Below are 139,986 nucleotides of genomic sequence, written 5' to 3'. Positions count from 1 at the left end.
CGGGAGCGGCGCTTAGCTCCGGAGAGCATCGTCCCTTCGCGTTTGGCGTCTTTTGTAGTCTACATTTTAGCAGATAGCGTTTCCACTCTGTCTGGCAAGGAAAATCTGCGGGAGCACAGAAAACATCTCCCATTGTGTTCTGGACGTTGCACGGAGGTCTGCCAAGTGTTTGGCATAAAGAAAAGAAAAGCTGTCCAAAACAGCTTCTTATCGAATATTCATGTGATTAGAAAAGTCAGGAGAATGGTAAGGTACTGTTTTCTATCAGTTGGCAAGTTGAGCACAAAATCCCAGTGTTGTACAGCTTCTTTCTTCTCCTGAGCCGAAGAAGCGGCTTCTTCGCGCAAAGACGATTGTACCGGTCACAGTGCTCTCTTAGCGCCGCTTCTGCCGAAAGAAGCCCGGGAGCGGCGCTTAGCTCCGGAGAGCATCGTCCCTTCGCGTTTAGCGTCTTTTGTAGTCTACATTTTAGCAGATAGCGTTTCCACTCTGTCTGGCAAGGAAAACCTGCGGGAGCACAGAAAACATCTCCCATCGTGTTCTGGACATTGCACGGAGGTCTGCCAAGTGTTTGTATGAAGAAATTGATAGTTGTCCAAAATAACTTTCTATCGAATACTCTTGTGATGGGAAAATTCAGGAAAGTGGTAAGGTAATGTTTTCTATCAGTTGGCAAGCTGCGCACACAATCACAGTGTTGTAGAGCTTCTTTCTTCACCTTTCCGATGATGCCTCTCTCTCCGGCTCCCGGAGCCGAAGAAACGGCTTCTTCGCGCAAAGACGATTGTACCGGTCCCAGTGCTCTCTTAGCGCGGCTTCTGCCGAAAGAAGCCCGGGAGCGGCGCTTAGCTCCGGAGAGCATCGTCCCTTCGTCTTTAGCGTCTTTTGTGGTCTACATCCTGGCAGAAAGCTTTTCCACTCTGTCTGGCAAGGAAAACCTGCGGGAGCACAGAAAACATCTCCCATCGTGTTCTGGACGTTGCACGGAGGTCTGCCCTGTGTTTGGCATAAAGAAAAGAAAAACTGTCCAAAACAGCTTCTTATCGAATATTCATGTGATTAGAAAAGTCAGGAGAATGGTAAGGTAATGTTTTCTATCAGTTGGCAAGTTGAGCACACAATCCCAGGGTTGTGCAGCTTCCTTCTTCACCTTTCCGATGCTGCCGCTCTCTCCGGCTCCCGGAGCCGAAGAAGCGGCTTCTTCGCGCAAAGACGATTGTACCGCTCACAGTGCTCTTAGCGCCGCTTCTGCCGAAAGAAGCCCGGGAGCGGCGCTTAGCTCCGGAGAGCATCGTCCCTTCGCGTTTGGCGTCTTTTGTGGTCTACATCCTAGCAGAAAGCTTTTCCACTCTGTCTGGCAAGGAAAACCTGCGGGAGCACAGAAAACATCTCCCATCATGTTCTGGACGTTGCACGGACGTCTGCCAAGTGTTTGGCATAAAGAAAAGAAAAGCTGTCCAAAACAGCTTCTTATCGAATATTCATGTGATTAGAAAAGTCAGGAGAATGGTAAGGTACTGTTTACTATCAGTTGGCAAGCTGCGCACACAATCCCAGTGTTGTACAGCTTCCTTCTTCACCTGAGCCGAAGAAGCGGCTTCTTCGCGCCAAGACGATTGTACCGGTCACAGTGCTCTCTTAGCGCGGCTTCTGCCGAAAGAAGCCCGGGAGCGGCGCTTAGCTCCGGAGAGCATCGTCCCTTCGCGTTTAGCGTCTTTTGTAGTCTACATTTTAGCAGATAGCGTTTCCACTCTGTCTGGCAAGGAAAACCTGCGGGAGCACAGAAAACATCTCCCATCGTGTTCTGGACATTGCACGGAGGTCTGCCAAGTGTTTGTATGAAGAAATTGATAGTTGTCCAAAATAACTTTCTATCGAATACTCTTGTGATGGGAAAAGTCAGGAAAGTGGTAAGGTAATGTTTTCTATCAGTTGGCGAGCTGCGCACACAATCCCAGTGTTGTACAGCTTCTTTCTTCACCTTTCCGATGCTGCCGCTCTCTCCGGCTCCCGGAGCCCAAGAAGCGGCTTCTTCGCGCAAAGACGATTGTACCGCTCACAGTGCTCTCTTAGCGCGGCTTCTGCCGAAAGAAGCCCGGGAGCGGCGCTTAGCTCCGGAGAGCATCGTCCCTTCGTCTTTAGCGTCTTTTGTGGTCTACATCCTAGCAGAAAGCTTTTCCACTCTGTCTGGCAAGGAAAACCTGCGGGAGCACAGTAAACATCTCCCATCGTGTTCTGGACATTGCACGGAGGTCTGCCAAGTGTTTGTATGAAGAAATTGATAGTTGTCCAAAATAACTTTCTATCGAATACTCTTGTGATGGGAAAATTCAGGAAAGTGGTAAGGTAATGTTTTCTATCAGTTGGCAAGCTGCGCACACAATCCCAGTGTTGTAGAGCTTCTTTCTTCACCTTTCCGATGCTGCCTCTCTCTCCGGCTCCCGGAGCCGAAGAAACGGCTTCTTCGCGCAAAGACGATTGTACCGGTCCCAGTGCTCTCTTAGCGCGGCTTCTGCCGAAAGAAGCCCGGGAGCGGCGCTTAGCTCCGGAGAGCATCGTCCCTTCGTCTTTAGCGTCTTTTGTGGTCTACATCCTGGCAGAAAGCTTTTCCACTCTGTCTGGCAAGGAAAACCTGCGGGAGCACAGAAAACATCTCCCATCTTGTTCTGGACGTTGCACGGAGGTCTGCCATGTGTTTGGCATAAAGAAAAGAAAAGCTGTCCAAAACAGCTTCTTATCGAATATTCATGTGATTAGAAAAGTCAGGAGAATGGTAAGGTAATGTTTTCTATCAGTTGGCAAGTTGAGCACACAATCCCAGGGTTGTGCAGCTTCCTTCTTCACCTTTCCGATGCTGCCGCTCTCTCCGGCTCCCGGAGCCGAAGAAGCGGCTTCTTCGCGCAAAGACGATTGTACCGCTCACAGTGCTCTTAGCGCCGCTTCTGCCGAAAGAAGCCCGGGAGCGGCGCTTAGCTCCGGAGAGCATCGTCCCTTCGTCTTTAGCGTCTTTTGTGGTCTACATCCTAGCAGAAAGCTTTTCCACTCTGTCGGGCAAGGAAAACCTGCGGGAGCACAGAAAACATCTCCCATCATGTTCTGGACGTTGCACGGACGTCTGCCAAGTGTTTGGCATAAAGAAAAGAAAAGCTGTCCAAAACAGCTTCTTATCGAATATTCATGTGATTAGAAAAGTCAGGAGAATGGTAAGGTACTGTTTTCTATCAGTTGGCAAGCTGCGCACACAATCCCAGTGTTGTACAGCTTCCTTCTTCACCTGAGCCGAAGAAGCGGCTTCTTCGCGCAAAGACGATTGTACCGGTCACAGTGCTCTCTTAGCGCGGCTTCTGCCGAAAGAAGCCCGGGAGCGGCGCTTAGCTCCGGAGAGCATCGTCCCTTCGCGTTTAGCGTCTTTTGTAGTCTACATTTTAGCAGATAGCGTTTCCACTCTGTCTGGCAAGGAAAACCTGCGGGAGCACAGAAAACATCTCCCATCGTGTTCTGGACATTGCACGGAGGTCTGCCAAGTGTTTTTATGAAGAAATTGATAGCTGCCCAAAATAACTTTCTATCGAATACTCTTGTGATGGGAAAAGTCAGGAAAGTGGTAAGGTAATGTTTTCTATCAGTTGGCGAGCTGCGCACACAATCCCAGTGTTGTACAGCTTCTTTCTTCACCTTTCCGATGCTGCCGCTCTCTCCGGCTCCCGGAGCCCAAGAAGCGGCTTCTTCGCGCAAAGACGATTGTACCGCTCACAGTGCTCTCTTAGCGCGGCTTCTGCCGAAAGAAGCCCGGGAGCGGCGCTTAGCTCCGGAGAGCATCGTCCCTTCGTCTTTAGCGTCTTTTGTGGTCTACATCCTAGCAGAAAGCTTTTCCACTCTGTCTGGCAAGGAAAACCTGCGGGAGCACAGAAAACATCTCCCATCGTGTTCTGGACATTGCACGGAGGTCTGCCAAGTGTTTGTATGAAGAAATTGATAGTTGTCCAAAATAACTTTCTATCGAATACTCTTGTGATGGGAAAATTCAGGAAAGTGGTAAGGTAATGTTTTCTATCAGTTGGCAAGCTGCGCACACAATCACAGTGTTGTAGAGCTTCCTTCTTCACCTTTCCGATGCTGCCGCTCTCTCCGGCTCCCGGAGCCGAAGAAGCGGCTTCTTCGCGCAAAGACGATTGTACCGCTCACAGTGCTCTTAGCGCCGCTTCTGCCGAAAGAAGCCCGGGAGCGGCGCTCAGCTCTTGAGAGCATCGTCCCTTCGCGTTTGGCGTCTTTTGTAGTCTACATTTTAGCAGATAGCGTTTCCACTCTGTCTGGCAAGGAAAATCTGCGGGAGCACAGAAAACATCTCCCATCGTGTTCTGGACGTTGCACGGAGGTCTGCCAAGTGTTTGGCATAAAGAAAAGAAAAGCTGTCCAAAACAGCTTCTTATCGAATATTCATGCGATTAGAAAAGTCAGGAGAATGGTAAGGTACTGTTTTCTATCAGTTGGCAAGTTGAGCACAAAATCCCAGTGTTGTACAGCTTCTTTCTTCACCTTTCCGATGCTGCCGCTCTCTCCGGCTCCCGGAGCCGAAGAAGCGGCTTCTTCGCTCAAAGACGATCGTACCGGTCACAGTGCTCTCTTAGCGCGGCTTCTGCCGAAAGAAGCCCGGGAGCGGCGATTAGCTCCGGAGAGCGTCGTCCCTTCGTCTTTAGCGTCTTTTGTGGTCTACATCCTAGCAGAAAGCTTTTCCACTCTGTCTGGCAAGGAAAACCTGCGGGAGCACAGAAAACATCTCCCATCGTGTTCTGGACATTGCACGGAGGTCTGCCAAGTGTTTGTATGAAGAAATTGATAGTTGTCCAAAATAACTTTCTATCGAATACTCCTGTGATGGGAAAAGTCAGGAAAGTGGTAAGGTAATGTTTTCTATCAGTTGGCGAGCTGCGCACACAATCCCAGTGTTGTACAGCTTCCTTCTTCACCTTTCCGATGCTGCCTCTCTCTCCGGCTCCCGGAGCCGAAGAAACGGCTTCTTCGCGCAAAGACGATTGTACCGGTCACAGTGCTCTCTTAGCGCGGCTTCTGCCGAAAGACGCCCGGGAGCGGCGCTTAGCTCCGGAGAGCATCGTCCCTTCGTCTTTAGCGTCTTTTGCGGTCTACATCCTAGCAGAAAGCTTTTCCACTCTGTCGGGCAAGGAAAACCTGCGGGAGCACAGAAAACATCTCCCATCGTGTTCTGGACATTGCACGGAGGTCTGCCAAGTGTTTGGCATAAAGAAAAGAAAAACTGTCCAAAACAGCTTCTTATCGAATATTCATGTGATTAGAAAAGTCAGGAGAATGGTAAGGTAATGTTTTCTATCAGTTGGCAAGTTGAGCGCACAATCCCAGGGTTGTGCAGCTTTCTTCTTCACCTTTCCGATGCTGCCGCTCTCTCCGGCTCCCGGAGCCGAAGAAACGGCTTCTTCGCGCAAAGACGATTGTACCGGTCCCAGTGCTCTCTTAGCGCGGCTTCTGCCGAAAGAAGCCCGGGAGCGGCGCTTAGCTCCGGAGAGCATCGTCCCTTCGCGTTTGGCGTCTTTTCTAGTCTACATTTTAGCAGATAGCGTTTCCACTCTGTCTGGCAAGGAAAACCTGCGGGAGCACAGAAAACATCTCCCATCGTGTTCTGGACATTGCACGGAGCTCTGCCAAGTGTTTGGCATAAAGAAAGGGAAAGCTGTCCAAAACAGCTTCCTATCGAAAATTCTTGTGATTGGAAAAATCAGGAAATTGGTAAGGTAATGTTTTCTATCAGTTGGCAAGCTGCGCACACAATCCCAGTGTTGTACAGCTTCTTTCTTCACCTTTCCGATGCTGCCGCTCTCTCCGGCTCCCGGAGCCCAAGAAGCGGCTTCTTCGCGCAAAGACGATCGTACCGCTCACAGTGCTCTCTTAGCGCGGCTTCTGCCGAAAGAAGCCCGGGAGCGGCGCTTAGCTCCGGAGAGCATCGTCCCTTCGTCTTTAGCGTCTTTTGTGGTCTACATCCTAGCAGAAAGCTTTTCCACTCTGTCTGGCAAGGAAAACCTGCGGGAGCACAGAAAACATCTCCCATCGTGTTCTGGACATTGCACGGAGGTCTGCCAAGTGTTTGTATGAAGAAATTGATAGTTGTCCAAAATAACTTCTTATCGAATACTCTTGTGATGGGAAAATTCAGGAAAGTGGTAAGGTAATGTTTTCTATCAGTTGGCCAGCTGCGCACACAATCACAGTGTTGTAGAGCTTCTTTCTTCACCTTTCCGATGATGCCTCTCTCTCCGGCTCCCGGAGCCGAAGAAACGGCTTCTTCGCGCAAAGACGATTGTACCGGTCACAGTGCTCTCTTAGCGCGGCTTCTGCCGAAAGAAGCCCGGGAGCGGCGCTTAGCTCCGGAGAGCATCGTCCCTTCGTCTTTAGCGTCTTTTGTGGTCTACATCCTGGCAGAAAGCTTTTCCACTCTGTCTGGCAAGGAAAACCTGCGGGAGCACAGAAAACATCTCCCATCTTGTTCTGGACGTTGCACGGAGGTCTGCCATGTGTTTGGCATAAAGAAAAGAAAAGCTGTCCAAAACAGCTTCTTATCGAATATTCATGTGATTAGAAAAGTCAGGAGAATGGTAAGGTAATGTTTTCTATCAGTTGGCAAGTTGAGCACACAATCCCAGGGTTGTGCAGCTTCCTTCTTCACCTTTCCGATGCTGCCGCTCTCTCCGGCTCCCGGAGCCGAAGAAGCGGCTTCTTCGCGCAAAGATGATTGTACCGCTCACAGTGCTCTTAGCGCCGCTTCTGCCGAAAGAAGCCCGAGAGCGGCGCTTAGCTCCGGAGAGCATCGTCCCTTCGTCTTTAGCGTCTTTTGTGGTCTACATCCTAGCAGAAAGCTTTTCCACTCTGTCGGGCAAGGAAAACCTGCGGGAGCACAGAAAACATCTCCCATCATGTTCTGGACGTTGCACGGACGTCTGCCAAGTGTTTGGCATAAAGAAAAGAAAAGCTGTCCAAAACAGCTTCTTATCGAATATTCATGTGATTAGAAAAGTCAGGAGAATGGTAAGGTACTGTTTTCTATCAGTTGGCAAGCTGCGCACACAATCCCAGTGTTGTACAGCTTCCTTCTTCACCTGAGCCGAAGAAGCGGCTTCTTCGCGCAAAGACGATTGTACCGCTCACAGTGCTCTCTTAGCGCCGCTTCTGCCGAAAGAAGCCCGGGAGCGGCGCTTAGCTCCGGAGAGCATCGTCCCTTCGCGTTTAGCGTCTTTTGTAGTCTACATTTTAGCAGATAGCGTTTCCACTCTGTCTGGCAAGGAAAACCTGCGGGAGCACAGAAAACATCTCCCATCGTGTTCTGGACATTGCACGGAGGTCTGCCAAGTGTTTGTATGAAGAAATTGATAGCTGCCCAAAATAACTTTCTATCGAATACTCTTGTGATTGGAAAAGTCAGGAAAGTGGTAAGGTAATGTTTTCTATCAGTTGGCGAGCTGCGCACACAATCCCAGTGTTGTACAGCTTCCTTCTTCACCTTTCCGATGCTGCCTCTCTCTCCGGCTCCCGGAGCCGAAGAAACGGCTTCTTCGCGCAAAGACGATTGTACCGGTCACAGTGCTCTCTTAGCGCGGCTTCTGCCGAAAGACGCCCGGGAGCGGCGCTTAGCTCCGGAGAGCATCGTCCCTTCGTCTTTAGCGTCTTTTGTGGTCTACATCCTAGCAGAAAGCTTTTCCACTCTGTCTGGCAAGGAAAACCTGCGGGAGCACAGAAAACATCTCCCATCGTGTACTGGACATTGCACGGAGGTCTGCCAAGTGTTTGGCATAAAGAAAAGAAAAGCTGTCCAAAACAGCTTCTTATCGAATATTCATGTGATTAGAAAAGTCAGGAGAATGGTAAGGTAATGTTTTCTATCAGTTGGCAAGTTGAGCGCACAATCCCAGGGTTGTGCAGCTTTCTTCTTCACCTTTCCGATGCTGCCGCTCTCTCCGGCTCCCGGAGCCGAAGAAACGGCTTCTTCGCGCAAAGAAGATGGTACCGCTCACAGTGCTCTCTTAGCGCGGCTTCTGCCGAAAGAAGCCCGGGAGCGGCGCTTAGCTCCGGAGAGCATCGTCCCTTCGTCTTTAGCGTCTTTTGTGGTCTACATCCTAGCAGAAAGCTTTTCCACTCTGTCTGGCAAGGAAAACCTGCGGGAGCACAGAAAACATCTCCCATCGTGTTCTGGACATTGCACGGAGGTCTGCCAAGTGTTTTTATGAAGAAATTGATAGTTGTCCAAAATAACTTTCTATCGAATACTCTCGTGATGGGAAAATTCAGGAAAGTGGTAAGGTACTGTTTTCTATCAGTTGGCAAGCTGCGCACACAATCCCAGTGTTGTAGAGCTTCTTTCTTCACCTTTCCGATGTTGCCTCTCTCTCCGGCTCCCGGAGCCGAAGAAACGGCTTCTTCGCGCAAAGACGATTGTACCGGTCCCAGTGCTCTCTTAGCGCGGCTTCTGCCGAAAGAAGCCCGGGAGCGGCGCTTAGCTCCGGAGAGCATCGTCCCTTCGTCTTTAGCGTCTTTTGTGGTCTACATCCTAGCAGAAAGCTTTTCCACTCTGTCTGGCAAGGAAAACCTGCGGGAGCACAGAAAACATCTCCCATCGTGTTCTGGACATTGCACGGAGGTCTGCCAAGTGTTTGTATGAAGAAATTGATAGTTGTCCAAAATAACTTTCTATCGAATACTCTTGTGATGGGAAAATTCAGGAAAGTGGTAAGGTAATGTTTTCTATCAGTTGGCAAGCTGCGCACACAATCACAGTGTTGTAGAGCTTCTTTCTTCACCTTTCCGATGCTGCCTCTCTCTCCGGCTCCCGGAGCCGAAGAAACGGCTTCTTCGCGCAAAGACGATTGTACCGGTCCCAGTGCTCTCTTAGCGCGGCTTCTGCCGAAAGAAGCCCGGGAGCGGCGCTTAGCTCCGGAGAGCATCGTCCCTTCGTCTTTAGCGTCTTTTGCGGTCTACATCCTGGCAGAAAGCTTTTCCTCTCTGTCTGGCAAGGAAAACCTGCGGGAGCACAGAAAACATCTCCCATCCTGTTCTGGACGTTGCACGGAGGTCTGCCAAGTGTTTGGCATAAAGAAAAGAAAAGCTGTCCAAAACAGCTTCTTATCGAATATTCATGTGATTAGAAAAGTCAGGAGAATGGTAAGGTAATGTTTTCTATCAGTTGGCAAGTTGAGCACACAATCCCAGGGTTGTGCAGCTTCCTTCTTCACCTTTCCGATGCTGCCGCTCTCTCCGGCTCCCGGAGCCGAAGAAGCGGCTTCTTCGCGCAAAGACGATTGTACCGCTCACAGTGCTCTTAGCGCCGCTTCTGCCGAAAGAAGCCCGGGAGCGGCGCTTAGCTCCGGAGAGCATCGTCCCTTCGTCTTTAGCGTCTTTTGTGGTCTACATCCTAGCAGAAAGCTTTTCCACTCTGTCGGGCAAGGAAAACCTGCGGGAGCACAGAATACATCTCCCATCGTGTTCTGGACGTTGCACGGAGGTCTGCCAAGTGTTTGGCATAAAGAAAAGAAAAGCTGTCCAAAACAGCTTCTTATCGAATATTCATGTGATTATAAAAGTCAGGAGAATATAAGGTACTGTTTTCTATCAGTTGGCAAGTTGAGCACACAATCCCAGTGTTGTACAGCTTCTTTCTTCACCTTTCCGATGCTGCCGCTCTCTCCGGCTCCCGGAGCCGAAGAAGCGGCTTCTTCGCGCAAAGACGATCGTACCGGTCACAGTGCTCTCTTAGCGCGGCTTCTGCCGAAAGACGCCCGGGAGCGGCGCTTAGCTCCGGAGAGCATCGTACCTTCGTCTTTAGCGTCTTTTGTGGTCTACATCCTAGCAGAAAGCTTTTCCACTCTGTCTGGCAAGGAAAACCTGCGGGAGCACAGAAAACATCTCCCATCGTGTTCTGGACATTGCACGGAGGTCTGCCAAGTGTTTGTATGAAGAAATTGATAGTTGTCCAAAATAACTTTCTATCGAATACTCTTGTGATGGGAAAAGTCAGGAAAGTGGTAAGGTAATGTTTTCTATCAGTTGGCGAGCTGCGCACACAATCACAGTGTTGTAGAGCTTCTTTCTTCACCTTTCCGATGCTGCCGCCCTCTCCGGCTCCCTGAGCCGAAGAAACGGCTTCTTCGCGCAAAGACGATTGTACCGGTCCCAGTGCTCTCTTAGCGCGGCTTCTGCCGAAAGAAGCCCGGGAGCGGCGCTTAGCTCCGGAGAGCATCGTCCCTTCGTCTTTAGCGTCTTTTGGTGTCTACATCCTAGCGGAAAGCTTTTCCACTCTGTCTGGCAAGGAAAACCTGCGGGAGCACAGAAAACATCTCCCATCATGTTCTGGACGTTGCACGGACGTCTGCCAAGTGTTTGGCATAAAGAAAAGAAAAGCTGTCCAAAACAGCTTCTTATCGAATATTCATGTGATTAGAAAAGTCAGGAGAATGCTAAGGTACTGTTTTCTATCAGTTGATAATCTGCGCACACAATCCCAGTGTTGTACAGCTTCCTTCTTCACCTGAGCCGAAGAAGCGGCTTCTTCGCGCAAAGACGATTGTACCGCTCACAGTGCTCTTAGCGCCGCTTCTGCCGAAAGACGCCCGGGAGCGGCGCTTAGCTCCGGAGAGCATCGTCCCTTCGCGTTTGGCGTCTTTTGTAGTCTACATTTTAGCAGATAGCGTTTCCACTCTGTCTGGCAAGGAAAATCTGCGGGAGCACAGAAAACATCTCCCATCGTGTTCTGGACGTTGCACGGAGGTCTGCCAAGTGTTTGGCATAAAGAAAAGAAAAGCTGTCCAAAACAGCTTCTTATCGAATATTCATGTGATTAGAAAAGTCAGGAGAATGGTAAGGTACTGTTTTCTATCAGTTGGCAAGTTGAGCACAAAATCCCAGTGTTGTACAGCTTCTTTCTTCACCTTTCCGATGCTGCCGCTCTCTCCGGCTCCCGGAGCCGAAGAAGCGGCTTCTTCGCTCAAAGACGATCGTACCGCTCACAGTGCTCTCTTAGCGCGGCTTCTGCCGAAAGAAGCCCGGGAGCGGCGCTTAGCTCCGGAGAGCGTCGTCCCTTCGTCTTTAGCGTCTTTTGTGGTCTACATCCTAGCAGAAAGCTTTTCCACTCTGTCTGGCAAGGAAAACCTGCGGGAGCACAGAAAACATCTCCCATCGTGTTCTGGACATTGCACGGAGGTCTGCCAAGTGTTTGTATGAAGAAATTGATAGTTGTCCAAAATAACTTTCTATCGAATACTCCTGTGATGGGAAAAGTCAGGAAAGTGGTAAGGTAATGTTTTCTATCAGTTGGCGAGCTGCGCACACAATCCCAGTGTTGTACAGCTTCCTTCTTCACCTTTCCGATGCTGCCTCTCTCTCCGGCTCCCGGAGCCGAAGAAACGGCTTCTTCGCGCAAAGACGATTGTACCGGTCACAGTGCTCTCTTAGCGCGGCTTCTGCCGAAAGACGCCCGGGAGCGGCGCTTAGCTCCGGAGAGCATCGTCCCTTCGTCTTTAGCGTCTTTTGCGGTCTACATCCTAGCAGAAAGCTTTTCCACTCTGTCGGGCAAGGAAAACCTGCGGGAGCACAGAAAACATCTCCCATCGTGTTCTGGACATTGCACGGAGGTCTGCCAAGTGTTTGGCATAAAGAAAAGAAAAACTGTCCAAAACAGCTTCTTATCGAATATTCATGTGATTAGAAAAGTCAGGAGAATGGTAAGGTAATGTTTTCTATCAGTTGGCAAGTTGAGCGCACAATCCCAGGGTTGTGCAGCTTTCTTCTTCACCTTTCCGATGCTGCCGCTCTCTCCGGCTCCCGGAGCCGAAGAAGCGGCTTCTTCGCGCAAAGACGATTGTACCGCTCACAGTGCTCTTAGCGCCGCTTCTGCCGAAAGAAGCCCGAGAGCGGCGCTTAGCTCCGGAGAGCATCGTCCCTTCGTCTTTAGCGTCTTTTGTGGTCTACATCCTAGCAGAAAGCTTTTCCACTCTGTCGGGCAAGGAAAACCTGCGGGAGCACAGAAAACATCTCCCATCATGTTCTGGACGTTGCACGGACGTCTGCCAAGTGTTTGGCATAAAGAAAAGAAAAGCTGTCCAAAACAGCTTCTTATCGAATATTCATGTGATTAGAAAAGTCAGGAGAATGGTAAGGTACTGTTTTCTATCAGTTGGCAAGCTGCGCACACAATCCCAGTGTTGTACAGCTTCCTTCTTCACCTGAGCCGAAGAAGCGGCTTCTTCGCGCAAAGACGATTGTACCGCTCACAGTGCTCTCTTAGCGCCGCTTCTGCCGAAAGAAGCCCGGGAGCGGCGCTTAGCTCCGGAGAGCATCGTCCCTTCGCGTTTAGCGTCTTTTGTAGTCTACATTTTAGCAGATAGCGTTTCCACTCTGTCTGGCAAGGAAAACCTGCGGGAGCACAGAAAACATCTCCCATCGTGTTCTGGACATTGCACGGAGGTCTGCCAAGTGTTTGTATGAAGAAATTGATAGCTGCCCAAAATAACTTTCTATCGAATACTCTTGTGATTGGAAAAGTCAGGAAAGTGGTAAGGTAATGTTTTCTATCAGTTGGCGAGCTGCGCACACAATCCCAGTGTTGTACAGCTTCCTTCTTCACCTTTCCGATGCTGCCTCTCTCTCCGGCTCCCGGAGCCGAAGAAACGGCTTCTTCGCGCAAAGACGATTGTACCGGTCACAGTGCTCTCTTAGCGCGGCTTCTGCCGAAAGACGCCCGGGAGCGGCGCTTAGCTCCGGAGAGCATCGTCCCTTCGTCTTTAGCGTCTTTTGTGGTCTACATCCTAGCAGAAAGCTTTTCCACTCTGTCTGGCAAGGAAAACCTGCGGGAGCACAGAAAACATCTCCCATCGTGTTCTGGACATTGCACGGAGGTCTGCCAAGTGTTTGGCATAAAGAAAAGAAAAGCTGTCCAAAACAGCTTCTTATCGAATATTCATGTGATTAGAAAAGTCAGGAGAATGGTAAGGTAATGTTTTCTATCAGTTGGCAAGTTGAGCGCACAATCCCAGGGTTGTGCAGCTTTCTTCTTCACCTTTCCGATGCTGCCGCTCTCTCCGGCTCCCGGAGCCGAAGAAACGGCTTCTTCGCGCAAAGACGATGGTACCGCTCACAGTGCTCTCTTAGCGCGGCTTCTGCCGAAAGAAGCCCGGGAGCGGCGCTTAGCTCCGGAGAGCATCGTCCCTTCGTCTTTAGCGTCTTTTGTGGTCTACATCCTAGCAGAAAGCTTTTCCACTCTGTCTGGCAAGGAAAACCTGCGGGAGCACAGAAAACATCTCCCATCGTGTTCTGGACATTGCACGGAGGTCTGCCAAGTGTTTGTATGAAGAAATTGATAGTTGTCCAAAATAACTTTCTATCGAATACTCTCGTGATGGGAAAATTCAGGAAAGTGGTAAGGTACTGTTTTCTATCAGTTGGCAATCTGCGCACACAATCCCAGTGTTGTAGAGCTTCTTTCTTCACCTTTCCGATGTTGCCTCTCTCTCCGGCTCCCGGAGCCGAAGAAACGGCTTCTTCGCGCAAAGACGATTGTACCGGTCCCGGTGCTCTCTTAGCGCGGCTTCTGCCGAAAGAAGCCCGGGAGCGGCGCTTAGCTCCGGAGAGCATCGTCCCTTCGTCTTTAGCGTCTTTTGTGGTCTACATCCTAGCAGAAAGCTTTTCCACTCTGTCTGGCAAGGAAAACCTGCGGGAGCACAGAAAACATCTCCCATCGTGTTCTGGACATTGCACGGAGGTCTGCCAAGTGTTTGTATGAAGAAATTGATAGTTGTCCAAAATAACTTTCTATCGAATACTCTTGTGATGGGAAAATTCAGGAAAGTGGTAAGGTAATGTTTTCTATCAGTTGGCAAGCTGCGCACACAATCACAGTGTTGTAGAGCTTCTTTCTTCACCTTTCCGATGCTGCCTCTCTCTCCGGCTCCCGGAGCCGAAGAAACGGCTTCTTCGCGCAAAGACGATTGTACCGGTCCCAGTGCTCTCTTAGCGCGGCTTCTGCCGAAAGAAGCCCGGGAGCGGCGCTTAGCTCCGGAGAGCATCGTCCCTTCGTCTTTAGCGTCTTTTGCGGTCTACATCCTGGCAGAAAGCTTTTCCTCTCTGTCTGGCAAGGAAAACCTGCGGGAGCACAGAAAACATCTCCCATCCTGTTCTGGACGTTGCACGGAGGTCTGCCAAGTGTTTGGCATAAAGAAAAGAAAAGCTGTCCAAAACAGCTTCTTATCGAATATTCATGTGATTAGAAAAGTCAGGAGAATGGTAAGGTAATGTTTTCTATCAGTTGGCAAGTTGAGCACACAATCCCAGGGTTGTGCAGCTTCCTTCTTCACCTTTCCGATGCTGCCGCTCTCTCCGGCTCCCGGAGCCGAAGAAGCGGCTTCTTCGCGCAAAGACGATTGTACCGCTCACAGTGCTCTTAGCGCCGCTTCTGCCGAAAGAAGCCCGGGAGCGGCGCTTAGCTCCGGAGAGCATCGTCCCTTCGTCTTTAGCGTCTTTTGTGGTCTACATCCTAGCAGAAAGCTTTTCCACTCTGTCGGGCAAGGAAAACCTGCGGGAGCACAGAATACATCTCCCATCGTGTTCTGGACGTTGCACGGAGGTCTGCCAAGTGTTTGGCATAAAGAAAAGAAAAGCTGTCCAAAACAGCTTCTTATCGAATATTCATGTGATTATAAAAGTCAGGAGAATATAAGGTACTGTTTTCTATCAGTTGGCAAGTTGAGCACACAATCCCAGTGTTGTACAGCTTCTTTCTTCACCTTTCCGATGCTGCCGCTCTCTCCGGCTCCCGGAGCCGAAGAAGCGGCTTCTTCGCGCAAAGACGATCGTACCGGTCACAGTGCTCTCTTAGCGCGGCTTCTGCCGAAAGACGCCCGGGAGCGGCGCTTAGCTCCGGAGAGCATCGTACCTTCGTCTTTAGCGTCTTTCGTGGTCTACATCCTAGCAGAAAGCTTTTCCACTCTGTCTGGCAAGGAAAACCTGCGGGAGCACAGAAAACATCTCCCATCGTGTTCTGGACATTGCACGGAGGTCTGCCAAGTGTTTGTATGAAGAAATTGATAGTTGTCCAAAATAACTTTCTATCGAATACTCTTGTGATGGGAAAAGTCAGGAAAGTGGTAAGGTAATGTTTTCTATCAGTTGGCGAGCTGCGCACACAATCACAGTGTTGTAGAGCTTCTTTCTTCACCTTTCCGATGCTGCCGCCCCCTCCGGCTCCCTGAGCCGAAGAAACGGCTTCTTCGCGCAAAGACGATTGTACCGGTCCCAGTGCTCTCTTAGCGCGGCTTCTGCCGAAAGAAGCCCGGGAGCGGCGCTTAGCTCCGGAGAGCATCGTCCCTTCGTCTTTAGCGTCTTTTGGTGTCTACATCCTAGCGGAAAGCTTTTCCACTCTGTCTGGCAAGGAAAACCTGCGGGAGCACAGAAAACATCTCCCATCATGTTCTGGACGTTGCACGGACGTCTGCCAAGTGTTTGGCATAAAGAAAAGAAAAGCTGTCCAAAACAGCTTCTTATCGAATATTCATGTGATTAGAAAAGTCAGGAGAATGCTAAGGTACTGTTTTCTATCAGTTGATAATCTGCGCACACAATCCCAGTGTTGTACAGCTTCCTTCTTCACCTGAGCCGAAGAAGCGGCTTCTTCGCGCAAAGACGATTGTACCGCTCACAGTGCTCTTAGCGCCGCTTCTGCCGAAAGACGCCCGGGAGCGGCGCTTAGCTCCGGAGAGCATCGTCCCTTCGCGTTTGGCGTCTTTTGTAGTCTACATTTTAGCAGATAGCGTTTCCACTCTGTCTGGCAAGGAAAATCTGCGGGAGCACAGAAAACATCTCCCATCGTGTTCTGGACGTTGCACGGATGTCTGCCAAGTGTTTGGCATAAAGAAAAGAAAAGCTGTCCAAAACAGCTTCTTATCGAATATTCATGTGATTAGAAAAGTCAGGAGAATGGTAAGGTACTGTTTTCTATCAGTTGGCAAGTTGAGCACAAAATCCCAGTGTTGTACAGCTTCTTTCTTCACCTTTCCGATGCTGCCGCTCTCTCCGGCTCCCGGAGCCGAAGAAGCGGCTTCTTCGCTCAAAGACGATCGTACCGCTCACAGTGCTCTCTTAGCGCGGCTTCTGCCGAAAGAAGCCCGGGAGCGGCGATTAGCTCCGGAGAGCGTCGTCCCTTCGTCTTTAGCGTCTTTTGTGGTCTACATCCTAGCAGAAAGCTTTTCCACTCTGTCTGGCAAGGAAAACCTGCGGGAGCACAGAAAACATCTCCCATCGTGTTCTGGACATTGCACGGAGGTCTGCCAAGTGTTTGTATGAAGAAATTGATAGTTGTCCAAAATAACTTTCTATCGAATACTCCTGTGATGGGAAAAGTCAGGAAAGTGGTAAGGTAATGTTTTCTATCAGTTGGCGAGCTGCGCACACAATCCCAGTGTTGTACAGCTTCCTTCTTCACCTTTCCGATGCTGCCTCTCTCTCCGGCTCCCGGAGCCGAAGAAACGGCTTCTTCGCGCAAAGACGATTGTACCGGTCACAGTGCTCTCTTAGCGCGGCTTCTGCCGAAAGAAGCCCGGGAGCGGCGCTTAGCTCCGGAGAGCATCGTCCCTTCGTCTTTAGCGTCTTTTGCGGTCTACATCCTGGCAGAAAGCTTTTCCACTCTGTCGGGCAAGGAAAACCTGCGGGAGCACAGAAAACATCTCCCATCGTGTTCTGGACATTGCACGGAGGTCTGCCAAGTGTTTGGCATAAAGAAAAGAAAAACTGTCCAAAACAGCTTCTTATCGAATATTCATGTGATTAGAAAAGTCAGGAGAATGGTAAGGTAATGTTTTCTATCAGTTGGCAAGTTGAGCGCACAATCCCAGGGTTGTGCAGCTTTCTTCTTCACCTTTCCGATGCTGCCGCTCTCTCCGGCTCCCGGAGCCGAAGAAACGGCTTCTTCGCGCAAAGACGATTGTACCGGTCCCAGTGCTCTCTTAGCGCGGCTTCTGCCGAAAGAAGCCCGGGAGCGGCGCTTAGCTCCGGAGAGCATCGTCCCTTCGCGTTTGGCGTCTTTTGTAGTCTACATTTTAGCAGATAGCGTTTCTACTCTGTCTGGCAAGGAAAACCTGCGGGAGCACAGAAAACATTTCCCATCGTGTTCTGGACATTGCACGGAGCTCTGCCAAGTGTTTGGCATAAAGAAAGGGAAAGCTGTCCAAAACAGCTTCCTATCGAAAATTCTTGTGATTGGAAAAATCAGGAAATTGGTAAGGTAATGTTTTCTATCAGTTGGCAAGCTGCGCACACAATCCCAGTGTTGTACAGCTTCTTTCTTCACCTTTCCGATGCTGCCGCTCTCTCCGGCTCCCGGAGCCCAAGAAGCGGCTTCTTCGCGCAAAGACGATCGTACCGCTCACAGTGCTCTCTTAGCGCGGCTTCTGCCGAAAGAAGCCCGGGAGCGGCGCTTAGCTCCGGAGAGCATCGTCCCTTCGTCTTTAGCGTCTTTTGTGGTCTACATCCTAGCAGAAAGCTTTTCCTCTCCGTCTGGCAAGGAAAACCTGCGGGAGCACAGAAAACATCTCCCATCGTGTTCTGGACATTGCACGGAGGTCTGCCAAGTGTTTGCATGAAGAAATTGATAGTTGTCCAAAATAACTTCTTATCGAATACTCTTGTGATGGGAAAATTCAGGAAAGTGGTAAGGTAATGTTTTCTATCAGTTGGCAAGCTGCGCACACAATCACAGTGTTGTAGAGCTTCTTTCTTCACCTTTCCGATGATGCCTCTCTCTCCGGCTCCCGGAGCCGAAGAAACGGCTTCTTCGCGCAAAGACGATTGTACCGGTCCCAGTGCTCTCTTAGCGCGGCTTCTGCCGAAAGAAGCCCGGGAGCGGCGCTTAGCTCCGGAGAGCATCGTCCCTTCGTCTTTAGCGTCTTTTGTGGTCTACATCCTGGCAGAAAGCTTTTCCACTCTGTCTGGCAAGGAAAACCTGCGGGAGCACAGAAAACATCTCCCATCTTGTTCTGGACGTTGCACGGAGGTCTGCCATGTGTTTGGCATAAAGAAAAGAAAAGCTGTCCAAAACAGCTTCTTATCGAATATTCATGTGATTAGAAAAGTCAGGAGAATGGTAAGGTAATGTTTTCTATCAGTTGGCAAGTTGAGCACACAATCCCAGGGTTGTGCAGCTTCCTTCTTCACCTTTCCGATGCTGCCGCTCTCTCCGGCTCCCGGAGCCGAAGAAGCGGCTTCTTCGCGCAAAGACGATTGTACCGCTCACAGTGCTCTTAGCGCCGCTTCTGCCGAAAGAAGCCCGAGAGCGGCGCTTAGCTCCGGAGAGCATCGTCCCTTCGTCTTTAGCGTCTTTTGTGGTCTACATCCTAGCAGAAAGCTTTTCCACTCTGTCGGGCAAGGAAAACCTGCGGGAGCACAGAAAACATCTCCCATCATGTTCTGGACGTTGCACGGACGTCTGCCAAGTGTTTGGCATAAAGAAAAGAAAAGCTGTCCAAAACAGCTTCTTATCGAATATTCATGTGATTAGAAAAGTCAGGAGAATGGTAAGGTACTGTTTTCTATCAGTTGGCAAGCTGCGCACACAATCCCAGTGTTGTACAGCTTCCTTCTTCACCTGAGCCGAAGAAGCGGTTTCTTCGCGCAAAGACGATTGTACCGGTCACAGTGCTCTCTTAGCGCCGCTTCTGCCGAAAGAAGCCCGGGAGCGGCGCTTAGCTCCGGAGAGCATCGTCCCTTCGCGTTTAGCGTCTTTTGTAGTCTACATTTTAGCAGATAGCGTTTCCACTCTGTCTGGCAAGGAAAACCTGCGGGAGCACAGAAAACATCTCCCATCGTGTTCTGGACATTGCACGGAGGTCTGCCAAGTGTTTGTATGAAGAAATTGATAGCTGCCCAAAATAACTTTCTATCGAATACTCTTGTGATGGGAAAAGTCAGGAAAGTGGTAAGGTAATGTTTTCTATCAGTTGGCGAGCTGCGCACACAATCCCAGTGTTGTACAGCTTCCTTCTTCACCTTTCCCATGCTGCCGCTCTCTCCGGCTCCCGGAGCCGAAGAAACGGCTTCTTCGCGCAAAGACGATTGTACCGGTCACAGTGCTCTCTTAGCGCGGCTTCTGCCGAAAGACGCCCGGGAGCGGCGCTTAGCTCCGGAGAGCATCGTCCCTTCGTCTTTAGCGTCTTTTGTGGTCTACATCCTAGCAGAAAGCTTTTCCACTCTGTCTGGCAAGGAAAACCTGCGGGAGCACAGAAAACATCTCCCATCGTGTTCTGGACATTGCACGGAGGTCTGCCAAGTGTTTGGCATAAAGAAAAGAAAAACTGTCCAAAACAGCTTCTTATCGAATATTCATGTGATTAGAAAAGTCAGGAGAATGGTAAGGTAATGTTTTCTATCAGTTGGCAAGTTGAGCGCACAATCCCAGGGTTGTGCAGCTTTCTTCTTCACCTTTCCGATGCTGCCGCTCTCTCCGGCTCCCGGAGCCGAAGAAACGGCTTCTTCGCGCAAAGACGATGGTACCGCTCACAGTGCTCTCTTAGCGCGGCTTCTGCCGAAAGAAGCCCGGGAGCGGCGCTTAGCTCCGGAGAGCATCGTCCCTTCGCGTTTGGCGTCTTTTGTAGTCTACATTTTAGCAGATAGCGTTTCCACTCTGTCTGGCAAGGAAAACCTGCGGGAGCACAGAAAACATCTCCCATCGTGTTCTGGACATTGCACGGAGGTCTGCCAAGTGTTTGGCATAAAGAAAGGGAAAGCTGTCCAAAACAGCTTCCTATCGAAAATTCTTGTGATTGGAAAAATCAGGAAAGTGGTAAGGTAATGTTTTCTATCAGTTGGCAAGCTGCGCACACAATCCCAGTGTTGTACAGCTTCCTTCTTCACCTTTCCGATGCTGCCGCTCTCTCCGGCTCCCGGAGCCCAAGAAGCGGCTTCTTCGCGCAAAGACGATTGTACCGCTCACAGTGCTCTCTTATCGCGGCTTCTGCCGAAAGACGCCCGGGAGCGGCGCTTAGCTCCGGAGAGCATCGTCCCTTCGTCTTTAGCGTCTTTTGCGGTCTACATCCTAGCAGAAAGCTTTTCCACTCTGTCTGGCAAGGAAAACCTGCGGGAGCACAGAAAACATCTCCCATCGTGTTCTGGACGTTGCACGGAGGTCTGCCAAGTGTTTGTATGAAGAATTTGATAGTTGTCCAAAATAACTTTCTATCGAATACTCTTGTGATGGGAAAAGTCAGGAAAGTGGTAAGGTAATGTTTTCTATCAGTTGGCGAGCTGCGCACACAATCCCAGTGTTGTACAGCTTCCTTCTTCACCTTTCCGATGCTGCCTCTCTCTCCGTCTCCCGGAGCCGAAGAAACGGCTTCTTCGCGCAAAGACGATTGTACCGGTCACAGTGCTCTCTTAGCGCGGCTTCTGCCGAAAGACGCCCGGGAGCGGCGCTTAGCTCCGGAGAGCATCGTCCCTTCGTCTTTAGCGTCTTTTGTGGTCTACATCCTAGCAGAAAGCTTTTCCACTCTGTCTGGCAAGGAAAACCTGCGGGAGCACAGAAAACATCTCCCATCGTGTTCTGGACATTGCACGGAGGTCTGCCAAGTGTTTGGCATAAAGAAAAGAAAAACTGTCCAAAACAGCTTCTTATCGAATATTCATGTGATTAGAAAAGTCAGGAGAATGGTAAGGTAATGTTTTCTATCAGTTGGCAAGTTGAGCGCACAATCCCAGGGTTGTGCAGCTTTCTTCTTCACCTTTCCGATGCTGCCGCTCTCTCCGGCTCCCGGAGCCGAAGAAACGGCTTCTTCGCGCAAAGACGATGGTACCGCTCACAGTGCTCTCTTAGCGCGGCTTCTGCCGAAAGAAGCCCGGGAGCGGCGCTTAGCTCCGGAGAGCATCGTCCCTTCGCGTTTGGCGTCTTTTGTAGTCTACATTTTAGCAGATAGCGTTTCCACTCTGTCTGGCAAGGAAAACCTGCGGGAGCACAGAAAACATCTCCCATCGTGTTCTGGACATTGCACGGAGGTCTGCCAAGTGTTTGGCATAAAGAAAGGGAAAGCTGTCCAAAACAGCTTCCTATCGAAAATTCTTGTGATTGGAAAAATCAGGAAAGTGGTAAGGTAATGTTTTCTATCAGTTGGCAAGCTGCGCACACAATCCCAGTGTTGTACAGCTTCCTTCTTCACCTTTCCGATGCTGCCGCTCTCTCCGGCTCCCGGAGCCCAAGAAGCGGCTTCTTCGCGCAAAGACGATTGTACCGCTCACAGTGCTCTCTTATCGCGGCTTCTGCCGAAAGACGCCCGGGAGCGGCGCTTAGCTCCGGAGAGCATCGTCCCTTCGTCTTTAGCGTCTTTTGCGGTCTACATCCTAGCAGAAAGCTTTTCCACTCTGTCTGGCAAGGAAAACCTGCGGGAGCACAGAAAACATCTCCCATCGTGTTCTGGACGTTGCACGGAGGTCTGCCAAGTGTTTGTATGAAGAAATTGATAGTTGTCCAAAATAACTTTCTATCGAATACTCTTGTGATGGGAAAATTCAGGAAAGTGGTAAGGTAATGTTTTCTATCAGTTGGCAAGCTGCGCACACAATCACAGTGTTGTAGAGCTTCTTTCTTCACCTTTCCGATGCTGCCTCTCTCTCCGGCTCCCGGAGCCGAAGAAACGGCTTCTTCGCGCAAAGACGATTGTACCGGTCCCAGTGCTCTCTTAGCGCGGCTTCTGCCGAAAGACGCCCGGGAGCGGCGCTTAGCTCCGGAGAGCATCGTCCCTTCGTCTTTAGCGTCTTTTGCGGTCTACATCCTAGCAGAAAGCTTTTCCTCTCTGTCTGGCAAGGAAAACCTGCGGGAGCACAGAAAACATCTCCCATCCTGTTCTGGACGTTGCACGGAGGTCTGCCAAGTTTTTGGCATAAAGAAAAGAAAAGCTGTCCAAAACAGCTGCTTATCGAATATTCATGTGATTAGAAAAGTCAGGAGAATGGTAAGGTAATGTTTTCTATCAGTTGGCAAGTTGAGCACACAATCCCAGGGTTGTGCAGCTTCCTTCTTCACCTTTCCGATGCTGCCGCTCTCTCCGGCTCCCGGAGCCGAAGAAGCGGCTTCTTCGCGCAAAGACGATTGTACCGCTCACAGTGCTCTTAGCGCCGCTTCTGCCGAAAGAAGCCCGGGAGCGGCGCTCAGCTCCGGAGAGCATCGTCCCTTCGTCTTTAGCGTCTTTTGTGGTCTACATCCTAGCAGAAAGCTTTTCCACTCTGTCGGGCAAGGAAAACCTGCGGGAGCACAGAATACATCTCCCATCGTGTTCTGGACGTTGCACGGAGGTCTGCCAAGTGTTTGGCATAAAGAAAAGAAAAGCTGTCCAAAACAGCTTCTTATCGAATATTCATGTGATTAGAAAAGTCAGGAGAATATAAGGTACTGTTTTCTATCAGTTGGCAAGTTGAGCACACAATCCCAGTGTTGTACAGCTTCTTTCTTCACCTTTCCGATGCTGCCGCTCTCTCCGGCTCCCGGAGCCGAAGAAGCGGCTTCTTCGCGCAAAGACGATCGTACCGGTCACAGTGCTCTCTTAGCGCGGCTTCTGCCGAAAGACGCCCGGGAGCGGCGCTTAGCTCCGGAGAGCATCGTACCTTCGTCTTTAGCGTCTTTTGTGGTCTACATCCTAGCAGAAAGCTTTTCCACTCTGTCTGGCAAGGAAAACCTGCGGGAGCACAGAAAACATCTCCCATCGTGTTCTGGACATTGCACGGAGGTCTGCCAAGTGTTTGTATGAAGAAATTGATAGTTGTCCAAAATAACTTTCTATCGAATACTCTTGTGATGGGAAAAGTCAGGAAAGTGGTAAGGTAATGTTTTCTATCAGTTGGCGAGCTGCGCACAAAATCACAGTGTTGTACAGCTTCTTTCTTCACCTTTCCGATGCTGCCGCCCTCTCCGGCTCCCGGAGCCGAAGAAACGGCTTCTTCGCGCAAAGACGATTGTACCGGTCCCAGTGCTCTCTTAGCGCGGCTTCTGCCGAAAGAAGCCCGGGAGCGGCGCTTAGCTCCGGAGAGCATCGTCCCTTCGTCTTTAGCGTCTTTTGTGGTCTACATTTTAGCAGATAGCGTTTCCACTCTGTCTGGCAAGGAAAACCTGCGCGAGCACAGAAAACATCTCCCATCGTGTTCTGGACGTTGCACGGACGTCTGCCAAGTGTTTGGCATAAAGAAAAGAAAAGCTGTCCAAAACAGCTTCTTATCGAATATTCATGTGATTAGAAAAGTCAGGAGAATGGTAAGGTACTGTTTTCTATCAGTTGGCAAGCTGCGCACACAATCCCAGTGTTGTACAGCTTCCTTCTTCTCCTGAGCCGAAGAAGCGGCTTCTTCGCGCAAAGACGATTGTACCGGTCACAGTGCTCTCTTAGCGCCGCTTCTGCCGAAAGAAGCCCGGGAGCGGCGCTTAGCTCCGGAGAGCATCGTCCCTTCGCGTTTAGCGTCTTTTGTAGTCTACATTTTAGCAGATAGCGTTTCCACTCTGTCTGGCAAGGAAAACCTGCGGGAGCACAGAAAACATCTCCCATCGTGTTCTGGACATTGCACGGAGCTCTGCCAAGTGTTTGTATGAAGAAATTGATAGTTGTCCAAAATAACTTTCTATCGAATACTCTTGTGATGGGAAAATTCAGGAAAGTGGTAAGGTAATGTTTTCTATCAGTTGGCAAGCTGCGCACACAATCACAGTGTTGTAGAGCTTCTTTCTTCACCTTTCCGATGCTGCCTCTCTCTCCGGCTCCCGGAGCCGAAGAAACGGCTTCTTCGCGCCAAGACGATTGTACCGGTCACAGTGCTCTCTTAGCGCCGCTTCTGCCGAAAGAAGCCCGGGAGCGGCGCTTAGCTCTGGAGAGCATCGTCCCTTCGCGTTTAGCGTCTTTTGTAGTCTACATTTTAGCAGATAGCGTTTCCACTCTGTCTGGCAAGGAAAACCTGCGGGAGCACAGAAAACATCTCCCATCGTGTTCTGGACATTGCACGGAGGTCTGCCAAGTGTTTTTATGAAGAAATTGATAGTTGTCCAAAATAACTTTCTATCGAATACTCTTGTAATGGGAAAAGTCAGGAAAGTGGTAAGGTAATGTTTTCTATCAGTTGGCGAGCTGCGCACACAATCCCAGTGTTGTACAGCTTCTTTCTTCACCTTTCCGATGCTGCCGCTCTCTCCGGCTCCCGGAGCCCAAGAAGCGGCTTCTTCGCGCAAAGACGATTGTACCGCTCACAGTGCTCTCTTAGCGCGGCTTCTGCCGAAAGAAGCCCGGGAGCGGCGCTTAGCTCCGGAGAGCATCGTCCCTTCGTCTTTAGCGTCTTTTGGGGTCTACATCCTAGCAGAAAGCTTTTCCACTCTGTCTGGCAAGGAAAACCTGCGGGAGCACAGAAAACATCTCCCATCGTGTTCTGGACATTGCACGGAGGTCTGCCAAGTGTTTGTATGAAGAAATTGATAGTTGTCCAAAATAACTTTCTATCGAATACTCTTGTGATGGGAAAATTCAGGAAAGTGGTAAGGTAATGTTTTCTACCTGTTGGCGAGCTGCGCACACAATCACAGTGTTGTAGAGCTTCTTTCTTCACCTTTCCGATGCTGCCTCTCTCTCCGGCTCCCGGAGCCGAAGAAACGGCTTCTTCGCGCAAAGACGATTGTACCGGTCCCAGTGCTCTCTTAGCGCGGCTTCTGCCGAAAGAAGCCCGGGAGCGGCGCTTAGCTCCGGAGAGCATCGTCCCTTCGTCTTTAGCGTCTTTTGCGGTCTACATCCTAGCAGAAAGCTTTTCCTCTCTGTCTGGCAAGGAAAACCTGCGGGAGCACAGAAAACATCTCCCATCCTGTTCTGGACGTTGCACGGAGGTCTGCCAAGTGTTTGGCATAAAGAAAAGAAAAGCTGTCCAAAACAGCTTCTTATCGAATATTCATGTGATTAGAAAAGTCAGGAGAATGGTAAGGTAATGTTTTCTATCAGTTGGCAAGTTGAGCACACAATCCCAGTGTTGTACAGCTTCCTTCTTCACCTTTCCGTTGCTGCCGCTCTCTCCGGCTCCCGGAGCCCAAGAAGCGGCTTCTTCGCGCAAAGACGATTGTACCGCTCACAGTGCTCTCTTATCGCGGCTTCTGCCGAAAGACGCCCGGGAGCGGCGCTTAGCTCCGGAGAGCATCGTCCCTTCGTCTTTAGCGTCTTTTGCGGTCTACATCCTAGCAGAAAGCTTTTCCACTCTGTCTGGCAAGGAAAACCTGCGGGAGCACAGAAAACATCTCCCATCGTGTTCTGGACGTTGCACGGAGGTCTGCCAAGTGTTTGTATGAAGAAATTGATAGTTGTCCAAAATAACTTTCTATCGAATACTCTTGTGATGGGAAAATTCAGGAAAGTGGTAAGGTAATGTTTTCTATCAGTTGGCAAGCTGCGCACACAATCACAGTGTTGTAGAGCTTCTTTCTTCACCTTTCCGATGCTGCCTCTCTCTCCGGCTCCCGGAGCCGAAGAAACGGCTTCTTCGCGCAAAGACGATTGTACCGGTCCCAGTGCTCTCTTAGCGCGGCTTCTGCCGAAAGAAGCCCGGGAGCGGCGCATAGCTCCGGAGAGCATCGTCCCTTCGTCTTTAGCGTCTTTTGCGGTCTACATCCTAGCAGAAAGCTTTTCCTCTCTGTCTGGCAAGGAAAACCTGCGGGAGCACAGAAAACATCTCCCATCCTGTTCTGGACGTTGCACGGAGGTCTGCCAAGTTTTTGGCATAAAGAAAAGAAAAGCTGTCCAAAACAGCTTCTTATCGAATATTCATGTGATTAGAAAAGTCAGGAGAATGGTAAGGTAATGTTTTCTATCAGTTGGCAAGTTGAGTACACAATCCCAGGGTTGTGCAGCTTCCTTCTTCACCTTTCCGATGCTGCCGCTCTCTCCGGCTCCCGGAGCCGAAGAAGCGGCTTCTTCGCGCAAAGACGATTGTACCGCTCACAGTGCTCTTAGCGCCGCTTCTGCCGAAAGAAGCCCGGGAGCGGCGCTCAGCTCCGGAGAGCATCGTCCCTTCGTCTTTAGCGTCTTTTGTGGTCTACATCCTAGCAGAAAGCTTTTCCACTCTGTCGGGCAAGGAAAACCTGCGGGAGCACAGAAAACATCTCCCATCGTGTTCTGGACGTTGCACGGAGGTCTGCCAAGTGTTTGGCATAAAGAAAAGAAAAGCTGTCCAAAACAGCTTCTTATCGAATATTCATGTGATTATAAAAGTCAGGAGAATATAAGGCACTGTTTTCTATCAGTTGGCAAGTTGAGCACACAATCCCAGTGTTGTACAGCTTCTTTCTTTTCCTTTCCGATGCTGCCGCTCTCTCCGGCTCCCGGAGCCGAAGAAGCGGCTTCTTCGCGCAAAGACGATCGTACCGGTCACAGTGCTCTCTTAGCGCGGCTTCTGCCGAAAGACGCCCGGGAGCGGCGCTTAGCTCCGGAGAGCATCGTACCTTCGTCTTTAGCGTCTTTTGTGGTCTACATCCTAGCAGAAAGCTTTTCCACTCTGTCTGGCAAGGAAAACCTGCGGGAGCACAGAAAACATCTCCCATCGTGTTCTGGACATTGCACGGAGGTCTGCCAAGTGTTTGTATGAAGAAATGGATAGTTGTCCAAAATAACTTTCTATCGAATACTCTTGTGATGGGAAAAGTCAGGAAAGTGGTAAGGTAATGTTTTCTATCAGTTGGCGAGCTGCGAACACAATCACAGTGTTGTAGAGCTTCTTTCTTCACCTTTCCGATGCTGCCGCCCTCTCCGGCTCCCGGAGCCGAAGAAACGGCTTCTTCACGCAAAGACGATTGTACCGGTCCCAGTGCTCTCTTAGCGCGGCTTCTGCCGAAAGACGCCCGGGAGCGGCGCTTAGCTCCGGAGAGCATCGTCCCTTCGTCTTTAGCGTCTTTTGTGGTCTACATCCTAGCGGAAAGCTTTTCCTCTCTGTCTGGCACGGAAAACCTGCGGGAGCACAGAAAACATCTCCCATCGTGTTCTGGACGTTGCACGGAGGTCTGCCAAGTGTTTGGCATAAAGAAAAGAAAAGCTGTCCAAAACAGCTTCTTATCGAATATTCATGTGTTAAGAAAAGTCAGGAGAATGGTAAGGTAATATTTTCTATCAGTTGGCAAGTTGAGCACACAATCCCAGGGTTGTGCAGCTTCCCTCTTCACCTTTCCGATGCTGCCGCTCTCTCCGGCTCCCTGAGCCCAAGAAGCGGCTTCTTCGCGCAAAGACGATTGTACCGCTCACAGTGCTCTTAGCGCCGCTTCTGCCGAAAGAAGCCCGGGAGCGGCGATTAGCTCCGGAGAGCATCGTCCCTTCGCGTTTGGCGTCTTTTGTAGTCTACATTTTAGCAGATAGCGTTTCCACTCTGTCTGGCAAGGAAAACCTGCGGGAGCACAGAAAACATCTCCCATCGTGTTCTGGACATTGCACGGAGGTCTGCCAAGTGTTTGTATGAAGAAATTGATAGTTGTCCAAAATAACTTTCTATCGAATACTCTTGTGATGGGAAAATTCAGGAAAGTGGTAAGGTAATGTTTTCTATCAGTTGGCAAGCTGCGCACACAATCACAGTGTTGTAGAGCTTCTTTCTTCACCTTTCCGATGCTGCCTCTCTCTCCGGCTCCCGGAGCCGAAGAAACGGCTTCTTCGCGCAAAGACGATTGTACCGGTCCCAGTGCTCTCTTAGCGCGGCTTCTGCCGAAAGAAGCCCGGGAGCGGCGCTTAGCTCCGGAGAGCATCGTCCCTTCGTCTTTAGCGTCTTTTGTGGTCTACATCCTGGCAGAAAGCTTTTCCACTCTGTCTGGCAAGGAAAACCTGCGGGAGCACAGAAAACATCTCCCATCTTGTTCTGGACGTTGCACGGAGGTCTGCCCTGTGTTTGGCATAAAGAAAAGAAAAGCTGTCCAAAACAGCTTCTTATCGAATATTCATGTGATTAGAAAAGTCAGGAGAATGGTAAGGTAATGTTTTCTATCAGTTGGCAAGTTGAGCACACAATCCCAGGGTTGTGCAGCTTCCTTCTTCACCTTTCCGATGCTGCCGCTCTCTCCGGCTCCCGGAGCCGAAGAAGCGGCTTCTTCGCGCAAAGACGATTGTACCGCTCACAGTGCTCTCTTAGCGCCGCTTCTGCCGACAGAAGCCCGGGAGCGGCGCTTAGCTCCGGAGAGCATCGTCCCTTCGTCTTTAGCGTCTTTTGTGGTCTACATCCTAGCAGAAAGCTTTTCCACTCTGTCGGGCAAGGAAAACCTGCGGGAGCACAGAAAACATCTCCCATCATGTTCTGGACGTTGCACGGAGGTCTGCCAAGTGTTTGGCATAAAGAAAAGAAAAGCTGTCCAAAACAGCTTCTTATCGAATATTCATGTGATTAGAAAAGTCAGGAGAATGGTAAGGTACTGTTTTCTATCAGTTGGCAAGCTGCGCACACAATCCCAGTGTTGTACAGCTTCCTTCTTCACCTGAGCCGAAGAAGCGGCTTCTTCGCGCCAAGACGATTGTACCGGTCACAGTGCTCTCTTAGCGCCGCTTCTGCCGAAAGAAGCCCGGGAGCGGCGCTTAGCTCCGGAGAGCATCGTCCCTTCGCGTTTAGCGTCTTTTGTAGTCTACATTTTAGCAGATAGCGTTTCCACTCTGTCTGGCAAGGAAAACCTGCGGGAGCACAGAAAACATCTCCCATCGTGTTCTGGACGTTGCACGGAGGTCTGCCAAGTGTTTGTATGAAGAAATTGATAGTTGTCCAAAATAACTTTCTATCGAATACTCCTGTGATGGGAAAAGTCAGGAAAGTGGTAAGGTAATGTTTTCTATCAGTTGGCGAGCTGCGCACACAATCCCAGTGTTGTACAGCTTCCTTCTTCACCTTTCCGATGCTGCCTCTCTCTCCGGCTCCCGGAGCCGAAGAAACGGCTTCTTCGCGCAAAGACGATTGTACCGGTCACAGTGCTCTCTTAGCGCGGCTTCTGCCGAAAGACGCCCGGGAGCGGCGCTTAGCTCCGGAGAGCATCGTCCCTTCGTCTTTAGCGTCTTTTGCGGTCTACATCCTAGCAGAAAGCTTTTCCACTCTGTCGGGCAAGGAAAACCTGCGGGAGCACAGAAAACATCTCCCATCCTGTTCTGGACATTGCACGGAGGTCTGCCAAGTGTTTGGCATAAAGAAAAGAAAAACTGTCCAAAACAGCTTCTTATCGAATATTCATGTGATTAGAAAAGTCAGGAGAATGGTAAGGTAATGTTTTCTATCAGTTGGCAAGTTGAGCGCACAATCCCAGGGTTGTGCAGCTTTCTTCTTCACCTTTCCGATGCTGCCGCTCTCTCCGGCTCCCGGAGCCGAAGAAACGGCTTCTTCGCGCAAAGACGATTGTACCGGTCCCAGTGCTCTCTTAGCGCGGCTTCTGCCGAAAGAAGCCCGGGAGCGGCGCTTAGCTCCGGAGAGCATCGTCCCTTCGCGTTTGGCGTCTTTTGTAGTCTACATTTTAGCAGATAGCGTTTCCACTCTGTCTGGCAAGGAAAACCTGCGGGAGCACAGAAAACATCTCCCATCGTGTTCTGGACATTGCACGGAGCTCTGCCAAGTGTTTGGCATAAAGAAAGGGAAAGCTGTCCAAAACAGCTTCCTATCGAAAATTCTTGTGATTGGAAAAATCAGGAAAGTGGTAAGGTAATGTTTTCTATCAGTTGGCAAGCTGCGCACACAATCCCAGTGTTGTACAGCTTCCTTCTTCACCTTTCCGATGCTGCCGCTCTCTCCGGCTCCCGGAGCCCAAGAAGCGGCTTCTTCGCGCAAAGACGATTGTACCGCTCACAGTGCTCTCTTAGCGCGGCTTCTGCCGAAAGAAGCCCGGGAGCGGCGCTTAGCTCCGGAGAGCATCGTCCCTTCGTCTTTAGCGTCTTTTGTGGTCTACATCCTAGCAGAAAGCTTTTCCACTCTGTCTGGCAAGGAAAACCTGCGGGAGCACAGAAAACATCTCCCATCGTGTTCTGGACATTGCACGGAGGTCTGCCAAGTGTTTGTATGATGAAATTGATAGTTGTCCAAAATAACTTCTTATCGAATACTCTTGTGATGGGAAAATTCAGGAAAGTGGTAAGGTAATGTTTTCTATCAGTTGGCAAGCTGCGCACACAATCACAGTGTTGTAGAGCTTCTTTCTTCACCTTTCCGATGATGCCTCTCTCTCCGGCTCCCGGAGCCGAAGAAACGGCTTCTTCGCGCAAAGACGATTGTACCGCTCACAGTGCTCTCTTAGCGCGGCTTCTGCCGAAAGAAGCCCGGGAGCGGCGCTTAGCTCCGGAGAGCATCGTCCCTTCGTGTTCAGCGTCTTTTGTGGTCTACATCCTAGCGGAAAGCTTTTCCTCTCTGTCTGGCACGGAAAACCTGCGGGAGCACAGAAAACATCTCCCATCGTGTTCTGGACGTTGCACGGAGGTCTGCCAAGTGTTTGGCATAAAGAAAAGAAAAGCTGTCCAAAACAGCTTCTTATCGAATATTCATGTGTTTAGAAAAGTCAGGAGAATGGTAAGGTAATATTTTCTATCAGTTGGCAAGTTGAGCACACAATCCCAGGGTTGTGCAGCTTCCCTCTTCACCTTTCCGATGCTGCCGCTCTCTCCGGCTCCCGGAGCCGAAGAAGCGGCTTCTTCGCGCAAAGACGATTGTACCGCTCACAGTGCTCTTAGCGCCGCTTCTGCCGAAAGAAGCCCGGGAGCGGCGATTAGCTCCGGAGAGCATCGTCCCTTCGCGTTTGGCGTCTTTTGTAGTCTACATTTTAGCAGATAGCGTTTCAACTCTGTCTGGCAAGGAAAACCTGCGCGAGCACAGAAAACATCTCCCATCGTGTTCTGGACATTGCACGGACGTCTGCCAAGTGTTTGGCATAAAGAAAAGAAAAGCTGTCCAAAACAGCTTCTTATCGAATATTCATGTGATTAGAAAAGTCAGGAGAATGGTAAGGTACTGTTTTCTATCAGTTGGCAAGCTGCGCACACAATCCCAGTGTTGTACAGCTTCCTTCTTCTCCTGAGCCGAAGAAGCGGCTTCTTCGCGCAAAGACGATTGTACCGGTCACAGTGCTCTCTTAGCGCCGCTTCTGCCGAAAGAAGCCCGGGAGCGGCGCTTAGCTCCGGAGAGCATCGTCCCTTCGCGTTTAGCGTCTTTTGTAGTCTACATTTTAGCAGATAGCGTTTCCACTCTGTCTGGCAAGGAAAACCTGCGGGAGCACAGAAAACATCTCCCATCGTGTTCTGGACATTGCACGGAGCTCTGCCAAGTGTTTGTATGAAGAAATTGATAGCTGCCCAAAATAACTTTCTATCGAATACTCTTGTGATGGGAAAAGTCAGGAAAGTGGTAAGGTATTGTTTTCTATCAGTTGGCGAGCTGCGCACACAATCCCAGTGTTGTACAGCTTCCTTCTTCACCTTTCCGATGCTGCCTCTCTCTCCGGCTCCCGGAGCCGAAGAAACGGCTTCTTCGCGCAAAGACGATTGTACCGCTCACAGTGCTCTCTTAGCGCGGCTTCTGCCGAAAGAAGCCCGGGAGCGGCTCTTAGCTCCGGAGAGCATCGTCCCTTCGTCGTTAGCGTCTTTTGTGGTCTACATTTTAGCAGATAGCCTTTCCACTCTGTCTGGCAAGGAAAACCTGCGGGAGCACAGAAAACATCTCCCATCGTGTTCTGGACGTTGCACGGAGGTCTGCCAAGTGTTTGGCATAAAGAAAAGAAATCTGTCCAACACACCTTCTTATCGAATATTCATGTGATTAGAAAAGTCAGGAGAATGGTAAGGTACTGTTTTCTATCAGTTGGCAAGTTGAGCACACAATCCCAGTGTTGTACAGCTTCTTTCTTCACCTTTCCGATGCTGCCGCTCTCTCCGGCTCCCGGAGCCGAAGAAGCGGCTTCCTCGCTCAAAGACGATTGTACCGGTCACAGTGCTCTCTTAGCGCGGCTTCTGCCGAAAGAAGCCCGGGAGCGGCGATTAGCTCCGGAGAGCGTCGTCCCTTCGTCTTTAGCGTCTTTTGTGGTCTACATCCTAGCAGAAAGCTTTTCCACTCTGTCTGGCAAGGAAAACCTGCGGGAGCACAGAAAACATCTCCCATCGTGTTCTGGACATTGCACGGAGCTCTGCCAAGTGTTTGGCATAAAGAAAGGGAAAGCTGTCCAAAACAGCTTCCTATCGAAAATTCTTGTGATTGGAAAAATCAGGAAACTGGTAAGGTAATGTTTTCTATCAGTTGGCAAGCTGCGCACACAATCCCAGTGTTGTACAGCTTCCTTCTTCACCTTTCCGACGCTGCCGCTCTCTCCGGCTCCCTGAGCCCAAGAAGCGGCTTCATCGCGCAAAGACGATTGTACCGCTCACAGTGCTCTCTTAGCGCGGCTTCTGCCGAAAGACGCCCGGGAGCGGCGCTTAGCTCCGGAGAGCATCGTCCCTTCGTCTTTAGCGTCTTTTGCGGTCTACATCCTAGCAGAAAGCTTTTCCATTCTGTCTGGCAAGGAAAACCTGCGGGAGCACAGAAAACATCTCCCATCGTGTTCTGGACGTTGCACGGAGGTCTGCCAAGTGTTTGGCATAAAGAAAAGAAAAGCTGTCCAAAACAGCTTCTTATCTAATATTCATGTGATTATAAAAGTCAGGAGAATATAAGGTACTGTTTTCTATCAGTTGGCAAGTTGAGCACACAATCCCAGTGTTGTACAGCTTCCTTCTTCACCTGTGCAGAAGAAGCGGCTTCTTCGCGCAAAGACGATTGTACCGGTCACAGTGCTCTCTTAGCGCCGCTTCTGCCGAAAGAAGCCCGGGAGCGGCGCTTAGCTCCGGAGAGCATCGTCCCTTCGTCTTTAGCGTCTTTTGTGGTCTACACCTTAGCAAATAGCGTTTCCAGTCTGTCTGGCAAAGAAAACCTGCGGGAGCACAGAAAACATCTCCCATCGTGTTCTGGACATTGCACGGAGCTCTGCCAAGTGTTTGCAAGAAGAAATTAATAGTTGTCCAAAAAAACTTTCTATCAAATATTCTTGTGATTGGAAAAGTCAGGAAAGTGGTAAGGTACTCATTTCTATCAGTTGGCTAGTTGAGCACACAATCCCAGTGTTGTAGAGCTTCCTTCTTCACCTTTCCGATGCTGCCGCTCTCTCCGGCTCCCTGCGCCCAAGAAGCGGCTTCTTCGCGCAAAGACGATTGTACCGCTCACAGTGCTCTCTTAGCGCGGCTTCTGCCGAAAGAAGCCCGGGAGCGGCGCTTAGCTCCGGAGAGCATCGTCCCTTCGCGTTTGGCGTCTTTTGTACTCTACATTTTAGCAGATAGCGTTTCCACTCTGTCTGGCAAGGAAAACCTGCGGGAGCACAGAAAACATCTCCCATCGTGTTCTGGACATTGCACGGAGCTCTGCCAAGTGTTTGGCATAAAGAAAAGGAAAGCTGTCCAAAACAGCTTCCTATCGAAAATTCATGTGATTGGAAAAATCAGGAGAATGGTAAGGTAATGTTTTCTATCAGTTGGCAAGTTGAGCACACAATCCCAGGGTTGTGCAGCTTCCCTCTTCACCTTTCCGATGCTGCCGCTCTCTCCGGCTCCCGGAGCCGAAGAAGCGGCTTCTTCGCGCAAAGACGATTGTACCGCTCACAGTGCTCTCTTAGTGCCGCTTCTGCCGAAATAAGCCCGGGAGCGGCGCATAGCTCCGGAGAGCATCGTCCCTTCGCGTTTGGCGTCTTTTGTAGTCTACATTTTAGCAGATAGCGTTTCCACTCTGTCTGGCAAGGAAAACCTGCGGGAGCACAGAAAACATCTCCCATCGTGTTCTGGACGTTGCACGGAGCTCTGCCAAGTGTTTGGCATAAAGAAAGGGAAAGCTGTCCAAAACAGCTTCCTATCGAAAATTCTTGTGATTGGAAAAATCAGGAAAGTGGTAAGGTAATGTTTTCTATCAGTTGGCAAGCTGCGCACACAATCCCAGTGTTGTACAGCTTCCTTCTTCACCTGAGCCGAAGAAGCGGCTTCTTCGCGCAAAGACGATTGTACCGGTCACAGTGCTCTCTTAGCGCCGCTTCTGCCGAAAGAAGCCCGGGAGCGGCGCTTAGCTCCGGAGAGCATCGTCCCTTCGCGTTTAGCGTCTTTTGTAGTCTACATCCTAGCAGAAAGCTTTTCCACTCTGTCGGGCAAGGAAAACCTGCGGGAGCACAGAAAACATCTCCCATCGTGTTCTGGACATTGCACGGAGGTCTGCCAAGTGTTTGTATGAAGAAATTGATAGCAGCCCAAAATGACTTTCTATCGAATACTCTTGTGATGGGAAAAGTCAGGAAAGTGGTAAGGTAATGTTTTCTATCAGTTGGCGAGCTGCGCACACAATCCCAGTGTTGTACAGCTTCCTTCTTCACCTTTCCGATGCTGCCTCTCTCTCCGGCTCCCGGAGCCGAAGAAACGGCTTCTTCGCGCAAAGACGATTGTACCGCTCACAGTGCTCTCTTAGCGCGGCTTCTGCCGAAAGACGCCCGGGAGCGGCGCTTAGCTCCGGAGAGCATCGTCCCTTCGTCTTTAGCGTCTTTTGTGGTCTACATCCTAGCAGAACGCTTTTCCACTCTGTCGGGCAAGGAAAACCTGCGGGAGCACAGAAAACATCTCCCATCGTGTTCTGGACATTGCACGGAGGTCTGCCAAGTGTTTGGCATAAAGAAAAGAAAAACTGTCCAAAACAGCTTCTTATCGAATATTCATGTGATTAGAAAAGTCAGGAGAATGGTAAGGTAATGTTTTCTATCAGTTGGCAAGTTGAGCGCACAATCCCAGGGTTGTGCAGCTTTCTTCTTCACCTTTCCGATGCTGCCGCTCTCTCTGGCTCCCGGAGCCGAAGAAGCGGCTTCTTCGCGCAAAGACGATTGTACCGCTCACAGTGCTCTCTTAGTGCCGCTTCTGCCGAAAGAAGCCCGGGAGCGGCGCATAGCTCCGGAGAGCATCGTCCCTTCGCGTTTGGCGTCTTTTGTAGTCTACATTTTAGCAGATAGCGTTTCCACTCTGTCTGGCAAGGAAAATCTGCGGGAGCACAGAAAACATCTCCCATCGTGTTCTGGACGTTGCACGGAGGTCTGCCAAGTGTTTGGCATAAAGAAAAGAAAAGCTGTCCAAAACAGCTTCCTATCGAAAATTCTTGTGATTGGAAAAATCAGGAAAGTGGTAAGGTAATGTTTTCTATCAGTTGGCAAGCTGCGCACACAATCCCAGTGTTGTACAGCTTCCTTCTTCACCTTTCCGATGCTGCCGCTCTCTCCGGCTCCCGGAGCCCAAGAAGCGGCTTCTTCGCGCAAAGACGATTGTACCGCTCACAGTGCTCTCTTAGCGCGGCTTCTGCCGAAAGAAGCCCGGGAGCGGCGCTTAGCTCCGGAGAGCATCGTCCCTTCGTCTTTAGCGTCTTTTGTGGTCTACATCCTAGCAGAAAGCTTTTCCACTCTGTCTGGCAAGGAAAACCTGCGGGAGCACAGAAAACATCTCCCATCGTGTTCTGGACATTGCACGGAGGTCTGCCAAGTGTTTGTATGATGAAATTGATAGTTGTCCAAAATAACTTCTTATCGAATACTCTTGTGATGGGAAAATTCAGGAAAGTGGTAAGGTAATGTTTTCTATCAGTTGGCAAGCTGCGCACACAATCACAGTGTTGTAGAGCTTCTTTCTTCACCTTTCCGATGATGCCTCTCTCTCCGGCTCCCGGAGCCGAAGAAACGGCTTCTTCGCGCAAAGACGATTGTACCGCTCACAGTGCTCTCTTAGCGCGGCTTCTGCCGAAAGAAGCCCGGGAGCGGCGCTTAGCTCCGGAGAGCATCGTCCCTTCGTGTTCAGCGTCTTTTGTGGTCTACATCCTAGCGGAAAGCTTTTCCTCTCTGTCTGGCACGGAAAACCTGCGGGAGCACAGAAAACATCTCCCATCGTGTTCTGGACGTTGCACGGAGGTCTGCCAAGTGTTTGGCATAAAGAAAAGAAAAGCTGTCCAAAACAGCTTCTTATCGAATATTCATGTGTTTAGAAAAGTCAGGAGAATGGTAAGGTAATATTTTCTATCAGTTGGCAAGTTGAGCACACAATCCCAGGGTTGTGCAGCTTCCCTCTTCACCTTTCCGATGCTGCCGCTCTCTCCGGCTCCCGGAGCCGAAGAAGCGGCTTCTTCGCGCAAAGACGATTGTACCGCTCACAGTGCTCTTAGCGCCGCTTCTGCCGAAAGAAGCCCGGGAGCGGCGATTAGCTCCGGAGAGCATCGTCCCTTCGCGTTTGGCGTCTTTTGTAGTCTACATTTTAGCAGATAGCGTTTCAACTCTGTCTGGCAAGGAAAACCTGCGCGAGCACAGAAAACATCTCCCATCGTGTTCTGGACATTGCACGGACGTCTGCCAAGTGTTTGGCATAAAGAAAAGAAAAGCTGTCCAAAACAGCTTCTTATCGAATATTCATGTGATTAGAAAAGTCAGGAGAATGGTAAGGTACTGTTTTCTATCAGTTGGCAAGCTGCGCACACAATCCCAGTGTTGTACAGCTTCCTTCTTCTCCTGAGCCGAAGAAGCGGCTTCTTCGCGCAAAGACGATTGTACCGGTCACAGTGCTCTCTTAGCGCCGCTTCTGCCGAAAGAAGCCCGGGAGCGGCGCTTAGCTCCGGAGAGCATCGTCCCTTCGCGTTTAGCGTCTTTTGTAGTCTACATTTTAGCAGATAGCGTTTCCACTCTGTCTGGCAAGGAAAACCTGCGGGAGCACAGAAAACATCTCCCATCGTGTTCTGGACATTGCACGGAGCTCTGCCAAGTGTTTGTATGAAGAAATTGATAGCTGCCCAAAATAACTTTCTATCGAATACTCTTGTGATGGGAAAAGTCAGGAAAGTGGTAAGGTATTGTTTTCTATCAGTTGGCGAGCTGCGCACACAATCCCAGTGTTGTACAGCTTCCTTCTTCACCTTTCCGATGCTGCCTCTCTCTCCGGCTCCCGGAGCCGAAGAAACGGCTTCTTCGCGCAAAGACGATTGTACCGCTCACAGTGCTCTCTTAGCGCGGCTTCTGCCGAAAGAAGCCCGGGAGCGGCTCTTAGCTCCGGAGAGCATCGTCCCTTCGTCGTTAGCGTCTTTTGTGGTCTACATTTTAGCAGATAGCCTTTCCACTCTGTCTGGCAAGGAAAACCTGCGGGAGCACAGAAAACATCTCCCATCGTGTTCTGGACGTTGCACGGAGGTCTGCCAAGTGTTTGGCATAAAGAAAAGAAATCTGTCCAACACACCTTCTTATCGAATATTCATGTGATTAGAAAAGTCAGGAGAATGGTAAGGTACTGTTTTCTATCAGTTGGCAAGTTGAGCACACAATCCCAGTGTTGTACAGCTTCTTTCTTCACCTTTCCGATGCTGCCGCTCTCTCCGGCTCCCGGAGCCGAAGAAGCGGCTTCCTCGCTCAAAGACGATTGTACCGGTCACAGTGCTCTCTTAGCGCGGCTTCTGCCGAAAGAAGCCCGGGAGCGGCGATTAGCTCCGGAGAGCGTCGTCCCTTCGTCTTTAGCGTCTTTTGTGGTCTACATCCTAGCAGAAAGCTTTTCCACTCTGTCTGGCAAGGAAAACCTGCGGGAGCACAGAAAACATCTCCCATCGTGTTCTGGACATTGCACGGAGCTCTGCCAAGTGTTTGGCATAAATAAAGGGAAAGCTGTCCAAAACAGCTTCCTATCGAAAATTCTTGTGATTGGAAAAATCAGGAAACTGGTAAGGTAATGTTTTCTATCAGTTGGCAAGCTGCGCACACAATCCCAGTGTTGTACAGCTTCCTTCTTCACCTTTCCGACGCTGCCGCTCTCTCCGGCTCCCTGAGCCCAAGAAGCGGCTTCATCGCGCAAAGACGATTGTACCGCTCACAGTGCTCTCTTAGCGCGGCTTCTGCCGAAAGACGCCCGGGAGCGGCGCTTAGCTCCGGAGAGCATCGTCCCTTCGTCTTTAGCGTCTTTTGCGGTCTACATCCTAGCAGAAAGCTTTTCCATTCTGTCTGGCAAGGAAAACCTGCGGGAGCACAGAAAACATCTCCCATCGTGTTCTGGACGTTGCACGGAGGTCTGCCAAGTGTTTGGCATAAAGAAAAGAAAAGCTGTCCAAAACAGCTTCTTATCTAATATTCATGTGATTATAAAAGTCAGGAGAATATAAGGTACTGTTTTCTATCAGTTGGCAAGTTGAGCACACAATCCCAGTGTTGTACAGCTTCCTTCTTCACCTGTGCAGAAGAAGCGGCTTCTTCGCGCAAAGACGATTGTACCGGTCACAGTGCTCTCTTAGCGCCGCTTCTGCCGAAAGAAGCCCGGGAGCGGCGCTTAGCTCCGGAGAGCATCGTCCCTTCGTCTTTAGCGTCTTTTGTGGTCTACACCTTAGCAAATAGCGTTTCCAGTCTGTCTGGCAAAGAAAACCTGCGGGAGCACAGAAAACATCTCCCATCGTGTTCTGGACATTGCACGGAGCTCTGCCAAGTGTTTGCAAGAAGAAATTAATAGTTGTCCAAAAAAACTTTCTATCAAATATTCTTGTGATTGGAAAAGTCAGGAAAGTGGTAAGGTACTCATTTCTATCAGTTGGCTAGTTGAGCACACAATCCCAGTGTTGTAGAGCTTCCTTCTTCACCTTTCCGATGCTGCCGCTCTCTCCGGCTCCCTGCGCCCAAGAAGCGGCTTCTTCGCGCAAAGACGATTGTACCGCTCACAGTGCTCTCTTAGCGCGGCTTCTGCCGAAAGAAGCCCGGGAGCGGCGCTTAGCTCCGGAGAGCATCGTCCCTTCGCGTTTGGCGTCTTTTGTACTCTACATTTTAGCAGATAGCGTTTCCACTCTGTCTGGCAAGGAAAACCTGCGGGAGCACAGAAAACATCTCCCATCGTGTTCTGGACATTGCACGGAGCTCTGCCAAGTGTTTGGCATAAAGAAAAGGAAAGCTGTCCAAAACAGCTTCCTATCGAAAATTCATGTGATTGGAAAAATCAGGAGAATGGTAAGGTAATGTTTTCTATCAGTTGGCAAGTTGAGCACACAATCCCAGGGTTGTGCAGCTTCCCTCTTCACCTTTCCGATGCTGCCGCTCTCTCCGGCTCCCGGAGCCGAAGAAGCGGCTTCTTCGCGCAAAGACGATTGTACCGCTCACAGTGCTCTCTTAGTGCCGCTTCTGCCGAAATAAGCCCGGGAGCGGCGCATAGCTCCGGAGAGCATCGTCCCTTCGCGTTTGGCGTCTTTTGTAGTCTACATTTTAGCAGATAGCGTTTCCACTCTGTCTGGCAAGGAAAACCTGCGGGAGCACAGAAAACATCTCCCATCGTGTTCTGGACGTTGCACGGAGCTCTGCCAAGTGTTTGGCATAAAGAAAGGGAAAGCTGTCCAAAACAGCTTCCTATCGAAAATTCTTGTGATTGGAAAAATCAGGAAAGTGGTAAGGTAATGTTTTCTATCAGTTGGCAAGCTGCGCACACAATCCCAGTGTTGTACAGCTTCCTTCTTCACCTGAGCCGAAGAAGCGGCTTCTTCGCGCAAAGACGATTGTACCGGTCACAGTGCTCTCTTAGCGCCGCTTCTGCCGAAAGAAGCCCGGGAGCGGCGCTTAGCTCCGGAGAGCATCGTCCCTTCGCGTTTAGCGTCTTTTGTAGTCTACATCCTAGCAGAAAGCTTTTCCACTCTGTCGGGCAAGGAAAACCTGCGGGAGCACAGAAAACATCTCCCATCGTGTTCTGGACATTGCACGGAGGTCTGCCAAGTGTTTGTATGAAGAAATTGATAGCAGCCCAAAATGACTTTCTATCGAATACTCTTGTGATGGGAAAAGTCAGGAAAGTGGTAAGGTAATGTTTTCTATCAGTTGGCGAGCTGCGCACACAATCCCAGTGTTGTACAGCTTCCTTCTTCACCTTTCCGATGCTGCCTCTATCTCCGGCTCCCGGAGCCGAAGAAACGGCTTCTTCGCGCAAAGACGATTGTACCGCTCACAGTGCTCTCTTAGCGCGGCTTCTGCCGAAAGACGCCCGGGAGCGGCGCTTAGCTCCGGAGAGCATCGTCCCTTCGTCTTTAGCGTCTTTTGTGGTCTACATCCTAGCAGAACGCTTTTCCACTCTGTCGGGCAAGGAAAACCTGCGGGAGCACAGAAAACATCTCCCATCGTGTTCTGGACATTGCACGGAGGTCTGCCAAGTGTTTGGCATAAAGAAAAGAAAAACTGTCCAAAACAGCTTCTTATCGAATATTCATGTGATTAGAAAAGTCAGGAGAATGGTAAGGTAATGTTTTCTATCAGTTGGCAAGTTGAGCGCACAATCCCAGGGTTGTGCAGCTTTCTTCTTCACCTTTCCGATGCTGCCGCTCTCTCTGGCTCCCGGAGCCGAAGAAGCGGCTTCTTCGCGCAAAGACGATTGTACCGCTCACAGTGCTCTCTTAGTGCCGCTTCTGCCGAAAGAAGCCCGGGAGCGGCGCATAGCTCCGGAGAGCATCGTCCCTTCGCGTTTGGCGTCTTTTGTAGTCTACATTTTAGCAGATAGCGTTTCCACTCTGTCTGGCAAGGAAAATCTGCGGGAGCACAGAAAACATCTCCCATCGTGTTCTGGACGTTGCACGGAGGTCTGCCAAGTGTTTGGCATAAAGAAAAGAAAAGCTGTCCAAAACAGCTTCTTATCGAATATTCATGTGATTAGAAAAGTCAGGAGAATGGTAAGGTACTGTTTTCTATCAGTTGGCAAGTTGAGCACAAAATCCCAGTGTTGTACAGCTTCTTTCTTCACCTTTCCGATGCTGCCGCTCTCTCCGGCTCCCTGAGCCGAAGAAGCGGCTTCTTCGCTCAAAGACGATCGTACCGGTCACAGTGCTGTCTTAGCGCGGCTTCTGCCGAAAGAAGCCCGGGAGCGGCGATTAGCTCCGGAGAGCGTCGTCCCTTCGTCTTTAGCGTCTTTTGTGGTCTACATCCTAGCAGAAAGCTTTTCCACTCTGTCTGGCAAGGAAAACCTGCGGGAGCACAGAAAACATCTCCCATCATGTTCTGGACATTGCACGGAGGTCTGCCAAGTGTTTGTATGAAGAAATTGATAGTTGTCCAAAATAACTTTCTATCGAATACTCCTGTGATGGGAAAAGTCAGGAAAGTGGTAAGGTAATGTTTTCTATCAGTTGACGAGCTGCGCACACAATCCCAGTGTTGTACAGCTTCCTTCTTCACCTTTCCGATGCTGCCTCTCTCTCCGGCTCCCGGAGCCGAAGAAACGGCTTCTTCGCGCAAAGACGATTGTACCGGTCACAGTGCTCTCTTAGCGCGGCTTCTGCCGAAAGACGCCCGGGAGCGGCGCTTAGCTCCGGAGAGCATCGTCCCTTCGTCTTTAGCGTCTTTTGTGGTCTACATCCTGGCAGAAAGCTTTTCCACTCTGTCTGGCAAGGAAAACCTGCGGGAGCACAGAAAACATCTCCCATCGTGTTCTGGACGTTGCACGGAGGTCTGCCATGTGTTTGGCATAAAGAAAAGAAAAGCTGTCCAAAACAGCTTCTTATCGAATATTCATGTGATTAGAAAAGTCAGGAGAATGGTAAGGTAATGTTTTCTATCAGTTGGCAAGTTGAGCACACAATCCCAGGGTTGTGCTGCTTCCTTCTTCACCTTTCCGATGCTGCCGCTCTCTCCGGCTCCCGGAGCCGAAGAAGCGGCTTCTTCGCGCAAAGACGATTGTACCGCTCACAGTGCTCTTAGCGCCGCTTCTGCCGAAAGAAGCCCGAGAGCGGCGCTTAGCTCCGGAGAGCATCGTCCCTTCGTCTTTAGCGTCTTTTGTGGTCTACATCCTAGCAGAAAGCTTTTCCACTCTGTCGGGCAAGGAAAACCTGCGGGAGCACAGAAAACATCTCCCATCCTGTTCTGGACGTTGCACGGACGTCTGCCAAGTGTTTGGCATAAAGAAAAGAAAAGCTGTCCAAAACAGCTTCTTATCGAATATTCATGTGATTAGAAAAGTCAGGAGAATGGTAAGGTACTGTTTTCTATCAGTTGGCAAGCTGCGCACACAATCCCAGTGTTGTACAGCTTCCTTCTTCACCTGAGCCGAAGAAGCGGCTTCTTCGCGCAAAGACGATTGTACCGGTCACAGTGCTCTCTTAGCGCCGCTTCTGCCGAAAGAAGCCCGGGAGCGGCGCTTAGCTCCGGAGAGCATCGTCCCTTCGCGTTTAGCGTCTTTTGTAGTCTACATTTTAGCAGATAGCGTTTCCACTCTGTCTGGCAAGGAAAACCTGCGGGAGCACAGAAAACATCTCCCATCGTGTTCTGGACATTGCACGGAGGTCTGCCAAGTGTTTGTATGAAGAAATTGATAGCTGCCCAAAATAACTTTCTATCGAATACTCTTGTGATGGGAAAAGTCAGGAAAGTGGTAAGGTAATGTTTTCTATCAGTTGGCGAGCTGCGCACACAATCCCAGTGTTGTACAGCTTCCTTCTTCACCTTTCCCATGCTGCCGCTCTCTCCGGCTCCCGGAGCCGAAGAAACGGCTTCTTCGCGCAAAGACGATTGTACCGCTCACAGTGCTCTCTTATCGCGGCTTCTGCCGAAAGACGCCCGGGAGCGGCGCTTAGCTCCGGAGAGCATCGTCCCTTCGTCTTTAGCGTCTTTTGCGGTCTACATCCTAGCAGAAAGCTTTTCCACTCTGTCTGGCAAGGAAAACCTGCGGGAGCACAGAAAACATCTCCCATCGTGTTCTGGACGTTGCACGGAGGTCTGCCAAGTGTTTGTATGAAGAAATTGATAGTTGTCCAAAATAACTTTCTATCGAATACTCTTGTGATGGGAAAATTCAGGAAAGTGGTAAGGTAATGTTTTCTATCAGTTGGCAAGCTGCGCACACAATCACAGTGTTGTAGAGCTTCTTTCTTCACCTTTCCGATGCTGCCTCTCTCTCCGGCTCCCGGAGCCGAAGAAACGGCTTCTTCGCGCAAAGACGATTGTACCGGTCCCAGTGCTCTCTTAGCGCGGCTTCTGCCGAAAGACGCCCGGGAGCGGCGCTTAGCTCCGGAGAGCATCGTCCCTTCGTCTTTAGCGTCTTTTGCGGTCTACATCCTAGCAGAAAGCTTTTCCTCTCTGTCTGGCAAGGAAAACCTGCGGGAGCACAGAAAACATCTCCCATCCTGTTCTGGACGTTGCACGGAGGTCTGCCAAGTTTTTGGCATAAAGAAAAGAAAAGCTGTCCAAAACAGCTTCTTATCGAATATTCATGTGATTAGAAAAGTCAGGAGAATGGTAAGGTAATGTTTTCTATCAGTTGGCAAGTTGAGCACACAATCCCAGGGTTGTGCAGCTTCCTTCTTCACCTTTCCGATGCTGCCGCTCTCTCCGGCTCCAGGAGCCGAAGAAGCGGCTTCTTCGCGCAAAGACGATTGTACCGCTCACAGTGCTCTTAGCGCCGCTTCTGCCGAAAGAAGCCCGGGAGCGGCGCTCAGCTCCGGAGAGCATCGTCCCTTCGTCTTTAGCGTCTTTTGTGGTCTACATCCTAGCAGAAAGCTTTTCCACTCTGTCTGGCAAGGAAAACCTGCGGGAGCACAGAATACATCTCCCATCGTGTTCTGGACGTTGCACGGAGGTCTGCCAAGTGTTTGGCATAAAGAAAAGAAAAGCTGTCCAAAACAGCTTCTTATCGAATATTCATGTGATTATAAAAGTCAGGAGAATATAAGGTACTGTTTTCTATCAGTTGGCAAGTTGAGCACACAATCCCAGTGTTGTACAGCTTCTTTCTTCACCTTTCCGATGCTGCCGCTCTCTCCGGCTCCCGGAGCCGAAGAAGCGGCTTCTTCGCGCAAAGACGATCGTACCGGTCACAGTGCTCTCTTAGCGCGGCTTCTGCCGAAAGACGCCCGGGAGCGGCGCTTAGCTCCGGAGAGCATCGTACCTTCGTCTTTAGCGTCTTTTGTGGTCTACATCCTAGCAGAAAGCTTTTCCACTCTGTCTGGCAAGGAAAACCTGCGGGAGCACAGAAAACATCTCCCATCGTGTTCTGGACATTGCACGGAGGTCTGCCAAGTGTTTGTATGAAGAAATTGATAGTTGTCCAAAATAACTTTCTATCGAATACTCTTGTGATGGGAAAAGTCAGGAAAGTGGTAAGGTAATGTTTTCTATCAGTTGGCGAGCTGCGCACACAATCACAGTGTTGTACAGCTTCTTTCTTCACCTTTCCGATGCTGCCGCCCTCTCCGGCTCCCGGAGCCGAAGAAACGGCTTCTTCGCGCAAAGACGATTGTACCGGTCCCAGTGCTCTCTTAGCGCGGCTTCTGCCGAAAGAAGCCCGGGAGCGGCGATTAGCTCCGGAGAGCATCGTCCCTTCGCGTTTGGCGTCTTTTGTAGTCTACATTTTAGCAGATAGCGTTTCCACTCTGTCTGGCAAGGAAAACCTGCGCGAGCACAGAAAACATCTCCCATCGTGTTCTGGACGTTGCACGGACGTCTGCCAAGTGTTTGGCATAAAGAAAAGAAAAGCTGTCCAAAACAGCTTCTTATCGAATATTCATGTGATTAGAAAAGTCAGGAGAATGGTAAGGTACTGTTTTCTATCAGTTGGCAAGCTGCGCACACAATCCCAGTGTTGTACAGCTTCCTTCTTCACCTGAGCCGAAGAAGCGGCTTCTTCGCGCAAAGACGATTGTACCGGTCACAGTGCTCTCTTAGCGCCGCTTCTGCCGAAAGAAGCCCGGGAGCGGCGCTTAGATCCGGAGAGCATCGTCCCTTCGCGTTTAGCGTCTTTTGTAGTCTACATTTTAGCAGATAGCGTTTCCACTCTGTCTGGCAAGGAAAACCTGCGGGAGCACAGAAAACATCTCCCATCGTGTTCTGGACATTGCACGGAGCTCTGCCAAGTGTTTGTATGAAGAAATTGATAGTTGTCCAAAATAACTTTCTATCGAATACTCTTGTGATGGGAAAATTCAGGAAAGTGGTAAGGTAATGTTTTCTATCAGTTGGCAAGCTGCGCACACAATCACAGTGTTGTAGAGCTTCTTTCTTCACCTTTCCGATGCTGCCTCTCTCTCCGGCTCCCGGAGCCGAAGAAACGGCTTCTTCGCGCCAAGACGATTGTACCGGTCACAGTGCTCTCTTAGCGCCGCTTCTGCCGAAAGAAGCCCGGGAGCGGCGCTTAGCTCTGGAGAGCATCGTCCCTTCGCGTTTAGCGTCTTTTGTAGTCTACATTTTAGCAGATAGCGTTTCCACTCTGTCTGGCAAGGAAAACCTGCGGGAGCACAGAAAACATCTCCCATCGTGTTCTGGACATTGCACGGAGGTCTGCCAAGTGTTTTTATGAAGAAATTGATAGTTGTCCAAAATAACTTTCTATCGAATACTCTTGTAATGGGAAAAGTCAGGAAAGTGGTAAGGTAATGTTTTCTATCAGTTGGCGAGCTGCGCACACAATCCCAGTGTTGTACAGCTTCTTTCTTCACCTTTCCGATGCTGCCGCTCTCTCCGGCTCCCGGAGCCGAAGAAACGGCTTCTTCGCGCAAAGACGATTGTACCGCTCACAGTGCTCTCTTAGCGCGGCTTCTGCCGAAAGAAGCCCGGGAGCGGCGCTTAGCTCCGGAGAGCATCGTCCCTTCGTCTTTAGCGTCTTTTGGGGTCTACATCCTAGCAGAAAGCTTTTCCACTCTGTCTGGCAAGGAAAACCTGCGGGAGCACAGAAAACATCTCCCATCGTGTTCTGGACATTGCACGGAGGTCTGCCAAGTGTTTGTATGAAGAAATTGATAGTTGTCCAAAATAACTTTCTATCGAATACTCTTGTGATGGGAAAATTCAGGAAAGTGGTAAGGTAATGTTTTCTATCAGTTGGCGAGCTGCGCACACAATCACAGTGTTGTAGAGCTTCTTTCTTCACCTTTCCGATGCTGCCTCTCTCTCCGGCTCCCGGAGCCGAAGAAACGGCTTCTTCGCGCAAAGACGATTGTACCGGTCCCAGTGCTCTCTTAGCGCGGCTTCTGCCGAAAGAAGCCCGGGAGCGGCGCTTAGCTCCGGAGAGCATCGTCCCTTCGTCTTTAGCGTCTTTTGTGGTCTACATCCTGGCAGAAAGCTTTTCCACTCTGTCTGGCAAGGAAAACCTGCGGGAGCACAGAAAACATCTCCCATCTTGTTCTGGACGTTGCACGGAGGTCTGCCATGTGTTTGGCATAAAGAAAAGAAAAGCTGTCCAAAACAGCTTCTTATCGAATATTCATGTGTTTAGAAAAGTCAGGAGAATGGTAAGGTAATGTTTTCTATCAGTTGGCAAGTTGAGCACACAATCCCAGGGTTGTGCAGCTTCCTTCTTCACCTTTCCGATGCTGCCGCTCTCTCCGGCTCCCGGAGCCGAAGAAGCGGCTTCTTCGCGCAAAGACGATTGTACCGCTCACAGTGCTCTTAGCGCCGCTTCTGCCGAAAGAAGCCCGGGAGCGGCGCTTAGCTCCGGAGAGCATCGTCCCTTCGTCTTTAGCGTCTTTTGTGGTCTACATCCTGGCAGAAAGCTTTTCCACTCTGTCTGGCAAGGAAAACCTGCGGGAGCACAGAAAACATCTCCCATCATGTTCTGGACGTTGCACGGACGTCTGCCAAGTGTTTGGCATAAAGAAAAGAAAAGCTGTCCAAAACAGCTTCTTATCGAATATTCATGTGATTAGAAAAGTCAGGAGAATGGTAAGGTACTGTTTTCTATCAGTTGGCAAGCTGCGCACACAATCCCAGTGTTGTACAGCTTCCTTCTTCACCTGAGCCGAAGAAGCGGCTTCTTCGCGCAAAGACGATTGTACCGGTCACAGTGCTCTCTTAGCGCCGCTTCTGCCGAAAGAAGCCCGGGAGCGGCGCTTAGCTCCGGAGAGCATCGTCCCTTCGCGTTTAGCGTCTTTTGTAGTCTACATTTTAGCAGATAGCGTTTCCACTCTGTCTGGCAAGGAAAACCTGCGGGAGCACAGAAAACATCTCCCATCGTGTTCTGGACATTGCACGGAGGTCTGCCAAGTGTTTGTATGAAGAAATTGATAGCAGCCCAAAATAACTTTCTATCGAATACTCTTGTGATGGGAAAAGTCAGGAAAGTGGTAAGGTAATGTTTTCTATCAGTTGGCGAGCTGCGCACACAATCCCAGTGTTGTACAGCTTCCTTCTTCACCTTTCCGATGCTGCCGCTCTCTCCGGCTCCCGGAGCCGAAGAAACGGCTTCTTCGCGCAAAGACGATTGTACCGGTCCCAGTGCTCTCTTAGCGCGGCTTCTGCCGAAAGAAGCCCGGGAGCGGCGCTTAGCTCCGGAGAGCATCGTCCCTTCGTCTTTAGCGTCTTTTGCGGTCTACATCCTAGCAGAAAGCTTTTCCTCTCTGTCTGGCAAGGAAAACCTGCGGGAGCACAGAAAACATCTCCCATCCTGTTCTGGACGTTGCACGGAGGTCTGCCAAGTGTTTGGCATAAAGAAAAGAAAAGCTGTCCAAAACAGCTTCTTATCGAATATTCATGTGATTAGAAAAGTCAGGAGAATGGTAAGGTAATGTTTTCTATCAGTTGGCAAGTTGAGCACACAATCCCAGGGTTGTGCAGCTTCCTTCTTCACCTTTCCGATGCTGCCGCTCTCTCCGGCTCCCGGAGCCGAAGAAGCGGCTTCTTCGCGCAAAGACGATTGTACCGCTCACAGTGCTCTTAGCGCCGCTTCTGCCGAAAGAAGCCCGGGAGCGGCGCTCAGCTCCGGAGAGCATCGTCCCTTCGTCTTTAGCGTCTTTTGTGGTCTACATCCTAGCAGAAAGCTTTTCCACTCTGTCGGGCAAGGAAAACCTGCGGGAGCACAGAAAACATCTCCCATCGTGTTCTGGACGTTGCACGGAGGTCTGCCAAGTGTTTGGCATAAAGAAAAGAAAAGCTGTCCAAAACAGCTTCTTATCGAATATTCATGTGATTATAAAAGTCAGGAGAATATAAGGCACTGTTTTCTATCAGTTGGCAAGTTGAGCACACAATCCCAGTGTTGTACAGCTTCTTTCTTTTCCTTTCCGATGCTGCCGCTCTCTCCGGCTCCCGGAGCCGAAGAAGCGGCTTCTTCGCGCAAAGACGATCGTACCGGTCACAGTGCTCTCTTAGCGCGGCTTCTGCCGAAAGACGCCCGGGAGCGGCGCTTAGCTCCGGAGAGCATCGTCCCTTCGTCTTTAGCGTCTTTTGTGGTCTACATCCTAGCAGAAAGCTTTTCCACTCTGTCTGGCAAGGAAAACCTGCGGGAGCACAGAAAACATCTCCCATCGTGTTCTGGACATTGCACGGAGGTCTGCCAAGTGTTTGTATGAAGAAATTGATAGTTGTCCAAAATAACTTTCTATCGAATACTCTTGTGATGGGAAAAGTCAGGAAAGTGGTAAGGTAATGTTTTCTATCAGTTGGCGAGCTGCGCACACAATCCCAGGGCTGTGCAGCTTCCCTCTTCACCTTTCCGATGCTGCCGCTCTCTCCGGCTCCCTGAGCCCAAGAAGCGGCTTCTTCGCGCAAAGACGATTGTACCGCTCACAGTGCTCTTAGCGCCGCTTCTGCCGAAAGAAGCCCGGGAGCGGCGATTAGCTCCGGAGAGCATCGTCCCTTCGCGTTTGGCGTCTTTTGTAGTCTACATTTTAGCAGATAGCGTTTCCACTCTGTCTGGCAAGGAAAACCTGCGCGAGCACAGAAAACATCTCCCATCGTGTTCTGGACGTTGCACGGACGTCTGCCAAGTGTTTGGCATAAAGAAAAGAAAAGCTGTCCAAAACAGCTTCTTATCGAATATTCATGTGATTAGAAAAGTCAGGAGAATGGTAAGGTACTGTTTTCTATCAGTTGGCAAGCTGCGCACACAATCCCAGTGTTGTACAGCTTCCTTCTTCTCCTGAGCCGAAGAAGCGGCTTCTTCGCGCAAAGACGATTGTACCGGTCACAGTGCTCTCTTAGCGCCGCTTCTGCCGAAAGAAGCCCGGGAGCGGCGCTTAGCTCCGGAGAGCATCGTCCCTTCGCGTTTAGCGTCTTTTGTAGTCTACATTTTAGCAGATAGCGTTTCCACTCTGTCTGGCAAGGAAAACCTGCGGGAGCACAGAAAACATCTCCCATCGTGTTCTGGACATTGCACGGAGGTCTGCCAAGTGTTTGTATGAAGAAATTGATAGTTGTCCAAAATAACTTTCTATCGAATACTCTTGTGATGGGAAAATTCAGGAAAGTGGTAAGGTAATGTTTTCTATCAGTTGGCAAGCTGCGCACACAATCACAGTGTTGTAGAGCTTCTTTCTTCACCTTTCCGATGCTGCCTCTCTCTCCGGCTCCCGGAGCCGAAGAAACGGCTTCTTCGCGCAAAGACGATTGTACCGGTCCCAGTGATCTCTTAGCGCGGCTTCTGCCGAAAGAAGCCCGGGAGCGGCGCTTAGCTCCGGAGAGCATCGTCCCTTCGTCTTTAGCGTCTTTTGTGGTCTACATCCTGGCAGAAAGCTTTTCCACTCTGTCTGGCAAGGAAAACCTGCGGGAGCACAGAAAACATCTCCCATCTTGTTCTGGACGTTGCACGGAGGTCTGCCCTGTGTTTGGCATAAAGAAAAGAAAAGCTGTCCAAAACAGCTTCTTATCGAATATTCATGTGATTAGAAAAGTCAGGAGAATGGTAAGGTAATGTTTTCTATCAGTTGGCAAGTTGAGCACACAATCCCAGGGTTGTGCAGCTTCCTTCTTCACCTTTCCGATGCTGCCGCTCTCTCCGGCTCCCGGAGCCGAAGAAGCGGCTTCTTCGCGCAAAGACGATTGTACCGCTCACAGTGCTCTCTTAGCGCGGCTTCTGCCGAAAGAAGCCCGGGAGCGGCGCTTAGCTCCGGAGAGCATCGTCCCTTCGTCTTTAGCGTCTTTTGTGGTCTACATCCTAGCAGAAAGCTTTTCCACTCTGTCGGGCAAGGAAAACCTGCGGGAGCACAGAAAACATCTCCCATCATGTTCTGGACGTTGCACGGAGGTCTGCCAAGTGTTTGGCATAAAGAAAAGAAAAGCTGTCCAAAACAGCTTCTTATCGAATATTCATGTGATTAGAAAAGTCAGGAGAATGGTAAGGTACTGTTTTCTATCAGTTGGCAAGCTGCGCACACAATCCCAGTGTTGTACAGCTTCCTTCTTCACCTGAGCCGAAGAAGCGGCTTCTTCGCGCCAAGACGATTGTACCGGTCACAGTGCTCTCTTAGCGCCGCTTCTGCCGAAAGAAGCCCGGGAGCGGCGCTTAGCTCCGGAGAGCATCGTCCCTTCGCGTTTAGCGTCTTTTGTAGTCTACATTTTAGCAGATAGCGTTTCCACTCTGTCTGGCAAGGAAAACCTGCGGGAGCACAGAAAACATCTCCCATCGTGTTCTGGACATTGCACGGAGGTCTGCCAAGTGTTTTTATGAAGAAATTGATAGTTGTCCAAAATAACTTTCTATCGAATACTCTTGTGATGGGAAAAGTCAGGAAAGTGGTAAGGTAATGTTTTCTATCAGTTGGCGAGCTGCGCACACAATCCCAGTGTTGTACAGCTTCTTTCTTCACCTTTCCGATGCTGCCGCTCTCTCCGGCTCCCGGAGCCCAAGAAGCGGCTTCTTCGCGCAAAGACGATTGTACCGCTCACAGTGCTCTCTTAGCGCGGCTTCTGCCGAAAGAAGCCCGGGAGCGGCGATTAGCTCCGGAGAGCATCGTCCCTTCGTCTTTAGCGTCTTTTGTGGTCTACATCCTAGCAGAAAGCTTTTCCACTCTGTCTGGCAAGGAAAACCTGCGGGAGCGCAGAAAACATCTCCCATCGTGTTCTGGACATTGCACGGAGGTCTGCCAAGTGTTTGTATGAAGAAATTGATAGTTGTCCAAAATAACTTTCTATCGAATACTCTTGTGATGGGAAAATTCAGGAAAGTGGTAAGGTAATGTTTTCTATCAGTTGGCGAGCTGCGCACACAATCACAGTGTTGTAGAGCTTCTTTCTTCACCTTTCCGATGCTGCCTCTCTCTCCGGCTCCCGGAGCCGAAGAAACGGCTTCTTCGCGCAAAGACGATTGTACCGGTCCCAGTGCTCTCTTAGCGCGGCTTCTGCCGAAAGAAGCCCGGGAGCGGCGCTTAGCTCCGGAGAGCATCGTCCCTTCGTCTTTAGCGTCTTTTGTGGTCTACATCCTGGCAGAAAGCTTTTCCACTCTGTCTGGCAAGGAAAACCTGCGGGAGCACAGAAAACATCTCCCATCTTGTTCTGGACGTTGCACGGAGGTCTGCCATGTGTTTGGCATAAAGAAAAGAAAAGCTGTCCAAAACAGCTTCTTATCGAATATTCATGTGTTTAGAAAAGTCAGGAGAATGGTAAGGTAATGTTTTCTATCAGTTGGCAAGTTGAGCACACAATCCCAGGGTTGTGCAGCTTCCTTCTTCACCTTTCCGATGCTGCCGCTCTCTCCGGCTCCCGGAGCCGAAGAAGCGGCTTCTTCGCGCAAAGACGATTGTACCGCTCACAGTGCTCTTAGCGCCGCTTCTGCCGAAAGAAGCCCGGGAGCGGCGCTTAGCTCCGGAGAGCATCGTCCCTTCGTCTTTAGCGTCTTTTGTGGTCTACATCCTAGCAGAAAGCTTTTCCACTCTGTCGGGCAAGGAAAACCTGCGGGAGCACAGAAAACATCTCCCATCATGTTCTGGACGTTGCACGGACGTCTGCCAAGTGTTTGGCATAAAGAAAGGAAAGCTGTCCAAAACAGCTTCTTATCGAATATTCATGTGATTAGAAAAGTCAGGAGAATGGTAAGGTACTGTTTTCTATCAGTTGGCAAGCTGCGCACACAATCCCAGTGTTGTACAGCTTCCTTCTTCACCTGAGCCGAAGAAGCGGCTTCTTCGCGCAAAGACGATTGTACCGGTCACAGTGCTCTCTTAGCGCGGCTTCTGCCGAAAGAAGCCCGGGAGCGGCGCTTAGCTCCGGAGAGCATCGTCCCTTCGCGTTTAGCGTCTTTTGTAGTCTACATTTTAGCAGATAGCGTTTCCACTCTGTCTGGCAAGGAAAACCTGCGGGAGCACAGAAAACATCTCCCATCGTGTTCTGGACATTGCACGGAGGTCTGCCAAGTGTTTGTATGAAGAAATTGATAGCAGCCCAAAATAACTTTCTATCGAATACTCTTGTGATGGGAAAAGTCAGGAAAGTGGTAAGGTAATGTTTTCTATCAGTTGGCGAGCTGCGCACACAATCCCAGTGTTGTACAGCTTCCTTCTTCACCTTTCCGATGCTGCCTCTCTCTCCGGCTCCCGGAGCCGAAGAAACGGCTTCTTCGCGCAAAGACGATTGTACCGGTCCCAGTGCTCTCTTAGCGCGGCTTCTGCCGAAAGAAGCCCGGGAGCGGCGCTTAGCTCCGGAGAGCATCGTCCCTTCGTCTTTAGCGTCTTTTGCGGTCTACATCCTAGCAGAAAGCTTTTCCTCTCTGTCTGGCAAGGAAAACCTGCGGGAGCACAGAAAACATCTCCCATCCTGTTCTGGACGTTGCACGGAGGTCTGCCAAGTGTTTGGCATAAAGAAAAGAAAAGCTGTCCAAAACAGCTTCTTATCGAATATTCATGTGATTAGAAAAGTCAGGAGAATGGTAAGGTAATGTTTTCTATCAGTTGGCAAGTTGAGCACACAATCCCAGGGTTGTGCAGCTTCCTTCTTCACCTTTCCGATGCTGCCGCTCTCTCCGGCTCCCGGAGCCGAAGAAGCGGCTTCTTCGCGCAAAGACGATTGTACCGCTCACAGTGCTCTTAGCGCCGCTTCTGCCGAAAGAAGCCCGGGAGCGGCGCTCAGCTCCGGAGAGCATCGTCCCTTCGCGTTTGGCGTCTTTTGTAGTCTACATTTTAGCAGATAGCGTTTCCACTCTGTCTGGCAAGGAAAACCTGCGGGAGCACAGAAAACATCTCCCATCGTGTTCTGGACGTTGCACGGAGGTCTGCCAAGTGTTTGGCATAAAGAAAAGAAAAGCTGTCCAAAACAGCTTCTTATCGAATATTCATGTGATTAGAAAAGTCAGGAGAATGGTAAGGTACTGTTTTCTATCAGTTGGCAAGTTGAGCACAAAATCCCAGTGTTGTACAGCTTCTTTCTTCACCTTTCCGATGCTGCCGCTCTCTCCGGCTCCCGGAGCCGAAGAAGCGGCTTCTTCGCGCAAAGACGATCGTACTGCTCACAGTGCTCTCTTAGCGCGGCTTCTGCCGAAAGAAGCCCGGGAGCGGCGATTAGCTCCGGAGAGCGTCGTCCCTTCGTCTTTAGCGTCTTTTGTGGTCTACATCCTAGCAGAAAGCTTTTCCATTCTGTCTGGCAAGGGAAACCTGCGGGAGCACAGAAAACATCTCCCATCGTGTTCTGGACATTGCACGGAGGTCTGCCAAGTGTTTGTATGAAGAAATTGATAGTTGTCCAAAATAACTTTCTATCGAATACTCTTGTGATGGGAAAATTCAGGAAAGTGGTAAGGTAATGTTTTCTATCAGTTGGCAAGCTGCGCACACAATCACAGTGTTGTAGAGCTTCTTTCTTCACCTTTCCGATGCTGCCTCTCTCCGGCTCCCGGAGCCGAAGAAACGGCTTCTTCGCGCAAAGACGATTGTACCGGTCCCAGTGCTCTCTTAGCGCGGCTTCTGCCGAAAGAAGCCCGGGAGCGGCGCTTAGCTCCGGAGAGCATCGTCCCTTCGTCTTTAGCGTCTTTTGGTGTCTACATCCTAGCGGAAAGCTTTTCCACTCTGTCTGGCAAGGAAAACCTGCGGGAGCACAGAAAACATCTCCCATCATGTTCTGGACGTTGCACGGACGTCTGCCAAGTGTTTGGCATAAAGAAAAGAAAAGCTGTCCAAAACAGCTTCTTATCGAATATTCATGTGATTAGAAAAGTCAGGAGAATGCTAAGGTACTGTTTTCTATCAGTTGGCAAGCTGCGCACACAATCCCAGTGTTGTACAGCTTCCTTCTTCACCTGAGCCGAAGAAGCGGCTTCTTCGCGCAAAGACGATTGTACCGGTCCCAGTGCTCTCTTAGCGCGGCTTCTGCCGAAAGACGCCCGGGAGCGGCGCTTAGCTCCGGAGAGCATCGTCCCTTCGTCTTCAGCGTCTTTTGTGGTCTACATCCTAGCGGAAAGCTTTTCCTCTCTGTCTGGCACGGAAAACCTGCGGGAGCACAGAAAACATCTCCCATCGTGTTCTGGACGTTGCACGGAGGTCTGCCAAGTGTTTGGCATAAAGAAAAGAAAAGCTGTCCAAAACAGCTTCTTATCGAATATTCATGTGTTTAGAAAAGTCAGGAGAATGGTAAGGTAATATTTTCTATCAGTTGGCAAGTTGAGCACACAATCCCAGGGTTGTGCAGCTTCCCTCTTCACCTTTCCGATGCTGCCGCTCTCTCCGGCTCCCGGAGCCGAAGAAGCGGCTTCTTCGCGCAAAGACGATTGTACCGCTCACAGTGCTCTTAGCGCCGCTTCTGCCGAAAGAAGCCCGGGAGCGGCGATTAGCTCCGGAGAGCATCGTCCCTTCGCGTTTGGCGTCTTTTGTAGTCTACATTTTAGCAGATAGCGTTTCAACTCTGTCTGGCAAGGAAAACCTGCGCGAGCACAGAAAACATCTCCCATCGTGTTCTGGACGTTGCACGGACGTCTGCCAAGTGTTTGGCATAAAGAAAAGAAAAGCTGTCCAAAACAGCTTCTTATCGAATATTCATGTGATTAGAAAAGTCAGGAGAATGGTAAGGTACTGTTTTCTATCAGTTGGCAAGCTGCGCACACAATCCCAGTGTTGTACAGCTTCCTTCTTCTCCTGAGCCGAAGAAGCGGCTTCTTCGCGCAAAGACGATTGTACCGGTCACAGTGCTCTCTTAGCGCCGCTTCTGCCGAAAGAAGCCCGGGAGCGGCGCTTAGCTCCGGAGAGCATCGTCCCTTCGCGTTTAGCGTCTTTTGTAGTCTACATTTTAGCAGATAGCGTTTCCACTCTGTCTGGCAAGGAAAACCTGCGGGAGCACAGAAAACATCTCCCATCGTGTTCTGGACATTGCACGGAGCTCTGCCAAGTGTTTGTATGAAGAAATTGATAGCTGCCCAAAATAACTTTCTATCGAATACTCTTGTGATGGGAAAAGTCAGGAAAGTGGTAAGGTATTGTTTTCTATCAGTTGGCGAGCTGCGCACACAATCCCAGTGTTGTACAGCTTCCTTCTTCACCTTTCCGATGCTGCCACTCTCTCCGGCTCCCGGAGCCGAAGAAACGGCTTCTTCGCGCTAAGACGATTGTACCGCTCACAGTGCTCTCTTAGCGCGGCTTCTGCCGAAAGAAGCCCGGGAGCGGCTCTTAGCTCCGGAGAGCATCGTCCCTTCGTCGTGAGCGTCTTTTGTGGTCTACATTTTAGCAGATAGCCTTTCCACTCTGTCTGGCAAGGAAAACCTGCGGGAGCACAGAAAACATCTCCCATCGTGTTCTGGACGTTGCACGGAGGTCTGCCAAGTGTTTGGCATAAAGAAAAGAAATCTGTCCAACACACCTTCTTATCGAATATTCATGTGATTAGAAAAGTCAGGAGAATGGTAAGGTACTGTTTTCTATCAGTTGGCAAGTTGAGCACACAATCCCAGTGTTGTACAGCTTCTTTCTTCACCTTTCCGATGCTGCCGCTCTCTCCGGCTCCCGGAGCCGAAGAAGCGGCTTCCTCGCTCAAAGACGATTGTACCGGTCACAGTGCTCTCTTAGCGCGGCTTCTGCCGAAAGAAGCCCGGGAGCGGCGATTAGCTCCGCAGAGCGTCGTCCCTTCGTCTTTAGCGTCTTTTGTGGTCTACATCCTAGCAGAAAGCTTTTCCACTCTGTCTGGCAAGGAAAACCTGCGTGAGCACAGAAAACATCTCCCATCGTGTTCTGGACATTGCACAGAGCTCTGCCAAGTGTTTGGCATAAATAAAGGGAAAGCTGTCCAAAACAGCTTCCTATCGAAAATTCTTGTGATTGGAAAAATCAGGAAACTGGTAAGGTAATGTTTTCTATCAGTTGGCAAGCTGCGCACACAATCCCAGTGTTGTACAGCTTCCTTCTTCACCTTTCCGACGCTGCCGCTCTCTCCGGCTCCCTGAGCCCAAGAAGCGGCTTCTTCGCGCAAAGACGATTGTACCGCTCACAGTGCTCTCTTAGCGCGGCTTCTGCCGAAAGACGCCCGGGAGCGGCGCTTAGCTCCGGAGAGCATCGTCCCTTCGTCTTTAGCGTCTTTTGTGGTCTACATCCTAGCAGAAAGCTTTTCCATTCTGTCTTGCAAGGAAAACCTGCGGGAGCACAGAAAACATCTCCCATCGTGTTCTGGACGTTGCACGGAGGTCTGCCAAGTGTTTGGCATAAAGAAAAGAAAAGCTGTCCAAAACAGCTTCTTATCTAATATTCATGTGATTATAAAAGTCAGGAGAATATAAGGTACTGTTTTCTATCAGTTGGCAAGTTGAGCACACAATCCCAGTGTTGTACAGCTTCCTTCTTCACCTGTGCAGAAGAAGCGGCTTCTTCGCGCAAAGACGATTGTACCGGTCACAGTGCTCTCTTAGCGCCGCTTCTGCCGAAAGAAGCCCGGGAGCGGCGCTTAGCTCCGGAGAGCATCGTCCCTTCGTCTTTAGCGTCTTTTGTGGTCTACACCTTAGCAAATAGCGTTTCCAGTCTGTCTGGCAAAGAAAACCTGCGGGAGCACAGAAAACATCTCCCATCGTGTTCTGGACATTGCACGGAGCTCTGCCAAGTGTTTGCAAGAAGAAATTAATAGTTGTCCAAAAAAACTTTCTATCAAATATTCTTGTGATTGGAAAAGTCAGGAAAGTGGTAAGGTACTCATTTCTATCAGTTGGCTAGTTGAGCACACAATCCCAGTGTTGTAGAGCTTCCTTCTTCACCTTTCCGATGCTGCCGCTCTCTCCGGCTCCCTGCGCCCAAGAAGCGGCTTCTTCGCGCAAAGACGATTGTACCGCTCACAGTGCTCTCTTAGCGCGGCTTCTGCCGAAAGAAGCCCGGGAGCGGCGCTTAGCTCCGGAGAGCATCGTCCCTTCGCGTTTGGCGTCTTTTGTACTCTACATTTTAGCAGATAGCGTTTCCACTCTGTCTGGCAAGGAAAACCTGCGGGAGCACAGAAAACATCTCCCATCGTGTTCTGGACATTGCACGGAGCTCTGCCAAGTGTTTGGCATAAAGAAAAGGAAAGCTGTCCAAAACAGCTTCCTATCGAAAATTCATGTGATTGGAAAAATCAGGAGAATGGTAAGGTAATGTTTTCTATCAGTTGGCAAGTTGAGCACACAATCCCAGGGTTGTGCAGCTTCCCTCTTCACCTTTCCGATGCTGCCGCTCTCTCCGGCTCCCGGAGCCGAAGAAGCGGCTTCTTCGCGCAAAGACGATTGTACCGCTCACAGTGCTCTCTTAGTGCCGCTTCTGCCGAAAGAAGCCCGGGAGCGGCGCATAGCTCCGGAGAGCATCGTCCCTTCGCGTTTGGCGTCTTTTGTAGTCTACATTTTAGCAGATAGCGTTTCCACTCTGTCTGGCAAGGAAAACCTGCGGGAGCACAGAAAACATCTCCCATCGTGTTCTGGACGTTGCACGGAGCTCTGCCAAGTGTTTGGCATAAAGAAAGGGAAAGCTGTCCAAAACAGCTTCCTATCGAAAATTCTTGTGATTGGAAAAATCAGGAAAGTGGTAAGGTAATGTTTTCTATCAGTTGGCAAGCTGCGCACACAATCCCAGTGTTGTACTGCTTCCTTCTTCACCTTTCCGATGCTGCCGCTCTCTCCGGCTCCCTGAGCCCAAGAAGCGGCTTCTTCGCGCAAAGACGATTGTACCGCTCACAGTGCTCTCTTAGTGCGGCTTCTGCCGAAAGACGCCCGGGAGCGGCGCTTAGCTCCGGAGAGCATCGTACCTTCGTCTTTAGCGTCTTTTGTGGTCTACATCCTAGCAGAAAGCTTTTCCACTCTGTCTGGCAAGGAAAACCTGCGGGAGCACAGAAAACATCTCCCATCGTGTTCTGGACGTTGCACGGAGGTCTGCCAAGTGTTTGGCATAAAGAAAAGAAAAGCTGTCCAAAACAGCTTCTTATCGAATATTCATGTGATTATAAAAGTCAGGAGAATATAAGGTACTGTTTTCTATAAGTTGGCAAGTTGAGCGCACAATCCCAGTGTTGTACAGCTTCTTTCTTCACCTTTCCGATGCTGCCGCTCTCTCCGGCTCCCGGAGCCGAAGAAGTGGCTTCTTCGCGCAAAGACGATCGTACCGGTCACAGTGCTCTCTTAGCGCGGCTTCTGCCGAAAGACGCCCGGGAGCGGCGCTTAGCTCCGGAGAGCATCGTGCCTTCGTCTTTAGCGTCTTTTGTGGTCTACATTTTAGCAGAAAGCTTTTCCACTCTGTCTGGCAAGGAAAACCTGCGGGAGCACAGAAAACATCTTCCATCGTGTTCTGGACATTGCACGGAGGTCTGCCAAGTGTTTGTATGAAGAAATTGATAGTTGTCCAAAATAACTTTCTATCGAATATTCTTGTGATGGGAAAAGTCAGGAAAGTGGTAAGGTAATGTTTTCTATCAGTTGGCGAGCTGCGCACACAATCACAGTGTTGTAGAGCTTCTTTCTTCACCTTTCCGATGCTGCCTCTCTCTCCGGCTCCCGGAGCCGAAGAAACGGCTTCTTCGCGCAAAGACGATTGTACCGGTCCCAGTGCTCTCTTAGCGCGGCTTCTGCCGAAAGACGCCCGGGAGCGGCGCTTAGCTCCGGAGAGCATCGTCCCTTCGTCTTTAGCGTCTTTTGTGGTCTACATCCTAGCGGAAAGCTTTTCCTCTCTGTCTGGCAAGGAAAACCTGCGGGAGCACAGAAAACATCTCCCATCGTGTTCTGGACGTTGCACGGAGGTCTGCCAAGTGTTTGGCATAAAGAAAAGAAAAGCTGTCCAAAACAGCTTCTTATCAAATATTCATGTGTTTAGAAAAGTCAGGAGAATGGTAAGGTAATATTTTCTATCAGTTGGCAAGTTGAGCACACAATCCCAGGGTTGTGCAGCTTCCCTCTTCACCTTTCCGATGCTGCCGCTCTCTCCGGCTCCCGGAGCCGAAGAAGCGGCTTCTTCGCGCAAAGACGATTGTACCGCTCACAGTGCTCTTAGCGCCGCTTCTGCCGAAAGAAGCCCGGGAGCGGCGATTAGCTCCGGAGAGCATCGTCCCTTCGCGTTTGGCGTCTTTTGTAGTCTACATTTTAGCAGATAGCGTTTCCACTCTGTCTGGCAAGGAAAACCTGCGCGAGCACAGAAAACATCTCCCATCGTGTTCTGGACGTTGCACGGACGTCTGCCAAGTGTTTGGCATAAAGAAAAGAAAAGCTGTCCAAAACAGCTTCTTATCGAATATTCATGTGATTAGAAAAGTCAGGAGAATGGTAAGGTACTGTTTTCTATCAGTTGGCAAGCTGCGCACACAATCCCAGTGTTGTACAGCTTCCTTCTTCACCTGAGCCGAAGAAGCGGCTTCTTCGCGCCAAGACGATTGTACCGGTCACAGTGCTCTCTTAGCGCCGCTTCTGCCGAAAGAAGCCCGGGAGCGGCGCTTAGCTCCGGAGAGCATCGTCCCTTCGCGTTTAGCGTCTTTTGTAGTCTACATTTTAGCAGATAGCGTTTCCACTCTGTCTGGCAAGGAAAACCTGCGGGAGCACAGAAAACATCTCCCATCGTGTTCTGGACGTTGCACGGAGGTCTGCCAAGTGTTTGTATGAAGAAATTGATAGTTGTCCAAAATAACTTTCTATCGAATACTCCTGTGATGGGAAAAGTCAGGAAAGTGGTAAGGTAATGTTTTCTATCAGTTGGCGAGCTGCGCACACAATCCCAGTGTTGTACAGCTTCCTTCTTCACCTTTCCGATGCTGCCTCTCTCTCCGGCTCCCGGAGCCGAAGAAACGGCTTCTTCGCGCAAAGACGATTGTACCGGTCACAGTGCTCTCTTAGCGCGGCTTCTGCCGAAAGACGCCCGGGAGCGGCGCTTAGCTCCGGAGAGCATCGTCCCTTCGTCGTTAGCGTCTTTTGTGGTCTACATTTTAGCAGATAGCCTTTCCACTCTGTCTGGCAAGGAAAACCTGCGGGAGCACAGAAAACATCTCCCATCGTGTTCTGGACGTTGCACGGAGGTCTGCCAAGTGTTTGGCATAAAGAAAAGAAATCTGTCCAACACACCTTCTTATCGAATATTCATGTGATTAGAAAAGTCAGGAGAATGGTAAGGTACTGTTTTCTATCAGTTGGCAAGTTGAGCACACAATCCCAGTGTTGTACAGCTTCTTTCTTCACCTTTCCGATGCTGCCGCTCTCTCCGGCTCCCGGAGCCGAAGAAGCGGCTTCCTCGCTCAAAGACGATTGTACCGGTCACAGTGCTCTCTTAGCGCGGCTTCTGCCGAAAGAAGCCCGGGAGCGGCGATTAGCTCCGGAGAGCGTCGTCCCTTCGTCTTTAGCGTCTTTTGTGGTCTACATCCTAGCAGAAAGCTTTTCCACTCTGTCTGGCAAGGAAAACCTGCGGGAGCACAGAAAACATCTCCCATCGTGTTCTGGACATTGCACGGAGCTCTGCCAAGTGTTTGGCATAAATAAAGGGAAAGCTGTCCAAAACAGCTTCCTATCGAAAATTCTTGTGATTGGAAAAATCAGGAAACTGGTAAGGTAATGTTTTCTATCAGTTGGCAAGCTGCGCACACAATCCCAGTGTTGTACAGCTTCCTTCTTCACCTTTCCGACGCTGCCGCTCTCTCCGGCTCCCTGAGCCCAAGAAGCGGCTTCTTCGCGCAAAGACGATTGTACCGCTCACAGTGCTCTCTTAGCGCGGCCTCTGCCGAAAGAAGCCCGGGAGCGGCGCTTAGCTCCGGAGAGCATCGTCCCTTCGCGTTTGGCGTCTTTTGTACTCTACATTTTAGCAGATAGCGTTTCCACTCTGTCTGGCAAGGAAAACCTGCGGGAGCACAGAAAACATCTCCCATCGTGTTCTGGACATTGCACGGAGCTCTGCCAAGTGTTTGGCATAAAGAAAAGGAAAGCTGTCCAAAACAGCTTCCTATCGAAAATTCATGTGATTGGAAAAATCAGGAGAATGGTAAGGTAATGTTTTCTATCAGTTGGCAAGTTGAGCACACAATCCCAGGGTTGTGCAGCTTCCCTCTTCACCTTTCCGATGCTGCCGCTCTCTCCGGCTCCCGGAGCCGAAGAAGCGGCTTCTTCGCGCAAAGACGATTGTACCGCTCACAGTGCTCTCTTAGTGCCGCTTCTGCCGAAAGAAGCCCGGGAGCGGCGCATAGCTCCGGAGAGCATCGTCCCTTCGCGTTTGGCGTCTTTTGTAGTCTACATTTTAGCAGATAGCGTTTCCACTCTGTCTGGCAAGGAAAACCTGCGGGAGCACAGAAAACATCTCCCATCGTGTTCTGGACGTTGCACGGAGCTCTGCCAAGTGTTTGGCATAAAGAAAGGGAAAGCTGTCCAAAACAGCTTCCTATCGAAAATTCTTGTGATTGGAAAAATCAGGAAAGTGGTAAGGTAATGTTTTCTATCAGTTGGCAAGCTGCGCACACAATCCCAGTGTTGTACAGCTTCCTTCTTCACCTTTCCGATGCTGCCGCTCTCTCCGGCTCCCTGAGCCCAAGAAGCGGCTTCTTCGCGCAAAGACGATTGTACCGCTCACAGTGCTCTCTTAGTGCGGCTTCTGCCGAAAGACGCCCGGGAGCGGCGCTTAGCTCCGGAGAGCATCGTACCTTCGTCTTTAGCGTCTTTTGTGGTCTACATCCTAGCAGAAAGCTTTTCCACTCTGTCTGGCAAGGAAAACCTGCGGGAGCACAGAAAACATCTCCCATCGTGTTCTGGACATTGCACGGAGGTCTGCCAAGTGTTTGTATGATGAAATTGATAGTTGTCCAAAATAACTTCTTATCGAATACTCTTGTGATGGGAAAATTCAGGAAAGTGGTAAGGTAATGTTTTCTATCAGTTGGCAAGCTGCGCACACAATCACAGTGTTGTAGAGCTTCTTTCTTCACCTTTCCGATGATGCCTCTCTCTCCGGCTCCCGGAGCCGAAGAAACGGCTTCTTCGCGCAAAGACGATTGTACCGCTCACAGTGCTCTCTTAGCGCGGCTTCTGCCGAAAGAAGCCCGGGAGCGGCGCTTAGCTCCGGAGAGCATCGTCCCTTCGTGTTCAGCGTCTTTTGTGGTCTACATCCTAGCGGAAAGCTTTTCCTCTCTGTCTGGCACGGAAAACCTGCGGGAGCACAGAAAACATCTCCCATCGTGTTCTGGACGTTGCACGGAGTTCTGCCAAGTGTTTGGCATAAAGAAAAGAAAAGCTGTCCAAAACAGCTTCTTATCGAATATTCATGTGTTTAGAAAAGTCAGGAGAATGGTAAGGTAATATTTTCTATCAGTTGGCAAGTTGAGCACACAATCCCAGGGTTGTGCAGCTTCCCTCTTCACCTTTCCGATGCTGCCGCTCTCTCCGGCTCCCGGAGCCGAAGAAGCGGCTTCTTCGCGCAAAGACGATTGTACCGCTCACAGTGCTCTTAGCGCCGCTTCTGCCGAAAGAAGCCCGGGAGCGGCGATTAGCTCCGGAGAGCATCGTCCCTTCGCGTTTGGCGTCTTTTGTAGTCTACATTTTAGCAGATAGCGTTTCAACTCTGTCTGGCAAGGAAAACCTGCGCGAGCACAGAAAACATCTCCCATCGTGTTCTGGACGTTGCACGGACGTCTGCCAAGTGTTTGGCATAAAGAAAAGAAAAGCTGTCCAAAACAGCTTCTTATCGAATATTCATGTGATTAGAAAAGTCAGGAGAATGGTAAGGTACTGTTTTCTATCAGTTGGCAAGCTGCGCACACAATCCCAGTGTTGTACAGCTTCCTTCTTCTCCTGAGCCGAAGAAGCGGCTTCTTCGCGCAAAGACGATTGTACCGGTCACAGTGCTCTCTTAGCGCCGCTTCTGCCGAAAGAAGCCCGGGAGCGGCGCTTAGCTCCGGAGAGCATCGTCCCTTCGCGTTTAGCGTCTTTTGTAGTCTACATTTTAGCAGATAGCGTTTCCACTCTGTCTGGCAAGGAAAACCTGCGGGAGCACAGAAAACATCTCCCATCGTGTTCTGGACATTGCACGGAGCTCTGCCAAGTGTTTGTATGAAGAAATTGATAGCTGCCCAAAATAACTTTCTATCGAATACTCTTGTGATGGGAAAAGTCAGGAAAGTGGTAAGGTATTGTTTTCTATCAGTTGGCGAGCTGCGCACACAATCCCAGTGTTGTACAGCTTCCTTCTTCACCTTTCCGATGCTGCCTCTCTCTCCGGCTCCCGGAGCCGAAGAAACGGCTTCTTCGCGCAAAGACGATTGTACCGCTCACAGTGCTCTCTTAGCGCGGCTTCTGCCGAAAGAAGCCCGGGAGCGGCTCTTAGCTCCGGAGAGCATCGTCCCTTCGTCGTTAGCGTCTTTTGTGGTCTACATTTTAGCAGATAGCCTTTCCACTCTGTCTGGCAAGGAAAACCTGCGGGAGCACAGAAAACATCTCCCATCGTGTTCTGGACGTTGCACGGAGGTCTGCCAAGTGTTTGGCATAAAGAAAAGAAATCTGTCCAACACACCTTCTTATCGAATATTCATGTGATTAGAAAAGTCAGGAGAATGGTAAGGTACTGTTTTCTATCAGTTGGCAAGTTGAGCACACAATCCCAGTGTTGTACAGCTTCTTTCTTCACCTTTCCGATGCTGCCGCTCTCTCCGGCTCCCGGAGCCGAAGAAGCGGCTTCCTCGCTCAAAGACGATTGTACCGGTCACAGTGCTCTCTTAGCGCGGCTTCTGCCGAAAGAAGCCCGGGAGCGGCGATTAGCTCCGGAGAGCGTCGTCCCTTCGTCTTTAGCGTCTTTTGTGGTCTACATCCTAGCAGAAAGCTTTTCCACTCTGTCTGGCAAGGAAAACCTGCGGGAGCACAGAAAACATCTCCCATCGTGTTCTGGACATTGCACGGAGCTCTGCCAAGTGTTTGGCATAAATAAAGGGAAAGCTGTCCAAAACAGCTTCCTATCGAAAATTCTTGTGATTGGAAAAATCAGGAAACTGGTAAGGTAATGTTTTCTATCAGTTGGCAAGCTGCGCACACAATCCCAGTGTTGTACAGCTTCCTTCTTCACCTTTCCGACGCTGCCGCTCTCTCCGGCTCCCTGAGCCCAAGAAGCGGCTTCATCGCGCAAAGACGATTGTACCGCTCACAGTGCTCTCTTAGCGCGGCTTCTGCCGAAAGACGCCCGGGAGCGGCGCTTAGCTCCGGAGAGCATCGTCCCTTCGTCTTTAGCGTCTTTTGCGGTCTACATCCTAGCAGAAAGCTTTTCCATTCTGTCTGGCAAGGAAAACCTGCGGGAGCACAGAAAACATCTCCCATCGTGTTCTGGACGTTGCACGGAGGTCTGCCAAGTGTTTGGCATAAAGAAAAGAAAAGCTGTCCAAAACAGCTTCTTATCTAATATTCATGTGATTATAAAAGTCAGGAGAATATAAGGTACTGTTTTCTATCAGTTGGCAAGTTGAGCACACAATCCCAGTGTTGTACAGCTTCCTTCTTCACCTGTGCAGAAGAAGCGGCTTCTTCGCGCAAAGACGATTGTACCGGTCACAGTGCTCTCTTAGCGCCGCTTCTGCCGAAAGAAGCCCGGGAGCGGCGCTTAGCTCCGGAGAGCATCGTCCCTTCGTCTTTAGCGTCTTTTGTGGTCTACACCTTAGCAAATAGCGTTTCCAGTCTGTCTGGCAAAGAAAACCTGCGGGAGCACAGAAAACATCTCCCATCGTGTTCTGGACATTGCACGGAGCTCTGCCAAGTGTTTGCAAGAAGAAATTAATAGTTGTCCAAAAAAACTTTCTATCAAATATTCTTGTGATTGGAAAAGTCAGGAAAGTGGTAAGGTACTCATTTCTATCAGTTGGCTAGTTGAGCACACAATCCCAGTGTTGTAGAGCTTCCTTCTTCACCTTTCCGATGCTGCCGCTCTCTCCGGCTCCCTGCGCCCAAGAAGCGGCTTCTTCGCGCAAAGACGATTGTACCGCTCACAGTGCTCTCTTAGCGCGGCTTCTGCCGAAAGAAGCCCGGGAGCGGCGCTTAGCTCCGGAGAGCATCGTCCCTTCGCGTTTGGCGTCTTTTGTACTCTACATTTTAGCAGATAGCGTTTCCACTCTGTCTGGCAAGGAAAACCTGCGGGAGCACAGAAAACATCTCCCATCGTGTTCTGGACATTGCACGGAGCTCTGCCAAGTGTTTGGCATAAAGAAAAGGAAAGCTGTCCAAAACAGCTTCCTATCGAAAATTCATGTGATTGGAAAAATCAGGAGAATGGTAAGGTAATGTTTTCTATCAGTTGGCAAGTTGAGCACACAATCCCAGGGTTGTGCAGCTTCCCTCTTCACCTTTCCGATGCTGCCGCTCTCTCCGGCTCCCGGAGCCGAAGAAGCGGCTTCTTCGCGCAAAGACGATTGTACCGCTCACAGTGCTCTCTTAGTGCCGCTTCTGCCGAAATAAGCCCGGGAGCGGCGCATAGCTCCGGAGAGCATCGTCCCTTCGCGTTTGGCGTCTTTTGTAGTCTACATTTTAGCAGATAGCGTTTCCACTCTGTCTGGCAAGGAAAACCTGCGGGAGCACAGAAAACATCTCCCATCGTGTTCTGGACGTTGCACGGAGCTCTGCCAAGTGTTTGGCATAAAGAAAGGGAAAGCTGTCCAAAACAGCTTCCTATCGAAAATTCTTGTGATTGGAAAAATCAGGAAAGTGGTAAGGTAATGTTTTCTATCAGTTGGCAAGCTGCGCACACAATCCCAGTGTTGTACAGCTTCCTTCTTCACCTGAGCCGAAGAAGCGGCTTCTTCGCGCAAAGACGATTGTACCGGTCACAGTGCTCTCTTAGCGCCGCTTCTGCCGAAAGAAGCCCGGGAGCGGCGCTTAGCTCCGGAGAGCATCGTCCCTTCGCGTTTAGCGTCTTTTGTAGTCTACATCCTAGCAGAAAGCTTTTCCACTCTGTCGGGCAAGGAAAACCTGCGGGAGCACAGAAAACATCTCCCATCGTGTTCTGGACATTGCACGGAGGTCTGCCAAGTGTTTGTATGAAGAAATTGATAGCAGCCCAAAATGACTTTCTATCGAATACTCTTGTGATGGGAAAAGTCAGGAAAGTGGTAAGGTAATGTTTTCTATCAGTTGGCGAGCTGCGCACACAATCCCAGTGTTGTACAGCTTCCTTCTTCCCCTTTCCGATGCTGCCTCTCTCTCCGGCTCCCGGAGCCGAAGAAACGGCTTCTTCGCGCAAAGACGATTGTACCGCTCACAGTGCTCTCTTAGCGCGGCTTCTGCCGAAAGACGCCCGGGAGCGGCGCTTAGCTCCGGAGAGCATCGTCCCTTCGTCTTTAGCGTCTTTTGTGGTCTACATCCTAGCAGAACGCTTTTCCACTCTGTCGGGCAAGGAAAACCTGCGGGAGCACAGAAAACATCTCCCATCGTGTTCTGGACATTGCACGGAGGTCTGCCAAGTGTTTGGCATAAAGAAAAGAAAAACTGTCCAAAACAGCTTCTTATCGAATATTCATGTGATTAGAAAAGTCAGGAGAATGGTAAGGTAATGTTTTCTATCAGTTGGCAAGTTGAGCGCACAATCCCAGGGTTGTGCAGCTTTCTTCTTCACCTTTCCGATGCTGCCGCTCTCTCTGGCTCCCGGAGCCGAAGAAGCGGCTTCTTCGCGCAAAGACGATTGTACCGCTCACAGTGCTCTCTTAGTGCCGCTTCTGCCGAAAGAAGCCCGGGAGCGGCGCATAGCTCCGGAGAGCATCGTCCCTTCGCGTTTGGCGTCTTTTGTAGTCTACATTTTAGCAGATAGCGTTTCCACTCTGTCTGGCAAGGAAAATCTGCGGGAGCACAGAAAACATCTCCCATCGTGTTCTGGACGTTGCACGGAGGTCTGCCAAGTGTTTGGCATAAAGAAAAGAAAAGCTGTCCAAAACAGCTTCTTATCGAATATTCATGTGATTAGAAAAGTCAGGAGAATGGTAAGGTACTGTTTTCTATCAGTTGGCAAGTTGAGCACAAAATCCCAGTGTTGTACAGCTTCTTTCTTCACCTTTCCGATGCTGCCGCTCTCTCCGGCTCCCTGAGCCGAAGAAGCGGCTTCTTCGCTCAAAGACGATCGTACCGGTCACAGTGCTGTCTTAGCGCGGCTTCTGCCGAAAGAAGCCCGGGAGCGGCGATTAGCTCCGGAGAGCGTCGTCCCTTCGTCTTTAGCGTCTTTTGTGGTCTACATCCTAGCAGAAAGCTTTTCCACTCTGTCTGGCAAGGAAAACCTGCGGGAGCACAGAAAACATCTCCCATCATGTTCTGGACATTGCACGGAGGTCTGCCAAGTGTTTGTATGAAGAAATTGATAGTTGTCCAAAATAACTTTCTATCGAATACTCCTGTGATGGGAAAAGTCAGGAAAGTGGTAAGGTAATGTTTTCTATCAGTTGACGAGCTGCGCACACAATCCCAGTGTTGTACAGCTTCCTTCTTCACCTTTCCGATGCTGCCTCTCTCTCCGGCTCCCGGAGCCGAAGAAACGGCTTCTTCGCGCAAAGACGATTGTACCGGTCACAGTGCTCTCTTAGCGCGGCTTCTGCCGAAAGACGCCCGGGAGCGGCGCTTAGCTCCGGAGAGCATCGTCCCTTCGTCTTTAGCGTCTTTTGTGGTCTACATCCTGGCAGAAAGCTTTTCCACTCTGTCTGGCAAGGAAAACCTGCGGGAGCACAGAAAACATCTCCCATCGTGTTCTGGACGTTGCACGGAGGTCTGCCATGTGTTTGGCATAAAGAAAAGAAAAGCTGTCCAAAACAGCTTCTTATCGAATATTCATGTGATTAGAAAAGTCAGGAGAATGGTAAGGTAATGTTTTCTATCAGTTGGCAAGTTGAGCACACAATCCCAGGGTTGTGCTGCTTCCTTCTTCACCTTTCCGATGCTGCCGCTCTCTCCGGCTCCCGGAGCCGAAGAAGCGGCTTCTTCGCGCAAAGACGATTGTACCGCTCACAGTGCTCTTAGCGCCGCTTCTGCCGAAAGAAGCCCGAGAGCGGCGCTTAGCTCCGGAGAGCATCGTCCCTTCGTCTTTAGCGTCTTTTGTGGTCTACATCCTAGCAGAAAGCTTTTCCACTCTGTCGGGCAAGGAAAACCTGCGGGAGCACAGAAAACATCTCCCATCCTGTTCTGGACGTTGCACGGACGTCTGCCAAGTGTTTGGCATAAAGAAAAGAAAAGCTGTCCAAAACAGCTTCTTATCGAATATTCATGTGATTAGAAAAGTCAGGAGAATGGTAAGGTACTGTTTTCTATCAGTTGGCAAGCTGCGCACACAATCCCAGTGTTGTACAGCTTCCTTCTTCACCTGAGCCGAAGAAGCGGCTTCTTCGCGCAAAGACGATTGTACCGGTCACAGTGCTCTCTTAGCGCCGCTTCTGCCGAAAGAAGCCCGGGAGCGGCGCTTAGCTCCGGAGAGCATCGTCCCTTCGCGTTTAGCGTCTTTTGTAGTCTACATTTTAGCAGATAGCGTTTCCACTCTGTCTGGCAAGGAAAACCTGCGGGAGCACAGAAAACATCTCCCATCGTGTTCTGGACATTGCACGGAGGTCTGCCAAGTGTTTGTATGAAGAAATTGATAGCTGCCCAAAATAACTTTCTATCGAATACTCTTGTGATGGGAAAAGTCAGGAAAGTGGTAAGGTAATGTTTTCTATCAGTTGGCGAGCTGCGCACACAATCCCAGTGTTGTACAGCTTCCTTCTTCACCTTTCCCATGCTGCCGCTCTCTCCGGCTCCCGGAGCCGAAGAAACGGCTTCTTCGCGCAAAGACGATTGTACCGCTCACAGTGCTCTCTTATCGCGGCTTCTGCCGAAAGACGCCCGGGAGCGGCGCTTAGCTCCGGAGAGCATCGTCCCTTCGTCTTTAGCGTCTTTTGCGGTCTACATCCTAGCAGAACGCTTTTCCACTCTGTCTGGCAAGGAAAACCTGCGGGAGCACAGAAAACATCTCCCATCGTGTTCTGGACGTTGCACGGAGGTCTGCCAAGTGTTTGTATGAAGAAATTGATAGTTGTCCAAAATAACTTTCTATCGAATACTCTTGTGATGGGAAAATTCAGGAAAGTGGTAAGGTAATGTTTTCTATCAGTTGGCAAGCTGCGCACACAATCACAGTGTTGTAGAGCTTCTTTCTTCACCTTTCCGATGCTGCCTCTCTCTCCGGCTCCCGGAGCCGAAGAAACGGCTTCTTCGCGCAAAGACGATTGTACCGGTCCCAGTGCTCTCTTAGCGCGGCTTCTGCCGAAAGACGCCCGGGAGCGGCGCTTAGCTCCGGAGAGCATCGTCCCTTCGTCTTTAGCGTCTTTTGCGGTCTACATCCTAGCAGAAAGCTTTTCCTCTCTGTCTGGCAAGGAAAACCTGCGGGAGCACAGAAAACATCTCCCATCCTGTTCTGGACGTTGCACGGAGGTCTGCCAAGTTTTTGGCATAAAGAAAAGAAAAGCTGTCCAAAACAGCTTCTTATCGAATATTCATGTGATTAGAAAAGTCAGGAGAATGGTAAGGTAATGTTTTCTATCAGTTGGCAAGTTGAGCACACAATCCCAGGGTTGTGCAGCTTCCTTCTTCACCTTTCCGATGCTGCCGCTCTCTCCGGCTCCAGGAGCCGAAGAAGCGGCTTCTTCGCGCAAAGACGATTGTACCGCTCACAGTGCTCTTAGCGCCGCTTCTGCCGAAAGAAGCCCGGGAGCGGCGCTCAGCTCCGGAGAGCATCGTCCCTTCGTCTTTAGCGTCTTTTGTGGTCTACATCCTAGCAGAAAGCTTTTCCACTCTGTCTGGCAAGGAAAACCTGCGGGAGCACAGAATACATCTCCCATCGTGTTCTGGACGTTGCACGGAGGTCTGCCAAGTGTTTGGCATAAAGAAAAGAAAAGCTGTCCAAAACAGCTTCTTATCGAATATTCATGTGATTATAAAAGTCAGGAGAATATAAGGTACTGTTTTCTATCAGTTGGCAAGTTGAGCACACAATCCCAGTGTTGTACAGCTTCTTTCTTCACCTTTCCGATGCTGCCGCTCTCTCCGGCTCCCGGAGCCGAAGAAGCGGCTTCTTCGCGCAAAGACGATCGTACCGGTCACAGTGCTCTCTTAGCGCGGCTTCTGCCGAAAGACGCCCGGGAGCGGCGCTTAGCTCCGGAGAGCATCGTACCTTCGTCTTTAGCGTCTTTTGTGGTCTACATCCTAGCAGAAAGCTTTTCCACTCTGTCTGGCAAGGAAAACCTGCGGGAGCACAGAAAACATCTCCCATCGTGTTCTGGACATTGCACGGAGGTCTGCCAAGTGTTTGTATGAAGAAATTGATAGTTGTCCAAAATAACTTTCTATCGAATACTCTTGTGATGGGAAAAGTCAGGAAAGTGGTAAGGTAATGTTTTCTATCAGTTGGCGAGCTGCGCACACAATCACAGTGTTGTACAGCTTCTTTCTTCACCTTTCCGATGCTGCCGCCCTCTCCGGCTCCCGGAGCCGAAGAAACGGCTTCTTCGCGCAAAGACGATTGTACCGGTCCCAGTGCTCTCTTAGCGCGGCTTCTGCCGAAAGAAGCCCGGGAGCGGCGATTAGCTCCGGAGAGCATCGTCCCTTCGCGTTTGGCGTCTTTTGTAGTCTACATTTTAGCAGATAGCGTTTCCACTCTGTCTGGCAAGGAAAACCTGCGCGAGCACAGAAAACATCTCCCATCGTGTTCTGGACGTTGCACGGACGTCTGCCAAGTGTTTGGCATAAAGAAAAGAAAAGCTGTCCAAAACAGCTTCTTATCGAATATTCATGTGATTAGAAAAGTCAGGAGAATGGTAAGGTACTGTTTTCTATCAGTTGGCAAGCTGCGCACACAATCCCAGTGTTGTACAGCTTCCTTCTTCACCTGAGCCGAAGAAGCGGCTTCTTCGCGCAAAGACGATTGTACCGGTCACAGTGCTCTCTTAGCGCCGCTTCTGCCGAAAGAAGCCCGGGAGCGGCGCTTAGCTCCGGAGAGCATCGTCCCTTCGCGTTTAGCGTCTTTTGTAGTCTACATTTTAGCAGATAGCGTTTCCACTCTGTCTGGCAAGGAAAACCTGCGGGAGCACAGAAAACATCTCCCATCGTGTTCTGGACATTGCACGGAGCTCTGCCAAGTGTTTGTATGAAGAAATTGATAGTTGTCCAAAATAACTTTCTATCGAATACTCTTGTGATGGGAAAATTCAGGAAAGTGGTAAGGTAATGTTTTCTATCAGTTGGCAAGCTGCGCACACAATCACAGTGTTGTAGAGCTTCTTTCTTCACCTTTCCGATGCTGCCTCTCTCTCCGGCTCCCGGAGCCGAAGAAACGGCTTCTTCGCGCCAAGACGATTGTACCGGTCACAGTGCTCTCTTAGCGCCGCTTCTGCCGAAAGAAGCCCGGGAGCGGCGCTTAGCTCTGGAGAGCATCGTCCCTTCGCGTTTAGCGTCTTTTGTAGTCTACATTTTAGCAGATAGCGTTTCCACTCTGTCTGGCAAGGAAAACCTGCGGGAGCACAGAAAACATCTCCCATCGTGTTCTGGACATTGCACGGAGGTCTGCCAAGTGTTTTTATGAAGAAATTGATAGTTGTCCAAAATAACTTTCTATCGAATACTCTTGTAATGGGAAAAGTCAGGAAAGTGGTAAGGTAATGTTTTCTATCAGTTGGCGAGCTGCGCACACAATCCCAGTGTTGTACAGCTTCTTTCTTCACCTTTCCGATGCTGCCGCTCTCTCCGGCTCCCGGAGCCGAAGAAACGGCTTCTTCGCGCAAAGACGATTGTACCGCTCACAGTGCTCTCTTAGCGCGGCTTCTGCCGAAAGAAGCCCGGGAGCGGCGCTTAGCTCCGGAGAGCATCGTCCCTTCGTCTTTAGCGTCTTTTGGGGTCTACATCCTAGCAGAAAGCTTTTCCACTCTGTCTGGCAAGGAAAACCTGCGGGAGCACAGAAAACATCTCCCATCGTGTTCTGGACATTGCACGGAGGTCTGCCAAGTGTTTGTATGAAGAAATTGATAGTTGTCCAAAATAACTTTCTATCGAATACTCTTGTGATGGGAAAATTCAGGAAAGTGGTAAGGTAATGTTTTCTATCAGTTGGCGAGCTGCGCACACAATCACAGTGTTGTAGAGCTTCTTTCTTCACCTTTCCGATGCTGCCTCTCTCTCCGGCTCCCGGAGCCGAAGAAACGGCTTCTTCGCGCAAAGACGATTGTACCGGTCCCAGTGCTCTCTTAGCGCGGCTTCTGCCGAAAGAAGCCCGGGAGCGGCGCTTAGCTCCGGAGAGCATCGTCCCTTCGTCTTTAGCGTCTTTTGTGGTCTACATCCTGGCAGAAAGCTTTTCCACTCTGTCTGGCAAGGAAAACCTGCGGGAGCACAGAAAACATCTCCCATCTTGTTCTGGACGTTGCACGGAGGTCTGCCATGTGTTTGGCATAAAGAAAAGAAAAGCTGTCCAAAACAGCTTCTTATCGAATATTCATGTGTTTAGAAAAGTCAGGAGAATGGTAAGGTAATGTTTTCTATCAGTTGGCAAGTTGAGCACACAATCCCAGGGTTGTGCAGCTTCCTTCTTCACCTTTCCGATGCTGCCGCTCTCTCCGGCTCCCGGAGCCGAAGAAGCGGCTTCTTCGCGCAAAGACGATTGTACCGCTCACAGTGCTCTTAGCGCCGCTTCTGCCGAAAGAAGCCCGGGAGCGGCGCTTAGCTCCGGAGAGCATCGTCCCTTCGTCTTTAGCGTCTTTTGTGGTCTACATCCTGGCAGAAAGCTTTTCCACTCTGTCTGGCAAGGAAAACCTGCGGGAGCACAGAAAACATCTCCCATCATGTTCTGGACGTTGCACGGACGTCTGCCAAGTGTTTGGCATAAAGAAAAGAAAAGCTGTCCAAAACAGCTTCTTATCGAATATTCATGTGATTAGAAAAGTCAGGAGAATGGTAAGGTACTGTTTTCTATCAGTTGGCAAGCTGCGCACACAATCCCAGTGTTGTACAGCTTCCTTCTTCACCTGAGCCGAAGAAGCGGCTTCTTCGCGCAAAGACGATTGTACCGGTCACAGTGCTCTCTTAGCGCCGCTTCTGCCGAAAGAAGCCCGGGAGCGGCGCTTAGCTCCGGAGAGCATCGTCCCTTCGCGTTTAGCGTCTTTTGTAGTCTACATTTTAGCAGATAGCGTTTCCACTCTGTCTGGCAAGGAAAACCTGCGGGAGCACAGAAAACATCTCCCATCGTGTTCTGGACATTGCACGGAGGTCTGCCAAGTGTTTGTATGAAGAAATTGATAGCAGCCCAAAATAACTTTCTATCGAATACTCTTGTGATGGGAAAAGTCAGGAAAGTGGTAAGGTAATGTTTTCTATCAGTTGGCGAGCTGCGCACACAATCCCAGTGTTGTACAGCTTCCTTCTTCACCTTTCCGATGCTGCCGCTCTCTCCGGCTCCCGGAGCCGAAGAAACGGCTTCTTCGCGCAAAGACGATTGTACCGGTCCCAGTGCTCTCTTAGCGCGGCTTCTGCCGAAAGAAGCCCGGGAGCGGCGCTTAGCTCCGGAGAGCATCGTCCCTTCGTCTTTAGCGTCTTTTGCGGTCTACATCCTAGCAGAAAGCTTTTCCTCTCTGTCTGGCAAGGAAAACCTGCGGGAGCACAGAAAACATCTCCCATCCTGTTCTGGACGTTGCACGGAGGTCTGCCAAGTGTTTGGCATAAAGAAAAGAAAAGCTGTCCAAAACAGCTTCTTATCGAATATTCATGTGATTAGAAAAGTCAGGAGAATGGTAAGGTAATGTTTTCTATCAGTTGGCAAGTTGAGCACACAATCCCAGTGTTGTACAGCTTCCTTCTTCACCTTTCCGATGCTGCCGCTCTCTCCGGCTCCCGGAGCCCAAGAAGCGGCTTCTTCGCGCAAAGACGATTGTACCGCTCACAGTGCTCTCTTATCGCGGCTTCTGCCGAAAGACGCCCGGGAGCGGCGCTTAGCTCCGGAGAGCATCGTCCCTTCGTCTTTAGCGTCTTTTGCGGTCTACATCCTAGCAGAAAGCTTTTCCACTCTGTCTGGCAAGGAAAACCTGCGGGAGCACAGAAAACATCTCCCATCGTGTTCTGGACGTTGCACGGAGGTCTGCCAAGTGTTTGTATGAAGAAATTGATAGTTGTCCAAAATAACTTTCTATCGAATACTCTTGTGATGGGAAAATTCAGGAAAGTGGTAAGGTAATGTTTTCTATCAGTTGGCAAGCTGCGCACACAATCACAGTGTTGTAGAGCTTCTTTCTTCACCTTTCCGATGCTGCCTCTCTCTCCGGCTCCCGGAGCCGAAGAAACGGCTTCTTCGCGCAAAGACGATTGTACCGGTCCCAGTGCTCTCTTAGCGCGGCTTCTGCCGAAAGAAGCCCGGGAGCGGCGCATAGCTCCGGAGAGCATCGTCCCTTCGTCTTTAGCGTCTTTTGCGGTCTACATCCTAGCAGAAAGCTTTTCCTCTCTGTCTGGCAAGGAAAACCTGCGGGAGCACAGAAAACATCTCCCATCCTGTTCTGGACGTTGCACGGAGGTCTGCCAAGTTTTTGGCATAAAGAAAAGAAAAGCTGTCCAAAACAGCTTCTTATCGAATATTCATGTGATTAGAAAAGTCAGGAGAATGGTAAGGTAATGTTTTCTATCAGTTGGCAAGTTGAGCACACAATCCCAGGGTTGTGCAGCTTCCTTCTTCACCTTTCCGATGCTGCCGCTCTCTCCGGCTCCCGGAGCCGAAGAAGCGGCTTCTTCGCGCAAAGACGATTGTACCGCTCACAGTGCTCTTAGCGCCGCTTCTGCCGAAAGAAGCCCGGGAGCGGCGCTCAGCTCCGGAGAGCATCGTCCCTTCGTCTTTAGCGTCTTTTGTGGTCTACATCCTAGCAGAAAGCTTTTCCACTCTGTCGGGCAAGGAAAACCTGCGGGAGCACAGAAAACATCTCCCATCGTGTTCTGGACGTTGCACGGAGGTCTGCCAAGTGTTTGGCATAAAGAAAAGAAAAGCTGTCCAAAACAGCTTCTTATCGAATATTCATGTGATTATAAAAGTCAGGAGAATATAAGGCACTGTTTTCTATCAGTTGGCAAGTTGAGCACACAATCCCAGTGTTGTACAGCTTCTTTCTTTTCCTTTCCGATGCTGCCGCTCTCTCCGGCTCCCGGAGCCGAAGAAGCGGCTTCTTCGCGCAAAGACGATCGTACCGGTCACAGTGCTCTCTTAGCGCGGCTTCTGCCGAAAGACGCCCGGGAGCGGCGCTTAGCTCCGGAGAGCATCGTCCCTTCGTCTTTAGCGTCTTTTGTGGTCTACATCCTAGCAGAAAGCTTTTCCACTCTGTCTGGCAAGGAAAACCTGCGGGAGCACAGAAAACATCTCCCATCGTGTTCTGGACATTGCACGGAGGTCTGCCAAGTGTTTGTATGAAGAAATTGATAGTTGTCCAAAATAACTTTCTATCGAATACTCTTGTGATGGGAAAAGTCAGGAAAGTGGTAAGGTAATGTTTTCTATCAGTTGGCGAGCTGCGCACACAATCACAGTGTTGTAGAGCTTCTTTCTTCACCTTTCCGATGCTGCCGCCCTCTCCGGCTCCCGGAGCCGAAGAAACGGCTTCTTCGCGCAAAGACGATGGTACCGCTCACAGTGCTCTCTTAGCGCGGCTTCTGCCGAAAGAAGCCCGGGAGCGGCGCTTAGCTCCGGAGAGCATCGTCCCTTCGTCTTTAGCGTCTTTTGGTGTCTACATCCTAGCGGAAAGCTTTTCCACTCTGTCTGGCAAGGAAAACCTGCGGGAGCACAGAAAACATCTCCCATCATGTTCTGGACGTTGCACGGACGTCTGCTAAGTGTTTGGCATAAAGAAAAGAAAAGCTGTCCAAAACAGCTTCTTATCGAATATTCATGTGATTAGAAAAGTCAGGAGAATGCTAAGGTACTGTTTTCTATCAGTTGGCAATCTGCGCACACAATCCCAGTGTTGTACAGCTTCCTTCTTCACCTGAGCCGAAGAAGCGGCTTCTTCGCGCAAAGACGATTGTACCGGTCCCAGTGCTCTCTTAGCGCGGCTTCTGCCGAAAGACGCCCGGGAGCGGCGCTTAGCTCCGGAGAGCATCGTCCCTTCGTCTTTAGCGTCTTTTGTGGTCTACATCCTAGCGGAAAGCTTTTCCTCTCTTTCTGGCACGGAAAACCTGCGGGAGCACAGAAAACATCTCCCATCGTGTTCTGGACGTTGCACGGAGGTCTGCCAAGTGTTTGGCATAAAGAAAAGAAAAGCTGTCCAAAACAGCTTCTTATCGAATATTCATGTGTTAAGAAAAGTCAGGAGAATGGTAAGGTAATATTTTCTATCAGTTGGCAAGTTGAGCACACAATCCCAGGGCTGTGCAGCTTCCCTCTTCACCTTTCCGATGCTGCCGCTCTCTCCGGCTCCCTGAGCCCAAGAAGCGGCTTCTTCGCGCAAAGACGATTGTACCGCTCACAGTGCTCTTAGCGCCGCTTCTGCCGAAAGAAGCCCGGGAGCGGCGATTAGCTCCGGAGAGCATCGTCCCTTCGCGTTTGGCGTCTTTTGTAGTCTACATTTTAGCAGATAGCGTTTCCACTCTGTCTGGCAAGGAAAACCTGCGCGAGCACAGAAAACATCTCCCATCGTGTTCTGGACGTTGCACGGACGTCTGCCAAGTGTTTGGCATAAAGAAAAGAAAAGCTGTCCAAAACAGCTTCTTATCGAATATTCATGTGATTAGAAAAGTCAGGAGAATGGTAAGGTACTGTTTTCTATCAGTTGGCAAGCTGCGCACACAATCCCAGTGTTGTACAGCTTCCTTCTTCTCCTGAGCCGAAGAAGCGGCTTCTTCGCGCAAAGACGATTGTACCGGTCACAGTGCTCTCTTAGCGCCGCTTCTGCCGAAAGAAGCCCGGGAGCGGCGCTTAGCTCCGGAGAGCATCGTCCCTTCGCGTTTAGCGTCTTTTGTAGTCTACATTTTAGCAGATAGCGTTTCCACTCTGTCTGGCAAGGAAAACCTGCGGGAGCACAGAAAACATCTCCCATCGTGTTCTGGACATTGCACGGAGGTCTGCCAAGTGTTTGTATGAAGAAATTGATAGTTGTCCAAAATAACTTTCTATCGAATACTCTTGTGATGGGAAAATTCAGGAAAGTGGTAAGGTAATGTTTTCTATCAGTTGGCAAGCTGCGCACACAATCACAGTGTTGTAGAGCTTCTTTCTTCACCTTTCCGATGCTGCCTCTCTCTCCGGCTCCCGGAGCCGAAGAAACGGCTTCTTCGCGCAAAGACGATTGTACCGGTCCCAGTGATCTCTTAGCGCGGCTTCTGCCGAAAGAAGCCCGGGAGCGGCGCTTAGCTCCGGAGAGCATCGTCCCTTCGTCTTTAGCGTCTTTTGTGGTCTACATCCTGGCAGAAAGCTTTTCCACTCTGTCTGGCAAGGAAAACCTGCGGGAGCACAGAAAACATCTCCCATCTTGTTCTGGACGTTGCACGGAGGTCTGCCCTGTGTTTGGCATAAAGAAAAGAAAAGCTGTCCAAAACAGCTTCTTATCGAATATTCATGTGATTAGAAAAGTCAGGAGAATGGTAAGGTAATGTTTTCTATCAGTTGGCAAGTTGAGCACACAATCCCAGGGTTGTGCAGCTTCCTTCTTCACCTTTCCGATGCTGCCGCTCTCTCCGGCTCCCGGAGCCGAAGAAGCGGCTTCTTCGCGCAAAGACGATTGTACCGCTCACAGTGCTCTCTTAGCGCGGCTTCTGCCGAAAGAAGCCCGGGAGCGGCGCTTAGCTCCGGAGAGCATCGTCCCTTCGTCTTTAGCGTCTTTTGTGGTCTACATCCTAGCAGAAAGCTTTTCCACTCTGTCGGGCAAGGAAAACCTGCGGGAGCACAGAAAACATCTCCCATCATGTTCTGGACGTTGCACGGAGGTCTGCCAAGTGTTTGGCATAAAGAAAAGAAAAGCTGTCCAAAACAGCTTCTTATCGAATATTCATGTGATTAGAAAAGTCAGGAGAATGGTAAGGTACTGTTTTCTATCAGTTGGCAAGCTGCGCACACAATCCCAGTGTTGTACAGCTTCCTTCTTCACCTGAGCCGAAGAAGCGGCTTCTTCGCGCCAAGACGATTGTACCGGTCACAGTGCTCTCTTAGCGCCGCTTCTGCCGAAAGAAGCCCGGGAGCGGCGCTTAGCTCCGGAGAGCATCGTCCCTTCGCGTTTAGCGTCTTTTGTAGTCTACATTTTAGCAGATAGCGTTTCCACTCTGTCTGGCAAGGAAAACCTGCGGGAGCACAGAAAACATCTCCCATCGTGTTCTGGACATTGCACGGAGGTCTGCCAAGTGTTTTTATGAAGAAATTGATAGTTGTCCAAAATAACTTTCTATCGAATACTCTTGTGATGGGAAAAGTCAGGAAAGTGGTAAGGTAATGTTTTCTATCAGTTGGCGAGCTGCGCACACAATCCCAGTGTTGTACAGCTTCTTTCTTCACCTTTCCGATGCTGCCGCTCTCTCCGGCTCCCGGAGCCCAAGAAGCGGCTTCTTCGCGCAAAGACGATTGTACCGCTCACAGTGCTCTCTTAGCGCGGCTTCTGCCGAAAGAAGCCCGGGAGCGGCGATTAGCTCCGGAGAGCATCGTCCCTTCGTCTTTAGCGTCTTTTGTGGTCTACATCCTAGCAGAAAGCTTTTCCACTCTGTCTGGCAAGGAAAACCTGCGGGAGCGCAGAAAACATCTCCCATCGTGTTCTGGACATTGCACGGAGGTCTGCCAAGTGTTTGTATGAAGAAATTGATAGTTGTCCAAAATAACTTTCTATCGAATACTCTTGTGATGGGAAAATTCAGGAAAGTGGTAAGGTAATGTTTTCTATCAGTTGGCGAGCTGCGCACACAATCACAGTGTTGTAGAGCTTCTTTCTTCACCTTTCCGATGCTGCCTCTCTCTCCGGCTCCCGGAGCCGAAGAAACGGCTTCTTCGCGCAAAGACGATTGTACCGGTCCCAGTGCTCTCTTAGCGCGGCTTCTGCCGAAAGAAGCCCGGGAGCGGCGCTTAGCTCCGGAGAGCATCGTCCCTTCGTCTTTAGCGTCTTTTGTGGTCTACATCCTGGCAGAAAGCTTTTCCACTCTGTCTGGCAAGGAAAACCTGCGGGAGCACAGAAAACATCTCCCATCTTGTTCTGGACGTTGCACGGAGGTCTGCCATGTGTTTGGCATAAAGAAAAGAAAAGCTGTCCAAAACAGCTTCTTATCGAATATTCATGTGTTTAGAAAAGTCAGGAGAATGGTAAGGTAATGTTTTCTATCAGTTGGCAAGTTGAGCACACAATCCCAGGGTTGTGCAGCTTCCTTCTTCACCTTTCCGATGCTGCCGCTCTCTCCGGCTCCCGGAGCCGAAGAAGCGGCTTCTTCGCGCAAAGACGATTGTACCGCTCACAGTGCTCTTAGCGCCGCTTCTGCCGAAAGAAGCCCGGGAGCGGCGCTTAGCTCCGGAGAGCATCGTCCCTTCGTCTTTAGCGTCTTTTGTGGTCTACATCCTAGCAGAAAGCTTTTCCACTCTGTCGGGCAAGGAAAACCTGCGGGAGCACAGAAAACATCTCCCATCATGTTCTGGACGTTGCACGGACGTCTGCCAAGTGTTTGGCATAAAGAAAGGAAAGCTGTCCAAAACAGCTTCTTATCGAATATTCATGTGATTAGAAAAGTCAGGAGAATGGTAAGGTACTGTTTTCTATCAGTTGGCAAGCTGCGCACACAATCCCAGTGTTGTACAGCTTCCTTCTTCACCTGAGCCGAAGAAGCGGCTTCTTCGCGCAAAGACGATTGTACCGGTCACAGTGCTCTCTTAGCGCGGCTTCTGCCGAAAGAAGCCCGGGAGCGGCGCTTAGCTCCGGAGAGCATCGTCCCTTCGCGTTTAGCGTCTTTTGTAGTCTACATTTTAGCAGATAGCGTTTCCACTCTGTCTGGCAAGGAAAACCTGCGGGAGCACAGAAAACATCTCCCATCGTGTTCTGGACATTGCACGGAGGTCTGCCAAGTGTTTGTATGAAGAAATTGATAGCAGCCCAAAATAACTTTCTATCGAATACTCTTGTGATGGGAAAAGTCAGGAAAGTGGTAAGGTAATGTTTTCTATCAGTTGGCGAGCTGCGCACACAATCCCAGTGTTGTACAGCTTCCTTCTTCACCTTTCCGATGCTGCCTCTCTCTCCGGCTCCCGGAGCCGAAGAAACGGCTTCTTCGCGCAAAGACGATTGTACCGGTCCCAGTGCTCTCTTAGCGCGGCTTCTGCCGAAAGAAGCCCGGGAGCGGCGCTTAGCTCCGGAGAGCATCGTCCCTTCGTCTTTAGCGTCTTTTGCGGTCTACATCCTAGCAGAAAGCTTTTCCTCTCTGTCTGGCAAGGAAAACCTGCGGGAGCACAGAAAACATCTCCCATCCTGTTCTGGACGTTGCACGGAGGTCTGCCAAGTGTTTGGCATAAAGAAAAGAAAAGCTGTCCAAAACAGCTTCTTATCGAATATTCATGTGATTAGAAAAGTCAGGAGAATGGTAAGGTAATGTTTTCTATCAGTTGGCAAGTTGAGCACACAATCCCAGGGTTGTGCAGCTTCCTTCTTCACCTTTCCGATGCTGCCGCTCTCTCCGGCTCCCGGAGCCGAAGAAGCGGCTTCTTCGCGCAAAGACGATTGTACCGCTCACAGTGCTCTTAGCGCCGCTTCTGCCGAAAGAAGCCCGGGAGCGGCGCTCAGCTCCGGAGAGCATCGTCCCTTCGCGTTTGGCGTCTTTTGTAGTCTACATTTTAGCAGATAGCGTTTCCACTCTGTCTGGCAAGGAAAATCTGCGGGAGCACAGAAAACATCTCCCATCGTGTTCTGGACGTTGCACGGAGGTCTGCCAAGTGTTTGGCATAAAGAAAAGAAAAGCTGTCCAAAACAGCTTCTTATCGAATATTCATGTGATTAGAAAAGTCAGGAGAATGGTAAGGTACTGTTTTCTATCAGTTGGCAAGTTGAGCACAAAATCCCAGTGTTGTACAGCTTCTTTCTTCACCTTTCCGATGCTGCCGCTCTCTCCGGCTCCCGGAGCCGAAGAAGCGGCTTCTTCGCGCAAAGACGATCGTACCGCTCACAGTGCTCTCTTAGCGCGGCTTCTGCCGAAAGAAGCCCGGGAGCGGCGATTAGCTCCGGAGAGCGTCGTCCCTTCGTCTTTAGCGTCTTTTGTGGTCTACATCCTAGCAGAAAGCTTTTCCATTCTGTCTGGCAAGGGAAACCTGCGGGAGCACAGAAAACATCTCCCATCGTGTTCTGGACATTGCACGGAGGTCTGCCAAGTGTTTGTATGAAGAAATTGATAGTTGTCCAAAATAACTTTCTATCGAATACTCTTGTGATGGGAAAATTCAGGAAAGTGGTAAGGTAATGTTTTCTATCAGTTGGCAAGCTGCGCACACAATCACAGTGTTGTAGAGCTTCTTTCTTCACCTTTCCGATGCTGCCTCTCTCCGGCTCCCGGAGCCGAAGAAACGGCTTCTTCGCGCAAAGACGATTGTACCGGTCCCAGTGCTCTCTTAGCGCGGCTTCTGCCGAAAGAAGCCCGGGAGCGGCGCTTAGCTCCGGAGAGCATCGTCCCTTCGTCTTTAGCGTCTTTTGGTGTCTACATCCTAGCGGAAAGCTTTTCCACTCTGTCTGGCAAGGAAAACCTGCGGGAGCACAGAAAACATCTCCCATCATGTTCTGGACGTTGCACGGACGTCTGCCAAGTGTTTGGCATAAAGAAAAGAAAAGCTGTCCAAAACAGCTTCTTATCGAATATTCATGTGATTAGAAAAGTCAGGAGAATGCTAAGGTACTGTTTTCTATCAGTTGGCAAGCTGCGCACACAATCCCAGTGTTGTACAGCTTCCTTCTTCACCTGAGCCGAAGAAGCGGCTTCTTCGCGCAAAGACGATTGTACCGGTCCCAGTGCTCTCTTAGCGCGGCTTCTGCCGAAAGACGCCCGGGAGCGGCGCTTAGCTCCGGAGAGCATCGTCCCTTCGTCTTCAGCGTCTTTTGTGGTCTACATCCTAGCGGAAAGCTTTTCCTCTCTGTCTGGCACGGAAAACCTGCGGGAGCACAGAAAACATCTCCCATCGTGTTCTGGACGTTGCACGGAGGTCTGCCAAGTGTTTGGCATAAAGAAAAGAAAAGCTGTCCAAAACAGCTTCTTATCGAATATTCATGTGTTTAGAAAAGTCAGGAGAATGGTAAGGTAATATTTTCTATCAGTTGGCAAGTTGAGCACACAATCCCAGGGTTGTGCAGCTTCCCTCTTCACCTTTCCGATGCTGCCGCTCTCTCCGGCTCCCGGAGCCGAAGAAGCGGCTTCTTCGCGCAAAGACGATTGTACCGCTCACAGTGCTCTTAGCGCCGCTTCTGCCGAAAGAAGCCCGGGAGCGGCGATTAGCTCCGGAGAGCATCGTCCCTTCGCGTTTGGCGTCTTTTGTAGTCTACATTTTAGCAGATAGCGTTTCAACTCTGTCTGGCAAGGAAAACCTGCGCGAGCACAGAAAACATCTCCCATCGTGTTCTGGACGTTGCACGGACGTCTGCCAAGTGTTTGGCATAAAGAAAAGAAAAGCTGTCCAAAACAGCTTCTTATCGAATATTCATGTGATTAGAAAAGTCAGGAGAATGGTAAGGTACTGTTTTCTATCAGTTGGCAAGCTGCGCACACAATCCCAGTGTTGTACAGCTTCCTTCTTCTCCTGAGCCGAAGAAGCGGCTTCTTCGCGCAAAGACGATTGTACCGGTCACAGTGCTCTCTTAGCGCCGCTTCTGCCGAAAGAAGCCCGGGAGCGGCGCTTAGCTCCGGAGAGCATCGTCCCTTCGCGTTTAGCGTCTTTTGTAGTCTACATTTTAGCAGATAGCATTTCCACTCTGTCTGGCAAGGAAAACCTGCGGGAGCACAGAAAACATCTCCCATCGTGTTCTGGACATTGCACGGAGCTCTGCCAAGTGTTTGTATGAAGAAATTGATAGCTGCCCAAAATAACTTTCTATCGAATACTCTTGTGATGGGAAAAGTCAGGAAAGTGGTAAGGTATTGTTTTCTATCAGTTGGCGAGCTGCGCACACAATCCCAGTGTTGTACAGCTTCCTTCTTCACCTTTCCGATGCTGCCACTCTCTCCGGCTCCCGGAGCCGAAGAAACGGCTTCTTCGCGCAAAGACGATTGTACCGCTCACAGTGCTCTCTTAGCGCGGCTTCTGCCGAAAGAAGCCCGGGAGCGGCTCTTAGCTCCGGAGAGCATCGTCCCTTCGTCGTGAGCGTCTTTTGTGGTCTACATTTTAGCAGATAGCCTTTCCACTCTGTCTGGCAAGGAAAACCTGCGGGAGCACAGAAAACATCTCCCATCGTGTTCTGGACGTTGCACGGAGGTCTGCCAAGTGTTTGGCATAAAGAAAAGAAATCTGTCCAACACACCTTCTTATCGAATATTCATGTGATTAGAAAAGTCAGGAGAATGGTAAGGTACTGTTTTCTATCAGTTGGCAAGTTGAGCACACAATCCCAGTGTTGTACAGCTTCTTTCTTCACCTTTCCGATGCTGCCGCTCTCTCCGGCTCCCGGAGCCGAAGAAGCGGCTTCCTCGCTCAAAGACGATTGTACCGGTCACAGTGCTCTCTTAGCGCGGCTTCTGCCGAAAGAAGCCCGGGAGCGGCGATTAGCTCCGCAGAGCGTCGTCCCTTCGTCTTTAGCGTCTTTTGTGGTCTACATCCTAGCAGAAAGCTTTTCCACTCTGTCTGGCAAGGAAAACCTGCGTGAGCACAGAAAACATCTCCCATCGTGTTCTGGACATTGCACAGAGCTCTGCCAAGTGTTTGGCATAAATAAAGGGAAAGCTGTCCAAAACAGCTTCCTATCGAAAATTCTTGTGATTGGAAAAATCAGGAAACTGGTAAGGTAATGTTTTCTATCAGTTGGCAAGCTGCGCACACAATCCCAGTGTTGTACAGCTTCCTTCTTCACCTTTCCGACGCTGCCGCTCTCTCCGGCTCCCTGAGCCCAAGAAGCGGCTTCTTCGCGCAAAGACGATTGTACCGCTCACAGTGCTCTCTTAGCGCGGCTTCTGCCGAAAGACGCCCGGGAGCGGCGCTTAGCTCCGGAGAGCATCGTCCCTTCGTCTTTAGCGTCTTTTGTGGTCTACATCCTAGCAGAAAGCTTTTCCATTCTGTCTTGCAAGGAAAACCTGCGGGAGCACAGAAAACATCTCCCATCGTGTTCTGGACGTTGCACGGAGGTCTGCCAAGTGTTTGGCATAAAGAAAAGAAAAGCTGTCCAAAACAGCTTCTTATCTAATATTCATGTGATTATAAAAGTCAGGAGAATATAAGGTACTGTTTTCTATCAGTTGGCAAGTTGAGCACACAATCCCAGTGTTGTACAGCTTCCTTCTTCACCTGTGCAGAAGAAGCGGCTTCTTCGCGCAAAGACGATTGTACCGGTCACAGTGCTCTCTTAGCGCCGCTTCTGCCGAAAGAAGCCCGGGAGCGGCGCTTAGCTCCGGAGAGCATCGTCCCTTCGTCTTTAGCGTCTTTTGTGGTCTACACCTTAGCAAATAGCGTTTCCAGTCTGTCTGGCAAAGAAAACCTGCGGGAGCACAGAAAACATCTCCCATCGTGTTCTGGACATTGCACGGAGCTCTGCCAAGTGTTTGCAAGAAGAAATTAATAGTTGTCCAAAAAAACTTTCTATCAAATATTCTTGTGATTGGAAAAGTCAGGAAAGTGGTAAGGTACTCATTTCTATCAGTTGGCTAGTTGAGCACACAATCCCAGTGTTGTAGAGCTTCCTTCTTCACCTTTCCGATGCTGCCGCTCTCTCCGGCTCCCTGCGCCCAAGAAGCGGCTTCTTCGCGCAAAGACGATTGTACCGCTCACAGTGCTCTCTTAGCGCGGCTTCTGCCGAAAGAAGCCCGGGAGCGGCGCTTAGCTCCGGAGAGCATCGTCCCTTCGCGTTTGGCGTCTTTTGTACTCTACATTTTAGCAGATAGCGTTTCCACTCTGTCTGGCAAGGAAAACCTGCGGGAGCACAGAAAACATCTCCCATCGTGTTCTGGACATTGCACGGAGCTCTGCCAAGTGTTTGGCATAAAGAAAAGGAAAGCTGTCCAAAACAGCTTCCTATCGAAAATTCATGTGATTGGAAAAATCAGGAGAATGGTAAGGTAATGTTTTCTATCAGTTGGCAAGTTGAGCACACAATCCCAGGGTTGTGCAGCTTCCTTCTTCACCTTTCCCATGCTGCCGCTCTCTCCGGCTCCCGGAGCCCAAGAAGCGGCTTCTTCGCGCAAAGACGATTGTACCGCTCACAGTGCTCTCTTAGTGCCGCTTCTGCCGAAATAAGCCCGGGAGCGGCGCATAGCTCCGGAGAGCATCGTCCCTTCGCGTTTGGCGTCTTTTGTAGTCTACATTTTAGCAGATAGCGTTTCCACTCTGTCTGGCAAGGAAAACCTGCGGGAGCACAGAATGCATCTCCCATCGTGTTCTGGACGTTGCACGGAGCTCTGCCAAGTGTTTGGCATAAAGAAAGGGAAAGCTGTCCAAAACAGCTTCCTATCGAAAATTCTTGTGATTGGAAAAATCAGGAAAGTGGTAAGGTAATGTTTTCTATCAGTTGGCAAGCTGCGCACACAATCCCAGTGTTGTACAGCTTCCTTCTTCACCTTTCCGATGCTGCCGCTCTCTCCGGCTCCCTGAGCCCAAGAAGCGGCTTCTTCGCGCAAAGACGATTGTACCGCTCACAGTGCTCTCTTAGTGCGGCTTCTGCCGAAAGACGCCCGGGAGCGGCGCTTAGCTCCGGAGAGCATCGTACCTTCGTCTTTAGCGTCTTTTGTGGTCTACATCCTAGCAGAAAGCTTTTCCACTCTGTCTGGCAAGGAAAACCTGCGGGAGCACAGAAAACATCTCCCATCGTGTTCTGGACGTTGCACGGAGGTCTGCCAAGTGTTTGGCATAAAGAAAAGAAAAGCTGTCCAAAACAGCTTCTTATCGAATATTCATGTGATTATAAAAGTCAGGAGAATATAAGGTACTGTTTTCTATAAGTTGGCAAGTTGAGCGCACAATCCCAGTGTTGTACAGCTTCTTTCTTCACCTTTCCGATGCTGCCGCTCTCTCCGGCTCCCGGAGCCGAAGAAGCGGCTTCTTCGCGCAAAGACGATCGTACCGCTCACAGTGCTCTCTTAGCGCGGCTTCTGCCGAAAGACGCCCGGGAGCGGCGCTTAGCTCCGGAGAGCATCGTGCCTTCGTCTTTAGCGTCTTTTGTGGTCTACATTTTAGCAGAAAGCTTTTCCACTCTGTCTGGCAAGGAAAACCTGCGGGAGCACAGAAAACATCTTCCATCGTGTTCTGGACATTGCACGGAGGTCTGCCAAGTGTTTGTATGAAGAAATTGATAGTTGTCCAAAATAACTTTCTATCGAATATTCTTGTGATGGGAAAAGTCAGGAAAGTGGTAAGGTAATGTTTTCTATCAGTTGGCGAGCTGCGCACACAATCACAGTGTTGTAGAGCTTCTTTCTTCACCTTTCCGATGCTGCCTCTCTCTCCGGCTCCCGGAGCCGAAGAAACGGCTTCTTCGCGCAAAGACGATTGTACCGGTCCCAGTGCTCTCTTAGCGCGGCTTCTGCCGAAAGACGCCCGGGAGCGGCGCTTAGCTCCGGAGAGCATCGTCCCTTCGTCTTTAGCGTCTTTTGTGGTCTACATCCTAGCGGAAAGCTTTTCCTCTCTGTCTGGCAAGGAAAACCTGCGGGAGCACAGAAAACATCTCCCATCGTGTTCTGGACGTTGCACGGAGGTCTGCCAAGTGTTTGGCATAAAGAAAAGCAAAGCTGTCCAAAACAGCTTCTTATCGAATATTCATGTGTTTAGAAAAGTCAGGAGAATGGTAAGGTAATATTTTCTATCAGTTGGCAAGTTGAGCAAACAATCCCAGGGTTGTGCAGCTTCCCTCTTCACCTTTCCGATGCTGCCGCTCTCTCCGGCTCCCGGAGCCGAAGAAGCGGCTTCTTCGCGCAAAGACGATTGTACCGCTCACAGTGCTCTTAGCGCCGCTTCTGCCGAAAGAAGCCCGGGAGCGGCGATTAGCTCCGGAGAGCATCGTCCCTTCGCGTTTGGCGTCTTTTGTAGTCTACATTTTAGCAGATAGCGTTTCCACTCTGTCTGGCAAGGAAAACCTGCGGGAGCACAGAAAACATCTCCCATCGTGTTCTGGACGTTGCACGGACGTCTGCCAAGTGTTTGGCATAAAGAAAAGAAAAGCTGTCCAAAACAGCTTCTTATCGAATATTCATGTGATTAGAAAAGTCAGGAGAATGGTAAGGTACTGTTTTCTATCAGTTGGCAAGCTGCGCACACAATCCCAGTGTTGTACAGCTTCCTTCTTCTCCTGAGCCGAAGAAGCGGCTTCTTCGCGCAAAGACGATTGTACCGGTCACAGTGCTCTCTTAGCGCCGCTTCTGCCGAAAGAAGCCCGGGAGCGGCGCTTAGCTCCGGAGAGCATCGTCCCTTCGCGTTTAGCGTCTTTTGTAGTCTACATTTTAGCAGATAGCGTTTCCACTCTGTCTGGCAAGGAAAACCTGCGGGAGCACAGAAAACATCTCCCATCGTGTTCTGGACATTGCACGGAGGTCTGCCAAGTGTTTTTATGAAGAAATTGATAGTTGTCCAAAATAACTTTCTATCGAATACTCTTGTGATGGGAAAAGTCAGGAAAGTGGTAAGGTAATGTTTTCTATCAGATGACGAGCTGCGCACACAATCCCAGTGTTGTACAGCTTCTTTCTTCACCTTTCCGATGCTGCCGCTATCTCCGGCTCCCGGAGCCCAAGAAGCGGCTTCTTCGCGCAAAGACGATGGTACCGCTCACAGTGCTCTCTTAGCGCGGCTTCTGCCGAAAGAAGCCCGGGAGCGGCGCTTAGCTCCGGAGAGCATCGTCCCTTCGCGTTTAGCGTCTTTTGTAGTCTACATTTTAGCAGATAGCGTTTCCACTCTGTCTGGCAAGGAAAACCTGCGCGAGCACAGAAAACATCTCCCATCGTATTCTGGACATTGCACGGAGCTCTGCCAAGTGTTTGTATGAAGAAATTGATAGCTGCCCAAAATAACTTTCTATCGAATATTCTTGTGATGGGAAAAGTCAGGAAAGTGGTAAGGTATTGTTTTCTATCAGTTGGCGAGCTGCGCACACAATCCCAGGGTTGTACAGCTTCCTTCTTCACCTTTCCGATGCTGCCACTCTCTCCGGCTCCCGGAGCCGAAGAAACGGCTTCTTCGCGCAAAGACGATTGTACCGCTCACAGTGCTCTCTTAGCGCGGCTTCTGCCGAAAGAAGCCCGGGAGCGGCTCTTAGCTCCGGAGAGCATCGTCCCTTCGTCGTTAGCGTCTTTTGTGGTCTACATTTTAGCAGATAGCCTTTCCACTCTGTCTGGCAAGGAAAACCTGCGGGAGCACAGAAAACATCTCCCATCGTGTTCTGGACGTTGCACGGAGGTCTGCCAAGTGTTTGGCATAAAGAAAAGAAATCTGTCCAACACACCTTCTTATCGAATATTCATGTGATTAGAAAAGTCAGGAGAATGGTAAGGTACTGTTTTCTATCAGTTGGCAAGTTGAGCACACAATCCCAGTGTTGTACAGCTTCTTTCTTCACCTTTCCGATGCTGCCGCTCTCTCCGGCTCCCGGAGCCGAAGAAGCGGCTTCCTCGCTCAAAGACGATTGTACCGGTCACAGTGCTCTCTTAGCGCGGCTTCTGCCGAAAGAAGCCCGGGAGCGGCGATTAGCTCCGGAGAGCATCGTCCCTTCGTCTTTAGCGTCTTTTGTGGTCTACATCCTAGCAGAAAGCTTTTCCACTCTGTCTGGCAAGGAAAACCTGCGGGAGCACAGAAAACATCTCCCATCGTGTTCTGGACATTGCACGGAGCTCTGCCAAGTGTTTGGCATAAATAAAGGGAAAGCTGTCCAAAACAGCTTCCTATCGAAAATTCTTGTGATTGGAAAAATCAGGAAACTGGTAAGGTAATGTTTTCTATCAGTTGGCAAGCTGTGCACACAATCCCAGTGTTGTACAGCTTCCTTCTTCACCTTTCCGACGCTGCCGCTCTCTCCGGCTCCCTGAGCCCAAGAAGCGGCTTCTTCGCGCAAAGACGATTGTACCGCTCACAGTGCTCTCTTAGCGCGGCTTCTGCCGAAAGACGCCCGGGAGCGGCGCTTAGCTCCGGAGAGCATCGTCCCTTCGTCTTTAGCGTCTTTTGTGGTCTACATCCTAGCAGAAAGCTTTTCCATTCTGTCTGGCAAGGAAAACCTGCGGGAGCACAGAAAACATCTCCCATCGTGTTCTGGACGTTGCACGGAGGTCTGCCAAGTGTTTGGCATAAAGAAAAGAAAAGCTGTCCAAAACAGCTTCTTATCTAATATTCATGTGATTATAAAAGTCAGGAGAATATAAGGTACTGTTTTCTATCAGTTGGCAAGTTGAGCACACAATCCCAGTGTTGTACAGCTTCCTTCTTCACCTGTGCAGAAGAAGCGGCTTCTTCGCGCAAAGACGATTGTACCGGTCACAGTGCTCTCTTAGCGCCGCTTCTGCCGAAAGAAGCCCGGGAGCGGCGCTTAGCTCCGGAGAGCATCGTCCCTTCGTCTTTAGCGTCTTTTGTGGTCTACACCTTAGCAAATAGCGTTTCCAGTCTGTCTGGCAAAGAAAACCTGCGGGAGCACAGAAAACATCTCCCATCGTGTTCTGGACATTGCACGGAGCTCTGCCAAGTGTTTGCAAGAAGAAATTAATAGTTGTCCAAAAAAACTTTCTATCAAATATTCTTGTGATTGGAAAAATCAGGAAAGTGGTAAGGTACTCATTTCTATCAGTTGGCTAGTTGAGCACACAATCCCAGTGTTGTAGAGCTTCCTTCTTCACCTTTCCGATGCTGCCGCTCTCTCCGGCTCCCTGCGCCCAAGAAGCGGCTTCTTCGCGCAAAGACGATTGTACCGCTCACAGTGCTCTCTTAGCGCGGCTTCTGCCGAAAGAAGCCCGGGAGCGGCGCTTAGCTCCGGAGAGCATCGTCCCTTCGCGTTTGGCGTCTTTTGTAGTCTACATTTTAGCAGATAGCGTTTCCACTCTGTCTGGCAAGGAAAACCTGCGGGAGCACAGAAAACATCTCCCATCGTGTTCTGGACATTGCACGGAGCTCTGCCAAGTGTTTGGCATAAAGAAAAGGAAAGCTGTCCAAAACAGCTTCCTATCGAAAATTCATGTGATTGGAAAAATCAGGAGAATGGTAAGGTAATGTTTTCTATCAGTTGGCAAGTTGAGCACACAATCCCAGGGTTGTGCAGCTTCCCTCTTCACCTTTCCGATGCTGCCGCTCTCTCCGGCTCCCGGAGCCGAAGAAGCGGCTTCTTCGCGCAAAGACGATTGTACCGCTCACAGTGCTCTCTTAGTGCCGCTTCTGCCGAAATAAGCCCGGGAGCGGCGCATAGCTCCGGAGAGCATCGTCCCTTCGCGTTTGGCGTCTTTTGTAGTCTACATTTTAGCAGATAGCGTTTCCACTCTGTCTGGCAAGGAAAACCTGCGGGAGCACAGAAAACATCTCCCATCGTGTTCTGGACGTTGCACGGACGTCTGCCAAGTGTTTGGCATAAAGAAAGGGAAAGCTGTCCAAAACAGCTTCCTATCGAAAATTGTTGTGATTGGAAAAATCAGGAAAGTGGTAAGGTAATGTTTTCTATCAGTTGGCAAGCTGCGCACACAATCACAGTGTTGTACAGCTTCCTTCTTCACCTTTCCGATGCTGCCTCTCTCTCCGGCTCCCGGAGCCGAAGAAACGGCTTCTTCGCGCAAAGACGATTGTACCGGTCCCAGTGCTCTCTTAGCGCGGCTTCTGCCGAAAGAAGCCCGGGAGCGGCGCATAGCTCCGGAGAGCATCGTCCCTTCGTCTTTAGCGTCTTTTGCGGTCTACATCCTAGCAGAAAGCTTTTCCTCTCTGTCTGGCAAGGAAAACCTGCGGGAGCACAGAAAACATCTCCCATCCTGTTCTGGACGTTGCACGGAGGTCTGCCAAGTGTTTGGCATAAAGAAAGGGAAAGCTGTCCAAAACAGCTTCTTATCGAATATTCATGTGATTAGAAAAGTCAGGAGAATGGTAAGGTAATGTTTTCTATCAGTTGGCAAGTTGAGCACACAATCCCAGGGTTGTGCAGCTTCCTTCTTCACCTTTCCGATGCTGCCGCTCTCTCCGGCTCCCGGAGCCGAAGAAGCGGCTTCTTCGCGCAAAGACGATTGTACCGCTCACAGTGCTCTTAGCGCCGCTTCTGCCGAAAGAAGCCCGGGAGCGGCGCTCAGCTCCGGAGAGCATCGTCCCTTCGTCTTTAGCGTCTTTTGTGGTCTACATCCTAGCAGAAAGCTTTTCCACTCTGTCGGGCAAGGAAAACCTGCGGGAGCACAGAAAACATCTCCCATCGTGTTCTGGACGTTGCACGGAGGTCTGCCAAGTGTTTGGCATAAAGAAAAGAAAAGCTGTCCAAAACAGCTTCTTATCGAATATTCATGTGATTATAAAAGTCAGGAGAATATAAGGTACTGTTTTCTATCAGTTGGCAAGTTGAGCACACAATCCCAGTGTTGTACAGCTTCTTTCTTTTCCTTTCCGATGCTGCCGCTCTCTCCGGCTCCCGGAGCCGAAGAAGCGGCTTCTTCGCGCAAAGACGATCGTACCGGTCACAGTGCTCTCTTAGCGCCGCTTCTGCCGAAAGAAGCCCGGGAGCGGCGCTTAGCTCCGGAGAGCATCGTCCCTTCGCGTTTAGCGTCTTTTGTAGTCTACATTTTAGCAGATAGCGTTTCCACTCTGTCTGGCAAGGAAAACCTGCGGGAGCACAGAAAACATCTCCCATCGTGTTCTGGACATTGCACGGAGGTCTGCCAAGTGTTTTTATGAAGAAATTGATAGTTGTCCAAAATAACTTTCTATCGAATACTCTTGTGATGGGAAAAGTCAGGAAAGTGGTAAGGTAATGTTTTCTATCAGTTGGCGAGCTGCGCACACAATCCCAGTGTTGTACAGCTTCTTTCTTCACCTTTCCGATGCTGCCGCTCTCTCCGGCTCCCGGAGCCCAAGAAGCGGCTTCTTCGCGCAAAGACGATTGTACCGCTCACAGTGCTCTCTTAGCGCGGCTTCTGCCGAAAGAAGCCCGGGAGCGGCGCTTAGCTCCGGAGAGCATCGTCCCTTCGTCTTTAGCGTCTTTTGTGGTCTACATCCTAGCAGAAAGCTTTTCCACTCTGTCTGGCAAGGAAAACCTGCGGGAGCACAGAAAACATCTCCCATCGTGTTCTGGACATTGCACGGAGGTCTGCCAAGTGTTTGTATGAAGAAATTGATAGTTGTCCAAAATTACTTTCTATCGAATACCCTTGTGATGGGAAAATTCAGGAAAGTGGTAAGGTAATGTTTTCTATCAGTTGGCGAGCTGCGCACACAATCACAGTGTTGTAGAGCTTCTTTCTTCACCTTTCCGATGCTGCCTCTCTCTCCGGCTCCCGGAGCCGAAGAAACGGCTTCTTCGCGCAAAGACGATTGTACCGGTCCCAGTGCTCTCTTAGCGCGGCTTCTGCCGAAAGAAGCCCGGGAGCGGCGCTTAGCTCCGGAGAGCATCGTCCCTTCGTCTTTAGCGTCTTTTGTGGTCTACATCCTGGCAGAAAGCTTTTCCACTCTGTCTGGCAAGGAAAACCTGCGGGAGCACAGAAAACATCTCCCATCTTGTTCTGGACGTTGCACGGAGGTCTGCCAAGTGTTTGGCATAAAGAAAAGAAAAGCTGTCCAAAACAGCTTCTTATCGAATATTCATGTGTTTAGAAAAGTCAGGAGAATGGTAAGGTAATGTTTTCTATCAGTTGGCAAGTTGAGCACACAATCCCAGGGTTGTGCAGCTTCCTTCTTCACCTTTCCGATGCTGCCGCTCTCTCCGGCTCCCGGAGCCGAAGAAGCGGCTTCTTCGCGCAAAGACGATTGTACCGCTCACAGTGCTCTTAGCGCCGCTTCTGCCGAAAGAAGCCCGGGAGCGGCGCTTAGCTCCGGAGAGCATCGTCCCTTCGTCTTTAGCGTCTTTTGTGGTCTACATCCTAGCAGAAAGCTTTTCCACTCTGTCGGGCAAGGAAAACCTGCGGGAGCACAGAAAACATCTCCCATCATGTTCTGGACGTTGCACGGACGTCTGCCAAGTGTTTGGCATAAAGAAAAGAAAAGCTGTCCAAAACAGCTTCTTATCGAATATTCATGTGATTAGAAAAGTCAGGAGAATGGTAAGGTACTGTTTTCTATCAGTTGGCAAGCTGCGCACACAATCCCAGTGTTGTACAGCTTCCTTCTTCACCTGAGCCGAAGAAGCGGCTTCTTCGCGCAAAGACGATTGTACCGGTCACAGTGCTCTCTTAGCGCCGCTTCTGCCGAAAGAAGCCCGGGAGCGGCGCTTAGCTCCGGAGAGCATCGTCCCTTCGCGTTTAGCGTCTTTTGTAGTCTACATTTTAGCAGATAGCGTTTCCACTCTGTCTGGCTAGGAAAACCTGCGGGAGCACAGAAAACATCTCCCATCGTGTTCTGGACATTGCACGGAGGTCTGCCAAGTGTTTGTATGAAGAAATTGATAGCTGCCCAAAATAACTTTCTATCGAATACTCTTGTGATGGGAAAAGTCAGGAAAGTGGTAAGGTAATGTTTTCTATCAGTTGGCGAGCTGCGCACACAATCCCAGTGTTGTACAGCTTCCTTCTTCACCTTTCCGATGCTGCCTCTCTCTCCGGCTCCCGGAGCCGAAGAAACGGCTTCTTCGCGCAAAGACGATTGTACCGGTCCCAGTGCTCTCTTAGCGCGGCTTCTGCCGAAAGACGCCCGGGAGCGGCGCTTAGCTCCGGAGAGCATCGTCCCTTCGTCTTTAGCGTCTTTTGTGGTCTACATCCTAGCAGAAAGCTTTTCCACTCTGTCTGGCAAGGAAAACCTGCGGGAGCACAGAAAACATCTCCCATCGTGTTCTGGACATTGCACGGAGGTCTGCCAAGTGTTTGGCATAAAGAAAAGAAAAACTGTCCAAAACAGCTTCTTATCGAATATTCATGTGATTAGAAAAGTCAGGAGAATGGTAAGGTAATGTTTTCTATCAGTTGGCAAGTTGAGCGCACAATCCCAGGGTTGTGCAGCTTTCTTCTTCACCTTTCCGATGCTGCCGCTCTCTCCGGCTCCCGGAGCCGAAGAAACGGCTTCTTCGCGCAAAGACGATGGTACCGCTCACAGTGCTCTCTTAGCGCGGCTTCTGCCGAAAGAAGCCCGGGAGCGGCGCTTAGCTCCGGAGAGCATCGTCCCTTCGCGTTTGGCGTCTTTTGTAGTCTACATTTTAGCAGATAGCGTTTCCACTCTGTCTGGCAAGGAAAACCTGCGGGAGCACAGAAAACATCTCCCATCGTGTTCTGGACGTTGCACGGAGGTCTGCCAAGTGTTTGTATGAAGAAATTGATAGTTGTCCAAAATAACTTTCTATCGAATACTCTTGTGATGGGAAAATTCAGGAAAGTGGTAAGGTAATGTTTTCTATCAGTTGGCAAGCTGCGCACACAATCACAGTGTTGTAGAGCTTCTTTCTTCACCTTTCCGATGCTGCCTCTCTCTCCGGCTCCCGGAGCCGAAGAAACGGCTTCTTCGCGCAAAGACGATTGTACCGGTCCCAGTGCTCTCTTAGCGCGGCTTCTGCCGAAAGAAGCCCGGGAGCGGCGCTTAGCTCCGGAGAGCATCGTCCCTTCGTCTTTAGCGTCTTTTGGTGTCTACATCCTAGCGGAAAGCTTTTCCACTCTGTCTGGCAAGGAAAACCTGCGGGAGCACAGAAAACATCTCCCATCATGTTCTGGACGTTGCACGGACGTCTGCCAAGTGTTTGGCATAAAGAAAAGAAAAGCTGTCCAAAACAGCTTCTTATCGAATATTCATGTGATTAGAAAAGTCAGGAGAATGCTAAGGTACTGTTTTCTATCAGTTGGCAATCTGCGCACACAATCCCAGTGTTGTACAGCTTCCTTCTTCACCTGAGCCGAAGAAGCGGCTTCTTCGCGCAAAGACGATTGTACCGGTCCCAGTGCTCTCTTAGCGCGGCTTCTGCCGAAAGAAGCCCGGGAGCGGCGCTTAGCTCCGGAGAGCATCGTCCCTTCGTCTTCAGCGTCTTTTGTGGTCTACATCCTAGCGGAAAGCTTTTCCTCTCTGTCTGGCACGGAAAACCTGCGGGAGCACAGAAAACATCTCCCATCGTGTTCTGGACGTTGCGCGGAGGTCTGCCAAGTGTTTGGCATAAAGAAAAGAAAAGCTGTCCAAAACAGCTTCTTATCGAATATTCATGTGTTTAGAAAAGTCAGGAGAATGGTAAGGTAATATTTTCTATCAGTTGGCAAGTTGAGCACACAATCCCAGGGTTGTGCAGCTTCCCTCTTCACCTTTCCGATGCTGCCGCTCTCTCCGGCTCCCGGAGCCGAAGAAGCGGCTTCTTCGCGCAAAGACGATTGTACCGCTCACAGTGCTCTTAGCGCCGCTTCTGCCGAAAGAAGCCCGGGAGCGGCGATTAGCTCCGGAGAGCATCGTCCCTTCGCGTTTGGCGTCTTTTGTAGTCTACATTTTAGCAGATAGCGTTTCAACTCTGTCTGGCAAGGAAAACCTGCGCGAGCACAGAAAACATCTCCCATCGTGTTCTGGACGTTGCACGGACGTCTGCCAAGTGTTTGGCATAAAGAAAAGAAAAGCTGTCCAAAACAGCTTCTTATCGAATATTCATGTGATTAGAAAAGTCAGGAGAATGGTAAGGTACTGTTTTCTATCAGTTGGCAAGCTGCGCACACAATCCCAGTGTTGTACAGCTTCCTTCTTCTCCTGAGCCGAAGAAGCGGCTTCTTCGCGCAAAGACGATTGTACCGGTCACAGTGCTCTCTTAGCGCCGCTTCTGCCGAAAGAAGCCCGGGAGCGGCGCTTAGCTCCGGAGAGCATCGTCCCTTCGCGTTTAGCGTCTTTTGTAGTCTACATTTTAGCAGATAGCGTTTCCACTCTGTCTGGCAAGGAAAACCTGCGGGAGCACAGAAAACATCTCCCATCGTGTTCTGGACATTGCACGGAGGTCTGCCAAGTGTTTGTATGAAGAAATTGATAGCTGCCCAAAATAACTTTCTATCGAATACTCTTGTGATGGGAAAAGTCAGGAAAGTGGTAAGGTATTGTTTTCTATCAGTTGGCGAGCTGCGCACACAATCCCAGGGTTGTACAGCTTCCTTCTTCACCTTTCCGATGCTGCCACTCTCTCCGGCTCCCGGAGCCGAAGAAACGGCTTCTTCGCGCAAAGACGATTGTACCGCTCAGAGTGCTCTCTTAGCGCGGCTTCTGCCGAAAGAAGCCCGGGAGCGGCTCTTAGCTCCGGAGAGCATCGTCCCTTCGTCGTTAGCGTCTTTTGTGGTCTACATTTTAGCAGATAGCCTTTCCACTCTGTCTGGCAAGGAAAACCTGCGGGAGTACAGAAAACATCTCCCATCGTGTTCTGGACGTTGCACGGAGGTCTGCCAAGTGTTTGGCATAAAGAAAAGAAATCTGTCCAACACACCTTCTTATCGAATATTCATGTGATTAGAAAAGTCAGGAGAATGGTAAGGTACTGTTTTCTATCAGTTGGCAAGTTGAGCACACAATCCCAGTGTTGTACAGCTTCTTTCTTCACCTTTCCGATGCTGCCGCTCTCTCCGGCTCCCGGAGCCGAAGAAGCGGCTTCCTCGCTCAAAGACGATTGTACCGGTCACAGTGCTCTCTTAGCGCGGCTTCTGCCGAAAGAAGCCCGGGAGCGGCGATTAGCTCCGGAGAGCGTCGTCCCTTCGTCTTTAGCGTCTTTTGTGGTCTACATCCTAGCAGAAAGCTTTTCCACTCTGTCTGGCAAGGAAAACCTGCGGGAGCACAGAAAACATCTCCCATCGTGTTCTGGACATTGCACGGAGCTCTGCCAAGTGTTTGGCATAAATAAAGGGAAAGCTGTCCAAAACAGCTTCCTATCGAAAATTCTTGTGATTGGAAAAATCAGGAAACTGGTAAGGTAATGTTTTCTATCAGTTGGCAAGCTGCGCACACAATCCCAGTGTTGTACAGCTTCCTTCTTCACCTTTCCGACGCTGCCGCTCTCTCCGGCTCCCTGAGCCCAAGAAGCGGCTTCTTCGCGCAAAGACGATTGTACCGCTCACAGTGCTCTCTTAGCGCGGCTTCTGCCGAAAGACGCCCGGGAGCGGCGCTTAGCTCCGGAGAGCATTGTCCCTTCGTCTTTAGCGTCTTTTGTGGTCTACATCCTAGCAGAAAGCTTTTCCATTCTGTCTGGCAAGGAAAACCTGCGGGAGCACAGAAAACATCTCCCATCGTGTTCTGGACGTTGCACGGAGGTCTGCCAAGTGTTTGGCATAAAGAAAAGAAAAGCTGTCCAAAACAGCTTCTTATCTAATATTCATGTGATTATAAAAGTCAGGAGAATATAAGGTACTGTTTTCTATCAGTTGGCAAGTTGAGCACACAATCCCAGTGTTGTACAGCTTCCTTCTTCACCTGTGCAGAAGAAGCGGCTTCTTCGCGCAAAGACGATTGTACCGGTCACAGTGCTCTCTTAGTGCCGCTTCTGCCGAAAGAAGCCCGGGAGCGGCGCTTAGCTCCGGAGAGCATCGTCCCTTCGTCTTTAGCGTCTTTTGTGGTCTACACCTTAGCAAATAGCGTTTCCAGTCTGTCTGGAAAAGAAAACCTGCGGGAGCACAGAAAACATCTCCCATCGTGTTATGGACATTGCACGGAGCTCTGCCAAGTGTTTGCAAGAAGAAATTAATAGTTGTCCAAAAAAACTTTCTATCAAATATTCTTGTGATTGGAAAAATCAGGAAAGTGGTAAGGTACTCATTTCTATCAGTTGGCTAGTTGAGCACACAATCCCAGTGTTGTAGAGCTTCCTTCTTCACCTTTCCGATGCTGCCGCTCTCTCCGGCTCCCTGCGCCCAAGAAGCGGCTTCTTCGCGCAAAGACGATTGTACCGCTCACAGTGCTCTCTTAGCGCGGCTTCTGCCGAAAGAAGCCCGGGAGCGGCGCTTAGCTCCGGAGAGCATCGTCCCTTCGCGTTTGGCGTCTTTTGTAGTCTACATTTTAGCAGATAGCGTTTCCACTCTGTCTGGCAAGGAAAACCTGCGGGAGCACAGAAAACATCTCCCATCGTGTTCTGGACATTGCACGGAGCTCTGCCAAGTGTTTGGCATAAAGAAAAGGAAAGCTGTCCAAAACAGCTTCCTATCGAAAATTCATGTGATTGGAAAAATCAGGAGAATGGTAAGGTAATGTTTTCTATCAGTTGGCAAGTTGAGCACACAATCCCAGGGTTGTGCAGCTTCCCTCTTCACCTTTCCGATGCTGCCGCTCTCTCCGGCTCCCGGAGCCGAAGAAGCGGCTTCTTCGCGCAAAGACGATTGTACCGCTCACAGTGCTCTCTTAGTGCCGCTTCTGCCGAAAGAAGCCCGGGAGCGGCGCATAGCTCCGGAGAGCATCGTCCCTTCGCGTTTGGCGTCTTTTGTAGTCTACATTTTAGCAGATAGCGTTTCCACTCTGTCTGGCAAGGAAAACCTGCGGGAGCACAGAAAACATCTCCCATCGTGTTCTGGACGTTGCACGGAGCTCTGCCAAGTGTTTGGCATAAAGAAAGGGAAAGCTGTCCAAAACAGCTTCCTATCGAAAATTCTTGTGATTGGAAAAATCAGGAAAGTGGTAAGGTAATGTTTTCTATCAGTTGGCAAGCTGCGCACACAATCCCAGTGTTGTACTGCTTCCTTCTTCACCTTTCCGATGCTGCCGCTCTCTCCGGCTCCCTGAGCCCAAGAAGCGGCTTCTTCGCGCAAAGACGATTGTACCGCTCACAGTGCTCTCTTAGTGCGGCTTCTGCCGAAAGACGCCCGGGAGCGGCGCTTAGCTCCGGAGAGCATCGTACCTTCGTCTTTAGCGTCTTTTGTGGTCTACATCCTAGCAGAAAGCTTTTCCACTCTGTCTGGCAAGGAAAACCTGCGGGAGCACAGAAAACATCTCCCATCGTGTTCTGGACGTTGCACGGAGGTCTGCCAAGTGTTTGGCATAAAGAAAAGAAAAGCTGTCCAAAACAGCTTCTTATCGAATATTCATGTGATTATAAAAGTCAGGAGAATGGTAAGGTAATATTTTCTATCAGTTGGCAAGTTGAGCACACAATCCCAGGGTTGTGCAGCTTCCCTCTTCACCTTTCCGATGCTGCCGCTCTCTCCGGCTCCCGGAGCCGAAGAAGCGGCTTCTTCGCGCAAAGACGATTGTACCGCTCACAGTGCTCTTAGCTCCGCTTCTGCCGAAAGAAGCCCGGGAGCGGCGATTAGCTCCGGAGAGCATCGTCCCTTCGCGTTTGGCGTCTTTTGTAGTCTACATTTTAGCAGATAGCGTTTCCACTCTGTCTGGCAAGGAAAACCTGCGCGAGCACAGAAAACATCTCCCATCGTGTTCTGGACGTTGCACGGACGTCTGCCAAGTGTTTGGCATAAAGAAAAGAAAAGCTGTCCAAAACAGCTTCTTATCGAATATTCATGTGATTAGAAAAGTCAGGAGAATGGTAAGGTACTGTTTTCTATCAGTTGGCAAGCTGCGCACACAATCCCAGTGTTGTACAGCTTCCTTCTTCTCCTGAGCCGAAGAAGCGGCTTCTTCGCGCAAAGACGATTGTACCGGTCACAGTGCTCTCTTAGCGCCGCTTCTGCCGAAAGAAGCCCGGGAGCGGCGCTTAGCTCCGGAGAGCATCGTCCCTTCGCGTTTAGCGTCTTTTGTAGTCTACATTTTAGCAGATAGCGTTTCCACTCTGTCTGGCAAGGAAAACCTGCGGGAGCACAGAAAACATCTCCCATCGTGTTCTGGACATTGCACGGAGCTCTGCCAAGTGTTTGTATGAAGAAATTGATAGCTGCCCAAAATAACTTTCTATCGAATACTCTTGTGATGGGAAAAGTCAGGAAAGTGGTAAGGTATTGTTTTCTATCAGTTGGCGAGCTGCGCACACAATCCCAGGGTTGTACAGCTTCCTTCTTCACCTTTCCGATGCTGCCACTCTCTCCGGCTCCCGGAGCCGAAGAAACGGCTTCTTCGCGCAAAGACGATTGTACCGCTCACAGTGCTCTCTTAGCGCGGCTTCTGCCGAAAGAAGCCCGGGAGCGGCTCTTAGCTCCGGAGAGCATCGTCCCTTCGTCGTTAGCGTCTTTTGTGGTCTACATTTTAGCAGATAGCCTTTCCACTCTGTCTGGCAAGGAAAACCTGCGGGAGCACAGAAAACATCTCCCATCGTGTTCTGGACGTTGCACGGAGGTCTGCCAAGTGTTTGGCATAAAGAAAAGAAATCTGTCCAACACACCTTCTTATCGAATATTCATGTGATTAGAAAAGTCAGGAGAATGGTAAGGTACTGTTTTCTATCAGTTGGCAAGTTGAGCACACAATCCCAGTGTTGTACAGCTTCTTTCTTCACCTTTCCGATGCTGCCGCTCTCTCCGGCTCCCGGAGCCGAAGAAGCGGCTTCCTCGCTCAAAGACGATTGTACCGGTCACAGTGCTCTCTTAGCGCGGCTTCTGCCGAAAGAAGCCCGGGAGCGGCGATTAGCTCCGGAGAGCGTCGTCCCTTCGTCTTTAGCGTCTTTTGTGGTCTACATCCTAGCAGAAAGCTTTTCCACTCTGTCTGGCAAGGAAAACCTGCGGGAGCACAGAAAACATCTCCCATCGTGTTCTGGACATTGCACGGAGCTCTGCCAAGTGTTTGGCATAAATAAAGGGAAAGCTGTCCAAAACAGCTTCCTATCGAAAATTCTTGTGATTGGAAAAATCAGGAAACTGGTAAGGTAATGTTTTCTATCAGTTGGCAAGCTGCGCACACAATCCCAGTGTTGTACAGCTTCCTTCTTCACCTTTCCGACGCTGCCGCTCTCTCCGGCTCCCTGAGCCCAAGAAGCGGCTTCTTCGCGCAAAGACGATTGTACCGCTCACAGTGCTCTCTTAGCGCGGCTTCTGCCGAAAGACGCCCGGGAGCGGCGCTTAGCTCCGGAGAGCATTGTCCCTTCGTCTTTAGCGTCTTTTGTGGTCTACATCCTAGCAGAAAGCTTTTCCATTCTGTCTGGCAAGGAAAACCTGCGGGAGCACAGAAAACATCTCCCATCGTGTTCTGGACGTTGCACGGAGGTCTGCCAAGTGTTTGGCATAAAGAAAAGAAAAGCTGTCCAAAACAGCTTCTTATCTAATATTCATGTGATTATAAAAGTCAGGAGAATATAAGGTACTGTTTTCTATCAGTTGGCAAGTTGAGCACACAATCCCAGTGTTGTACAGCTTCCTTCTTCACCTGTGCAGAAGAAGCGGCTTCTTCGCGCAAAGACGATTGTACCGGTCACAGTGCTCTCTTAGTGCCGCTTCTGCCGAAAGAAGCCCGGGAGCGGCGCTTAGCTCCGGAGAGCATCGTCCCTTCGTCTTTAGCGTCTTTTGTGGTCTACACCTTAGCAAATAGCGTTTCCAGTCTGTCTGGAAAAGAAAACCTGCGGGAGCACAGAAAACATCTCCCATCGTGTTCTGGACATTGCACGGAGCTCTGCCAAGTGTTTGCAAGAAGAAATTAATAGTTGTCCAAAAAAACTTTCTATCAAATATTCTTGTGATTGGAAAAATCAGGAAAGTGGTAAGGTACTCATTTCTATCAGTTGGCTAGTTGAGCACACAATCCCAGTGTTGTAGAGCTTCCTTCTTCACCTTTCCGATGCTGCCGCTCTCTCCGGCTCCCTGCGCCCAAGAAGCGGCTTCTTCGCGCAAAGACGATTGTACCGCTCACAGTGCTCTCTTAGCGCGGCTTCTGCCGAAAGAAGCCCGGGAGCGGCGCTTAGCTCCGGAGAGCATCGTCCCTTCGCGTTTGGCGTCTTTTGTACTCTACATTTTAGCAGATAGCGTTTCCACTCTGTCTGGCAAGGAAAACCTGCGGGAGCACAGAAAACATCTCCCATCGTGTTCTGGACATTGCACGGAGCTCTGCCAAGTGTTTGGCATAAAGAAAAGGAAAGCTGTCCAAAACAGCTTCCTATCGAAAATTCATGTGATTGGAAAAATCAGGAGAATGGTAAGGTAATGTTTTCTATCAGTTGGCAAGTTGAGCACACAATCCCAGGGTTGTGCAGCTTCCCTCTTCACCTTTCCGATGCTGCCGCTCTCTCCGGCTCCCGGAGCCGAAGAAGCGGCTTCTTCGCGCAAAGACGATTGTACCGCTCACAGTGCTCTCTTAGTGCCGCTTCTGCCGAAAGAAGCCCGGGAGCGGCGCATAGCTCCGGAGAGCATCGTCCCTTCGCGTTTGGCGTCTTTTGTAGTCTACATTTTAGCAGATAGCGTTTCCACTCTGTCTGGCAAGGAAAACCTGCGGGAGCACAGAAAACATCTCCCATCGTGTTCTGGACGTTGCACGGAGCTCTGCCAAGTGTTTGGCATAAAGAAAGGGAAAGCTGTCCAAAACAGCTTCCTATCGAAAATTCTTGTGATTGGAAAAATCAGGAAAGTGGTAAGGTAATGTTTTCTATCAGTTGGCAAGCTGCGCACACAATCCCAGTGTTGTACAGCTTCCTTCTTCACCTTTCCGATGCTGCCGCTCTCTCCGGCTCCCTGAGCCCAAGAAGCGGCTTCTTCGCGCAAAGACGATTGTACCGCTCACAGTGCTCTCTTAGTGCGGCTTCTGCCGAAAGACGCCCGGGAGCGGCGCTTAGCTCCGGAGAGCATCGTACCTTCGTCTTTAGCGTCTTTTGTGGTCTACATCCTAGCAGAAAGCTTTTCCACTCTGTCTGGCAAGGAAAACCTGCGGGAGCACAGAAAACATCTCCCATCGTGTTCTGGACGTTGCACGGAGGTCTGCCAAGTGTTTGGCATAAAGAAAAGAAAAGCTGTCCAAAACAGCTTCTTATCGAATATTCATGTGATTATAAAAGTCAGGAGAATATAAGGTACTGTTTTCTATAAGTTGGCAAGTTGAGCGCACAATCCCAGTGTTGTACAGCTTCTTTCTTCACCTTTCCGATGCTGCCGCTCTCTCCGGCTCCCGGAGCCGAAGAAGTGGCTTCTTCGCGCAAAGACGATCGTACCGGTCACAGTGCTCTCTTAGCGCGGCTTCTGCCGAAAGACGCCCGGGAGCGGCGCTTAGCTCCGGAGAGCATCGTGCCTTCGTCTTTAGCGTCTTTTGTGGTCTACATTTTAGCAGAAAGCTTTTCCACTCTGTCTGGCAAGGAAAACCTGCGGGAGCACAGAAAACATCTTCCATCGTGTTCTGGACATTGCACGGAGGTCTGCCAAGTGTTTGTATGAAGAAATTGATAGTTGTCCAAAATAACTTTCTATCGAATATTCTTGTGATGGGAAAAGTCAGGAAAGTGGTAAGGTAATGTTTTCTATCAGTTGGCGAGCTGCGCACACAATCACAGTGTTGTAGAGCTTCTTTCTTCACCTTTCCGATGCTGCCTCTCTCTCCGGCTCCCGGAGCCGAAGAAACGGCTTCTTCGCGCAAAGACGATTGTACCGGTCCCAGTGCTCTCTTAGCGCGGCTTCTGCCGAAAGACGCCCGGGAGCGGCGCTTAGCTCCGGAGAGCATCGTCCCTTCGTCTTTAGCGTCTTTTGTGGTCTACATCCTAGCGGAAAGCTTTTCCTCTCTGTCTGGCAAGGAAAACCTGCGGGAGCACAGAAAACATCTCCCATCGTGTTCTGGACGTTGCACGGAGGTCTGCCAAGTGTTTGGCATAAAGAAAAGAAAAGCTGTCCAAAACAGCTTCTTATCAAATATTCATGTGTTTAGAAAAGTCAGGAGAATGGTAAGGTAATATTTTCTATCAGTTGGCAAGTTGAGCACACAATCCCAGGGTTGTGCAGCTTCCCTCTTCACCTTTCCGATGCTGCCGCTCTCTCCGGCTCCCGGAGCCGAAGAAGCGGCTTCTTCGCGCAAAGACGATTGTACCGCTCACAGTGCTCTTAGCGCCGCTTCTGCCGAAAGAAGCCCGGGAGCGGCGATTAGCTCCGGAGAGCATCGTCCCTTCGCGTTTGGCGTCTTTTGTAGTCTACATTTTAGCAGATAGCGTTTCCACTCTGTCTGGCAAGGAAAACCTGCGCGAGCACAGAAAACATCTCCCATCGTGTTCTGGACGTTGCACGGACGTCTGCCAAGTGTTTGGCATAAAGAAAAGAAAAGCTGTCCAAAACAGCTTCTTATCGAATATTCATGTGATTAGAAAAGTCAGGAGAATGGTAAGGTACTGTTTTCTATCAGTTGGCAAGCTGCGCACACAATCCCAGTGTTGTACAGCTTCCTTCTTCTCCTGAGCCGAAGAAGCGGCTTCTTCGCGCAAAGACGATTGTACCGGTCACAGTGCTCTCTTAGCGCCGCTTCTGCCGAAAGAAGCCCGGGAGCGGCGCTTAGCTCCGGAGAGCATCGTCCCTTCGCGTTTAGCGTCTTTTGTAGTCTACATTTTAGCAGATAGCGTTTCCACTCTGTCTGGCAAGGAAAACCTGCGGGAGCACAGAAAACATCTCCCATCGTGTTCTGGACATTGCACGGAGCTCTGCCAAGTGTTTGTATGAAGAAATTGATAGCTGCCCAAAATAACTTTCTATCGAATACTCTTGTGATGGGAAAAGTCAGGAAAGTGGTAAGGTATTGTTTTCTATCAGTTGGCGAGCTGCGCACACAATCCCAGGGTTGTACAGCTTCCTTCTTCACCTTTCCGATGCTGCCACTCTCTCCGGCTCCCGGAGCCGAAGAAACGGCTTCTTCGCGCAAAGACGATTGTACCGCTCACAGTGCTCTCTTAGCGCGGCTTCTGCCGAAAGAAGCCCGGGAGCGGCTCTTAGCTCCGGAGAGCATCGTCCCTTCGTCGTTAGCGTCTTTTGTGGTCTACATTTTAGCAGATAGCCTTTCCACTCTGTCTGGCAAGGAAAACCTGCGGGAGCACAGAAAACATCTCCCATCGTGTTCTGGACGTTGCACGGAGCTCTGCCAAGTGTTTGGCATAAAGAAAAGAAATCTGTCCAACACACCTTCTTATCGAATATTCATGTGATTAGAAAAGTCAGGAGAATGGTAAGGTACTGTTTTCTATCAGTTGGCAAGTTGAGCACACAATCCCAGTGTTGTACAGCTTCTTTCTTCACCTTTCCGATGCTGCCGCTCTCTCCGGCTCCCGGAGCCGAAGAAGCGGCTTCCTCGCTCAAAGACGATTGTACCGGTCACAGTGCTCTCTTAGCGCCGCTTCTGCCGAAAGAAGCCCGGGAGCAGCGATTAGCTCCGGAGAGCGTCGTCCCTTCGTCTTTAGCGTCTTTTGTGGTCTACATCCTAGCAGAAAGCTTTTCCACTCTGTCTGGCAAGGAAAACCTGCGGGAGCACAGAAAACATCTCCCATCGTGTTCTGGACATTGCACGGAGCTCTGCCAAGTGTTTGGCATAAATAAAGGGAAAGCTGTCCAAAACAGCTTCCTATCGAAAATTCTTGTGTTTGGAAAAATCAGGAAACTGGTAAGGTAATGTTTTCTATCAGTTGGCAAGCTGCGCACACAATCCCAGTGTTGTACAGCTTCCTTCTTCACCTTTCCGACGCTGCCGCTCTCTCCGGCTCCCTGAGCCCAAGAAGCGGCTTCTTCGCGCAAAGACGATTGTACCGCTCACAGTGCTCTCTTAGCGCGGCTTCTGCCGAAAGAAGCCCGGGAGCGGCGCTTAGCTCCGGAGAGCATCGTCCCTTCGTCTTTAGCGTCTTTTGTGGTCTACATCCTAGCAGAAAGCTTTTCCATTCTGTCTGGCAAGGAAAACCTGCGGGAGCACAGAAAACATCTCCCATCGTGTTCTGGACGTTGCACGGAGGTCTGCCAAGTGTTTGGCATAAAGAAAAGAAAAGCTGTCCAAAACAGCTTCTTATCGAATATTCATGTGATTATAAAAGTCAGGAGAATATAAGGTACTGTTTTCTATCAGTTGGCAAGTTGAGCACACAATCCCAGTGTTGTACAGCTTCCTTCTTCACCTGTGCAGAAGAAGCGGCTTCTTCGCGCAAAGACGATTGTACCGGTCACAGTGCTCTCTTAGCGCCGCTTCTGCCGAAAGAAGCCCGGGAGCGGCGCTTAGCTCCGGAGAGCATCGTCCCTTCGTCTTTAGCGTCTTTTGTGGTCTACACCTTAGCAAATAGCGTTTCCAGTCTGTCTGGCAAAGAAAACCTGCGGGAGCACAGAAAACATCTCCCATCGTGTTCTGGACATTGCACGGAGCTCTGCCAAGTGTTTGCAAGAAGAAATTAATAGTTGTCCAAAAAAACTTTCTATCAAATATTCTTGTGATTGGAAAAATCAGGAAAGTGGTAAGGTACTCATTTCTATCAGTTGGCTAGTTGAGCACACAATCCCAGTGTTGTAGAGCTTCCTTCTTCACCTTTCCGATGCTGCCGCTCTCTCCGGCTCCCTGCGCCCAAGAAGCGGCTTCTTCGCGCAAAGACGATTGTACCGCTCACAGTGCTCTCTTAGCGCGGCTTCTGCCGAAAGAAGCCCGGGAGCGGCGCTTAGCTCCGGAGAGCATCGTCCCTTCGCGTTTGGCGTCTTTTGTAGTCTACATTTTAGCAGATAGCGTTTCCACTCTGTCTGGCAAGGAAAACCTGCGGGAGCACAGAAAACATCTCCCATCGTGTTCTGGACATTGCACGGAGCTCTGCCAAGTGTTTGGCATAAAGAAAAGGAAAGCTGTCCAAAACAGCTTCCTATCGAAAATTCATGTGATTGGAAAAATCAGGAGAATGGTAAGGTAATGTTTTCTATCAGTTGGCAAGTTGAGCACACAATCCCAGGGTTGTGCAGCTTCCCTCTTCACCTTTCCGATGCTGCCGCTCTCTCCGGCTCCCTGCGCCCAAGAAGCGGCTTCTTCGCGCAAAGACGATTGTACCGCTCACAGTGCTCTCTTAGTGCCGCTTCTGCCGAAATAAGCCCGGGAGCGGCGCATAGCTCCGGAGAGCATCGTCCCTTCGCGTTTGGCGTCTTTTGTAGTCTACATTTTAGCAGATAGCGTTTCCACTCTGTCTGGCAAGGAAAACCTGCGGGAGCACAGAAAACATCTCCCATCGTGTTCTGGACGTTGCACGGACGTCTGCCAAGTGTTTGGCATAAAGAAAGGGAAAGCTGTCCAAAACAGCTTCCTATCGAAAATTCTTGTGATTGGAAAAATCAGGAAAGTGGTAAGGTAATGTTTTCTATCAGTTGGCAAGCTGCGCACACAATCCCAGTGTTGTACAGCTTCCTTCTTCACCTTTCCGATGCTGCCGCTCTCTCCGGCTCCCTGAGCCCAAGAAGCGGCTTCTTCGCGCAAAGACGATTGTACCGCTCACAGTGCTCTCTTAGTGCGGCTTCTGCCGAAAGACGCCCGGGAGCGGCGCTTAGCTCCGGAGAGCATCGTACCTTCGTCTTTAGCGTCTTTTGTGGTCTACATCCTAGCAGAAAGCTTTTCCACTCTGTCGGGCAAGGAAAACCTGCGGGAGCACAGAAAACATCTCCCATCGTGTTCTGGACGTTGCACGGAGGTCTGCCAAGTGTTTGGCATAAAGAAAAGAAAAGCTGTCCAAAACAGCTTCTTATCGAATATTCATGTGATTATAAAAGTCAGGAGAATATAAGGTACTGTTTTCTATAAGTTGGCAAGTTGAGCGCACAATCCCAGTGTTGTACAGCTTCTTTCTTCACCTTTCCGATGCTGCCGCTCTCTCCGGCTCCCGGAGCCGAAGAAGCGGCTTCTTCGCGCAAAGACGATCGTACCGCTCACAGTGCTCTCTTAGCGCGGCTTCTGCCGAAAGACGCCCGGGAGCGGCGCTTAGCTCCGGAGAGCATCGTGCCTTCGTCTTTAGCGTCTTATGTGGTCTACATTTTAGCAGAAAGCTTTTCCACTCTCTCTGGCAAGGAAAACCTGCGGGAGCACAGAAAACATCTTCCATCGTGTTCTGGACATTGCACGGAGGTCTGCCAAGTGTTTGTATGAAGAAATTGATAGTTGTCCAAAATAACTTTCTATCGAATATTCTTGTGATGGGAAAAGTCAGGAAAGTGGTAAGGTAATGTTTTCTATCAGTTGGCGAGCTGCGCACACAATCACAGTGTTGTAGAGCTTCTTTCTTCACCTTTCCGATGCTGCCTCTCTCTCCGGCTCCCGGAGCCGAAGAAACGGCTTCTTCGCGCAAAGACGATTGTACCGGTCCCAGTGCTCTCTTAGCGCGGCTTCTGCCGAAAGACGCCCGGGAGCGGCGCTTAGCTCCGGAGAGCATCGTCCCTTCGTCTTTAGCGTCTTTTGTGGTCTACATCCTAGCGGAAAGCTTTTCCTCTCTGTCTGGCAAGGAAAACCTGCGGGAGCACAGAAAACATCTCCCATCGTGTTCTGGACTTTGCACGGAGGTCTGCCAAGTGTTTGGCATAAAGAAAAGAAAAGCTGTCCAAAACAGCTTCTTATCGAATATTCATGTGTTTAGAAAAGTCAGGAGAATGGTAAGGTAATATTTTCTATCAGTTGGCAAGTTGAGCACACAATCCCAGGGTTGTGCAGCTTCCCTCTTCACCTTTCCGATGCTGCCGCTCTCTCCGGCTCCCGGAGCCGAAGAAGCGGCTTCTTCGCGCAAAGACGATTGTACCGCTCACAGTGCTCTTAGCGCCGCTTCTGCCGAAAGAAGCCCGGGAGCGGCGATTAGCTCCGGAGAGCATCGTCCCTTCGCGTTTGGCGTCTTTTGTAGTCTACATTTTAGCAGATAGCGTTTCCACTCTGTCTGGCAAGGAAAACCTGCGCGAGCACAGAAAACATCTCCCATCGTGTTCTGGACGTTGCACGGACGTCTGCCAAGTGTTTGGCATAAAGAAAAGAAAAGCTGTCCAAAACAGCTTCTTATCGAATATTCATGTGATTAGAAAAGTCAGGAGAATGGTAAGGTACTGTTTTCTATCAGTTGGCAAGCTGCGCACACAATCCCAGTGTTGTACAGCTTCCTTCTTCTCCTGAGCCGAAGAAGCGGCTTCTTCGCGCAAAGACGATTGTACCGGTCACAGTGCTCTCTTAGCGCCGCTTCTGCCGAAAGAAGCCCGGGAGCGGCGCTTAGCTCCGGAGAGCATCGTCCCTTCGCGTTTAGCGTCTTTTGTAGTCTACATTTTAGCAGATAGCGTTTCCACTCTGTCTGGCAAGGAAAACCTGCGGGAGCACAGAAAACATCTCCCATCGTGTTCTGGACATTGCACGGAGCTCTGCCAAGTGTTTGTATGAAGAAATTGATAGCTGCCCAAAATAACTTTCTATCGAATACTCTTGTGATGGGAAAAGTCAGGAAAGTGGTAAGGTATTGTTTTCTATCAGTTGGCGAGCTGCGCACACAATCCCAGTGTTGTACAGCTTCCTTCTTCACCTTTCCGATGCTGCCACTCTCTCCGGCTCCCGGAGCCGAAGAAACGGCTTCTTCGCGCAAAGACGATTGTACCGCTCACAGTGCTCTCTTAGCGCGGCTTCTGCCGAAAGAAGCCCGGGAGCGGCTCTTAGCTCCGGAGAGCATCGCACCTTCGTCGTTAGCGTCTTTTGTGGTCTACATTTTAGCAGATAGCTTTTCCACTCTGTCTGGCAAGGAAAACCTGCGGGAGCACAGAAAACATCTCCCATCGTGTTCTGGACGTTGCACGGAGGTCTGCCAAGTGTTTGGCATAAAGAAAAGAAATCTGTCCAACACACCTTCTTATCGAATATTCATGTGATTAGAAAAGTCAGGAGAATGGTAAGGTACTGTTTTCTATCAGTTGGCAAGTTGAGCACACAATCCCAGTGTTGTAAAGCTTCTTTCTTCACCTTTCCGATGCTGCCGCTCTCTCCGGCTCCCGGAGCCGAAGAAGCGGCTTCCTCGCTCAAAGACGATTGTACCGGTCACAGTGCTCTCTTAGCGCGGCTTCTGCCGAAAGAAGCCCGGGAGCGGCGATTAGCTCCGGAGAGCGTCGTCCCTTCGTCTTTAGCGTCTTTTGTGGTCTACATCCTAGCAGAAAGCTTTTCCACTCTGTCTGGCAAGGAAAACCTGCGGGAGCACAGAAAACATCTCCCATCGTGTTCTGGTCGTTGCACGGATGTCTGCCAAGTGTTTGGCATAAAGAAAAGAAAAGCTGTCCAAAACAGCTTCTTATCGAATATTCATGTGATTGGAAAAGTCAGGAGAATGGTAAGGTACTGTTTTCTATCAGTTGGCAAGTTGAGCACACAATCCCAGTGTTGTAGAGCTTCTTTCTTCACCTTTCCCATGCTGCCGCTCTCCCCGGCTCCCGGAGCCGTAGAAGCGGCTTCTTCGCGCAAAGACGATCGTACCGGTCCCAGTGCTCTCTTAGCGCGGCTTCTGCCGAAAGACGCCCGGGAGCGGCGCATAGCTCCGGAGAGCATCGTCCCTTCGTCTTTAGCGTCTTTTGTGGTCTACACCTTAGCAAATAGCGTTTCCAGTCTGTCTGGCAAGGAAAACCTGCGGGAGCACAGAAAACATCTCCCATCGTGTTCTGGACATTGCACGGATATCTGCCAAGTGTTTGCAAGAAGAAATTAATAGTTGTCCAAAATAACTTTCTATCAAATATTGTTGTGATTGGAAAAGTCAGGAAAGTGGTAAGGTACTCATTTCTATCAGTTGGTTAGTTGAGCACACAATCCCAGTGTTGTACAGCTTCCTTCTTCACCTTTCCGATGCTGCCTCTCTCTCCGGCTCCCGGAGCCGAAGAAGCGGCTTCTTCGCGCAAAGACGATTGTATTGCTCACAGTGCTCTCTTAGTGCGGCTTCTGCCGAAAGAAGCCCGGGAGCGGCGCTTAGCTCCGGAGAGCACCGTCGCCTCGTCTTTAGCGTCTTTTCTGGTCTACATCCTAGCAGAAAGCTTTTCCACTCTGTCGGGCAAGGAAAACCTGCGGGAGCACAGAAAACATCTCCCATCCTGTTCTGGACGTTGCACGGACGTCTGCCAAGTGTTTGGCATAAAGAAAAGAAAAGCTGTCCAAAACAGCGTCTTATCGAATATTCATGTGATTAGAAAAGTCAGGAGAATGGTAAGGTAATGTTTTCTATCAGTTGGCAAGTTGAGCACAAAATCCCAGTGTTGTACAGCTTCTTTCTTCACCTTTCCGATGCTGCCGCTCTCTCCGGCTCCCGGAGCCGAAGAAGCGGCTTCTTCGCTCAAAGACGATCGTACCGGTCACAGTGCTCTCTTAGCGCGGCTTTTGCCGAAAGAAGCCCGGGAGCGGCGATTAGCTCCGGAGAGCGTCGTCCCTTCGTCTTTAGCGTCTTTTGTGGTCTACATCCTAGCAGAAAGCTTTTCCACTCTGTCTGGCAAGGAAAACCTGCGGGAGCACAGAAAACATCTCCCATCGTGTTCTGGACATTGCACGGAGGTCTGCGAAGTGTTTGTATGAAGAAATTGATAGTTGTCCAAATGAACTTTCTATCGAATACTCCTGTGATGGGAAAAGTCAGGAAAGTGGTAAGGTAATGTTTTCTATCAGTTGGCGAGCTGCGCACACAATCCCAGTGTTGTACAGCTTCCTTCTTCACCTTTCCGATGCTGCCTCTCTCTCCGGCTCCCGGAGCCGAAGAAACGGCTTCTTCGCGCAAAGACGATTGTACCGGTCACAGTGCTCTCTTAGCGCGGCTTCTGCCGAAAGACGCCCGGGAGCGGCGCTTAGCTCCGGAGAGCATCGTCCCTTCGTCTTTAGCGTCTTTTGTGGTCTACATCCTAGCAGAAAGCTTTTCCACTCTGTCTGGCAAGGAAAACCTGCGGGAGCACAGAAAACATCTCCCATCGTGTTCTGGAAATTGCACGGAGGTCTGCCAAGTGTTTGGCATAAAGAAAAGAAAAACTGTCCAAAACAGCTTCTTATCGAATATTCACGTGATTAGAAAAGTCAGGAGAATGGTAAGGTAATGTTTTCTATCAGTTGGCAAGTTGAGCGCACAATCCCAGGGTTGTGCAGCTTTCTTCTTCACCTTTCCGATGCTGCCGCTCTCTCCGGCTCCCGGAGCCGAAGAAGCGGCTTCTTCGCGCAAAGACGATCGTACCGGTCACAGTGCTCTCTTAGCGCGGCTTCTGCCGAAAGACGCCCGGGAGCGGCGCTTAGCTCCGGAGAGCATCGTACCTTCGTCTTTAGCGTCTTTTGTGGTCTACATCCTAGCAGAAAGCTTTTCCGCTCTGTCTGGCTAGGAAAACCTGCGGGAGCACAGAAAACATCTCCCATCGTGTTCTGGACATTGCACGGAGGTCTGCCAAGTGTTTGTATGAAGAAATTGATAGTTGTCCAAAATAACTTTCTATCGAATACTCCTGTGATGGGAAAAGTCAGGAAAGTGGTAAGGTAATGTTTTCTATCAGTTGGCGAGCTGCGCACACAATCCCAGTATTGTACAGCTTCCTTCTTCACCTTTCCGATGCTGCCGCTCTCTCCGGCTCCCGGAGCCGAAGAAACGGCTTCTTCGCGCAAAGACGATCGTACCGCTCACAGTGCTCTCTTAGCGCGGCTTCTGCCGAAAGACGCCCGGGAGCGGCGCTCTGCTCCGGAGAGCATCGTCCCTTCGTCTTTAGCGTCTTTTGTGGTCTACAACCTGGCAGAAAGCTTTTCCACTCTGTCTGGCAAGGAAAACCTGCGGGAGCACAGAAAACATCTCCCATCGTGTTCTGGACATTGCACGGAGGTCTGCCAAGTGTTTGGCATAAAGAAAAGAAAAACTGTCCAAAACAGCTTCTTATCGAATATTCATGTGATTAGAAAAGTCAGGAGAATGGTAAGGTAATGTTTTCTATCAGTTGGCAAGTTGAGCACACAATCCCAGTGTTGTACAGCTTCCTTCTTCACCTGAGCCGAAGAAGCGGCTTCTTCGCGCAAAGACGATTGTACCGATCACAGTGCTCTCTTAGCGCGGCTTCTGCCGAAAGAAGCCCGGGAGCGGCGCTTAGCTCCGGAGAGCATCGTCCCTTCGTCTTTAGCGTCTTTTGTGGTCTACACCTTAGGAAATAGCGTTTCCAGTCTGTCTGGCAAAGAAAACCTGCGGGAGCACAGAAAACATCTCCCATCATGTTCTGGACATTGCACGGAGCTCTGCCAAGTGTTTGCAAGAAGAAATTAATAGTTGTCCAAAATAACTTTCTATCAAATATTCTTGTGATTGGAAAAATCAGGAAAGTGGTAAGGTACTCATTTCTATCAGTTGGCTATTTGAGCACACAATCCCAGTGTTGTAGAGCTTCCTTCTTCACCTTTCCGATGCTGCCGCTCTCTCCGGCTCCCTGCGCCCATGAAGCGGCTTTTTCGCGCAAAGACGCTCACAGTGCTCTCTTAGCGCGGCTTCTGCCGAAAGAAGCCCGGGAGCGGCGCTTAGCTCCGGAGAGCATCGTCCCTTCGCGTTTGGCGTCTTTTGTACTCTACATTTTAGCAGATAGCGTTTCCACTCTGTCTGGCAAGGAAAACCTGCGGGAGCACAGAAAACATCTCCCATCGTGTTCTGGACATTGCACGGAGCTCTGCCAAGTGTTTGTATGAAGAAATTGATAGCTGCCCAAAATAACTTTCTATCGAATACTCTTGTGATGGGAAAAGTCAGGAAAGTGGTAAGGTATTGTTTTCTATCAGTTGGCGAGCTGCGCACACAATCCCAGTGTTGTACAGCTTCCTTCTTCACCTTTCCGATGCTGCCACTCTCTCCGGCTCCCGGAGCCGAAGAAACGGCTTCTTCGCGCAAAGACGATTGTACCGCTCACAGTGCTCTCTTAGCGCGGCTTCTGCCGAAAGAAGCCCGGGAGCGGCTCTTAGCTCCGGAGAGCATCGCACCTTCGTCGTTAGCGTCTTTTGTGGTCTACATTTTAGCAGATAGCTTTTCCACTCTGTCTGGCAAGGAAAACCTGCGGGAGCACAGAAAACATCTCCCATCGTGTTCTGGACGTTGCACGGAGCTCTGCCAAGTGTTTGGCATAAAGAAAGGGAAAGCTGTCCAAAACAGCTTCCTATCGAAAATTCTTGTGATTGGAAAAATCAGGAAAGTGGTAAGGTAATGTTTTCTATCAGTTGGCAAGCTGCGCACACAATCCCAGTGTTGTACAGCTTCCTTCTTCACCTTTCCGATGCTGCCGCTCTCTCCGGCTCCCTGAGCCCAAGAAGCGGCTTCTTCGCGCAAAGACGATTGTACCGCTCACAGTGCTCTCTTAGTGCGGCTTCTGCCGAAAGACGCCCGGGAGCGGCGCTTAGCTCCGGAGAGCATCGTCCCTTCGTCTTTAGCGTCTTTTGTGGTCTACATCCTAGCAGAAAGCTTTTCCACTCTGTCGGGCAAGGAAAACCTGCGGGAGCACAGAAAACATCTCCCATCGTGTTCTGGACGTTGCACGGAGGTCTGCCAAGTGTTTGGCATAAAGAAAAGAAAAGCTGTCCAAAACAGCTTCTTATCGAATATTCATGTGATTATAAAAGTCAGGAGAATATAAGGTACTGTTTTCTATCAGTTGGCAAGTTGAGCACACAATCCCAGTGTTGTACAGCTTCTTTCTTCACCTTTCCGATGCTGCCGCTCTCTCCGGCTCCTGGAGTTGAAGAAGCGGCTTCTTCGCGCAAAGACGATCGTACCGGTCACAGTGCTCTCTTAGCGCGGCTTCTGCCGAAAGACGCCCGGGAGCGGCGCTTAGCTCCGGAGAGCATCGTCCCTTCGTCTTTAGCGTCTTTTGTGGTCTACATCCTAGCAGAAAGCTTTTCCACTCTGTCTGGCAAGGAAAACCTGCGGGAGCACAGAAAACATCTCCCATCGTGTTCTGGACATTGCACGGAGGTCTGCCAAGTGTTTGTATGAAGAAATTGATAGTTGTCCAAAATAACTTTCTATCGAATACTCTTGTGATGGGAAAAGTCAGGAAAGTGGTAAGGTAATGTTTTCTATCAGTTGGCGAGCTGCGCACACAATCACAGTGTTGTAGAGCTTCTTTCTTCACCTTTCCGATGCTGCCGCCCTCTCCGGCTCCCGGAGCCGAAGAAACGGCTTCTTCGCGCAAAGACGATTGTACCGGTCCCAGTGCTCTCTTAGCGCGGCTTCTGCCGAAAGAAGCCCGGGAGCGGCGCTTAGCTCCGGAGAGCATCGTCCCTTCGTCTTTAGGGTCTTTTGGGGTCTACATCCTAGCGGAAAGCTTTTCCACTCTGTCTGGCAAGGAAAACCTGCGGGAGCACAGAAAACATCTCCCATCATGTTCTGGACGTTGCACGGACGTCTGCCAAGTGTTTGGCATAAAGAAAAGAAAAGCTGTCCAAAACAGCTTCTTATCGAATATTCATGTGTTTAGAAAAGTCAGGAGAATGGTAAGGTAATATTTTCTACCAGTTGGCAAGTTGAGCACACAATCCCAGGGTTGTGCAGCTTCCCTCTTCACCTTTCCGATGCTGCCGCTCTCTCCGGCTCCCGGAGCCGAAGAAGCGGCTTCTTCGCGCAAAGACGATTGTACCGCTCACAGTGCTCTTAGCGCCGCTTCTGCCGAAAGAAGCCCGGGAGCGGCGATTAGCTCCGGAGAGCATCGTCCCTTCGCGTTTGGCGTCTTTTGTAGTCTACATTTTAGCAGATAGCGTTTCCACTCTGTCTGGCAAGGAAAACCTGCGCGAGCACAGAAAACATCTCCCATCGTGTTCTGGACGTTGCACGGACGTCTGCCAAGTGTTTGGCATAAAGAAAAGAAAAGCTGTCCAAAACAGCTTCTTATCGAATATTCATGTGATTAGAAAAGTCAGGAGAATGGTAAGGTACTGTTTTCTATCAGTTGGCAAGCTGCGCACACAATCCCAGTGTTGTACAGCTTCCTTCTTCTCCTGAGCCGAAGAAGCAGCTTCTTCGCGCAAAGACGATTGTACCGGTCACAGTGCTCTCTTAGCGCCGCTTCTGCCGAAAGAAGCCCGGGAGCGGCGCTTAGCTCCGGAGAGCATCGTCCCTTCGCGTTTAGCGTCTTTTGTAGTCTACATTTTAGCAGATAGCGTTTCCACTCTGTCTGGCAAGGAAAACCTGCGGGAGCACAGAAAACATCTCCCATCGTGTTCTGGACATTGCACGGAGCTCTGCCAAGTGTTTGTATGAAGAAATTGATAGCTGCCCAAAATAACTTTCTATCGAAAGTTCTTGTGATTGGAAAAATCAGGAAACTGGTAAGGTAATGTTTTCTATCAGTTGGCAAGCTGCGCACACAATCCCAGTGTTGTACAGCTTCCTTCTTCACCTTTCCGATGCTGCCGCTCTCTCCGGCTCCCTGAGCCCAAGAAGCGGCTTCTTCGCGCAAAGACGATTGTACCGCTCACAGTGCTCTCTTAGCGCGGCTTCTGCCGAAAGAAGCCCGGGAGCGGCGCTTAGCTCCGGAGAGCATCGTCCCTTCGTCTTTAGCGTCTTTTGTGGTCTACATCCTAGCAGAAAGCTTTTCCATTCTGTCTGGCAAGGAAAACCTGCGGGAGCACAGAAAACATCTCCCATCGTGTTCTGGACGTTGCACGGAGGTCTGCCAAGTGTTTGGCATAAAGAAAAGAAAAGCTGTCCAAAACAGCTTCTTATCTAATATTCATGTGATTATAAAAGTCAGGAGAATATAAGGTACTGTTTTCTATCAGTTGGCAAGTTGAGCACACAATCCCAGTGTTGTACAGCTTCCTTCTTCACCTGAGCCGAAGAAGCGGCTTCTTCGCGCAAAGACGATTGTACCGGTCACATGGCTCTTAGCGCCGCTTCTGCCGAAAGAAGCCCGGGAGCGGCGCATAGCTCCGGAGAGCATCGTCCCTTCGTCTTTAGCGTCTTTTGTGGTCTACATCCTAGCAGAAAGCTTTTCCACTCTGTCGGGCAAGGAAAACCTGCGGGAGCACAGAATACATCTCCCATCGTGTTCTGGACGTTGCACGGAGGTCTGCCAAGTGTTTGGCATAAAGAAAAGAAAATCTGTCCAAAACAGCTTCTTATCGAATATTCATGTGATTATAAGAGTCAGGAGAATATAAGCTAAAGTTTTCTATCAGTTGGCAAGTTGAGCACACAATCCCAGTGTTGTACACCTTCTTTCTTCACCTTTCCGATGCTGCCGCTCTTTCCGGCTCCCGGAGCCGAAGAAGCGGCTTCTTCGCGCAAAGACGATCGTACCGGTCACAGTGCTCTCTTAGCGCGGCTTCTGCCGAAAGACGCCCGGGAGCGGCGCATAGCTCCGGAGAGCATCGTCCCTTCGTCTTTAGCGTCTTTTGTGGTCTACATCATAGCAGAAAGCTTTTCCAGTCTGTCTGGCAAGAAAAACCTGCGGGAGCACAGAAAACATCTTCCATCGTGTTCTGGACATTGCACGGAGGTCTGCCAAGTGTTTGTATGAAGAAATTGATAGTTGCCCAAAATAACTTTCTATCGAATACTCTTGTGATGGGAAAAGTCAGGAAAGTGGTAAGGTAATGTTTTCTATCAGTTGGCGAGCTGCGCACACAATCACAGTGTTGTAGAGCTTCTTTCTTCACCTTTCCGATGCTGCCGCCCTCTCCGGCTCCCGGAGCCCAAGAAGCGGCTTCTTCGCGCAAAGACGATTGTACCGCTCACAGTGCTCTTAGCGCGGCTTCTGCCGAAAGAAGCCCGGGAGCGGCGCTTAGCTCCGGAGAGCATCGTCCCTACGCGTTTGGCGTCTTTTGTAGTCTACATTTTAGCAGATAGCGTTTTCACTCTGTCTGGCAAGGAAAACCTGCGGGAGCACAGAAAACATCTCCCATCGTGTTCTGGACGTTGCACGGACGTCTGCCAAGTGTTTGGCATAAAGAAAAGAAAAGCTGTCCAAACCAGCTTCTTATCGAATATTCATGTGATTAGAAAAGTCAGGAGAATGGTAAGGTACTGTTTTCTATCAGTTGGCAAGCTGCGCACACAATCCCAGTGTTGTACAGCTTCCTTCTTCACCTGAGCCGAAGAAGCGGCTTCTTCGCGCAAAGACGATTGTACCGGTCCCAGTGCTCTCTTAGCGCGGCTTCTGCCGAAAGACGCCCGGGAGCGGCGCTTAGCTCCGGAGAGCATCGTCCCTTCGTCTTTAGCGTCTTTTGTGGTCTACATCCTAGCGGAAAGCTTTTCCTCTCTGTCTGGCACGGAAAACCTGCGGGAGCACAGAAAACATCTCCCATCGTGTTCTGGACGTTGCACGGAGGTCTGCCAAGTGTTTGGCATAAAGAAAACAAAAGCTGTCCAAAACAGCTTCTTATCGAATATTCATGTGTTTAGAAAAGTCAGGAGAATGGTAAGGTAATGTTTTCTATCAGTTTGCAAGTTGAGCACACAATCCCAGGGTTGTGCAGCTTCCTTCTTCACCTTTCCGATGCTGCCGCTCTCTCCGGCTCCCGGAGCCGAAGAAGCGGCTTCTTCGCGCAAAGACGATTGTACCGCTCACAGTGCTCTTAGCGCCGCTTCTGCCGAAAGAAGCCCGGGAGCGGCAATTAGCTCCGGAGAGCATCGTCCCTTCGCGTTTGGCGTCTTTTGTAGTCTACATTTTAGCAGATAGCGTTTCCACTCTGTCTGGCAAGGAAAACCTGCGCGAGCACAGAAAACATCTCCCATCGTGTTCTGGACGTTGCACGGACGTCTGCCAAGTGTTTGGCATAAAGAAAAGAAAAGCTGTCCAAAACAGCTTCTTATCGAATATTCATGTGATTAGAAAAGTCAGGAGAATGGTAAGGTACTGTTTTCTATCAGTTGGCAAGCTGCGCACACAATCCCAGTGTTGTACAGCTTCCTTCTTCTCCTGAGCCGAAGAAGCAGCTTCTTCGCGCAAAGACGATTGTACCGCTCACAGTGCTCTCTTAGCGCCGCTTCTGCCGAAAGAAGCCCGGGAGCGGCGCTTAGCTCCGGAGAGCATCGTCCCTTCGCGTTTAGCGTCTTTTGTAGTCTACATTTTAGCAGATAGCGTTTCCACTCTGTCTGGCAAGGAAAACCTGCGGGAGCACAGAAAACATCTCCCATCGTGTTCTGGACATTGCACGGAGCTCTGCCAAGTGTTTGTATGAAGAAATTGATAGCTGCCCAAAATAACTTTCTATCGAATACTCTTGTGATTGGAAAAATCAGGAAACTGGTAAGGTAATGTTTTCTATCAGTTGGCAAGCTGCGCACACAATCCCAGTGTTGTACAGCTTCCTTCTTCACCTTTCCGATGCTGCCGCTTTCTCCGGCTCCCTGAGCCCAAGAAGCGGCTTCTTCGCGCAAAGACGATTGTACCGCTCACAGTGCTCTCTTAGCGCGGCTTCTGCCGAAAGACGCCCGGGAGCGGCGCTTAGCTCCGGAGAGCATCGTCCCTTCGTCTTTAGCGTCTTTTGTGGTCTACATCCTAGCAGAAAGCTTTTCCATTCTGTCTGGCAAGGAAAACCTGCGGGAGCACAGAAAACATCTCCCATCGTGTTCTGGACGTTGCACGGAGGTCTGCCAAGTGTTTGGCATAAAGAAAAGAAAAGCTGTCCAAAACAGCTTCTTATCTAATATTCATGTGATTATAAAAGTCAGGAGAATATAAGGTACTGTTTTCTATCAGTTGGCAAGTTGAGCACACAATCCCAGTGTTGTACAGCTTCCTTCTTCACCTGAGCCGAAGAAGCGGCTTCTTCGCGCAAAGACGATTGTACCGGTCACAGTGCTCTCTTAGCGCCGCTTCTGCCGAAAGAAGCCCGGGAGCGGCGCTTAGCTCCGGAGAGCATCGTCCCTTCGTCTTTAGCGTCTTTTGTGGTCTACACCTTAGCAAATAGCGTTTCCAGTCTGTCTGGCAAAGAAAACCTGCGGGAGCACAGAAAACATCTCCCATCGTGTTCTGGACATTGCACGGAGCTCTGCCAAGTGTTTGCAAGAAGAAATTAATAGTTGTCCAAAATAACTTTCTATCAAATATTCTTGTGATTGGAAAAGTCAGGAAAGTGGTAAGGTACTCATTTCTATCAGTTGGCTAGTTGAGCACACAATCCCAGTGTTGTAGAGCTTCCTTCTTCACCTTTCCGATGCTGCCGCTCTCTCCGGCTCCCTGCGCCCAAGAAGCGGCTTCTTCGCGCAAAGACGATTGTACCGCTCACAGTGCTCTCTTAGCGCGGCTTCTGCCGAAAGAAGCCCGGGAGCGGCGCTTAGCTCCGGAGAGCATCGTCCCTTCGCGTTTGGCGTCTTTTGTAGTCTACATTTTAGCAGATAGCGTTTCCACTCTGTCTGGCAAGGAAAACCTGCGCGAGCACAGAAAACATCTCCCATCGTGTTCTGGACGTTGCACGGACGTCTGCCAAGTGTTTGGCATAAAGAAAAGAAAAGCTGTCCAAAACAGCTTCTTATCGAATATTCATGTGATTAGAAAAGTCAGGAGAATGGTAAGGTACTGTTTTCTATCAGTTGGCAAGCTGCGCACACAATCACAGTGTTGTAGAGCTTCTTTCTTCACTTTTCCGATGCTGCCGCTCTCTCCAGCTCCCGGAGCCGAAGAAGCGGCTTCTTCGCTCAAAGACGATTGTACCGGTCCCAGTGCTCTCTTAGTGCGGCTTCTGCCGAAAGACGCCCGGGAGCGGCGCATAGCTCCGGAGAGCATCGTCCCTTCGTCTTTAGCGTCGTTTGTGGTCTACACGTTAGCAAATAGCGTTTCCAGTCTGTCTGGAAAAGAAAACCTGCGGGAGCACAAAAAACATCTCCCATCGTGTTCTGGACGTTGCACGGAGCTCTGCCAAGTGTTTGCATGAAGAAATTAATAGTTGTCCAAAATAACTTTCTATCAAATATTCTTTTGATTGGAAAAGTAAGGAAAGTGGTAAGGTACTCATTTCTATCAGTTGGCAAGTTGAGCACACAATCCCAGTGTTGTAGAGCTTCCTTCTTCACCTTTCCGATGCTGCCGCTCTCTCCGGCTCCCGGAGCCCAAGAAGCGGCTTCTTCGCGCAAAGACGATTGTACCGCTCACAGTGCTCTCTTAGCGCGGCTTCTGCCGAAAGACGCCCGGGAGCGGCGCTTAGCTCCGGAGAGCATCGTCCCTTCGTCTTTAGCGTCTTTTGTGGTCTACATCCTAGCGGAAAGCTTTTCCTCTCTGTCTGGCACGGAAAACCTGCGGGAGCACAGAAAACATCTCCCATCGTGTTCTGGACGTTGCACGGAGGTCTGCCAAGTGTTTGGCATAAAGAAAAGAAAAGCTGTCCAAAACAGCTTCTTATCGAATATTCATGTGATTAGAAAAGTCAGGAGAATGGTAAGGTAATGTTTTCTATCAGTTGGCAAGTTGAGCACACAATCCCAGGGTTGTGCAGCTTCCTTCTTCACCTTTCCGATGCTGCCGCTCTCTCCGGCTCCCGGAGCCGAAGAAGCGGCTTCTTCGCGCAAAGACGATTGTACCGGTCACATGGCTCTTAGCGCCGCTTCTGCCGAAAGAAGCCCGGGAGCGGCGCATAGCTCCGGAGAGCATCGTCCCTTCGTCTTTAGCGTCTTTTGTGGTCTACATCCTAGCAGAAAGCTTTTCCACTCTGTCGGGCAAGGAAAACCTGCGGGAGCACAGAATACATCTCCCATCGTTTTCTGGACGTTGCACGGAGGTCTGCCAAGTGTTTGGCATAAAGAAAAGAAAATCTGTCCAAAACAGCTTCTTATCGAATATTCATGTGATTATAAGAGTCAGGAGAATATAAGCTAAAGTTTTCTATCAGTTGGCAAGTTGAGCACACAATCCCAGTGTTGTACAGCTTCTTTCTTCACCTTTCCGATGCTGCCGCTCTTTCCGGCTCCCGGAGCCGAAGAAGCGGCTTCTTCGCGCAAAGACGATCGTACCGGTCACAGTGCTCTCTTAGCGCGGCTTCTGCCGAAAGACGCCCGGGAGCGGCGCATAGCTCCGGAGAGCATCGTACCTTCGTCTTTAGCGTCTTTTGTGGTCTACATCCTAGCAGAAAGCTTTTCCAGTCTGTCTGGCAAGAAAAACCTGCGGGAGCACAGAAAACATCTTCCATCGTGTTCTGGACATTGCACGGAGGTCTGCCAAGTGTTTGTATGAAGAAATTGATAGTTGCCCAAAATAACTTTCTATCGAATACTCTTGTGATGGGAAAAGTCAGGAAAGTGGTAAGGTAATGTTTTCTATCAGTTGGCGAGCTGCGCACACAATCACAGTGTTGTAGAGCTTCTTTCTTCACCTTTCCGATGCTGCCGCTCTCTCCGGCTCCCGGAGCCCAAGAAGCGGCTTCTTCGCGCAAAGACGATTGTACCGCTCACAGTGCTCTCTTAGCGCCGCTTCTGCCGAAAGAAGCCCGGGAGCGGCGCATAGCTCCGGAGAGCATCGTCCCTTCGCGTTTAGCGTCTTTTGTAGTCTACATTTTAGCAGATAGCGTTTCCACTCAGTCTGGCAAGGAAAACCTGCGGGAGCACAGAAAACATCTCCCATCGTGTTCTGGACATTACACGGAGCTCTGCCAAGTGTTTGTATGAAGAAATAGATAGCTGCCCAAAATAACTTTCTATCGAATACTCTTGTGATGGGAAAAGTCAGGAAAGTGGTAAGGTAATGTTTTCTATCAGTTGGCGAGCTGCGCACACAATCACAGTGTTGTACAGCTTCCTTCTTCACCTTTCCGATGCTGCCTCTCTCTCCGGCTCCCGGAGCCGAAGAAACGGCTTCTTCGCGCAAAGACGATTGTACCGCTCACAGTGCTCTCTTAGCGCGGCTTCTGCCGAAAGACGCCCGGGAGCGGCGCATAGCTCCGGAGAGCATCATCCCTTCGTCTTTAGCGTCTTTTGTAGTCTACATTTTAGCAGATAGCGTTTCCACTCTGTCTGGCAAGGAAAACCTGCGGGAGCACAGAAAACATCTCCCATCGTGTTCTGGACATTGCACGGAGGTCTGCCAAGTGTTTGGCATAAAGAATGAAATCTGTCCAAAACAGCTTCTTATCGAATATTCATGTGATTAGAAAAGTCAGGAGAATGGTAAGGTACTGTTTTCTATCAGTTGGCAAGTTGAGCACACAATCCCAGTGTTGTAGAGCTTCTTTCTTCACCTTTCCGATGCTGCCGCTCTCTCCGGCTCCCGGAGCCGAAGAAGCGGCTTCTTCGCGCAAAGACGATCGTACCGGTCACAGTGCTCTCTTAGTGCGGCTTCTGCCGAAAGACGCCCGGGAGCGGCGCATAGCTCCGGAGAGCATCGTCCCTTCGTCTTTAGCGTCTTTTGTGGTCTACACCTTAGCAAATAGCGTTTCCAGTCTGTCTGGCAAAGAAAACCTGCGGGAGCACAGAAAACATCTCCCATCGTGTTCTGGACATTGCACGGAGGTCTGCCAAGTGTTTGCAAGAAGAAATTAATAGTTGTCCAAAATAACTTTCTATCAAATATTCTTGTGATTGGAAAAGTCAGGAAAGTGGTAAGGTACTCATTTCTATCAGTTGGCTAGTTGAGCACACAATCCCAGTGTTGTAGAGCTTCCTTCTTCACCTTTCCGATGCTGCCGCTCTCTCCGGCTCCCGGAGCCCAAGAAGCGGCTTCTTCGCGCAAAGACGATTGTACCGCTCACAGTGCTCTCTTAGCGCGGCTTCTGCCGAAAGAAACCCGGGAGCGGCGCTTTCCTCCGGAGAGCATCGTCCCTTCGCGTTTGGCGTCTTTTGTAGTCTACATTTTAGCAGATAGCGTTTCCACTCTGTCTGGCAAGGAAAACCTGCGGGAGCACAGAAAACATCTCCCATCGTGTTCTGGACATTGCACGGAGCTCTGCCACGTGTTTGGCATAAAGAAAGGGAAAGCTGTCCAAAACAGCTTCCTATCGAAAATTCATGTGATTGGAAAAATCAGGAGAATGGTAAGGTAATGTTTTCTATCAGTTGGCAAGTTGAGCACACAATCCCAGGGTTGTGCAGCTTCCCTCTTCACCTTTCCGATGCTGCCGCTCTCTCCGGCTCCCGGAGCCGAAGAAGCGGCTTCTTCGCGCAAAGACGATTGTACCGCTCACAGTGCTCTCTTAGTGCCGCTTCTGCCGAAAGAAGCCCGGGAGCGGCGCATAGCTCCGGAGAGCATCGTCCCTTCGCGTTTGGCGTCTTTTGTAGTCTACATTTTAGCAGATAGCGTTTCCACTCTGTCTTGCAAGGAAAATCTGCGGGAGCACAGAAAACATCTCCCATCGTGTTCTGGACGTCGCACGGAGGTCTGCCAAGTGTTTGGCATAAAGAAAAGAAAAGCTGTCCAAAACAGCTTCTTATCGAATATTCATGTGATTAGAAAAGTCAGGAGAATGGTAAGGTACTGTTTTCTATCAGTTGGCAAGTTGAGCACACAATCCCAGTGTTGTACAGCTTCTTTCTTCACCTTTCCGATGCTGCCGCTCTCTCCGGCTCCCGGAGCCGAAGAAGCGGCTTCTTCGCTCAAAGACGATCGTACCGGTCACAGTGCTCTCTTAGCGCGGCTTCTGCCGAAAGAAGCCCGGGAGCGGCGATTAGCTCCGGAGAGCGTCGTCCCTTCGTCTTTAGCGTCTTTTGTGGTCTACATCCTAGCAGAAAGCTTTTCCACTCTGTCTGGCAAGGAAAACCTGCGGGAGCACAGAAAACATCTCCCATCGTGTTCTGGACATTGCACGGAGGTCTGCCAAGTGTTTGTATGAAGAAATTGATAGTTGTCCAAAATAACTTTCTATCGAATACTCCTGTGATGGGAAAAGTCAGGAAAGTGGTAAGGTAATGTTTTCTATCAGTTGGCGAGCTGCGCACACAATCCCAGTGTTGTACAGCTTCCTTCTTCACCTTTCCGATGCTGCCTCTCTCTCCGGCTCCCGGAGCCGAAGAAACGGCTTCTTCGCGCAAAGACGATTGTACCGCTCACAGTGCTCTCTTAGCGCGGCTTCTGCCGAAAGAAGCCCGGGAGCGGCGATTAGCTCCGGAGAGCGTCGTCCCTTCGTCTTTAGCGTCTTTTGTGGTCTACATCCTAGCAGAAAGCTTTTCCACTCTGTCGGGCAAGGAAAACCTGCGGGAGCACAGAAAACATCTCCCATCGTGTTCTGGACATTGCACGGATGTCTGCCAAGTGTTTGGCATAAAGAAAAGAAAAACTGTCCAAAACAGCTTCCAATCGAATATTCATGTGATTAGAAAAGTCAGGAGAATGGTAAGGTAATGTTTTCTATCAGTTGGCAAGTTGAGCGCACAATCCCAGGGTTGTGCAGCTTTCTTCTTCACCTTTCCGATGCTGCCGCTCTCTCCGGCTCCCGGAGCCGAAGAAACGGCTTCTTCGCGCAAAGACGATTGTACCGGTCCCAGTGCTCTCTTAGCGCGGCTTCTGCCGAAAGAAGCCCGGGAGCGGCGCTTAGCTCCGGAGAGCATCGTCCCTTCGCGTTTGGCGTCTTTTGTGGTCTACATTTTAGCAGATAGCGTTTCCACTCTGTCTGGCAAGGAAAACCTGCGGGAGCACAGAAAACATCTCCCATCGTGTTCTGGACATTGCACGGAGCTCTGCCAGGTGTTTGGCATAAAGAAAGGGAAAGCTGTCCAAAACAGCTTCCTATCGAAAATTCTTGTGATTGGAAAAATCAGGAAAGTGGTAAGGTAATGTTTTCTATCAGTTGGCAAGCTGCGCACACAATCCCAGTGTTGTACAGCTTCTTTCTTCACCTTTCCGATGCTGCCGCTCTCTCCGGCTCCCGGAGCCCAAGAAGCGGCTTCTTCGCGCAAAGACGATTGTACCGCTCACAGTGCTCTCTTAGCGCGGCTTCTGCCGAAAGAAGCCCGGGAGCGGCGCTTAGCTCCGGAGAGCATCGTCCCTTCGTCTTTAGCGTCTTTTGTGGTCTACATCCTAGCAGAAAGCTTTTCCACTCTGTCTGGCAAGGAAAACCTGCGGGAGCACAGAAAACATCTCCCATCGTGTTCTGGACATTGCACGGAGGTCTGCCAAGTGTTTGTATGAAGAAATTGATAGTTGTCCAAAATAACTTCTTATCGAATACTCTTGTGATGGGAAAATTCAGGAAAGTGGTAAGGTAATGTTTTCTATCAGTTGGCAAGCTGCGCACACAATCACAATGTTGTAGAGCTTCTTTCTTCACCTTTCCGATGCTGCCTCTCTCTCCGGCTCCCGGAGCCGAAGAAACGGCTTCTTCGTGCAAAGACGATTGTACCGGTCCCAGTGCTCTCTTAGCGCGGCTTCTGCCGAAAGAAGCCCGGGAGCGGCGCTTAGCTCCGGAGAGCATCGTCCCTTCGTCTTTAGCGTCTTTTGTGGTCTACATCCTGGCAGAAAGCTTTTCCACTCTGTCTGGCAAGGAAAACCTGCGGGAGCACAGAAAACATCTCCCATCTTGTTCTGGACGTTGCACGGAGGTCTGCCATGTGTTTGGCATAAAGAAAAGAAAAGCTGTCCAAAACAGCTTCTTATCGAATATTCATGTGATTAGAAAAGTCAGGAGAATGGTAAGGTAATGTTTTCTATCAGTTGGCAAGTTGAGCACACAATCCCAGGGTTGTGCAGCTTCCTTCTTCACCTTTCCGATGCTGCCGCTCTCTCCGGCTCCCGGAGCCGAAGAAGCGGCTTCTTCGCGCAAAGACGATTGTACCGCTCACAGTGCTCTTAGCGCCGCTTCTGCCGAAAGAAGCCCGGGAGCGGCGCTTAGCTCCGGAGAGCATCGTCCCTTCGTCTTTAGCGTCTTTTGTGGTCTACATCCTAGCAGAAAGCTTTTCCACTCTGTCTGGCAAGGAAAACCTGCGGGAGCACAGAAAACATCTCCCATCATGTTCTGGACGTTGCACGGACGTCTGCCAAGTGTTTGGCATAAAGAAAAGAAAAGCTGTCCAAAACAGCTTCTTATCGAATATTCATGTGATTAGAAAAGTCAGGAGAATGGTAAGGTACTGTTTTCTATCAGTTGGCAAGCTGCGCACACAATCCCAGTGTTGTACAGCTTCCTTCTTCACCTGAGCCGAAGAAGCGGCTTCTTCGCGCCAAGACGATTGTACCGGTCACAGTGCTCTCTTAGCGCCGCTTCTGCCGAAAGAAGCCCGGGAGCGGCGCTTAGCTCCGGAGAGCATCGTCCCTTCGCGTTTAGCGTCTTTTGTAGTCTACATTTTAGCAGATAGCGTTTCCACTCTGTCTGGCAAGGAAAACCTGCGGGAGCACAGAAAACATCTCCCATCGTGTTCTGGACATTGCACGGAGGTCTGCCAAGTGTTTTTATGAAGAAATTGATAGTTGTCCAAAATAACTTTCTATCGAATACTCTTGTGATGGGAAAAGTCAGGAAAGTGGTAAGGTAATGTTTTCTATCAGTTGGCGAGCTGCGCACACAATCCCAGTGTTGTACAGCTTCTTTCTTCACCTTTCCGATGCTGCCGCTCTCTCCGGCTCCCGGAGCCCAAGAAGCGGCTTCTTCGCGCAAAGACGATTGTACCGCTCACAGTGCTCTCTTAGCGCGGCTTCTGCCGAAAGAAGCCCGGGAGCGGCGCTTAGCTCCGGAGAGCATCGTCCCTTCGTCTTTAGCGTCTTTTGTGGTCTACATCCTAGCAGAAAGCTTTTCCACTCTGTCTGGCAAGGAAAACCTGCGGGAGCACAGAAAACATCTCCCATCGTGTTCTGGACATTGCACGGAGGTCTGCCAAGTGTTTGTATGAAGAAATTGATAGTTGTCCAAAATAACTTTCTATCGAATACTCTTGTGATGGGAAAATTCAGGAAAGTGGTAAGGTAATGTTTTCTATCAGTTGGCAAGCTGCGCACACAATCACAGTGTTGTAGAGCTTCTTTCTTCACCTTTCCGATGCTGCCTCTCTCTCCGGCTCCCGGAGCCGAAGAAACGGCTTCTTCGCGCAAAGACGATTGTACCGGTCCCAGTGCTCTCTTAGCGCGGCTTCTGCCGAAAGAAGCCCGGGAGCGGCGCTTAGCTCCGGAGAGCATCGTCCCTTCGTCTTTAGCGTCTTTTGTGGTCTACATCCTGGCAGAAAGCTTTTCCACTCTGTCTGGCAAGGAAAACCTGCGGGAGCACAGAAAACATCTCCCATCTTGTTCTGGACGTTGCACGGAGGTCTGCCATGTGTTTGGCATAAAGAAAAGAAAAGCTGTCCAAAAGAGCTTCTTATCGAATATTCATGTGATTAGAAAAGTCAGGAGAATGGTAAGGTAATGTTTTCTATCAGTTGGCAAGTTGAGCACACAATCCCAGGGTTGTGCAGCTTCCTTCTTCACCTTTCCGATGCTGCCGCTCTCTCCGGCTCCCGGAGCCGAAGAAGCGGCTTCTTCGCGCAAAGACGATTGTACCGCTCACAGTGCTCTTAGCGCGGCTTCTGCCGAAAGAAGCCCGGGAGCGGCGCTTAGCTCCGGAGAGCATCGTCCCTTCGTCTTTAGCGTCTTTTGTGGTCTACAACCTGGCAGAAAGCTTTTCCACTCTGTCTGGCAAGGAAAACCTGCGGGAGCACAGAAAACATCTCCCATCGTGTTCTGGACATTGCACGGAGGTCTGCCAAGTGTTTGGCATAAAGAAAAGAAAAACTGTCCAAAACAGCTTCTTATCGAATATTCATGTGATTAGAAAAGTCAGGAGAATGGTAAGGTAATGTTTTCTATCAGTTGGCAAGTTGAGCACACAATCCCAGTGTTGTACAGCTTCCTTCTTCACCTGAGCCGAAGAAGCGGCTTCTTCGCGCAAAGACGATTGTACCGGTCACAGTGCTCTCTTAGCGCCGCTTCTGCCGAAAGAAGCCCGGGAGCGGCGCTTAGCTCCGGAGAGCATCGTCCCTTCGTCTTTAGCGTCTTTTGTGGTCTACACCTTAGGAAATAGCGTTTCCAGTCTGTCTGGCAAAGAAAACCTGCGGGAGCACAGAAAACATCTCCCATCATGTTCTGGACATTGCACGGAGCTCTGCCAAGTGTTTGCAAGAAGAAATTAATAGTTGTCCAAAATAACTTTCTATCAAATATTCTTGTGATTGGAAAAGTCAGGAAAGTGGTAAGGTACTCATTTCTATCAGTTGGCTATTTGAGCACACAATCCCAGTGTTGTAGAGCTTCCTTCTTCACCTTTCCGATGCTGCCGCTCTCTCCGGCTCCCTGCGCCCATGAAGCGGCTTCTTCGCGCAAAGACGCTCACAGTGCTCTCTTAGCGCGGCTTCTGCCGAAAGAAGCCCGGGAGCGGCGCTTAGCTCCGGAGAGCATCGTCCCTTCGCGTTTGGCGTCTTTTGTAGTCTACATTTTAGCAGATAGCGTTTCCACTCTGTCTGGCAAGGAAAACCTGCGGGAGCACAGAAAACATCTCCCATCGTGTTCTGGACATTGCACGGAGCTCTGCCAAGTGTTTGGCATAAAGAAAGGGAAAGCTGTCCAAAACAGCTTCCTATCGAAAATTCATGTGATTGGAAAAATCAGGAGAATGGTAAGGTAATGTTTTCTATCAGTTGGCAAGTTGAGCACACAATCCCAGGGTTGTGCAGCTTCCCTCTTCACCTTTCCGATGCTGCCGCTCTCTCCGGCTCCCGGAGCCGAAGAAGCGGCTTCTTCGCGCAAAGACGATTGTACCGCTCACAGTGCTCTCTTAGTGCCGCTTCTGCCGAAAGAAGCCCGGGAGCGGCGCATAGCTCCGGAGAGCATCGTCCCTTCGCGTTTGGCGTCTTTTGTAGTCTACATTTTAGCAGATAGCGTTTCCACTCTGTCTGGCAAGGAAAACCTGCGGGAGCACAGAAAACATCTCCCATCGTGTTCTGGACGTTGCACGGAGCTCTGCCAAGTGTTTGGCATAAAGAAAGGGAAAGCTGTCCAAAACAGCTTCCTATCGAAAATTCTTGTGATTGGAAAAATCAGGAAAGTGGTAAGGTAATGTTTTCTATCAGTTGGCAAGCTGCGCACACAATCCCAGTGTTGTTCAGCTTCCTTCTTCACCTTTCCGATGCTGCCGCTCTCTCCGGCTCCCTGAGCCCAAGAAGCGGCTTCTTCGCGCAAAGACGATTGTACCGCTCACAGTGCTCTCTTAGTGCGGCTTCTGCCGAAAGACGCCCGGGAGCGGCGCTTAGCTCTGGAGAGCATCGTACCTTCGTCTTTAGCGTCTTTTGTGGTCTACATCCTAGCAGAAAGCTTTTCCACTCTGTCGGGCAAGGAAAACCTGCGGGAGCACAGAAAACATCTCCCATCGTGTTCTGGACGTTGCACGGAGGTCTGCCAAGTGTTTGGCATAAAGAAAAGAAAAGCTGTCCAAAACAGCTTCTTATCTAATATTCATGTGATTATAAAAGTCAGGAGAATATAAGGTACTGTTTTCTATCAGTTGGCAAGTTGAGCACACAATCCCAGTGTTGTACAGCTTCTTTCTTCACCTTTCCGATGCTGCCGCTCACTCCGGCTCCTGGAGTTGAAGAAGCGGCTTCTTCGCGCAAAGACGATCGTACCGGTCACAGTGCTCTCTTAGCGCGGCTTCTGCCGAAAGACGCCCGGGAGCGGCGCTTAGCTCCGGAGAGCATCGTCCCTTCGTCTTTAGCGTCTTTTGTGGTCTACATCCTAGCAGAAAGCTTTTCCACTCTGTCTGGCAAGGAAAACCTGCGGGAGCACAGAAAACATCTCCCATCGTGTTCTGGACATTGCACGGAGGTCTGCCAAGTGTTTGTATGAAGAAATTGATAGTTGTCCAAAATAACTTTCTATCGAATACTCTTGTGATGGGAAAAGTCAGGAAAGTGGTAAGGTAATGTTTTCTATCAGTTGGCGAGCTGCGCACACAATCACAGTGTTGTACAGCTTCTTTCTTCACCTTTCCGATGCTGCCGCCCTCTCCGGCTCCCTGAGCCGAAGAAACGGCTTCTTCGCGCAAAGACGATTGTACCGGTCCCAGTGCTCTCTTAGCGCGGCTTCTGCCGAAAGAAGCCCGGGAGCGGCGCTTAGCTCCGGAGAGCATCGTCCCTTCGTCTTTAGCGTCTTTTGGGGTCTACATCCTAGCGGAAAGCTTTTCCACTCTGTCTGGCAAGGAAAACCTGCGGGAGCACAGAAAACATCTCCCATCGTGTTCTGGACGTTGCACGGACGTCTGCCAAGTGTTTGGCATAAAGAAAAGAAAAGCTGTCCAAAACAGCTTCTTATCGAATATTCATGTGATTAGAAAAGTCAGGAGAATGGTAAGGTACTGTTTTCTATCAGTTGGCAATCTGCGCACACAATCCCAGTGTTGTACAGCTTCCTTCTTCACCTGAGCCGAAGAAGCGGCTTCTTCGCGCAAAGACGATTGTACCGGTCCCAGTGCTCTCTTAGCGCGGCTTCTGCCGAAAGACGCCCGGGAGCGGCGCTTAGCTCCGGAGAGCATCGTCCCTTCGTCTTTAGCGTCTTTTGTGGTCTACATCCTAGCGGAAAGCTTTTCCTCTCTGTCTGGCACGGAAAACCTGCGGGAGCACAGAAAACATCTCCCATCGTGTTCTGGACGTTGCACGGAGGTCTGCCAAGTGTTTGGCATAAAGAAAAGAAAAGCTGTCCAAAACAGCTTCTTATCGAATATTCATGTGTTTAGAAAAGTCAGGAGAATGGTAAGGTAATATTTTCTATCAGTTGGCAAGTTGAGCACACAATCCCAGGGTTGTGCAGCTTCCCTCTTCACCTTTCCGATGCTGCCGCTCTCTCCGGCTCCCGGAGCCGAAGAAGCGGCTTCTTCGCGCAAAGACGATTGTACCGCTCACAGTGCTCTTAGCGCCGCTTCTGCCGAAAGAAGCCCGGGAGCGGCGATTAGCTCCGGAGAGCATCGTCCCTTCGCGTTTGGCGTCTTTTGTAGTCTACATTTTAGCAGATAGCGTTTCCACTCTGTCTGGCAAGGAAAACCTGCGCGAGCACAGAAAACATCTCCCATCGTGTTCTGGACGTTGCACGGACGTCTGCCAAGTGTTTGGCATAAAGAAAAGAAAAGCTGTCCAAAACAGCTTCTTATCGAATATTCATGTGATTAGAAAAGTCAGGAGAATGGTAAGGTACTGTTTTCTATCAGTTGGCAAGCTGCGCACACAATCCCAGTGTTGTACAGCTTCCTTCTTCTCCTGAGCCGAAGAAGCAGCTTCTTCGCGCAAAGACGATTGTACCGCTCACAGTGCTCTCTTAGTGCCGCTTCTGCCGAAAGAAGCCCGGGAGCGGCGCTTAGCTCCGGAGAGCATCGTCCCTTCGCGTTTAGCGTCTTTTGTAGTCTACATTTTAGCAGATAGCGTTTCCACTCTGTCTGGCTAGGAAAACCTGCGGGAGCACAGAAAACATCTCCCATCGTGTTCTGGACATTGCACGGAGCTCTGCCAAGTGTTTGTATGAAGAAATTGATAGCTGCCCAAAATAACTTTCTATCGAAAGTTCTTGTGATTGGAAAAATCAGGAAACTGGTAAGGTAATGTTTTCTATCAGTTGGCAAGCTGCGCACACAATCCCAGTGTTGTACAGCTTCCTTCTTCACCTTTCCGATGCTGCCGCTCTCTCCGGCTCCCTGAGCCCAAGAAGCGGCTTCTTCGCGCAAAGACGATTGTACCGCTCACAGTGCTCTCTTAGCGCGGCTTCTGCCGAAAGACGCCCGGGAGCGGCGCTTAGCTCCGGAGAGCATCGTCCCTTCGTCTTTAGCGTCTTTTGTGGTCTACATCCTAGCAGAAAGCTTTTCCATTCTGTCTGGCAAGGAAAACCTGCGGGAGCACAGAAAACATCTCCCATCGTGTTCTGGACGTTGCACGGAGGTCTGCCAAGTGTTTGGCATAAAGAAAAGAAAAGCTGTCCAAAACAGCTTCTTATCTAATATTCATGTGATTATAAAAGTCAGGAGAATATAAGGTACTGTTTTCTATCAGTTGGCAAGTTGAGCACACAATCCCAGTGTTGTACAGCTTCCTTCTTCACCTGAGCCGAAGAAGCGGCTTCTTCGCGCAAAGACGATTGTACCGGTCACAGTGCTCTCTTAGCGCCGCTTCTGCCGAAAGAAGCCCGGGAGCGGCGCTTAGCTCCGGAGAGCATCGTCCCTTCCTCTTTAGCGTCTTTTGTGGTCTACACCTTAGCAAATAGCGTTTCCAGTCTGTCTGGCAAAGAAAACCTGCGGGAGCACAGAAAACATCTCCCATCGTGTTCTGAACATTGCACGGAGCTCTGCCAAGTGTTTGCAAGAAGAAATTAATAGTTGTCCAAAATAACTTTCTATCAAATATTCTTGTGATTGGAAAAGTCAGGAAAGTGGTAAGGTACTCATTTCTATCAGTTGGCTAGTTGAGCACACAATCCCAGTGTTGTAGAGCTTCCTTCTTCACCTTTCCGATGCTGCCGCTCTCTCCGGCTCCCTGCGCCCAAGAAGCGGCTTCTTCGCGCAAAGACGATTGTACCGCTCACAGTGCTCTCTTAGCGCGGCTTCTGCCGAAAGAAGCCCGGGAGCGGCGCTTAGCTCCGGAGAGCATCGTCCCTTCGCGTTTGGCGTCTTTTGTAGTCTACATTTTAGCAGATAGCGTTTCCACTCTGTCTGGCAAGGAAAACCTGCGCGAGCACAGAAAACATCTCCCATCGTGTTCTGGACGTTGCACGGAGGTCTGCCAAGTGTTTGGCATAAAGAAAAGAAAAGCTGTCCAAAACAGCTTCTTATCGAATATTCATGTGATTAGAAAAGTCAGGAGAATGGTAAGGTACTGTTTTCTATCAGTTGGCAAGCTGCGCACACAATCACAGTGTTGTAGAGCTTCTTTCTTCACTTTTCCGATGCTGCCGCTCTCTCCAGCTCCCGGAGCCGAAGAAGCGGCTTCTTCGCTCAAAGACGATTGTACCGGTCCCAGTGCTCTCTTAGTGCGGCTTCTGCCGAAAGACGCCCGGGAGCGGCGCATAGCTCCGGAGAGCATCGTCCCTTCGTCTTTAGCGTCGTTTGTGGTCTACACGTTAGCAAATAGCGTTTCCAGTCTGTCTGGAAAAGAAAACCTGCGGGAGCACAAAAAACATCTCCCATCGTGTTCTGGACGTTGCACGGAGCTCTGCCAAGTGTTTGCATGAAGAAATTAATAGTTGTCCAAAATAACTTTCTATCAAATATTCTTTTGAGTGGAAAAGTAAGGAAAGTGGTAAGGTACTCATTTCTATCAGTTGGCAAGTTGAGCACACAATCCCAGTGTTGTAGAGCTTCCTTCTTCACCTTTCCGATGCTGCCGCTCTCTCCGGCTCCCTGAGCCCAAGAAGCGGCTTCTTCGCGCAAAGACGATTGTACCGCTCACAGTGCTCTCTTAGCGCGGCTTCTGCCGAAAGACGCCCGGGAGCGGCGCTTAGCTCCGGAGAGCATCGTCCCTTCGTCTTTAGCGTCTTTTGTGGTCTACATCCTAGCGGAAAGCTTTTCCTCTCTGTCTGGCACGGAAAACCTGCGGGAGCACAGAAAACATCTCCCATCGTGTTCTGGACGTTGCACGGAGGTCTGCCAAGTGTTTGGCATAAAGAAAAGAAAAGCTGTCCAAAACAGCTTCTTATCGAATATTCATGTGATTAGAAAAGTCAGGAGAATGGTAAGGTAATGTTTTCTATCAGTTGGCAAGTTGAGCACACAATCCCAGGGTTGTGCAGCTTCCTTCTTCACCTTTCCGATGCTGCCGCTCTCTCCGGCTCCCGGAGCCGAAGAAGCGGCTTCTTCGCGCAAAGACGATTGTACCGGTCACATGGCTCTTAGCGCCGCTTCTGCCGAAAGAAGCCCGGGAGCGGCGCATAGCTCCGGAGAGCATCGTCCCTTCGTCTTTAGCGTCTTTTGTGGTCTACATCCTAGCAGAAAGCTTTTCCACTCTGTCGGGGAAGGAAAACCTGCGGGAGCACAGAATACATCTCCCATCGTGTTCTGGACGTTGCACGGAGGTCTGCCAAGTGTTTGGCATAAAGAAAAGAAAATCTGTCCAAAACAGCTTCTTATCGAATATTCATGTGATTATAAGAGTCAGGAGAATATAAGCTAAAGTTTTCTATCAGTTGGCGAGCTGCGCACACAATCCCAGTGTTGTACAGCTTCTTTCTTCACCTTTCCGATGCTGCCGCTCTTTCCGGCTCCCGGAGCCGAAGAAGCGGCTTCTTCGCGCAAAGACGATCGTACCGGTCACAGTGCTCTCTTAGCGCGGCTTCTGCCGAAAGACGCCCGGGAGCGGCGCATAGCTCCGGAGAGCATCGTACCTTCGTCTTTAGCGTCTTTTGTGGTCTACATCCTAGCAGAAAGCTTTTCCAGTCTGTCTGGCAAGAAAAACCTGCGGGAGCACAGAAAACATCTTCCATCGTGTTCTGGACATTGCACGGAGGTCTGCCAAGTGTTTGTATGAAGAAATTGATAGTTGCCCAAAATAAATTTCTATCGAATACTCTTGTGATTGGAAAAGTCAGGAAAGTGGTAAGGTAATGTTTTCTATCAGTTGGCGAGCTGCGCACACAATCACAGTGTTGTAGAGCTTCTTTCTTCACCTTTCCGATGCTGCCGCTCTCTCCGGCTCCCGGAGCCCAAGAAGCGGCTTCTTCGCGCAAAGACGATTGTACCGCTCACAGTGCTCTTAGCGCGGCTTCTGCCGAAAGAAGCCCGGGAGCGGCGCTTAGCTCCGGAGAGCATCGTCCCTACGCGTTTGGCGTCTTTTGTAGTCTACATTTTAGCAGATAGCGTTTTCACTCTGTCTGGCAAGGAAAACCTGCGGGAGCACAGAAAACATCTCCCATCGTGTTCTGGACGTTGCACGGACGTCTGCCAAGTGTTTGGCATAAAGAAAAGAAAAGCTGTCCAAACCAGCTTCTTATCGAATATTCATGTGATTAGAAAAGTCAGGAGAATGGTAAGGTACTGTTTTCTATCAGTTGGCAAACTGCGCACACAATCCCAGTGGTGTACAGCTTCCTTCTTCACCTGAGCCGAAGAAGCGGCTTCTTCGCGCAAAGACGATTGTACCGGTCACAGTGCTCTCTTAGCGCCGCTTCTGCCGAAAGAAGCCCGGGAGCGGCGCATAGCTCCGGAGAGCATCGTCCCTTCGCGTTTAGCGTCTTTTGTAGTCTACATTTTAGCAGATAGCGTTTCCACTCAGTCTGGCAAGGAAAACCTGCGGGAGCACAGAAAACATCTCCCATCGTGTTCTGGACATTACACGGAGCTCTGCCAAGTGTTTGTATGAAGAAATAGATAGCTGCCCAAAATAACTTTCTATCGAATACTCTTGTGATGGGAAAAGTCAGGAAAGTGGTAAGGTAATGTTTTCTATCAGTTGGCGAGCTGCGCACACAATCACAGTGTTGTACAGCTTCTTTCTTCACCTTTCCGATGCTGCCTCTCTCTCCGGCTCCCGGAGCCGAAGAAACGGCTTCTTCGCGCAAAGACGATTGTACCGGTCACAGTGCTCTCTTAGCGCGGCTTCTGCCGAAAGACGCCCGGGAGCGGCGCATAGCTCCGGAGAGCATCATCCCTTCGTCTTTAGCGTCTTTTGTAGTCTACATTTTAGCAGATAGCGTTTCCACTCTGTCTGGCAAGGAAAACCTGCGGGAGCACAGAAAACATCTCCCATCGTGTTCTGGACATTGCACGGAGGTCTGCCAAGTGTTTGGCATAAAGAATGAAATCTGTCCAAAACAGCTTCTTATCGAATATTCATGTGATTAGAAAAATCAGGAGAATGGTAAGGTAATGTTTTCTATCAGTTGGCAAGTTGAGCACACAATCCCAGGGTTGTGCAGCTTCCTTCTTCACCTTTCCGATGCTGCCGCTCTCTCCGGCTCCCGGAGCCGAAGAAGCGGCTTCTTCGCGCAAAGACGATTGTACCGCTCACAGTGCTCTTAGCGCGGCTTCTGCCGAAAGACGCCCGGGAGCGGCGCTTAGCTCCGGAGAGCATCGTCCCTTCGTCTTTAGCGTCTTTTGTGGTCTACAACCTGGCAGAAAGCTTTTCCACTCTGTCTGGCAAGGAAAACCTGCGGGAGCACAGAAAACATCTCCCATCGTGTTCTGGACATTGCACGGAGGTCTGCCAAGTGTTTGGCATAAAGAAAAGAAAAACTGTCCAAAACAGCTTCTTATCGAATATTCATGTGATTAGAAAAGTCAGGAGAATGGTAAGGTAATGTTTTCTATCAGTTGGCAAGTTGAGCACACAATCCCAGTGTTGTACAGCTTCCTTCTTCACCTGAGCCGAAGAAGCGGCTTCTTCGCGCAAAGACGATTGTACCGGTCACAGTGCTCTCTTAGCGCCGCTTCTGCCGAAAGAAGCCCGGGAGCGGCGCTTAGCTCCGGAGAGCATCGTCCCTTCGTCTTTAGCGTCTTTTGTGGTCTACACCTTAGGAAATAGCGTTTCCAGTCTGTCTGGCAAAGAAAACCTGCGGGAGCACAGAAAACATCTCCCATCATGTTCTGGACATTGCACGGAGCTCTGCCAAGTGTTTGCAAGAAGAAATTAATAGTTGTCCAAAATAACTTTCTATCAAATATTCTTGTGATTGGAAAAGTCAGGAAAGTGGTAAGGTACTCATTTCTATCAGTTGGCTATTTGAGCACACAATCCCAGTGTTGTAGAGCTTCCTTCTTCACCTTTCCGATGCTGCCGCTCTCTCCGGCTCCCTGCGCCCATGAAGCGGCTTCTTCGCGCAAAGACGCTCACAGTGCTCTCTTAGCGCGGCTTCTGCCGAAAGAAGCCCGGGAGCGGCGCTTAGCTCCGGAGAGCATCGTCCCTTCGCGTTTGGCGTCTTTTGTAGTCTACATTTTATCAGATAGCGTTTCCACTCTGTCTGGCAAGGAAAACCTGCGGGAGCACAGAAAACATCTCCCATCGTGTTCTGGACATTGCACGGAGCTCTGCCAAGTGTTTGGCATAAAGAAAGGGAAAGCTGTCCAAAACAGCTTCCTATCGAAAATTCATGTGATTGGAAAAATCAGGAGAATGGTAAGGTAATGTTTTCTATCAGTTGGCAAGTTGAGCACACAATCCCAGGGTTGTGCAGCTTCCCTCTTCACCTTTCCGATGCTGCCGCTCTCTCCGGCTCCCGGAGCCGAAGAAGCGGCTTCTTCGCGCAAAGACGATTGTACCGCTCACAGTGCTCTCTTAGTGCCGCTTCTGCCGAAAGAAGCCCGGGAGCGGCGCATAGCTCCGGAGAGCATCGTCCCTTCGCGTTTGGCGTCTTTTGTAGTCTACATTTTAGCAGATAGCGTTTCCACTCTGTCTGGCAAGGAAAACCTGCGGGAGCACAGAAAACATCTCCCATCGTGTTCTGGACGTTGCACGGAGCTCTGCCAAGTGTTTGGCATAAAGAAAGGGAAAGCTGTCCAAAACAGCTTCCTATCGAAAATTCTTGTGATTGGAAAAATCAGGAAAGTGGTAAGGTAATGTTTTCTATCAGTTGGCAAGCTGCGCACACAATCCCAGTGTTGTACAGCTTCCTTCTTCACCTTTCCGATGCTGCCGCTCTCTCCGGCTCCCTGAGCCCAAGAAGCGGCTTCTTCGCGCAAAGACGATTGTACCGCTCTCAGTGCTCTCTTAGTGCGGCTTCTGCCGAAAGACGCCCGGGAGCGGCGCTTAGCTCTGGAGAGCATCGTACCTTCGTCTTTAGCGTCTTTTGTGGTCTACATCCTAGCAGAAAGCTTTTCCACTCTGTCGGGCAAGGAAAACCTGCGGGAGCACAGAAAACATCTCCCATCCTGTTCTGGACGTTGCACGGAGGTCTGCCAAGTGTTTGGCATAAAGAAAAGAAAAGCTGTCCAAAACAGCTTCTTATCTAATATTCATGTGATTATAAAAGTCAGGAGAATATAAGGTACTGTTTTCTATCAGTTGGCAAGTTGAGCACACAATCCCAGTGTTGTACAGCTTCTTTCTTCACCTTTCCGATGCTGCCGCTCACTCCGGCTCCTGGAGTTGAAGAAGCGGCTTCTTCGCGCAAAGACGATCGTACCGGTCACAGTGCTCTCTTAGCGCGGCTTCTGCCGAAAGACGCCCGGGAGCGGCGCTTAGCTCCGGAGAGCATCGTCCCTTCGTCTTTAGCGTCTTTTGTGGTCTACATCCTAGCAGAAAGCTTTTCCACTCTGTCTGGCAAGGAAAACCTGCGGGAGCACAGAAAACATCTCCCATCGTGTTCTGGACATTGCACGGAGGTCTGCCAAGTGTTTGTATGAAGAAATTGATAGTTGTCCAAAATAACTTTCTATCGAATACTCTTGTGATGGGAAAAGTCAGGAAAGTGGTAAGGTAATGTTTTCTATCAGTTGGCGAGCTGCGCACACAATCACAGTGTTGTACAGCTTCTTTCTTCACCTTTCCGATGCTGCCGCCCTCTCCGGCTCCCTGAGCCGAAGAAACGGCTTCTTCGCGCAAAGACGATTGTACCGGTCCCAGTGCTCTCTTAGCGCGGCTTCTGCCGAAAGAAGCCCGGGAGCGGCGCTTAGCTCCGGAGAGCATCGTCCCTTCGTCTTTAGCGTCTTTTGGGGTCTACATCCTAGCGGAAAGCTTTTCCACTCTGTCTGGCAAGGAAAACCTGCGGGAGCACAGAAAACATCTCCCATCGTGTTCTGGACGTTGCACGGACGTCTGCCAAGTGTTTGGCATAAAGAAAAGAAAAGCTGTCCAAAACAGCTTCTTATCGAATATTCATGTGATTAGAAAAGTCAGGAGAATGGTAAGGTACTGTTTTCTATCAGTTGGCAATCTGCGCACACAATCCCAGTGTTGTACAGCTTCCTTCTTCACCTGAGCCGAAGAAGCGGCTTCTTCGCGCAAAGACGATTGTACCGGTCCCAGTGCTCTCTTAGCGCGGCTTCTGCCGAAAGACGCCCGGGAGCGGCGCTTAGCTCCGGAGAGCATCGTCCCTTCGTCTTTAGCGTCTTTTGTGGTCTACATCCTAGCGGAAAGCT

Source organism: Ammospiza caudacuta, chromosome 4 (genome assembly GCF_027887145.1).
Source record: "Ammospiza caudacuta isolate bAmmCau1 chromosome 4, bAmmCau1.pri, whole genome shotgun sequence".
Lineage (NCBI taxonomy): Eukaryota > Metazoa > Chordata > Aves > Passeriformes > Passerellidae > Ammospiza > Ammospiza caudacuta.
The sequence above is the reverse complement of the archived record's forward strand: the minus strand, read 5'-3'. Positions refer to the sequence as shown.